Source organism: Amyelois transitella, chromosome 7 (assembly GCF_032362555.1).
Source record: "Amyelois transitella isolate CPQ chromosome 7, ilAmyTran1.1, whole genome shotgun sequence".
NCBI lineage: Eukaryota > Metazoa > Arthropoda > Insecta > Lepidoptera > Pyralidae > Amyelois > Amyelois transitella.
The window spans coordinates 4,727,976-4,872,154 of NC_083510.1; the positions used below are offsets into that span (position 1 = coordinate 4,727,976).

Below are 144,179 nucleotides of genomic sequence, written 5' to 3' on the forward strand. Positions count from 1 at the left end.
AGTGTTAAACTATGAAAGCCACAACTTACACTGCCACTTCGCAATCAGCATGAACAAAATGGTAATTTCTCATTTTACTAAAATGTCGAATTCGAACAACAATGGTGCTTTAATTTCGATGCAATAGCGTTACCTTACATGGAAAGTACAGAACAGCTACATAGAATATGCACTTCAGCAATGAACCTATATATTGGTCATATCCAAAGGAATCTGATGAATAAAACAGTGTAAGTGTATAAATTTTACTTACCGATATAGGCATAAAAGTAAACAATCTTAATATGTCTGAATATATTTATAATATAAAAAGTTATATGTGTAATATAAATAGTTTATAATATAAAAAACAACAAAAAAAAACGAATCAAGATTTGTTTACCTTAATTTCAGTACCTAAAGAAATGGACTGTACCTTTCTACCTGACACGATAGAAACCTACGCAAATGTCAAATCTCGAATAAAAATAAAGAATGGAAAACTCGGCTTTTAGAGAGTACCTAACTAGAGCACATTTTATACATTATAATATCAGGGGTTTGAAAAAATACATGAGCATGGCGAGTTGAAAAGATAACCATCTATGTTCTTATTATTCTATGTAAATGTGAGATATCTTAGATCTGGCGTATCAATCGTCAACAATAGAATTGTTCACGACTTTCACTAGTCTTCACCTCGACGGAGCGTCATTAATTCGCCTGACATATTGGTCCCATCGAGAACCCCTGACAAGTATTGTAAGACTCATGTCGAGCATAAAATAGACTGCCATAAAATATGTGCAAATGTACGTCTGACTACATTTATGATTTGTTGTTGGTACCCTAGGTAAAGCTAATATAGTAAAAAACTTTACCTAATCTTTTAGCATGGTAAAGTACAATTCTTACCGTACCGCCGGGCCGAGGTAAAAGGGGCAGGCTGAAAACAGCATGGGTGGATGTCGCAAAAGATGATATGCGAGGTAATGGACTGAAATCTAATGACGCCGAAAACCGGACCAAGTGGAGAGAGCAAAGTCGGACGGCGGATCCCGGAGCCCGAAACACTTCTGTCTGTAGAGTGTGTGCAACCAGGAACACGCAAAGATGAAAGAGGTACAGAACAATTCTTAGTGACGTGACGTAGTAAGAAGTTAAAATTTTTTTTTCAAAATTCCACAAACAAACTACGTAATCTTGTTTGAACTTCAAACATAGAGACGTTTTAGGAAAAGGACACATTTTACGATTATGCCCATTAATCATTGTCTTCAAAAGATTTCAATCAATTATGTCATGGTTTGATATGAGTGTTGATGGCAAGTTCCGCATGCCTGGTGCTTCGCTGGCATTTACGTGACCTCTACAGCGGCTGGGAAATATATACCATTTAGAAGATGACACAATGACGTGCTCCATACCATGGGCACCATTGTAAAGAATCGTATCATACATATCAAGGGAACTACTAGCCGGATTTAGAACAATTCGTGATTAATAGCCCTATTCATTTATGAAAATTTAATTAAATTACACTAAACATTCTGTAAACACGACTGTACGTGTACCATATATGCGTAAACTAAATAATCCATATATTCAGATTCTAACTTATACAGTTTCTCAAATTAAAATAGGAACGTGAGTCGTCATTGTTATGTAAATTTGAATTAAGTTTGCTTTGACAGAAAGTACAAACTTCTATAACTAAAGTCAAAATCAGCCATACGAAATTATTAAAATTTCAACAATAAAAACCTTTTCAATTTAAAATTGGGATCAGGCTCTCGCGCATAGGATAGCGTTAACCATTCAGCGCGGGAATGCAGCCCGAGTGCTTGTCACTACGCCGCAAGAGAACCACATTTTTTCAGAGGTTTTATCTTTTTTTTAGGTTAGGTTAAATTGTATTTAGTTTCATTAGTTTGTATAATATTAAATATTTCCAAAATGTAAAAAAAATTGGATATCTTAACGGATATTAATTTATAAGCCAAACAAAACACAAGTAGATAGGTACCTACTACATAACACATGAATGTACAAAATGACGGCATAAAATCTATTTGCTTGCGAGTTTATTACCCTGGTCAAGGACTTCAACAGATTCTCGATGTCTGTATCCTCTGCAAATCCTTTCACAACATAATATCTACCAATCGAATCGAAGCTAAATATATAAGTACTTAATACGTATGTATAATGGAAATATGGAATATTAGGTATAATAGATACCTACATAGGTAGGTATATAGGGTAAAATACGTAAATCTTAACTGGTAGGAGCCTTCCTTCATAATTGACGATAATATATCTAACTCATAACATTTTTATTCCCTTCGAGGTAGACAGATCTGGCAGTCTTGAAAAACCTGAAACCTGGCCACGTTAAGCTGCATGGCTTAATGATGGGGAATTGTTACGACAATGTGCATCCTTAATTAAGTCACAATTAGTGGCATTAAACAAACGAAGTGCAAAGCCTGGTGCTAATTTTATTGCTCAAGTAAATTAAGAGCAATAGCTTTTATCGTGTCGCATTAAGGTATATGTACATTACCTTTATATTTAGGCTAATAGGCCCACCCTTGAACTTTATGCCGCCGACAATGAGAAAAACAATAATGACTAGCATCAACCACCCTTCACTTCTTTAGCAGGAAGAGCCGATGCCACCATTACAATGAAGGTAAACATCGAATCCTTACTGTGACCCGACTTTCTATTACTTTTAGATTTGAGGTGTGCCAATTTTTTGGTCTTGCAGTCCATCAGCGAATCTGTCCACTTGCCCCGGAAAGGTACCAGAAGAATTTTTGGGAAAATTTTTAACACCTTCTTTATAGAAGATAGATATCTTCTAGAAATATGTAGGTTAGTATTCAAAATATTTATTTCAAGTTTACCTCATCCTTGACAAGTGGTAAACCGCGAACCAGCGACGTCAAAGTATAGGTACGTAATTCACTTTACACCCACTCTACAAGGTGGGCGTTATATGTGACAGAAAACGAAATAAATTAAAAATGCGGATAATGAATGTTTCCCGCGTAGCGTAATGGACAAATACCAAAAGTAAGGTACATTTAAAATATAATGATTAAGGTACTTCATTAACAAAATTATTCCTCCTGGCGTTAATCACTAAACATCTTCACCTCTCCAGAAAAGAGCCCGGGGTGTCTTTTGACACAACACGACCCCGGCTTTCACATGAATCAACTCTCGTCTGACCTTCCAACCCTTGGATCTTTGTTAAATATCTTGTTCAGAATAAATAAAAAAACCTTTACGCAATCCAGAATCGAGGTCATATTCGGACCTCGGGTCCTCACCAGAGATATAGGACTCGATCGGGATTAACGCCAAAAGTATGACGATGAATGATGAATATGATTCCATCTCATGACTGACACACTGTAGAATCTTTAGCGACACCTGACCGTATTGTTCTAGCTCAGTGTTCCAATTGGCTGTATTGCAGCTGTAGGCCGATATAGCGGAAGGCTTGCGGCACCGGGCGGCACTTCCGCGCATTGTGGCCGGAGCGGGCCGCGCGAGACACTCTTGCGACACCACAGTTCGGACCGCGCCAGCGTAAGCTGCACTTGCTAATTGTGCACTTCACACATTAGTGTGGTGTAAGAACTGTTTATTAATCCAAACTTTTACACTTTTATCAACTAGCTTTAGCGCGGGGCTTTCTACACGCGAGAATTTCCAGAAAAAAGTAGGTTATATCAACCAAATCGGTAACAGTAATTTGAGTTTATGCGTTACAACTTTTAATTGAATATTAAACAACTTCCCCTTAGAAATAGGGAGGGAACACAAAAGGAATGAAAAAGAACTACATTATCAATGTAGGAGGAAAAATAAACTTTCCATAGAAATATTTGTTCCTCTCTCTTTGCGATTCCCGATTAGATATTCTCAGTTGTTGGTATCAAAAGCTTGGGCTGTAAAATCCAGCAAGTATTTTACATGGATATTTTGTAAACTGATAACTAGCTTCGGCTTCCTGCCTAAGACATACTTGCTTAGAAAAGACGGTGTCTTTTAGAATTAACAACATGTAAACACAATAATAATGTCTCTAATAATAAGTGGACAGGATATTGAAAAAATAAAAATCACGTAACATTATTTTCTACTTTTTATTTACAATATATTAATATTCTCTTTTTCCGTTTCTATATTCATCATCAGTTCAGGCACTGTATGTACATCCGTAAGCGTTAACATATTTAGGTTTTAACAATAATATGAAGACCTCACTTTTTTAAACACAAGTGCAAAAATTTGACAAGACTAAACTACAGAATACTTGGAAAGAAACGCCTTTGGCGATACGAGATCACTGCGCATTAATCTCATAAACATATGGCTTAATAAGAGCTAACCTAATGAACATTCTAATTAAAACATTACAGCATCCATCAGAACAGATATTGCACAACATAAAACGAAACACATCAATATTTAAGCGCAGATATTGTTATAAAAACAGGGAATTAATATTTTTCTTCTTGGTAACAATAGCGCCCAGCCTATTTAAAAACTGAGGATTATTATATTATGAAATTTCAGCACATCAGTTCAGAAGACAAAAGAAAAACGACATATTGACTGATGCTGAATTTATTAATACGCGACATTACTATAAAACATACGTGAATATAAGTGAGGTTCCTTACAAAAGGAGAGGAACTTCCCTATAAGTACACACAACTACACTTATAATTCAATAAATTTAGGTTTTACTGCCTAAACATCAATGTCAAAATTGAATAACTATGAGTGAAGTTGTTTGTACATGTACATTTGATATTCTGACGGTGGCAACATCCAATTTTCAACCAAAGTCTTTTACTACTGCCACTAAATATGCCACTTCCAGAACATAATTTCTCAAAAGATTTACACAAAACACCCTCTAAACAAGTACTGAATAGAAATAGCAAAAGTATTATTCTAGTATTAATTTGTCTTACCTACACTCAAATTATTTCAAATAATTATATCACTAGAAAGTGAGGTCTATGAGATGGTTATAGAGATTAGGAGATTTGCAATGACATCTGATTTTGTTACTACAATCGAAGAAAGATATCTTTCTTTCAACGATAAATACAGACATTTGGATATTATATTCTTATAGTCACTGCAACTTGTACTTTACATTTATCCTCAGAACACAGGACAATCCAGTAAAAATGAGAGTCTAAACAGAGAGCTGAATCCAAAAATGGTGCAACAATTCTTGTTGTTCTTATTCAATATGAATAGAACGGTAATAGATATATCTATAATACTACGGTAGAAATAATAAGTGAAATTCATACTTAAATCCTGTTTATAGACGCTACTTGACAAGTAAATTTATATATAGCAACTCAAATTTATAATAACATTTTGAATTCGTCGTATTGTAATGTAACCCTACAGTACGACCAATAATAGTACGAGATCCGGCTGCAAAATCACTACGTTCATCGCGTAGTTAATCAAACTCACATTTTAACATACATTTATGAATAGGATAATACACAGATAATAGGGTGCCGGTCAATAAGTGGCCGCAAGTAATTTTAATTAAATTAATGTTAATTAATTTTCCAAAAAAAATTTCGTTCACTTGTTTTTTAAATAAAATATCATCCACAGCATAGAAATGTATGTAAAGAATTCGAAATTCAATGGGTGCCGTTACACACTCGGCCGCAACTACTGCGCAGCCAGGTGTAAACAGGTAATATTTTGGTCTATTTATACGTTCATGTCGTACACGCATGTTTTTTATATCAAATTAAAGCTAATTTTTTTTTTAATATGATGATATATCGCTGCCTGTGAATAAATGGCCGCAAATTAGGGTTGCTAGCTGTTAAAAACTCGAGGTATCCGAGATAAAGTGAAAGAGAGTTAGCGCGTAACGCCACTTGTTAGACAAGGATGGCGAGTACCAGCTGTGCGAGTATTTGAAGCCATTGCGCACGCGTATAGATAGGGTTCTCAACAGTGCAGCTAAATTATTCTTATTTAAACAATGTTTTATTATGAAATAAATATTTTCTTATTTTCATTTTTTTTGCAGAATATTAATTACTTAATTATAATTTTGGAGTAAATGTAAAGTCGTTCGTATTACTGTTTGCATCGCTGGCTGAGAACCCAATCTATTGACGCGTGCGCAATGGCTTCAAATACTCGCACAGCTGGTACTCGCCATCCTTGTCTAACAAGTGGCGTTACGCGCTAACTCTCTTTCACTTTATCTCGGATACCTCGAGTTTTTAACAGCTAGCAACCCTAATTTGCGGCCATTTATTCACAGGCAGCGATCTTTCATCATATTAAAAAAAAAATTAGCTTTAATTTGATATAAAAAACATGCGTGTACGACATGAACGTATAAATAGACCAAAATATTACCTGTTTACACCTGGCTGCGTAGTAGTTGCGGCCGAGTGTGTAACGGCACCCATTGATTTTCGAATTCTTTACATACATTTCTATGATGTGGATGATATTTTATTTAAAAAACAAGTGAACGAAATTTTTTTTGGAAAATTAATTAACATTAATTTAATTAAAATTACTTGCGGCCACTTATTGACCGGCACCCTATTATCTGTGTATTATCCTATTCATAAATGTATGTTAAAATGTGAGTTTGATTAACTACGCGATGAACGTAGTGATTTTGCAGCCGGATCTTAGACTATAAACTTTATTCTGCTTTCCAATTAAGAGACACTATCGATTTCCCTGGTTTGTCCTGCATTTTGTACATCAACTAACATCTAAAATCACAAAGGATTTACAAAACAATATTCAAACAGCATATCTCACTCGACTCTAAATTAAAAGATTTTTTTCTATAACAGTGTTAATGTGTTTCAATTATAACATATAAAAATATAATTCAGCGCCGACACTTATCGTCTTGAATAAACTATCAAACACACGAAAATACATGTGTATCACACGAGGTTCATTTTATTGCATTTTATAAGGCAATCTGCTTTAAGAATTAAATTTATAAAATTACATCATGGGAAAATGTAAAATATTAATAAATAAAATAATACGATCATATTATTTGGGACATAGTGGGTGGGAATTTGGGAATTACACGCATTGGGATTAATAGTTTGCGACTTAAAAATGGTTACTTACATGATGCCGAAAGAGCTGCTTGAATAATAAATATAAACAGATTTATTATAACTATATTTTTGAACACTGAAATTTCTTTAGTTTAACATTTCTGTATGAAAAGGAATATTCATCCAGATAATAAAATATTTCTCATTGAAATTTTTACATTAGTTAGTAAGGATTCACCCACATTGGCTGGTTTTCACAACTTTCTTGGTTTTGCCGTAGGTACTCAGGTAAAATAATTAGCAATGAACTCAACATTCCTTTTTGCAGAAGTTTAATCGTAGTACGTCTACTGCATGTAAAGACTAATTACAAGGAAATCGATATCGGATTCATTAATATGAAAAAAAAAACGCCAAAATTGGTTCGATATTCATACAAAAATACCAAACGCTAAACAATCTAAACATTTACGAAAATTCTAAGACCACAAAAGGGAACAAAGAATAACATTAATATATTTTCATATCTTTGGACACTCAAATACAAATCAAATTAAATTTTAACTAAACAGCGATAACATAAATTGCAACAATATAGAAGAAAATTAATGGTACTTTACAGGCAACACCGAACATAGAAGTACCTCAAAACAGAGTGTTGACACCCAATGATTTATAAGTATGTGACAGATTGCGCTACAGCACACTCAGAAATAAGGCTGAGTTTAGATGACGCGCTACGACTAAAACACGAGACAAAGAAACACACACTGCCTCTTCATAGAAAAGGCGCAAATCATATTTAGAATTTCTTACATACCAGCGAGCTTATCTTATTTTATAGGTTCACTGATATGTATAAAATATTTGTATGTAGGTACTACACGTTAAGTACTATGCGTCAATCTAAAGTCAGTCTTTAATCTTCAAACAGTGATCTACATCGCAACGTGGTGCACACAACCTAGACTAGATGCTTTACGAAGTACAATAAATTTAAACATTTAATTAAGAGTCGTAACAATAAAATCTTTTTCGTGGCATGCTGTATTATTTCTATGGCGTAAACGGCACTTGTGGTTTACTATTATACGTACTATTTATATAGTTTCGCCATTAGATATAAGGCAGTATTTCACGAAAAAGAGTAGTGCTAAATTGGGAGCCACATTAGACGACGATCAACAGATAAAAAACAACAAACACATTAATAAAGGTTTTGCAGGATTTTATTTTGAAAAATATCTGATCGAAACGTAATAAAACAGAAAAGCCATTTTTAAAGGCAAGCGTCTAATGCGGCTCAACAACTCACATACTAAATAACACTTTACAGGGTGGTTTAACGTTTTTTGACCTTAGAATGGCAAGGTTAAGTTCTAGAAGGGTGTGTGGGATCACGTGAGCCGGCAAGATGGCAGTCGGCCGCAGGAAGAATGCCAGCGACGCTTACGCCGCGACGACGCCGCGTCGGACAACTCCGCAGTAGACATAGTGCGGGAACCGCCTGAACCTAGATCTGCGTACGATCATATTCTTTAACATCATATTTAAGTTGAATGGTAGGAAATCTTACTACTTTTGGTTTGTAATTAAGTGTATTGCAGATTGTTTTATAATCATGTTGTATCCGTGTACCTTATTAATTAATATAATGAAAAACAACGCCATTATCAGCGGCAGACAATACAAGATTTATCATGATAGTGATGATTCAATAATAAGGAGAAAGCCGCGACGGCGACGGGCTCCGTCTTCGCAGGTGTAGCATTTATACATATAAAACTTCCTTTTGAATCATTATCTATAAAAAAAATTAAAGGTCTAAGCATACATTCAGAGGGGCAGACGCGGGAAGCGACGTATGTTGTACTGATACAGGTATAATCTTTCAGTTAATTATAGTCGCAACAAGGTAAAACACATTCGACGCATTATTGACAGGATAAAATATTTACGATAAGGAACTCTTTAAAAGGGTTATTTACACAGGTACGTACGGACACGCGAACCCGGTTTTTAAAACTAACTATTTTTGTTATTCGTAGGTAGTAAAAAAACACTTTAAAAAAGCTCCAATTTATAAGTACTCATTTCATTAATAAAGTCATAAAACTGTCAGTGTCCTGGCCGTAATACTTAATATACAACGACGATTTGGAAAACAAATCTTTGCATGCAAGTTCGTCATTTCAAATGTCTGGCCGTAATACTTAATATACAACGACGATTTGGAAAACAAATCTTTGCATGCAAGTTCGTCATTTCAAATGTCGCACTAACTAATTACAATGACTGAAAAGCGATGAGTCACAAACTCATTTCTTTTTAATTATGCATGAGCTATAAAATATAACAATGAAATAAAGGGCGGACAAGCGATGTCACCCATCGTGACACATGCGAGATCATTCGGGGTCAAGTGTTGCAAACTCCTCGAATCTTGGAGCTACCATCTAGTACCGCCGAACTCAACTTTCCAAGGCTTATAAAAGCTCCACTCACATCGAATGCGGTTAGAAATTGGACTCTGCGTCTCACGTGTATTACCCAGTGACTAATAACGGTTAACAGTCAATGCTTGCTAGCGGTTCTTGGGGCAATTTTTCGCAAAAACGAATGGGTATTGTGAAGGTATGCTAAACAGGGGTTACTGATACAAAGAGTGAAAGTTGAGTTCTGGCTTATGATAAAGACTCGAGATTTAAATAAGTAGCAACACTATAGCAAACCGGCACTCGCATGCGACGAACCTAACTCAAAGAGCAAATTCGGGCGCGGAAACTAGCGGCAATGCGGACTTCAGCTGTCTCTGAAATAATTCATGTCACTCGATATTTGTTTAGACAATATTTCTATGACTATTTATGTACCTATTTTTTGTACAATGAGTAATAACTGTAAGGTTTTATGACAAATATAGACATTAATTGCAAATATTACGATTTAGACCTATTCTTCAACTTTGCTTTACTAGAACTTATGAATGTTATAAAGAACTTACTGTTTTATTCAAATGTCAAGAGAATTATCGTCATTAGAATACCAGCAACAGACTATATCTGAGATACAAACAAATTTTTACTTTCCGATCGTACAAGCTTAAACAAGAAAAATATAGGATTTTAAGTTAAAATGTATTATATTTTTCACACAAATTTCTAAAAAATAATAAGAAATAAAAATATGTGTACGTATTATATAATCATCTTAGTAATTATAAATTCATAGACAACAATTGATTGCTTTTTTCATTGTGTCTCAATGTCGCACCAAAGGTTAAATTTGGAGAAATAAGTCATTGACTTTTATCTTTACATACCTAAATGTCCTCCATAAAAGTAAAACACATACTACGTGCAGGGAGTTCGATGGAACTTTTTCAAAACAAGGAAAGAAGTCATTAGTTACATTCAAATATACTTTGAGTTTTAAAATGTTTGTCTGTCTTCATTCACTTTGGAACTCGAGATAGCATCTAAAGTATTGTTTTTTCATCATCTTTTTCTGATGGAAAAAGATTTAGTATCTTTTATAGCAAAATAACTTGCCCCTTGGCCCTTACTATCAATCTTGTGTGAAAAATATAATAAATAAAATCTCACTCACCATGCCTCAGGTCCCTTTCAGTGAAGTACTCTTGTGCTGATCCGTAATGCCTCTCTATGAGGTACGGTATGACGGTGGAGTTGTGTAGTTCATCGGACCGCCGCAAACGGGGACTTACGATACGCTCGCCGGGTTCCAAAGCGGGCGTGGCTTGAACCCACCTGTAAAGGAGACAACATATTTAAACTAAATCTGTCTGCAAAAGAAAACAATAAAATAAAAAGAAATTTCCGGAGGTCATCGGATAAAACATTTGGCCATGGTATCTATGCCTACTCAGTATCCATACTTGAAAACTTATTTTAGATACCTATACAGATTTTGGTGAAATTATATGAATCCAGAATCATTATCCAAGGCTCCAAAACACTTTTTGGAAATTCCTAATGGTTCGGTAATTTTAGTTATCAAAGGCGAAATCTGCGTTTAAAAGCTAGTCAAATTATGAAAACAATTTTAATTACTTGAAATTGTAATTGAAATGTTTTCATTTTTAGTTGGCCTTTGACATTAAAAAAAGCAAAGCACACATATATATTTGCTTGCTTCTACAAAGTCACACAATAATCTTGATTCTATGCATTGATAGTTGAGTGGTAAGCACATAGACATAAGTTGTTTACAATTCAATACAATGTGAGTGCTATTAATAGCATCCAGACAAAACGTTGTTTTCATCGACTCTTAACCCAGCCTTGCCCTCGTTACTGGTTCTTTATTTTTAATATAAATCGCAGATTTATAAGATCTGAATGTTCATTGTAAAAAACAACGAATAAGGTAAGATAAGGAACAAATAAGGGAAGGTAAGATATATTATGAATGTTGTCAAAACGTTGGTATTTAAAAATGAAATTAAAACAAACTCACGCATGTCTCCTAATTTCTTGGACTTTCGGCCTTAAGTCAGGGTCCCGCTGCAGCATGTCCGATAGCAGCGCGATCAAGGTTGGTCCTAAAGATGGCGGCGGGGGGGCAGGCTCCCCGTGGCCAATAGCTTCCAGGAGCCTGTACACACTGTCACTCTCAAAGGGATAGTGGCCTGTGGTCATATTGTATCTGGAAATAATATACTGAGTTGCATATACCAAAATTATAAGTTTTAATGGTAGTCAAAGTATTTAATAAGTAAAAGTCTGTATGATTTCATTCAGTCAAAAAGAGAAAGATTTACTTTAGAAATAAAATGCTACTTGCTAAAGGCCCATATAAAACACATATTATTTCAGACAGAATATCGTCCTCCTTGCATTAGTCCCGGATGCGTTATCACCTCTCTGAATAGGATTATAAGGTCTGCCTATGACCACACCCAAACAAGGTCTGAGTAAGTCAGGTTTATAACCGAAGTGACTCTCCTTCCACAAAATTTACAGGGGAACCTAAGCCATATTGAAGTCAATAATTGTTACACAACCAGTTGATTGAATGTGCACAATTCCACACGATGTTTCCCCTTATTGTAAAAGTATCAGTTAGCAATAAAATCTAGGAAACATACTTAAAAAAGTAATTTTTTAATCGGGCACATTAATCTTTCGACCACGACGCTCTTCAGACAATGTTTGCGTATCTATTTTGTTTGATATTCATATTACACAATACTCATTTCCTTGCACAATTACGATTGTAATCAATTACATTAGTGATATCATATCAACAATATTTCACATGCTAAACAAATAAATATCGTATCAATTATCAATACCTATTTATGAATTTATCTGCATTGTAAATATTTTTTGGCTATCATTATATACATTCTAAGACTTAAAATAATGAAACTGTTAGACCCCAAAATCAAGTAGGTTTAAAAGTAGCTCATGTTTAGCCTAATGAAATGAGTCACGATCTTATGAATAAACAAATATATAATTGGCTTGTCCCCAAACAAAGGTAACTGTATCTTTTACACCTTTATAGGAAATTAATATAAATACTATATGCAATATTACATTGTTGTATATGGCAATCATGCACATCTTAATGAGATGATCTCATCATTACTTTACAATCACATTTACTAATAGGTATCACATTATATTCACACAAAAATAATACAAGTAACAAACATAATATAACCTTATACCGACCAGCATCAGATGCCATGTAATAAGGTGCCACACCTGTCGTGTGTAAAAATAAACTCACACAACAACAAAATGCAAACATTGTGTGTACATTAATGTATTAAGTATTAATTAGTGAATAGATCTGAAATTGACTGCAATTGTATGGAGTGTCCGGAACTGGCTAATACATTAACACATGTTATATCATTTTATTGGCATTATAGTGTCAAAATTTTAACTGTGCTATGAAAATAACATTACTATTATTACATGTTAATATTTCTCCATCTGTATTTATAGTACTTCAAACCAATAAGCTGTATTGACTATACTCTGCCTTATCTCATATGTGTTATACTTACAAGGTTACACCACTACTCCATATGTCAACTTTGACACCGGAAAACTGCTCTGCTCCATTTGCTATCTCTGGAGGTTGGAAGGCAGGAGTTCCTTGTCCTGTATAACAGGTATCTTCAGGAGAAAACCTATTTAATTCCTGGAACCAAATAATTTTAATAAAATGACTAAGTAAAAGTAGTCCTAAGTAAATAGTGTGAAATATAACTAATTGAAATATTAACAACCATACTTCATACCATCCTTAATTCATCAACCATAATTTCTAATATATGTTAGGCAGAAGCATAAATGGTTCAATACAAAATAGATTCAAGGCTTAATATCCGGAACACACCTCAGCAACACCAAAATCTGTAATCTTCAAAGTCTGATCCATGGTAAGCAATAAATTCCCTGGCTTAATGTCCTTATGTATAACCCCCTGTCCATGCAGGTACTCCAGACCATCCAGCAGCTGGGTGAAGTAGTCATGGGCTTGACGCTGAGGAAACTTCTTGCCAGGACTAGCCTCCAACATTGCCTGAAGCAAATAAGGTCAGTATAATATTGTGAGAAATCTTATTAAATGTTGTATATTGGTATATCAGTGATTCAACATTGACTGCATCAACAATTGATTCTAGAACAATTTTAGTGCTCTATCATGCCTTAACCAATCACAAACTTTATTCAATAAAATAAATAAAATACTGAAAAAATGGTTATCACACCTGCAACACTCCCACACAGAATTCCATTACAAGATACATCTTTTGCTTTTCATCATTATACATAACATCAACTAGTTCTATCACATTCTTGTGTCTGAGTATCCGTAATAATTGTATCTCTCTCTGTACATTCTGTTCTCCATTTGGTATTCTTCTCAGTTTCCGCTTCTTCAGTATCTTCACGGCTCGTCGACACAGCGATTCGGAATCCAACATCTCTTTGACTTTCCCATATGAACCTTCTCCTAACATATCGCCCATCACATACTTCCCTACCATCTTGCATTTTTGCTTCTTGCTTCTATATATTATATCTGCACTATCGACTCTATGAAAAAATAGATTTGTTTGGTCTAAATTAAGATCTAGCTCATCAATCTGATCATCATCCAGCCAGTTCACAGAATTTAGCTCAGGACTGCCTTCTATCAGAAAATTATCCTCGCTTTCTTGCGGTGCAATGACGTTTGATACTTCATATTCCACATTATCAACCTCTGGAAGACTTTCACTACTGATTTTCCTACACATTCTCGGATCCATTATCTATCAAAACAATACATTTGGAAAACTCGGAATGCGCGTTGCAAGGCCTTTTGTCATGAAATGGTAATATCAATAGCTACAATGTAATTTTTCACATTCAATAACACATTAATAAAATTTACTTGGTCCAGCCAATGGACTATATAACTACAAAAATATTATTTTTGTGTTTTTCAAATACAAATACGAAGGTAAATAAAATAAAATGAACAATCGCGCAACCTTACAAGTTGAGATCGCCATAAACAAACTCCTTTTTTTTTATATGTCAGCTCAGAATTGCAATGTTGCCAACTTCAACCCAAACATGTAGAAAATACGTATCTATTTTGGATCAGGAATAGGCACATATAGAATAAAGGTGTTCACAACGGCTTTTAAGCTATGTACTTTTAAGCGCTAATATATTAGTTCGAACTGCTATTTATAATATTAGAATTTAGTCGAATGTTATTTGCGAAATCGTTTGCTACGTTACGGACGGTATGCGCTACTGAATACAAATATGTTTTTAAACACTAATATATGGTTTCAAACTGCTATTAATATTTTCACTACGTTGGTTGCGAAGTTGTTCGTACGAAAGGTGTACGCTGATTAACTAGTTTAGCAAAGCTATGATAGAGTGCGCTGTTCTCATATATAATATAAATATATTTTTATACTAATACTTTTGTATTAGCTATTATTTAAATACATATATTGAATATAATATTAGTAACACCTTATATAAGGTATACCTCTAATTAGAAATATTGTGACTATTATATTTAAACGATCTCTGTAGTTAATTATGTAAATAGGTACTCTAAACCTTATTTAAGACTCGCGAATCTTAACTAGAGTTTGCTGGTCACGCCAACTTAAACATTTCTACTCATTTAAATTTCATTGGTGCATATTCGCTTAATACCAGAGCTATGAATAATTATTACCAAAAAACATAGGTGTCACTGTCAAAACGGGAAAGCAAGCCGGCCGAGAGGTCTGAATAAGGACAAAGCGGAGAATTTGGTTTAACTTACAAACTAAATAGAGATATTGTACGGTATTATTTGGCTTAAAAATAGTACCTACCATAATTATATTCTCTTTGATATTACATAAATTAAATGATAGTGGGTTAATGGGTAAATTTATTTCAAACCTTCATGATTTTTCATTCCATTCAAGTCAACGAGGTTTTATTTGCTATTATCCTTACTACCTACCTATTATAAATATTCTTAAAATAGTTAGGTACCTACTGAACCAATCGTCTTGAAATTGTTTTGTCTTAGGTAGGTAGGTTTTTATTTATCCCATGAGATTTCATGATAGTTCAGCTGGATTGCTTTTTAATAATATTTGAAATGAATACAAAATTGTATAAACAAATATAAAGGATATTTATTAAGAGCATCAAATTTTAATAGAAAATATGATTTTATAACTATCAATAATTAGTTTTTTTCTTATTCATCTCCTTCTTTAGCAAGGACAAGCGGGTGAGACAAGCGTCCCGCCAAGCCCGTCTCTCTTGCAATCGGTCCAGTGGGACCATCTGATTCAACTGCTGGCAGATAGTATCCGCGCTCGGACTTTGGGTCATGCGAGGTATTTCGCCCATAGTCTTGCTGACGCTGTAGATGGTCTCTCCATATCTAAAAATACACATATTTCATGAACACTAAATTGAGGAACCCGATTTGTTACAACAATAAGATGTTTAAAAGGATATAAGTAGATATATAATAACTAGACTTTTTCCTGAACTTTTCTTCCGCCACAGAAAGTAAAAGGTACCTAGGTAGGTACTTAGTTTCTGAATTCTCAGAAAATAAATCTGACGATATTAGTAGTGCCTTTCATCAAGACGGTCCAGTAGGTTTTCAGTTTATTTGTTACAAATAAAAATCCACACAGCATGGAAATAATTACCTTTCAATGTAGCTCTTCATGCCCTCAGCATTTAAATGTGCTGTCTCTAGCGAGCCGAGGAAGGCGTATCGCATGCCCAAGCCTTCCGACATGACCTTGTCGATGTCCTGCACATCCACGACCTTAGCGTCCACAAGTCGCCAAACTTCATTTAATATCGCGTACCTGTAGAAAAACGAAATCGATTTAATATTGAAAATAAGCTGAAACGAACAAGGTGCGTTAATTTTTTTGTATGTTTAAAACGAACAAACATTGCTATTTCTTAATATATGTTACAAAACATTTGCCTCTAAATATCGGATCAGTTTGATTATATCAACGAAATCAACAGCCAAGAATTACCAACTTGACAGGACCTATCGATATACATAGGTATATATATTCCAGCTGTTTTAGTAAATCGGTCCAGCAGTCCAGATGAGATATTTTTCGCTTATAATAAGTAAGGATTAAAGTGATCCTATAAGTAGATGCGTCCTCATTAAAAAGTGACTTACTGAATTCGATTTAGTACAAATCCATCGATCTCCCTGGATAAGGACACGGGCTCCTGCCCGATTTCCAGCATGATTGCCCTGGTCTTCACCGCTACCTCTGGCTTGGTCCAGGGTGCGGGTACAATCTCCACCAATGGCACGTAGTAGGGTGGATTTACAGGGTGGGAAACTATTACCTGAAAAATATTCACGTGTTCACATAAAAACAATTTTATGTAGACTTAACATCGTAGAAATTGGAATCTGCAGTTGGCATATTATGTTAGTTTCTCAGTGTCAGTTCGTTATTTAACTAAATTTTCATTTTATTTTAATTTTGTCTGGTGTCTTTCATGTCATGCCATGGGCAACGCGCAAAAAAGTTACTTCGGAAGGTTTGTCTATTTCTGGAGCTGAAAATATTAAAATCGTTTCAGTAGGTTTTGAGTTTATCCGTTAAAAAAATAAAAGTATACATCTTTTCTTTCTCTGTCTTATCTAAAAAAGGATCCATTTCAAGATGAGGTTTAAGTAGGTTCTTTATTCTATTTGGTAGAAATATTGTTCTTCCTGTCTGTGGACTTACTTTAAGTTCTTTAATGCCTTAATTAATGCATAAGTTAGTTTCTAGAAATTAAAACGAGGTTGAACGTACTTTGATAGTAATATACACAACACGGTTGAGTTTTTCAAATTCGGGGGTGATATGATATTTTTCTATCAACCTCTTATATGTAGGAACATAAGGACATTTTGCAATCATTCTTAAATCTTACCTGTGACTTATGTTTTAAACCCTCAGAAAATAAAGAGGGTAATGTAGTGCTAGTAGAACTGGACAAAATAGTCTTGTCATCAACTACTTTGTCCAAATCTTGAAATACTTTTTTCTTTAAGTCAAGATTTTCTGGAACGCATTCTTGAACGAACACGGCACCTTTGACTGTTGTAGCCAAATCTGATGACCCTGAAAATTAATTTATTTATATAATTTAATAAATCGTTACGATATGCTCGATAACAGGATCTTTCAGTGATAAAATGGCGTAAACATTAACAACCTTCAAATCGAAATATAGCTAATTTTTACCGATTTCTTTACAGCAGGCTTATCTTGTCTCTTATATACATATATAACACACATGTAATCACGCCTATATCCCTTGCAGGGTAAACAGAGCCAACCGTCTTGAAAAAAATTGAAGGTGTTCAGCTGAACACCTTTCAGCCTTTTCAAGACGGCATACAGCTGCATGGTTTAGTGATGGAAGGACAGGTTGCTAATCCATCGCCTACAAGAAGATCCCAAATGTATCAGACATTCCTTAGTCACGTTTTACGACATCGACTATTTCAAATTGCCGGGAACCACACGGCACCTTAGATATGTGTATAAATAAATTATTAACAAAGTTGATGTTAAATACTTAAATAAACCACTGTTTTTAATTGGTACGAACTTTTTTTTTTACATAGGTAGGTATATATTGCGCGAGAGATCCATTCAATTTGGGATTTTGGATCGATAACGCTCATCACTATATGTTGTGTAATTTTGTGATAACTAGGTAGTTTAGTAGTAGGTAGTTTAGGTACTTTCATATTGATTACTGATATTGGATAAACGTGTTCGTTAGAGAAGTGTATTCATATAACTAATAAAGTCGTTGTGTTGATAACGTTCTAAGTGAACGTCACTTGATTGTATGGTAGAACTTGTAATGTACAGATATTTAAGATTCTTTAAAATTACAGAAGGAATGCTAGTTACCTAATAATTTTCATTTTCATTTCATTATTCTAATTTTTTTGTAGAACGTATTAGATATACGATTCGAGATATACCTACTGTAAATAATTAAGTTAAAATATTATGTAATCAGTGCTACAACTAAGAGAATCATGATCGTTAACGTAATTTGATGATATCAGGAGTTGTTATAATTATATCAACCAACATTGATAAACAATAAAATTATGCTTATCTATCGATTCACCTCTATAACATGTGGCGTGATAGATTTTGTTGTTTTTTTTTTTTGAGTGCCTGTCGGTATCTTTTATTTTTATCGATTCACCTTTCACATGGCGGGATAGTTTTTGTTGTTTATTATTGAGTGCCGCTCTGATTTATAGAACCCTGAAATTCTTATTTACAGCTAAAATATGGGAACCAAGTAAAAGTTGTAACGATTTTTGTACCTTAAGTTTATAAATCTAGGTTTTACTTATTTTCAACACTTACAGATAAGAAGAATATTTTAGTACGCTACTGTAAACTGATATCTCCAAAATTAAAAAACATTTCTTAATTGTAAACTGGTTCCTTCGCATGTCTGAAAGAAATGTTCGTGCCAAAGTAAATACTTAATTAAATTCAAGTCTTACCTTTGATGCATTTGAACTGTTCATCAGCATTGAGTTCGCCTCTCAACAAGCCGTCTCTCTCCAAGGTCTTGAGCTGTTGCTTTATATCCTCAACGGCATCAGTCACCTGCTTTGCCACGATGTCGAAAACAGTCACTTGGTAACCGACCGAAGCAAACAGCATAGCCCATGATCGCCCGATCAAGCCACTAGAATTATAAATAAATATTTGGAATGAGGAATAGGAATGTAATAATTGATTTATTTTATGAGACAATGAATAAGAAATCAAAATAATATAACGAGACCCATTAGGTAAGTATTAGCAACTAAATTTATCAAGGGAAAGTGTAGATACTTAGTAAACGATATTCAAGCCCTGTCAATATTAAAAATTCAAATACAGCTTCGTAGTTTCTCAGTCGTTTCAAGTTAGAACAACTGTCTTGAAACCTATCTCGTAAGGGATATAGACGTGATCATATTATACGAGTTATAGCGCGGGGATTCGCTAGGAGATTACAGAAATTCCGTAGGAGATTACAGAAAATATTAGCATTTTCACTCCCGAAGATCTATTCTATATCTATACCTATATCCCGAAGGTCAATGAATGTCGTTCGTATGCAGAGATCGTGGCAAGTGGAAAGAGGTAGTCTCTGCCTACCCCTCCGGGAAAGAGGCGTGATTATGTATGTACATACAAAATAACAAATCTTTTTTTTAATTTAGTGTAGATGTGAATGCATAAGACAAATAATAATTAGGTAGATAGTTATTCAATAAAGATAGGGACTAAAATGAGCTAGGTAGGTATTCAAACGACAAGAAAGAATCATCGGCAGCAAAATGGTAATACTCCATATATCTCAATTCTTGTAATATAATTAGCGGCTTTTTAAGTAAGTACCTACATACAGTCACGACTTACAGCTTTATTATACATAAAAAGAAACGTTGTTTTTGCGTGTTATCTTTAGTTTTGTTTTTAAGAATTGATAACTATTATGTAACATGAAGTAGCCTATAGGTTATCAGCAAAGTAAAGAAAGATCTATAGTATGCCTTATCTGTCAGTTTGTTACACAATATTGCTTTAAGTAAATTAGTACAAATATCTAATTGTGGAAAATAACGATAAAAATACTGAGTGTCTGTGGCAGAGTGGTTATGTTATTCGACTCACAAACAAGGGAACCAGGTTCAAAACTGATTAGTCCATTTTCTACTTAGGTATAGTTTTTGAGGTCAGATGGCTGTCATCCACTGTAATTCCCCGACTTTCTCCTTTATGGGTTATATGATTGGTGGCTAATCCCGGGCTAGAAAAGCTCTTTTCCCATTATAACCAAAACAACACTATTTTGGATAAAGAAGACTGGAAGTAGGACTCTCTGTTACCACTGTATCTCCAGAATAAAACAAGTGCATGCAATAACATCTGTCGTCTTTTTTTAGGTTGTTACGAAGGAACAGGGAGTACATTACAATTTTAAAGTAGTTGGTAGGAACCTGCGTAGTGTAGGCTTCTATATGACCTTAGCGGAAGATATGGTCATGTTGGCAGAGCAAGAGACTATCTATGAGTTTTCAATACCTCACTGTGAAAATATAAATATAGTTTCATAAATTTAACATAAATATGTTAAAATGTTACCTATGTGTTACTTACTAGCTTTCGCTGGCAGCTCTGCCCGAAAAAATCCCTATGTCATTCTCTGCACTCTAAACTATTGGTATCAAGGCATGTAAAATTTCACGGAGATCGATCCAGTGGTTTTGACGTGAAAGACGGACAAACAAACACACTTTCATATTTATAAGTATAGATGGATAATTAATTTTATTTCTATCGTTTAAATCTGATATATAAATAATGAGAATAAAAAATACCTAAATAATTTTAAATGACACACATTAAATTATGAATGACTAGAGGCCGCCCGCGACTTCGTCCGCATGGAAACCCTATCAATCCCGCGGGAACTCTGGGATAAAAAGTAGCCTATGTGTTATTCTGGGTCTTCAGCTACCTACATACCAAATTTCATGGTAATCGGTTCAGTAGTTTTTGCGTGAAAGAGTAACAAACATCCATACAAACTTTCGCCTTTATAATAGTAGTAGGATAGATGGATAATTAATTTTATTTCTATCGTTTTAATCTGATATATAAATAATGTGAATAAAAAATACCTAAATACCTAAATAATTTTAAATGACACACATAAAATTATGAATGACTAGAGGCCGCCCGCGACTTCGTCCGCATGGAAACCCTATCAATCCCGCAGGAACTCTGGGATAAAAAGTAGCCTATGTGTTATTCTGGGTCTTCAGCTACCTACATACCAAATTTCATCGTAATCGGTTCAGTAGTTTTTGCGTGAAAGAGTAACAAACATCCATACAAACTTTCGCCTTTATAATAGTAGTAGGATTACAATGGAAACCCTCTCTAATTACAAACTGAAAATAGAGAAGGCATTTCACTTTAATTTTAGGTAAGTACTTATTACATAAAAAAATATCTCTCACCTTCCAATGATGCCAACTTTTTCCGTCTTGAATTTGGGTGCCATTTCGAAATGTTCCCGGCCGTGTGTTTCTCTCAATGCGCAGATGTTGAATGACACACTGACTGCCTGCCTGTCTACTTATTGTATAAAGCCCGCTTCAAACTAGTTATTGACATGAATGTTACAACAATACTCCATTCAACAAGCCAAATTATAAACTAAGATAAGAACTTAAGGTATATTTTCCGACGAGTCTTGAATCTTAGACTTGCACTCTTAATGGCTTGCTCTATTCTATCACCGACGTCTACAGTACCTTTACCTGCCTGTTGTCATAAAAGGTGTTTGTCTTGTTACCGGTAATTTTATCGCAAATAATCAAAAATCTAAATCTTCGTATATATAATATTGTATACTGATAGAATTCTATTTGAATGACCTCTACGATGTAGGTTTGTTTTCAAACAACGAACCTACATCGTAGCGGTCATTTAGGTACACAACCACCGTCTTTACTTCTTTGACGAAGAAAAATATAAAAAAAGTTCTTTACTTTGAGTAATTGAAAAATAATCTAATTAGTCTACCATCTGCAAATCAGGTTCTGCACGAAATTTTAATTTTTTTCAGTGAAGTTTAGAAAATATAATAATTGCCTTCAATGTAATCGATACTTATCTAAATGAGAGAATGTTATTTCATTTGCCTAGTCTTACAATTGAACAGTATTTAAATAAATAGTCCAATTTTACTGTTCCTGCTTCATTTCAATCTTGCCTTGAACTTATCACTGCCACAGCTACATTCATGTTCATGGTTACGAGCATTACGACCTCGGGAAAATTTCTGAACTTCGCAGTTATTTAGATCAAAATAATTACTTATACGCACATCACGTACTGTTACGTAACTAGATAACCTTACGATAAAATTCGCAAACAATTTGATTTAGGTGCAATGATACCTTGGAAGACATTGTTTACTCCTCATTATCAGCATCGATAATTAATTGATGTAATTTCTCGTGATAGTTATAAATTATGATCAAAGATAGTTTAATAATCTTTGACTTAAAACAAGACCTCAGACCACGTTCAGCGGTATGACTTTATGATTGAATTGAAATTCAAATAGTGACAGGTTGCTAGCCCATAGCGTACACGAGGAATTTCAAGTTTATAAGCCTATCCCTTAGTGGCCATTTACGATGTCCATGGAAAAGATATGGAGGTATTATTTTCTAAACCACACGGCGCTCTAATTGATATTACGTTGTAACTGATTTATGTATTTGATTGACATTTATATAATTTTCTGTAAATGAGTTACTTACTGTACCTACGCTATTGTCGCAAGTACATATACCTAATACTGATAACAAAAGTACCTACGCAATGATTTTAATGATTTTTAAATGATTAAAAAAAAATAAACACTGTCTAGACTAGCTTAGCTATAAAAATAAAGTTTAAAGCTTCTACTCTGTAGACCCTGTTTTCGAAAATCCTTTTATTTACTTTAAATTCGATTACGACTTTACAATACTAAGATTATTCATACAGAGAGCTCAAAATATTATTTGTTATTGTGACAATAGCCTTTGGAAGGTTAACTATAAGAAAGCAAGTACATACCTATAGGTAAAGTGTAATTAAAACGTGTTCTGAAATAGGTAGTTGGAATATTTATTAGATATCAGAAATTGTATTCATAGTAATATTTTCATCTAAACCTTAAGATGCCTCATTCATCTTCTTCTTAAGGATAGCGAGGCGGGCAAGGCATTCGTCTCGCCACGTTTGTCTCTCCTTCAGGCGATTCAGAGGTACAATTTTATTCATCTGCTGGCATATTTCTTCCGTAATGGCGCTTCGACTCATACGTGGGATTTCAGTCATGGATTGGGAGACACGATATACTGCTTCTCCGTATCTAAAAGTGTTAAATGAAAATCAAAATTATCTTCCTTGGCTTCAAATCGATATTAATGAAAAAAATAAACATTTCATTAAAATAATAAGAAAGGGAAAATATTTGCATTTTTGTAATAAATAACAGAATAAACTTAAAAACTACTGGATTGATTTTCACGTTACTTGACACCTATATACGATAGACCTTCGGGAGTAACATAGGCTACCTTTTTTTAGGAATTTCCGACAGGAGCGAAGCGCAAAAGCCAGTTTATTAATTTCGTACTTACGTAAAGGTTTTTTAGGGTGATATTTATTTTTATACTTGCCTCTCAATCGAGCTCTTCATACCCTCAGCATTTAAATGGTTGGATTCCAAAGGGCCATAAAAAGCATACCGCAATCCTAGCCCTTGAGATATAACCTTTTCTATATCTTGCACGTCTACTATTTTCGCCTCAATCAGTCGCCATACTTCATTTAAGATGGAGAACCTAGAAAATTTCCAGTAGGTAATAGTGCTACTTATACTTATTTTACTTAAGTACGTATTTTACTCTATGTATGAAGTTTGTTTTCCATTAGGTATGGATAAATGTTACCCACAAGCTCAAGCGTGTCTGTACATTGATTGTTTAAAATATACATTGGAGGAACTACTGAACTAATTTTGATATTTTATTTATTAGTTACTGTAATACTTACATGGGATCGCTTAAGCAAAAGATTATCGCCTGGAGGGAGACGAAGCTGTAGATAAATAATTATTATGAGATCGAAAAATATTTTACTTACTGGATGCGATTGATTACAAATCCATCTATCTCCCTGGAAAGTACCACAGGTGTCTGACCAACTGCGGTCATGATATCCTGGGTCTTCGTTACTACCTCTGGCTTGGTCCAGGGCGATGGTACGATTTCCACCAATGGAACAAAATATGGAGGTTCCACTGGGTGACAAACTATTACCTAAAATATTAAACAGTTATAACTTACAGTGGCCTCTAGTATACATAAGATTATATAAATACTTCAATCAAAGACTTCCACGTGAATAACAGTCCTAATACACTTTTTATTAACTTATAAATATGAAAGTCTTCATAGTCTAACAAAGTTCAAAATAGACTACTTTTTCTGGCAACTCCCAAGGAAGAAAGAAAGAGTAATTAAAACAACCTGTGATTTGTGCTTTAGGCCATCAGAAAATAGGGAAGGACGAAAAATGCCAGTGGAACTAGACAGGATAGTTTCGACATCAACCACACCGTCCAACTCTTGAAAAATCTTCTTTGTTATTTCTAGATCTTCTAATTCACACTCTTGGATTAAAATTGTGTCCTTGAGGGCGTTTATATCAGATGAACCTGAAAATTACATTTTAACACAGAAAAATATCCACTGCTTTTACGGTGAGTGGGATTTCCTGAATAGACAACTAAAAAAAAATCTTATTGACTACAATTCGTCTGCGCAGATTGTAAAAGCTAACATTAGAGAGGTAAGGCATTAAGGCTAAAATGTGTGAATTTTCATGTGACTTCTTCTTCCTGATGATATTCGATGGAGTAAGTCAGGTTTTACACGAAGCTGCCCTGCCAATATTGCGGAGGTCAAATGGAATCGCAATATTGGCAGGGGAACGTTTTCCATATGGAATCATAGTTACAAAGCCTGAATGTGCTAGTTTCCACAAGATGTTTTCCCCCACAATAAGTAACAAATTATTTCACAGTTTTATATTAAATGTAAATAATTCAAAAGTACCCGAAACCGCCGAGCTTGCATGAAGAGAGTTATGAATGTGGATGAAGCAAAGGAAATATGCAGAGATCGTGGCAAGTGGAAAGAGGTAGTCTCTGCCTACCCCTCCGGGAAAGAGGCGTGATTTTATGTATGTATGTAAATAATTTACCAGAGATACATTGGAAATAATCTTCTTTTTTGAGGTTTCCTTTCAGTAGCTTATCTTTTTCCAAAGATTTGAGCTGTTCTCGAATATTTTTTATAGCTTTTTTGATTTTATTATTTTGTGAATCATATATCACCACTTGATAGCCGGCCGATGCAAAAGTAATGACCCAAGACTGTGCCAATTTCTCGCTGAAATACATCAAAAAATTTTGTATGTACCTACAACCAGAAGATTTTTTTTTGGAAATGGAAATTTATTAATTTAACTAAGCATGTTTATTATAATTTAAATATTTAGTTAATAAAAAAGACAAAATCACAGTCTAACGTACTGAAACCACACATAATTTTGACCAGCTCATTGTCATATAGTTGAAACCCAACATAAAAATAAAAACATAAATAATTAAATATAAAAGAAATCACCTGTCGTAGCTTACATAGAAACGACATCAACGAACCCAAACAAAATTAAAAAGAAAATGCTTCACCTGCCGTAAACGCCAATTTTCTCGGATTTAAATTTTGAACTCATCTTTAATTCTTCAAGATGTTAACAGAACTTTAAACAAATATCGAATGACTGTAATATTAACATTTTATAAGACTACTTGTGTTGATTGAAGCCAGACATTATTATACCTATTTATCATATCCACTTACAAAATGAACATTGTACGAATGAATATAGGCATTGTATGCTTACTATGTCTTAACTTTGAATAGCTTTTAGGAAACAGTACCGCTTCTCATATCTTTTTCTTTAAAGTAGGTAAATAAATAAGGCGAAAACGTGCCTTATTTTATAAAACTATTAGGTAAAAGGAACTCTTGAAAGAAACATCTTATGTTTACTTAAAATTATTTTTAATGTCATGATTTCATTGATATTTCACTTGAAAGTGGAACAGAAAGCGATTGTATCTAAGTAGTTATCGCATTTTCTTATATACAGAAGTACATTAATACAAAAAAAATATGATATAAATGTTACCTTTATATCATTGTAAAGAACTTTGCAAAAATTGTGTAACATGGCTCACAATTTTAATACCTACTTTTGACGTAAACGTTTTCTGATAAACAAATTGTTACATCTGTCATGTAAAAACGTAAAATTGTTTGTATAACTTTAACTCTTCGGTATCACCATAATATTTCAGCGATAATATTCATTACAAAAAAGGATTCTTTTGTACCATTTATAAATTTGTATGGCCTTCCAAAACGAGGTCATGTAAGGAACTATAACTTATATCTATTGCTGACACGCGCTACCAGCGATGGCTTCTGTCGTGTTAATGCTAAATATTCTGTAATTGATGTCATCTACGTCCAGCTTGGCGTTGAGGAACCGCGGCATCTTGTCGCTGAGGATCCACAGAATGCTATCACTGTCCACCTGAAGGAAATATTAACATTAGGTACAATTAATTTCATTATAATTAACTTGAAAGGTGAAACTATGTTGGGTTATACAACGAAGTTCTGCCCGCTATTTCTCTTTCCGTTTAGATTGTTAAGTCAATCAAGAAAAGGCTTATAAACGAGGGATTCTTATTTTAGGCGATTATTTTATTATTAAGCGTTCCAGCTAAACGTAGCTTTTAGTCTATGGGGACTGATGGCGGAGTAGACAGCTGTACTCCGTACCCCAAAAAAACTTACTTTCACATTTATTATATTTGTTGGGATTCTCTGTCTGTTTGATATTTTGACAATTCTTGTTTGTTAAATATCGGATCCAAGACACAAGTCGTGTACTGATGACTATAAGCTATGTAAAAATAACTTACCTTGAGGTCATTCGTAAACTCAAACAGTTTAGGATCCGAAATTATAAGAGGGTTATTCTCCGGAGTGAAGGGCTTGTTTGAGTTCCAGCATCCTACACCGTCGCGGTTCACCTGAAAAAGTAAATTTATGATAATACAGGTACCTATTCACTTTATATGTGCCAGATGCTTCTCTTCCCGCTCAGATTTTAAAACTCAATTAAGGAGCCTAGGTTAGGTATAAACATAGGTTTTTTTATGCGATGGGCTATATATGTCAGAATCTGTAAATCGCAATTAATATATAAAACAATTAATTTTTTTCCTTCAATTCCACCATTAAGCCATTCAGCTTCTCGTTGTCTAATGACTTTGAATGTTATTCAAGAGATTGAGAAGTGAAATGTGTGCGTCTTTATTAAAATATGACTATTATAATTAGGTTTTGTTTATTTTAATTAGATTTTAATTTATGTTTATCCCTATTATTTTAGTTATGAGAAATTTATCTTTTAATTATTGCATTATATATCTAATAATCCAGTTAATATTTTTTTCACAATAGGTCAACAAACTTTTGCTTTTAAGTACCGCTATTATTAGTAGGTATCAACAACATTTATAAGGAAAACTGTCTAATATTGGCAGAAGGTAGTTCCGAATGTTAATAACGTGAAACAGAAACTAATATTTAAATAACGGATACTTTCTTAACTGTTTTGAAACAGTTATTAAAATGGTAGAATTAAAATATTATTAACCTCGATGTTTTACATGAATAAATAAAAATTAGCTGAACATCAGATTAGTTTATTGTCTGTGATAATTGTATCGATCTGTTTGCAAACAATTCATTCGGTAAGAAAATTGAACTTAAATAATTTGCAAACAGGTCAGTATAAAACAATTATTTATTCAAAAGAATATTAATTGATTGTGATTTTTGAATCTATGTAGGTACTTCATTGTCAATCTTATCGATTCTGTTCCTCATAAGTTATTGAAATTTTGTTAAATTACCTGTGTAAAGAACAAAACGTTTGTCTTGGTGTCATAGAAACTTGCTGATGACTGAGAATTTGGACCTCGGTCGCCCAACAGCTGTCAAGAAAAGAAAAGTTTTTGAATAAGCAATTAACTGATAAAAATTTTAAGATTAATGTGGGAAATTAGTCATACCTATGTACGAAGCGCGATATTATATTAGAGCACAAATATTGCAAGCAACTATAATAAATAGGTTTTTTTACTTTATAGTAGCTAATATTATTATCTCTACTTTCTGTAGGTAGTCTCTAATAAAATATATTAAACATTAAAAAAATATGTATTTTATTTCTATACTACACTCTTCTTTCTATACAATGTTCTTTTTTATTATTTTAGTTTTAAAGGTATATCTTTTTACTCAGAATGACTTAATCTTAATTAGATGACACCGTTTTATTTTATATATCGATTAGATATAATAATTTGATACGCTTCTGTGATTTGAAAAGCATTATTAATTCAGCAATAAACAATAATACTCGTAGACGATTAGTATTCAAATGCAAGTAATATTTTTCTGAATTCGTACCTTGAAGTCATGGAAGGCTTGGTTTTTGTCCAGCTTGGTGTAGTTCCGAAGAAGTTCACTAGATACACAAAACTCTTTCGTACTTGACAGGGCGTGGAAGAAAACAGTTCTGAAACTGAAACAGACATAATCAATAATCGTTATAAGTATTATAATAATATTACTGTCTTCATGCAAGCACCAATCAAGTGACCTTTTTTAAAATTTGACCTTTGTTTTTTGATACAAGGTACCTCAACAAAGTACGAGGCGCGAGTTTATATTGGGGTCATTGTCAGTTGTTTTAAAATTAAAAGATGAACCTAACTATCAAAATAAAATAGAAAATATATTTGACTTTGGTTTAAATCATTAACCTACTTATATGTTAATGATGAGGATGCATTAAAAAATTAGATTGGTAATTCGCGTAAAACTTTGTATATATTGTTCAATATAGGTAGATTATACCTTACAATTGAAAATAATGTGCCTATCTAATTGGAAAATTGGAGTTACAAAAAATAAGGTCCTTTAATGAAACTTATCGCAATTATTTGTACGGTCACAAAGTAAAAAATTGCAATAATTATTTCCTTTTTTGCATCTTGAATAGAATACGTGCTCAATTGTAAATAGGTATCTATAAAGGCCGCTGAGTCACCTACCCATTCTCCCTGGGCTCTGACAATGCCATGCCAAAAACGCCGTCCGTCCAGTGAAATTTGACCCCTCCGACGTTGTAAGAGCCAGAGAGGGGGTCAAAGAAGAAGTAGTGATGTGCCACGCGCCAGGAATCATCCTGTTTTAGGCTGTAAACGACGACGCCGTACCCGCCAAGATCAGGGATATATGCGAATGCGTTATCACAACTGTCTTTGTCAACATCTACCACCTGCAAAAAATATTTTTTTTAGGAATAACACTCAAATCTGTATTGTAAATCAGATATATCAGAGTATCATACACATATCAGAGTGCGAGTTAATATCAGTAATTTTTTTTGTTATCGAAGGGGAAATCCTTTTTACGGAATACCTCCCGGGTCTTCACCCGGGAGAGTGTGGGACTCCTGGCACCAGCCTACCCACTAAAACCCCTTTGTGCGCCATTTTGCTATTTTGAGGGCATCATGGGATCGCAGGCATTTCACCACGACGCTCCTAGCTACCCGGCGTGTCTGTACCGGGAATCTTGCTGTTATGGAGTCTTAGCATACACATATCAAAAATTTACTAGTACCTACATTCTAAAAACATAAGTAGTGGCCTTGTACAAAGTTTCTCCTTTGTCTCAGTTCTAGTTTTATTTTTCCTTAAGCACATACATATATACCAAACGTTTCTAAAATGAAACCTGAATTCTTTTCGTATCAGGAATAAGAAATCTCACGATTTCATATAATTTTAGCAATATCCATCTCACAAATGATATAATCTATTGTCTTTTTCGGTAGCAAAGAAATTACATTCATTGGTATTCATGTTTTCATGCTTTTTAACTGAAAATGCGTAGATCTAGATACGTTAACGCAGTGAAGCGTGATTAGTCAATCAGAGGCACGATTATTACGCTGCCATAAAATTTCCATTAAAGCGTCATATACCAGCTCTGCATTACCGTTAATTATGGCTAACTACATAAACTGATTGGATAATATATCGGTTGCTTTATTGATTTTCTTATACTTTATTCTATTTTGATTTTTATTATTTATTACTGAGACAATGATAATCCAAAACATAACAAAAAACTAGTTATTGAGGAAAACTAATTTTGCTTATACCTTTAGAATAAAGAATACCTTTATGCATGTACCTTTTAAAGTTTTCGGGTCATAGATTGATTGTCTTTAAATTGTAAAACAACTGACAATGACCACAATATCCTTATAAATACTAGGTATATAAATATTAACGTATCTTTTAAACTCTTATATTATTAGTATTTTTAGCTAGTATTGGTGCCGGGAACAACACGGCCTTTTATTCAACGAATTATAAAGCCAAAACCATACTACACGTCATTACATAAATTTTGGTGTGTTTTACATTAAAAATTACTTACAATATTGGCAAAGAACGTATCTTCTTTCATGTCTGCCAGTTTAAGGTTGTAACGATGTATCAGCTGGTCAGTGTTCAGGTCAAAGATCACGATCGAAGGGCCCGTGATTTGGTTTGATGCACCTAGTGTTTACAAATGTTTATTTAGTAAATAATTTTTGCATAATAAAACTAAATGGGTAGTATATACTCGTAAGTGAATAATAAAAAAGTTTAAATCAGAACCACTTAATATTCGCATTTCTGATAGCTTTCTAATAGAAGCAATTTTTGATGTTTCTCGCCCTTTATATTAAAGAGAAGTTTTATGTCAAAAATTCGCAAGGGAATAAAATCTCTGGAGAATAAGAATCACCCTAATAATCAGCGTGTTTCTTAGTGTTCAGAAATTGTGTATACAATCTTTGTTTCATTTGCCAATTAAATATATCATTAGTTATATTATGATACAAATACTTATAGGGTTCTTAATAATAACGTTAATGTATGTAAATGAGATGTCTTGAAAACCAGTTACTAATGCTGATAGTTCTGCCCTTATATGTCTTTAGCGCGTGAGTAATTAACTTGTTAGAGTATATTAATTGCCTCAGAGCGGCTAAACTAGTGCATGAGATAGGACGTTATAAAAACGATTGATGATGTAAGGGTAACTAATTGGATTAGTTATTACATGTTGTAGTCATATAAAGTGATCAAAATGTCATAAAGTAGAAAGCTGGAAATGTGCGGTGGTGGTGTATTTGTAATCAGATTTTGGCAAAAGACCAATTTGTAAAATATTCGGATTCGGGTTTATCGGTAAAATTTATATGAATTATAATTTATTACCATTCACTTAAAAAAGAAGTGAATATTACGTGTTTGGTAAGTATGTTTTTTTACAATATTGTCATTATCTCTTAAAATGTACTTACCAAAAATATCAGCCAATCCAGTATCCATCACCCATAGTCTATCACATGGGTCTACATATACCCTAAACACCGACACTATGGAGCTATTTGATGGCAACGATTTTGCGTCATTTGCGATTAGATTATCCTTGAAAGACGGGTAAGGTTTCAGAGGCTGGTCTTGCGGGCCATCAATGTCCACATAGTTCAAAGAAGAAGCTACTCCATCTTTCCATTTTGGAACAGTGACGAATACTTTGTTCTTCCACCTAGCTAATCCAAGCGGGAGGTTATTGTACTGAATGAATAGGCCATCTTGGATAGCTTTCTCGCGATCAGCCGGGCTTTCCCAGGCGTAGTCTACTTGTTTCCATGCAAACCGCAGCTGAGGAACCGCGGCCTTGCATACTGATGCCACTGTAAGGACGACGATCAAGTTTAAAGCCCTCATTCTGCAAAAAGAAAAATTATTGCTGGATTATATGATAGTTTAAATTAATTCGATATCGCGACGACAGCGAGATATGTAGTCATTAAGGCATAAATTTAAATAAACAGATATTTGTGGCTACTGAAATTTAAGTGATTTTTAGTAATCATGAATCATCTTTATGAAAAATTCTCTTTGCGATCTCAGTTTCGAGTATTCATTTGCTTATCGTAGTAACTAGTAAAACTGAAGAGAGGAAAAATTCTAATTAAATCACATGACATCTGTTGTTAATACATTACAAATACACAAACAAACATTCCTTTATGTATTCTGTGAACATGAATTAGTAAATAAATAAATAAAAATTATTAACTTCGTTTGTATGCATCGTATCTAACAAGATATACACCAAAGTGATCAACAGAAGATAATATCTACTAGTTACTTTTCTAGTCTGTGATTCGCTTTCGTCAAGATTGTGTCCTGAATGTGGAATGTAATGGTTACTGGATTTACTTAGATGAGTGAATTAAATTCACATTCAGTGAAGGAACGATTGGGTGATGGACCTTGGTCGAGTTGCAGCAAAAACTCGTGACTGGTCACAATCCCTTCTCGCAAACAATTAAAAGTTCGTGCTTCGGATGTTAACAAAGTTAATTCTTAAATAGTACACAATCGCCAATTTTAAAGCGGAAATATTATACGACTTCCTTTGAAAAACGACCACACTTATCGCGAATCTTTTTTTATAGTTTCAAAAATAGTTTTAAAGTATGTAGGCCAGATTTAACTACACCACAATATATGTTTACATTCATGAGCGTATGTCATACTTAGTTTAACTTAGTTGGCAGTTTTATTAATGAACAGATAGAATATGAAGGATAGGTAGATACTATAAAAATATAACATTTTTAAGTCTCCCATAAAAAAAACTCTTACTTTATGAAACAAACAACCGAACCTATAACGAAATAAATATATAACTATAAAGAGATCATTAGTTCTCGATGAACCCAATTTCAATGCGAGTAATTTCCCGTAATATACCTACAGGAATGAAAAAAGCGAGATAACATGTATACGAAATCGCGGGAAGAAACTAGTTTATTATATTTATAGGAGGTAATTACGTAAAAGCATTTATTTGAATTTGCATTTAGTCATAGTATTGATACAGCTTTTATTGCGCATGATCTAGATCAAAGATGTGACATTGAAAGTATTGCATAAAGTAGTTTAAACGAAGAATGAATTTCTTAATCAAAAATTAATGAAAAGGATAATCTATTTTTACATTTTTGTTATGAGAATGACTCTAAATATTTCGTTTGTAAAATTAAAAGTAATAGACACGTAGGTACACGTTAAATACGTACTTATACGAATCGAACTTATAACGAAAAATATATTTTGCATCAGAAAATCTTAAAATAATTAATATGTAGCATCTTTTGAATAGCGCTAAAATAACGAAATCTTTTGAACGATCACGTTGTCGAATAAAAGGATTTCCTCTGTCGAGGAAGAGGGAGGGCAGTTGCACAACGACACAGTTCCCATGCATAACAAGCTGATCTTAGATAAGCGAGACTTGTAGACGCACCCTAACTGGTTTCCCAATAATAAGATCACAAACCATCCGCAAAAACGTGAGCCAGTCATTATGGCGTCGAGATGCTATGCTTCACAATACTGTCATTACCATGTTACAACACCGCCACGTAATTAACTTGGCTCTTTGTAGCCTCAGTGTTAATTAAAATCGTAAGAAATAAATAGACACCCTTGCAAAAAATATGTTTTAATGTCAATATTATGAAAGAGACACAAGAACAAATCAATATGTGGCATACAATTAACTTAGATGGCCACATAAAATCCTGGTGAAATTTTTAATTTTTGATTGCAAGTAATAATCCCATAGTTGTTGTCATTTAAATAAAGACAAGTGTCAAATTAATCTCGCAACTGCGACAAACTGATAAAAATCTACATACTCGTAAATAATTGACTTGTGGAAGAAATTATCTGCTATAATAGCAGATAATACAAGCTGTAACGCCAAGTTCAATGCCTCGTAGGTATTCACAACACTGCTAACAAGATAATTGTGCCTATTTTAAGTCCTAGTCTCAGACCTTTATTCTTCAGAAATTATGTTAAGTTCTTAATTATCTACTTTAAACAAACATACGAATTTATACTTACAATAACAAAATATACCGATTTGTATTTAAACCTACTTAGTTCTTTAACTAAATTACATCTCTAAAGACTTGAGCAACGGTTTTCATATTTTGCGCTGATTACTACCTATGGTAACTATGTATTTGAATGAAAACTATCAAATCAAGTTTATGGAAAGTTATAATTCGTAAGTGTACCTAAGTGTGTTGATTACAATGTAATCTACGAAGTTACAGTGAAATAAAATTGGCACAGTTTATATAGAATATTTATAGAGTGACTGAGGAATAACTGGGATATATTTGTTAGGTATATTACCTCTACCTTAATTAAAATATGCCTTATCAATTTTAATTTTACGCTTATCAATGAAAACGGGTCTTTTGAATTACTACCTTAAGGCGACCTATATTAATAATTATAAACCTTTTGAACTATTAGTGGATTTCGTTGTTGGGTTTTCCTTATTGCATATGTATATTGTACTATAATTATGGAGGAGTTTTAACTTCTTAGTATTATGAAATAAAAAAACAATCAACAAGTACTATTAGGTACTTACAACAAAAACTTTGTCATGCAAATTAACAGCATCATTTACATACTGTTTAAAGCGGAAATCAAGTTTAAGCCTACCTATAGTTGATAATGCACCAAAAGATCTATGAATTAGACGAAAAAATAAGTGAAGTGAAGATTACGAGAGAAGGTTAAATATACTCGTAAATAAAGACAGACTTAAGATCAGCTCTACTTTAGATACCTGCAAAAAATGAAGCTTTGTCAGAGCCCTCAACATTTTTTAAATAGTGCCAAGTATAATTGTTTAAGTTTGCTTATACTTTATACCGATTTATATCGTACTATTAAAAATATTAATTCATTATTATTAGGTATTACTTTCTTTTTTTTTTTTTGAAATATGTTTAATGAATATCTATTAATACCTACATATATTTGATGAAAAGATTAACAACTATTATGCCAAGAAGAAGATAAGTTCTGCGTAAACTTACTACATAAGTAAGTACTTACTAAAATAAAGTAAATAGAGACCCGATTGCGGTTTCCTGTCCTAAACCTAGAAATTAAGGCTGTATGTGCGCAAAGACAGCGGCGGCGCATGATGCATGTCTCAAAATGTTTATTTATAAGTAATTTGCTGTAATCGGAAGTTAAAGCACTTCCTACCTGTCTGTGGTATTCAAAGTCAAAGAGATCAAGTACAAAGCTTTCCGCATTGAAGTCCAGTTATAATTTTCATGTTTATTATATTACCTACTGATGTTTTTTTTAAGGGTTATAAAAGTTTCATAAATAATACACACAATATGATCATTAAATTTACAGAAGTAGAAAAATTAAGTAAATTAGGGTATATATGTGCAAATCAACTCATACGAAAATATAAATTCCCAACAATCATGTCCTTTTACCTTTCATATTTGCTAAAGGAATAATGTTAAATTAAAATAAAAACAATTATTATTTGTCACTGTCACTGAAAATTATTAAGAAAATTAAAAAATAATAATACCTACCATCTAAAAATATGTTTGTATATTATTCGTAACTGTAGTTTGTAAACAATTTTTATACTTGTTAAATCTTTTCATCGCGTAGTACCTTGATCAAAATTTTGAAACCGCAAGAGGTGAGGAGTAAAATTGACGTCAACGAGTGTCGAAAGTCAAATGTTGCATGCATTTAAAATAAGAGGTAACTCACGTGAGGTTAGTAAAGTGGACGGTAGCGACCGGTTCAGCCGGGCCGCAATCCCTGACTAACAGTTCGAGGCCTCGCCAGCCTTATATCTATACTCAACACTTCACTAAAGAACTCCACATGCCGGTTTTTGCCATAATTCGATGAGAAATTAGGAAAGCCATATCATATTGCTCTAATTAAAACTGTTGTTTAGAAAATAAATAATCAATCAACAAATACTTAATAGGAACTTAACTCATTTGTTCATTTTTAAGTACTATGCTGAATAAATTCAATAATTTTAGTATTTTTCAAGCATCATTTTGCAAACCTTTCCCAACTTTTGATGAGGTCACTCGATGTTGTTTTTTTTATAAATGCTTGATAAACCGCTAAACCTTAAGAATAAACCCCGATTAACACAATTAGGTACACTTCGAGATCAACTACACACTTTATATAAGTAATTGATTTATATATTCTGTGATATTTCTCTTCAGTGATGTTATTAATAAATAAATTACAATAAGTTTATTCTACATCGATGTCACCTTTTTGTATTTTTAGTTGTACCCCAAGGTCAAAATTTGCTGTAGAGGTTATAAGATCAAGTAGTAGAATATAAAATAACCTAGTTAATCGCGTAAGGAATCAAACAAGCAAGTTGCGGACTAACGTTCAATACGCCACAGAGGTCGTCAATAATACCTGTCATACAAATGAAACAAATAAGAGACCTCCAAAGTAGATCAACGTGATGACCAATGGACCAATACGGCGCAGAGGCCACAGCCAAGGATATACATCACTATACTAATAAACCTACTTTAATGAAGTTAAAATTGAGCAACAACACATCTGGTGTTTGGGATTGACATCACAATACCACACACCATTCATCATTGCCTTGTCACGATAGCCGCATTTTAAATCCGATTCAGTTAATTCAAGGCTCTGTCCGGCCCGTGACCAGTGCATCCGCTACCATTCATGTCACCGGGTTTACTGAATTACAGCCTGTTAAAAATAGACTAAGTGTTGCGAATAACAAAATAAGTTTTTGTATATAGGTATGTAATGTATGTAAATTCTATGCAGGGTGTTATCAAAAGGCTTATAGGTATACTTTTGGTTGTTATTGTACTGTTAGCCCTTGGGCCACTTTTGAAAATAATCTAATACCAATGTAGATTACCAAATAGTGCCGTGTGGTTCCCGGCAATAGAACAAAGAATAGGACCACTCCATCTCTCTCCCATGGATGTCGTAAAAGGCGACTAAAGTGTAGGCTTATAAACTTGGGATTCTTCTTTTAGGCGATGGGCTGGCAACCTGTCACTTTTTGAATCTCAAAACCAAATAGCTGAACGTGACCTTATCAGTCTTTTCGAGACTGTTGGCTCTGTCTACCCCGCAAGGGATATAGACGTGATTATATTTATATATGTATGTATAAAGGTACCTACTCGTAGGTAGTACAAGGAAAAGTAGGCAGACGCACAGCCGAAACCATTAATATGATTTCGCTGAAATTTTGCTTACGTATAAGATATCTTACTAATACTGACTGATATATAGATATATTTAATGACGTAGGCAATGCAAAGGAATATTAGGAATACCACGAACTCTGATAAAGAATGCGAAGGGACATCCTTCTCATTCTATAACCTATGTTTAAGAAAGATGATGATGCATAGCTTCTTCCTCCTGGTTATAGACCCGTTTGCATCTTCACCAGTCTGGAGAGGAGCACGGGGTATGCCTTTGACCATGGATCTTGGATTGGATGAGTCAGGTTTTTAAACAAAGTGACCCATATCTGACCTACGTAACCTTTGCAGATAAACCTAACACGTATTGGATCGATCATGGTTATTCAGCTGCTTGAATGTGCAGGTTTCCCAACGATGTTTTCCTTCACCGTAAGAAAAATCATGATGCATAGCATATTGGGGAAATTAGGAAATCACCTAAAAACCCAACTATTTAATTTGATAAAATGATAATTGCTGGAAGTCGATAATGTCATCAACACAAATTATTCTGTTTCTTCGTATGTCATTAGTGGAAACTCAAATAGCGACATGTCGGCAAATTTTTTATATAAGTCAAAATCATCCTGGCATAAGAGACATTGAGACATTGATTGCATCCTCACCTCTTTGGAGAGGAGCCTGAAATGGAGAACTGGAATTGGATAAGTCAGATTTTACACCAAGCGACTGTCATCTGACAGTTACTAATCAAATAGAAAAGACTGAGGCTGGCTGGCGAAAGTGAAATAAACCTATAGGCTTTTTATAAAATACCTTTTTAGGTAAGAATAATAAAATAAAGCAATATACGGATGTACAAACACATAACCTAACTACCTTTTTACCTATAGTACAGCTCTTCATGAGTTAAAAAGGAAATTGAAAAACCAAAAAACGCGCGTGTGTAGAATATTACGTGGGCTATTTTTTCACGAGCCTCCTTTAACACTAGACGACTAACAGCACACCGACGACAACTAAAATGCAAGAAGTTCTAGTGCGGTATACTATGCAGCTATAATGAGCGAACTCACGCTTGCCGGTAAAAGCAGCCGCCCAACCGAGACTGGACAATGCTCTCGCGCATTGTACGTGTCTTGATAATTACTGGCCATCTTCCTGCGTATCACGTATCAATCTCCGGACATGGGAACACACCTTATCATTATTTTGTATCTTTTTACTAAATAACGCCCGCGGCTTCTCCCATGAGGATAATTCTCATAATTTAAGTGAAGATTCGTTAAAAGGCATCGACGTGCGGTAAAGTACAAAAATGCGTTTCGAGTAATCTAACCATTTAATTAAACAACGTCCTTAAAATTACTATACAAAAGTACTAATGCCTAAATGACAAATGAATTATAAACCATTAAAATAAAAACAGAGAAAATACAATTTACGGACATAAATAACTAGAAACAATATTTAACGTGACAATCTAAAATGTCTTAAAATAAATGCAAATCTATTCAGTTCTTTACATTGGCTACTTGTCCTTCAGGAAAACGATAAGTGCTGAACAATCTACCCAGCGTCGCTTTACAATCTGTTTTTATAACCTGGACTAGTTTCAATATTATAGTAAGCTTAACAATGATTTTATTACACCAAATATATATAGCAGATCAATTTTTTTATCAACGAAGAAATATCATCTTTCAGCTCTGCTAACTTAGAAAATTTTCATTTGTAAAACATTTTTTTTTCTTCACCTGGTCTGCAGGTAGGTATATAAAAGAGACCTCGATGATAGAGATCAATCAAGTTCAGTAAAAGAAATTACTTACCTATACAAGTTGGATTTTTAAACAGTATCTAAACTTTCACAGTCAATTCAATTCATGAGATGGAATAACTTGGTTTGTAAAGTAATCAGTTCCATTTACTATACATGCTCAGAAAATTTGGATACTGTTCAACAGTCACCGAACTTTTGTCTCATTAACAGTTCCCAGTTCTCTTGCAATATGAGATGTAATCGCTCGGCTCAGTTTCATATTCCATTTCAAAGTCTCTATATCTATTAGGCGAGGTGTAATGAAAGCCTATTTTTGACGAATAAGGTCTTCTGTAAGATTCTGTTGGTCTTCGAGGGCGTCTCACGTTACGGTCCTGGTAAGTCATTCTTGTCGGCCTATGTTGTCGGTTACGTGTGCTGGAACCAATTAACAAGAGGCTTTGAACTTCACGCACGAATCGTGTTTGCAAACCAACATGCAATCAACAATGAAATATGACATAACAATGCTACTTAGAATTCCGTTATTTACTGAAAGTTGTTTAACTGGTTTAATAAACTTATTCAACACTGATATTAGAATTGTTATAAATTTACATTCAAGTAAGTAAGAATAGAGGTAGTTGTTAAGGGGCATCATATTCTGATTGCGTCTACCCTGAGGATATGAGCCCGGAGTCCTATGGCCACGATTCAGGAGTGGATAAGCCTGACCATGAGAGTCTATATTATTCTTCACGATATTGTTCCCTACCATAATAACATTGGTTTCAAATATTTCAATAGCATTCAAATCATAATGATTCTACTGATCAATTATATCTTCATAATAATCGTGATGTTAAGTCGATGACTTATGAGTATAAAATATTACTAATATACACACCTTCTAGGCTTCTTCTTGTAAAGAACTTGTTTTTTTACTCCCTCGGGTCTCGGAAAATAGTCATCTTCATCTTCTGCTCCAGATTCGTAGGACTCTTCTCGAGGTGGTTTCGAATGGTGGAACACGGGCCTGACGTGTGGTATGTGGACAGGGTACGGCTTTTCTACCGGCACTGCTACCTACAGTGAAAATGTAGATAAATAATGTAATACGGGACTTATTACACAGATTGAGGTAAGTACATTCAGGACTTTCTTGTAATATGTGAAATACTCAATGATAAGTACCTTATAAACTTATTTTTTAATAAAAGGTTTATTTGCCGCTATTATTACTTACAAAAAACATAAAAATAGATGCGTTAATGCAAAAGCAGTTTGATAGTCAATGTAGGTCTTGATGTTTGGTTCCTTTTTCTTTTCTTTCTCCTTTGACTTTACGTGTTTCCAGTTGCACCCTTGCTGTTCTGCTTCGGGGTCAAATATATAAAGGCATTTCCATCAGGATAAAAAAATAAGTAAAGACAAACCATCTATTGGTGACGCAATTATGAATTTATACTAGTTCATTTAAGTTTTTGGTAAGGTTTGGTTTGGTTTGGTAATAAATATATAACATGATGTGCTCCGCAATAGAGATGAATGTGCAGTGCACTGAGTGCAATATACAACATATACAACATTTACAAGATCGGTGATGTTTATTTTCTACTAACTAACAACAAAATTACAAGGAAATAAAAGTATATTAGGTACATGCATCATGATGTGCATTGCAATAGAGATTAATGTGCAAGGAGTGCCATATACTGAAATATACAACATTTACAAGATTTATGTTTTTTCTACCTACGATAAATAGAAAAAATATTGGTAAATAATCATGGTATAAATGGGTATGAAATTAAAAATAAATATTTTGTTGTTTGTGAAGCATGATTTTACTTTTATTTTTCAAGCACAAAGAACACATTAAGAGCTTCGCTTAGTCATACTAAAAAGTAGATAAAAAAATCACGATTTAATATTTATACTATCGAGGTATATATTTTATTATGCTGTAACCAGTTTACACAACTAATTAGATTTTGTTTGTACGAGTACCAAGTTTCTCACAACTCACAGAAGATTTCTTGTTTACTACAACGAAAGCTGAGTAAGTTTTGAACCCCCTAGGACCAAGCGAAGCACTTGGTTATGTAGCCTAAGCTTACTGTTACTACAACTAACCTCTTTTTCGACAGGCACTGGTACTGGCTTCTCTACAGGGTAAGGAACCTTTTTGATTACCGGATAAGGTACTGGTTTCTCAACTGGTATGGTGAGTTCCCGGATAACAGGCACCGCGACAGGTTTGGGTACAGGGACCCTAACCGGGTAAGGCTGCGGAACCGGTATAATCACTGGATGAGGAACTTCTATCTGGAAATGCATAAGGCTACTGTCACCTGCCTGCTTCCGCGCGAGCATACAATCTATGATGCCTTAATCCTTAATCTTTGCTTATCTAATTGTTTAGTTGAGTATGTATGAGCTTTAAGTGGAACTGCGCGGTATTATTTCTTAATGTCGTTTCATCAATAACTACTAAACTTAGAAAAGTATGATGGTAAAGTTGAATTTGGTCTTATAACTATCGGAGCTTATCCAATTTATTCGGTCTGGCTATTATTCATAAAGTACATTTTCCGAGGAAATGTAATAATGAAGAAATTGATTGGAAAAGACGGAAACATTTATACAAAGAACATGCCAGCGCTAAATGAAATTAATTTAATGACAACTCTCAATTAGCATAAGCACAGCAATATCACGCAAGTTTAGTGGGTATGCTAGAATTGACGGGCTTGAGAAAATGTATTTACAAATTATACTACAACACGAAAACAAAATTTTGTAAAAAAAAATTCACAGGTAAAACGTAGGCGTATTATTGTAGTTTTGCGATTTTTTGTACCTATATTCTTTCCGCCCGCAGCCTAGTTCAGATTTTAATTATGAATTTATCACATGTTTTTATCTTACAGGTGATTCACGCGAATTTTTTTATTGATTTTTTGAAATTTCCTATTTATACATATAATAAACCTTTGTCTTGAATCACTTTTTCTAATTGTATGAATTTAGTGCTAAATAGTTGCATTAAGATACATATTTTCAACCTTTCAATGGCTTTACGTTGGCTTCGATCTCATTCTCCATCGGATCTAAGTAATTTTCTGATTTTATGCAACGGTCAATGTATGGGTGCAAAAGTCCATAAACGTTGCTACGATTTTAATTAAAAAAATATGCAAGGGATTTTGTACTGTAGGGAAGTACATGTGTCTATGAATAAATTATGTAAATACCGCATTGTTCGCTCTCATTACTTATATCTTTTAATCTTGCTGTATTAGCAGTTAGTGCAATAGTGTGCAGTTTTTCATAAGCATTAGCTCGTGACTTGTAAGTACAATATAATCTATCAAACCTAAACCTCTTTTGCTTTCACTGGAAACAGTGATCTCTTCGCCTAATGTACCGTGACGTTGGTCAATGGGCTCATTGCCAATTTACGTGCTATGACCTTATAGTCCTTTTCATTTCTTTGGATTTAGTTTCCCTACCTTTAATATATACTGAATTTTTCTATGTTATAAATAAACTGGCTATAGATTCTTTATCACAATAATGAAATGGTGTTAGGTTTCATGATTTCTCTCAAGGCATGGACGCGCATCATTTTACTGACCAAGAATAAGCGAGAAAATCAGTGCGAGACGAACGTAGCTGCTTTTCCGATCCGCATTCCTGCATATGTATATTTTTTGCGTGATAATTACATAAAAAGAGTGTGGACGAACTACAGCTTACAACTTTGTTGATGTATTAACAATTACATGCTCACTTACCGGGTATGGTTTCGGAATCGGCACATGTAGAGGTTTGGTTTCAGAGGAATAACCTTCGAAATCAGGATAAGTCTCTCTGAACTTGGATTTCCAGTAGGATTGTCTCCATTTTTCTACAAGCTTTTTGTAATCATTTTCACTAGAGATTTCATTATCATTAGGTCTATATGTAGGTAAATAAGATGGATTTGAAGTGTCATGATTTCTAAGGTCTAATAAATCCTCTTCTGTTTTGAATTTAGTGTTGTAAGTATCATACCAGTCTTTTGTGGGACGCTTGTTTGCATAGCTAGGTTTTTTTGAATAGGATATCCAATCGTTTGGGCCTTTGGAACCACTTTCCGAATGTTTTCCGTGGTGATTCCTCAAACTTTGAGGTCTCTTCGGTATATGCACAATATCACTACCCACATCTTCAGAATAAATAGGGTTCCTAGGGTGATTTTTATGAGAAGAATATTCAGTAGACTTGAAAACATTTCCCCACTGAGAAGTTACAGTTGGTCCTTCAATGAATGCATTTGCAATCTGGCTAGCTGCATATTCATCGGGTTTACGTTTTTCTTTCGTTATAGGAATATCATATTCATGTTCATAAACTGGTTTCATTTCAGGCATTTTTTTAAAACTTGAGTAAAATTCAGTTTCTGGTATTTGATAATTATTAATATCTACTACGTTGCTACTAGCAGGTACAATTTCATCATAATTGTTACTCATATGTTTTTTCGGTTCATCCGAATCAAATTTAAAACTTGTGCTGCTGTAGTTTGTAGCATATTTATAACCCTTGAACGGATTATCCCAATGCTTAAAATCACTACTATAATTGCTTATAGTGTACTTATTTTTATGATCTTGTAGATCTGTCTTAAAAGGCGTTCCTTTAAAAATACTCTTTGGCGGTGGTGTATTAACAAAATTGGCTTCTGGACTTGAAGAAATATATTTCAGTGGTTGCTTCTGCACGTTGTCGTTCTCATTCTTGGAATCAAAATTTAATGAGTCTTTGAACATTGATGTTTGTTGTATATATTTATTGCTATCATTCTCATGAATATTTTTATATCTTTTTTCAGACTGAGAACTTTTCATAGGATTATACGAAGCATGAAGGTATTTGTTTTCCAATTCAGAAGGATAGGTCATCTTGGTAAAATCAATAACTTTCGGAAATTTTAACAGTCCGTTACTAGGTGCTGACTCCGCAAAATCTTCTATATCTACTGGTGGGTAGGTAGGTGTCGTTGTCTGAATATTTTGGTAATTGCTGTTCGACTCACCAAATGTTGATTTTACATTATGGGCGAATGGAGACTCATCCGCAAAATTAAAATTCATGGACACTGCAGTAGGGTTTACATTGTTAAAATGATTAAGAACAGTTTGTTCAGTGGAATTTATCTGTTTCTTACCTCTGGAACCAAGTTTAGTTCCATAAACCGGTGCATTATTGTCATTCGCATGCCGTCCATGTATATGCAAAGAGCTGAGTTTGCTATGCTGATATTCATTATTGTCAAATTGAGGCATATTGAAAAAATCAGTATTTTGCGAACTCACACTTGTTTGATGTTCATTTTCCGGTTCAAGAGCATACTCATTGGGCTGAGCGGCAAAAGTATTATCAAACCCTGTATTATCTAAAGCTGTCGGGAAAGCAGGGGCATATAGTCTCGTAGCTGAATCTTGATTGACCGTAGTCAGGTAGTTTGCATAGTCAGGAGAACTGGGAACGAACCCGTCATAGGAGCCCACATCGTTGAACCCGAATGTAGAATAGGACACAACACTAGGCTGCAGAGTGGTATCTTCCTCTTCTTTAGGTCTTTTATTTCTCCGGGTTTTTCTTGCTTCAGTATTTAAAACTAAAAATGCCACAAGGGCCACGTAGAGTATTTTGCGATACATGATAGATGTTATATGGACACAGGTAGATGTAACAGCACTAACATTTTCCTCGAGCGTCGGGTGTGGAGCGAGACCGAGTGGTGACTGGTGTTGGGGGCTGGCAGCTGCAGCGGGTAGCGGCGGTCAGCGGCTCGGTGCCCACCACCGCGTCCCGTCCTTCGAAAACGAAAGCGTTATGCTTCACGAGCTCAATGAATTTCCCCTGATTAATTAACAAACTGGATGGCATATTCAAATTTTGCTATATTGCAAATTCTTTAGAGTAAAACTTTCTGAATATCTGCTCATTTAAAAGCAATTTTTCAGAATCTATAAAAATAAAGACATTTTGCACTTTCATCGTTATCGATACGTAACGGTAACTTCATGTTTTCAGGCATTTGTCCCATTTTTGTCATCGCTTGGTAAGACACGAGGTCCACCAAAATCCAAAGTAAAAACTCACGTGCCCATGGAAACTGGCGAAACTTTCTTGACGAGAACCTATTACCAAATTTTTATCATAGTTAAACATTCTTGTGCCTGAATATGCAGTTTACTCTTTATTATGTATATATTACCTGATAAAAGTTAGTTAAAATACAGTGAGTTCACACCGTATTAAACGGAAGCACAAGGGAACCACCATTTTTTTAATTGCAAAGAAAAAAATTTTTTTGCTGTAGATTATCAACATATTTGCGGTTACAATTTCATTATGTAAAATATCATGCCGTGTATACTTATGCGTAAGCTAGTAATTCATTCGATATATGCTACGTTTTGATACAATACCTTCCGTCATTGATATATCACTTGCTGTTGACATGGTAATCATAGTGAATAAATCGATAGCGCGAGTCACGCCAGTATTTGTCTGGTTTATAATAATGCATTAGCATAAAAGTAACTCAGCATTATGTAATTATTATTTAAAAAATAAATATACTTGTTAGGGCTTCTTAATGGATCATCGTTTAATTAGTGATGAACAAACATACAATCACGTCTTTATGCCTTATGGGATAGACAGAGCAAAAATTCTTGAAAAAACTGACGGGAATTCGTCTAGCTGTCATAATTGTTATTGTTTTGACAACTACAAAATAGAAAAAAGAAGACATTTTGATGCTAAAACATTTTATTTGTCTATGCAACTTATCAATTTCTGGTACAGTTCACGGTCAATCATTTATTGCAAGGAGTACATTACTTAAAATATATTTAATACACATATTATCCAAATAAATGGCCACTTTAATTACAGCTTCAAGAGGCTTGAAGCACAAACATAACTTCACAGAAGATGCCACTTTGTACAATACAACTTAACAATAATCTTAAAACAAAACCTCATGAATTACATAAATTAAATGCTCAAGTGAAAGAATAACAAGTGGAATGATTTTTATGTGCAATTTTGGTACATATCTTTGTGAGAATCGTCATCCTATAAAATCTACCTTATAACCGTAAATAACTAATACTCTGAAAGTAAATAACAACATTTAATAGGCACAATGGAGAGAACAAAAATACACTTTTACATACAATATCGAAACCTTTTTATCGTAGGCACAGAATGATTTCATACAAACTTTTCAGATTGTACAATATTTCTGTAAGCAATTCTGCAAAATGTTGAAGGACATTATAAGCCATCTCGTATTTTTATCTTCTTATAGATAGAAAGATAAGTAAGAAGTACAAAGAATAAAATGTTCTAGAGATTCTTAAGCTGCATTGAAGTTGTTTCAAATGCCTAGTTCTGTTGTTTGGAAAAATATAGATATATATGGGGTCCCATTCTTTGGAACTCTAGTTACCCTTTACTTTAAAAAAACCTTACTGCGATCTTTTAAGACACCAAACTTTATTATAGCCGCAAAACTCATGTTTCGTTTTACTTGAAAAGCAAACGAAGGTTTTCATCAGAAGATTTTGATGTCTAATTTAGAACGCCGCATAAATAATGGCAAAATAGTGACTCAATAATTACTACATTATTGTAATGTTCATGGGGTTCCTAAAGATTACCTATTAGACTTTGTATCACTGTTTGTAACTACAGATATTACATAAAATTACAAAAATATTTCTCATCTATCACGTTTATGAACACTTCAAATTCGAACATGTTGGTCAGCTGATTTGGTGCAACACTCGGAGAGGGACGGTCAATTATTACATAAGATTTCATTAAGAACTATGTTGTTGGTATCCGCGACTTCGAAAAAGAAATGGCTAAAGAAAGATTTTCGCAATCATGATTCCAGCATTTCAATTCTAAGTTGATTATAATATGAATATCAATGAATATGTTATTTCACTCCTTTATTTTGATTTATATTAGATTAATTTACTTATAATGCTTTGATCAATTGAACTATAATCTTATGTAATAAACAACCAACCCTAAAGATTCACGAGGACAAAATAATAGAACAGGGTACATGGGATATCTCTATATTGTTAAATCACACTTATCCACGCTAACTTTCATAAGATTTCTACTTTGTCGATAGAATATGAATATATGTTATGTTATAAATTCTAAGTCATACATTCTATAATTGCCAACATCTATCTACGTTCTACAGTTAAGTAGTTAATTTTTCTCTAATTACCTCTTAAGATATAAATTTTGATCGGGAAAATGCAGCACTACAAAACTCATCATTTAAATTTTATCCATTATTAATTGTGAAATAATCTTGTGTAAATACACGTCGCATCCTTCTTTTTAGGATTGTGATCTTTTTACATTTCCTAACTTCTTCAAGTTTGAAAGATTCTGAACACATTTGAGTCAGTTTTATATAAATATTTATATAGCTTACAGCGGTTGAAAAGATAACGTTTAATAGTGCTGCTACCTCGAAATATGTTTACATTAGACAAATATTACAGAGGTTAACGAGAACAGTAAAAGTTTACAAATGAACTCTACGACGAAATGTTTGTGACTTTAAAAAGTTTAGAAAAATATTTTTTCTCTTGCTCGAAGTCGACATTTACCCTTATTATTAAATCTCGCGCAGTCGATACCTCAGTCAATGATTGTTCGATCGTTCGTTCATCAATATCATTATTAATAATATTAATAATAATCGTTGATAAAAACAAGTAAGTAATTTTAATCAATGAACGAAAAAGACCCCTAAAAAAGTAATAATCCTGAATTTTAACTGGCAGGTGAAAAATAAGCTAGGGACTTAAAAAGTTCCTTTCCGACCATATCAATTTCAAAAATGATTCATGACATTACGTGATTTGAAATAACTGTACAATAACTTATATATATCGATTATTTTGTGACACTTTCAGTGACATTCGATGACAAAAAGATTAAAGCCTTAATAAAATTATCTTACAAAATAAAATAACGATACAAGCTTTGGCGATCAAAGCACACCATTCACACACAAACACTTGCTCATTGCTCACACCACACCACAGTTTTATGCGAAAATACCCTTTATTTCATAATTTTCTTTCCACTTCATACCACATGTGGCACCTGTCTCACGTTTATGAATGCGTTACCTTAAGGATTTATAAGCTTTATTATCAAATTGAGTCTCCCACGCTAAACACAATACATAAAAAAATACTTTTCTTCAAACATATAGTTACCTAAGTAATTCAATTCTGTTTTAAAGAATTATGAAATGTTATTATGATCACCGAAGGACAATCTACAGATTCAAAATTAAAGCGCATATAACGCCATCTGTGTTTCGTTGGTTTAACTAAAGAGATAGTAGGCTCACGTGATCGTGGCTATACGATATGGAAACAATTCAGTTTTAATGCGCTCCGGCGGCGGGAGATGGCGCTGCGTGTCGAAGACGCGCGCGCACCTCCTGCAGCGTGGGGTTGGTGCCGGTCTCCACCTCCTCCGTGCTTTGTTCTGCCTGCTCCAGCCGACGTGCCCTTTCTGCTATAGCTCGTTCTAGTTCTGTAATATTATAACAAAATATGTCAGTAATTCCATCAAAAATTTGATCCAACATAAATGAAGACATAAAAAAATGCTATCAATCACGGAGTTTATCGTGAGATGATCCGGGATTGGATATTTGGAGGTAACAGAATATGCCATGTCAAGGTACAAAATTTAAAGGAAATATCCATATTAAGACTCATTACAATTCTAGTAGTGAATGTTCTGGTAAGCTGTATTCTTAAAAGGTGTAGTGTAGGTATGTATGATTAGGATGGGAGAACCTATTAGGTTACAAGACAATGATGACAAAAACCTCAGTCCCCACAGGAATGATGTAGCTTTGAATGCGCAAGATAGCGGATATAGACAAGATCAAAAATGTCTCGTAACTGTAAGTCTAAAAACCTATAAATGAAAAACTAAGTAGCGATAGGAGACAGCTTCGTGGTTTTGGTACAACATTGTAATGACAAAAGGGCGATCCCCATTACAAGAAAGCAAAGCAGAGGGAGATAAAACGTTTTAGAAGATTTAATTGGATTGCGTAAATAGATTTTAAAGAACAAATGTAGGAAAAGACCTACCAGACAATGAGATAAAATAAGGAACATAATGATTATCTTCGTAGATAATGTGCCTTTTTCAGTCAGCGCTTTAATAATCAAGTAAATAACAGACAATTATGTGACTTATGATAATAGGCTATTTGACTGTATTAAAAATATACATTTCTTTTATGTCATCAGTCTTAATATTATTTTTTTGGAGCGATTTGTAATAACGCGAGATAAAAATATTGCATTATTTTAACAAAATCCGTCTCAGAAAATTAGGTTTTTTTATGCAGCTGTCACGTGACTAAAAACGAACGTGATTGGCTATTTCTATTATGACGTCAATTATCCATAAACAGACTGTGGATCGTACCGTTCCTTAGTGTTCGCTATTATTATTCAAGATTTTATAAGTGTTTGATCGCTCAGGATTACTCAGATAACATAGGTATTTAATAATGGAAACCAATTCCGCGAAAGCTGACAGTCGAAACCTACCAAAAGTGGACGCAACAATGGTTGGCGTCTTCTTCAAAGACAATCCAGATTTCTATGCTGCCGAACTGAGGAATGTGAAAACATCAATGTAAGTATATCTTGGTAACCACTGATCTTAGATCATGATCTGAAACCACTTCATGCGAATATTCAAATCCATCGGCATAGAAAAAAACAGTTTAGTAGGAGATTTTATCGTTGTATTAGTGCATTGAGGCACTGCACAACATTTATAGGAACTCATTTTAAAAATTTTCACACATATGATGTGGCACAAGTTAAATAAAACAAGAGAAAATCAAAACTTTTCGAAACACCAACAAGCTTTGTATGATATTTACACGAAATTTACGTCACTGCATGCCATGGCCGCCATATTGCTAAAAGTCGCGTTTTGGCGGCATATTTGAATATTTCATTTTCTTTTTCGATTTTTTAATAAAATAGCTGTAATAAAGGCAGAAAAGTATTTTTGTAGGGCTCCTTATAAACAAATAAATACCCTAAGATAGTTTTTAGAACTTTGTCAAATAGCCTATTAAGGTCATATTCCACCAATTATCAAACAACAACAACAGCTATTCCAAAGGTGACTGATGGAAACACGCTCTTGGCTTAGATGATTAAAACGAAGCATTCGTTAAATAAAACTTCCCGCTAGACTGTCCAGACAATCTCACAAATAGATAGTAATGCAGTTCCGTGGTTTATCAATGATAATTTCTCCCACGCTCGGCCAATCGGTTAGACGGGAAACGAATGATGCAGTTTCACTTTCATGCAACCTTGGTCATCGACATCCGCGCTAAACAATTAGAGAGAATTACCATTTTATAGTTTTAACTAATTTGAAAAATATCATTAGCAATGTATCAATTAAAGTGCCAATACATTAAAATTGGTTCCTTGTTTATCACATCTGAGGGGATTCATTGCGGTGAACGACCCCGGAGTCGGAATGCACCTGCAAGGTTCATTACGAACGCCGGATAAAGCCAGTCCAAATGTGCGAGCCAAAAAGAATGCAAACTCAATACCGGTTTTGACGCTATCAGTTCGATAAAATTGGAATTTAACCGTGAGCGAATCCATGACTGCTATAAGTATTTCAAAATAAAGAAAATCTTTATTACCGTAGTTAGTTATAATTTTTCGACTATAAAAGCACAGCTAAAATTCCGTAGAATGCCGTAGATAAGGCTCACGCCATTGGACTAGCAGCCGGTGAATACGCAAAACACTACCTGGTTAGAGCGGATTCTCAGGAATTTCATTAATGCCAGGCTCGGACCGCAGTAGTAATTACTTTTTTTTATTTCCTTCTTCTTTACACTGGCGTTAATCCCGGTCACAGCCTTGCCTCATTGATATGAGCCCGGGGTGCGCCCTTTAACCACATGTTTATATTTCTATTCTGGTTCTTTACAATTCCAAATGCATAATAAAATACTTTACCAATTTTAACGAAACCTTGCTTAAGATCACTTGTACGTTGAAATTATCGTTCGTCGACTATTAAAATCATAAACCTATCTGGTAAGCACATAGTATGACAATAAAAAGAACCAAATGACATACTGCACCGGAAGGCCGCGGGTTGATTACCTACATACAAGCATTCAGCAGAAAGGATGGTATACAAAATACAGTACCTATTGCATCGGAAAAGATGTATGGACTGGACAATCAATACATGATTGGATATGTACGTATCATATACTTATTCAAATCTTATTAGGTACTCTGTATAAATTCCCATAAATGCTAATAGTAGCAGTGGTACACACTCACCACATCCGTACGAAGTAAAGATTTAAATTCAATATGTATTTTCAAAAATTTATAAATTTAGATATAAAGAAAAGTAATGGTATAGTTCGCCCTAGGTAGTTGGTAGAAGTCTCTCTTCTCTCTCTGTAATATATTTTTTCCTCTCCGCTGTTTCTTATCTAGAGCACTCAAACTTCCACCAAAGGTGAGGTGGTGCTACCTACTTTTGGTGAAGAATGTAGTGGCAACATATTAACGCTCAGTTGCATTCCTGACACCTTATACTACTCTGTCAAGAAAGTAGCAGGAAAAGATCAATAATACACAAACTGTTTGTTATTCATCCAAATTTATTTTATCACCTTCAAAATATGCTCCTTTAGAAACGATACACTTACGCCAACGAATAATCCAATCATCAAAACATTTTTTAAACGCTGTTTCCGGAATTGAGGTCAGTTCTCGCCGCGAATTCTCTTTTATGTCTTCTACCGATTGAAAACGGGTGCCACGAAGTGGTAATTTGAGTTTAGGAAAAAGAAAAAAGTCGGCTGGAGCCATATCTGGTGAATATGGTGGTTGCTCGATGGTATTTGTTGAGTGTTTGGTTAAAAATTCGTTCACAATGATGGCCTTGTGCGAAGGTGCATTATCATGGTGCAAAATCCAAGAATTTTCTTTCCACAAATCTGGCCTTTTTCGTCGGATTTGCTCTCTTAAACGCCGCATAACACTCAAATAATATTCCTTATTTACCGTTTGACCTTCCGGCAAGAATTCCGAGTGCACAACACCGCGATAGTCAAAGAAAACAGTCAACATGACTTTGACTTTTGAACGACTTTGGCGTGGTTTTTTCGGTTTCGGTTCAGTTGGAAGGCGCCACTCCGAAGCTTGTTGACTAGTTTGCATGTCAAACTCGTAAACCCACGTCTCGTCACCAGTAACAATGCGTTTCATGAATGTTGGGTCGGAATTGACTCGTTCTACCATGTCCTCAGCGACTCTCATGCGATTGAGTTTTTGAAAAAAATTCAGGTCTTTTGGGACTAGCCGAGCGGCAACATGTTTCATACCCAAATTATTAGTTAAAATGGTACGGATCGACTCGTGAGATACAGAAAGTTCGGTGGCTATCTCTCTCAAAGTTGAATGAGGATTTTCAGTCACTATTTCCTTCACTTTTGCGATGTTAACTTCAGTTGCAGACGTTGATGGCCTACCAGAGCGAGGCAAATCTTCCATCACATCTCGACCGCTTTTGAACGCTTTGTACCACTCATAAGCACGAGTTTTTGATAAAGTCGATTCACCGTAAGCCTTCTGTAACATTTTCAGTGACTCCGAACACGATATTCCATTGGCAATGCAAAATTTAAGACAAACTCTTTGTTCGATGTTTTTATCCATTATGAAATTAGCAATACACACTAGATATGATATAACTAAAAATAGCACTGTATTTAATGTAAACAACAGATGCAACTCAAACTCCGCGCCAAAATGGAAAACAGTTGTGCCAATCTAACAACAACAAAAAAAACAAAAATTTGAATTTGGAACCATAAATAAATAATCCATTCCCGATACTTTTCTGACTGAATGTATTTCGAAAACATTTATCTTTTAGTCGCTTTAATAATTCGAGAAGATATTATTTTTGTCAACCATACCAAGGCCAATATTTACGACCAATTAGAAAGACAGGAGTTATTTTTTAAAACCTATATAATTTCGGACTTAAAACAAAGGAAGAATAGTTATTCAATGCTGTTGTCTTGACACCAAGTCTATCTTACCTGGAGTCTCCTTGTGTTCTTTCACTTGATTCATAATCTGCTTTTCTTTGTGTTTCGAAAGCGCCTTTTGTAGTTCGCTCTTTTGATTAAGAACATTTTTTCCTCTGGAAATGAAGAGAAAAATATAAACATGAAATTTTCTGTTAAACATTTTTCTATAAATATAAGATACGTATACATAGATATTTATCTTATATTATTCTTTCAATTTGCGTAAAAACGAACTTATAAGTTTTTAAAATTACTTTAAAAATCTCATATAATTTTCCTTTATTAACAGTACTGTTAAGGCAATCTTATCTACTATAATGAAATTATGGTGCGATAAGAGAATATTTTTTAATCCCACTTTTATTTGACGTAGGAATGTTAATGATGTATGTATTATGATAGTCAGACATTCTTATCGGTAACTATTCAGAAACAAGACCATATTTGGGCATCAAAAATATACAGTGTGCTACCATATCTGTACATTAAGATATGATTTGAACATACAGTATTACGTGAGGTTACGATATGGTGTCTAAGATAGGTAAGATTTAAATATTTGCCGAATGAATTAGAAAATCCAACTGAACGTGGTGTTTCGAGTCTTATTGGTTAAATATACTATTGGTTAAATCTACTCGTATAAGATAAAGATATACTATGTGAGTATATATGTTTTTCGAGATATACAATACAATACAAATTATCTTTATTGCCCATAAAAAATACATATGTAGTAAAAACATACACTATGAATATGTTGAGCAAAGGCGGACTTATCGCCAAGCAATCTCTTCCAGCCAACCTTTGGGTAGTGAAAGGTAAAATATCCAAAACACGTTCCTTCTACTTGGTCCAACAATTCGACGCAGAGAAAAACAAGCCAAGTACTAATTATCATAAAATTACTAGAGAAAAATGTCTCTCATATACAGTTACATGCTACTAGTTCGACACTGCAACACATTTGGACACATGTCTTATATTAATGAAAGAGGTAGGGGTAGGTATGACGTAAACAAATGCATTTGCGCAGCTGCGCAACAGCTAGTACGTCTTTCTTTCTTTAGTCTTTTTTATCTTTGAACTACGACCTTATTTACAGTATTCCAAAATTGATCACTAGAAACATCGAAATGATTTAAATTCCGAATGCATGCTTTGAAAGTCGAAAATAATTTGCTATCAAAGTTCAGTGTAGCACTTAGAACGTTTTACAGGCGGGTCGCGTCGAGTGCTGAAATCGAGTTGGCGCGCCATTACCGCGGACCGAGAGATTTAATCCTGGCTAATTACTGCCGGCTTCACGGTACATCGCCAGCACTCCTCGCTGATGAAACATAACCTTATTTACATATCGAATTCAGGCCATCCAGCCAGCTCCCATCACGGGTTAAATCGAGTCAGCAATCTGTGAACTCTTTGAAGCGAATAAAAGCTAATGCGTCTGCAAATAGGTTCGCCAAGATTTATCTCCAACATTTGCTCTTCAATCCGCGATAGATTATCTCGGACGATAGTTGATTGCTAGGGATCGAAATACCCACTGGTACTGACAACATGATGTCTCGAGTGAAGCTTCTTATATCAAAATATCATCATTATTATAAATGTCTAAATCGGTTTTTGAAGTCAGTTTGAAGCACATTAGTGTTATAAAAATACCACTTGAATGTAGAAGTTTTATAGCTACGCAAATGACCATGCAGACTAACGACGCAGCAAATAAAAAATAATTCTAGTTACCAAGGAATACATACCTACTCAAACAACATATTATATAACAGAAACCAGTGTTCCTACAAAGTATATACTCAGTACGTGCGACTCTATATTGAAAGGCATTCCCGTTAGCGCGCTGGGAATTGCTTCCTTCCGCCGCACTGCTACCGATTGCCGCCGCGGAAATAACAGGACGAGATGGCTGCGACAATCGCATTGGCGGGGAAATGGACTGAATCAACAGGTCAACACGTCTGCTAAGCTATTCACCTTCATTTGTCATTCATTCAATTTGAATATCAACTCTGCTTTTGTTGTTTTCCCCAATGTTTTGTAATTTGACTACCAAATCACCCAAATAAATAGGCATATGTTTATTTCTGCAGCGTTCAAATCATTGGGAATCAATATTAGACTGGTTAGTGCATAGTCATTTTAATCAACTCGCTCTGACACAGGTATACAAACAAAGAGAACGCACATTCACAGACTCCGTCGATCGCGACAGATGTGCAGTAACACCGACATTGCAGCAATTCAACACAGGATGCAGCGCACCTGTGCGCCAAGAATCCCAACTTGCTCTCAGCAAAAACTACTTACTATTTTTAAATCGACCTAAAATATTTCAAACTTTATAACCGAGCATGAATGGAATTAATAAAATCAAGCGGAGTGCGCAAGTTTCGTCAATAGCCCACGATGGAATGCGAAGAAAAAAGATTCCATCAGGTTCCCAGGATATAAAAAGAATTCCGACGCTAATGGACATTGTTAAAATTGGTCTCTAAGAACGCACCCGAAATTACTAGTTACCTCATGCGTCATTAAAAATTTTTTTTTGGGAGTTATTGGTATGCAATAAAGGATGTGGAAGTGGCGCCAGACATGTAATGATTTTGTGAAGCTAAAAAAGTGGTTAATGAGAAATTCTTAAACTTCTAAAATGTTGACAAAAGTAGAGATAATACCGAAATCATACAACTACTTAGCGTGTGTATCACGATACTTACCGTAATTTTTTGGCTCCAAATTTCTTTTCCTTTTTTTTATGTAGTCAAAGTGGCTGGTGGTAAGAATTTTATCGAGAAAGGCTTTCAAGGCACAAAGCACTTTACAAAGAACTCTCTATCCTAACAATGGACAAAGGTGGCGACAAGCCTTCAATTGAAGTGGATGAGTACTTGAATATCTTAGAGGTCTGTAAGGGATCGCTTACAATACGAGTATCATAATGCTTTTACAAAATTAAATGGTCCAGCACGAAATTTTACTTGCTTTATTTTTATTTCAAAATTATATGCTACGTATAATTTTATATACTTAACAATTATTTTTTTTATGTTACCCAGATACTGTCAAGTATAAAAATAATAAAAAAACACGACGTCGTTGAGGTACTGTTATGTAATAAATGTTTTTAATTATTAAACACTTTGATAAAACGCATTTATGTCTGTAAATCCAGGGTACCATTTAAATATTTTGTGATTTTTTTTCATTCAAATACTTATATCCTCTGGTTGAAGAGCAATTCTCTATGCTAATTCATGCGGTGTGGGCTTTCGAGATAGGGGTTTGCCAACCGGCACGGTGCGATAAAGCCGTCGCCCGCGCCAGCCTCCCCTTTCTGGACCTTGTCGACCAGTTGCACCACCGCGCATTTATAAAACTAGAATATTTTATTGCAGTAAAATTTTCAGATACTTACATCCTCTGATTGAAGAGCAATTCTCTATGCAAATCCATGCGCTGTGGGCTTTCGAGATAGGGATTCGGTAAACGGCGCGGCGCGATCAGGCCATCGCCCGCGCCTGCCTCCCCTTCCTGCACCATGTCGACCAGTTGCGCCAGCGCACACTGCGACTCCGCGGAGACCACGCCGCCACCAGTCGCGCTCACCGCGCTCACAGACAATACTGTAGACAACAACAGCTCATTAATACCTTTTAGCAAAGATGAGTGTCGTACTAGAATAGAATAATTTTCAAAATTGAATACAAGGTATCACTTATTGACGTCACATCAATATTATCTACGTTATACCATATTTACATTACATTAACCATATGTTTTTCTAATCTTATTTATTATGCAAAACATGTATATTTTACTACATGTTTGGTGTAAGGGGTCGTACATGCTTTAGTGCTTTAGTGATTCCTAATGTCAAAATTTAACTTTATTATCACCCATTTAATAAACTTGCTATGATCCTAAAACTATTCAATCATTTAATTTATTTTTATTAAGACACGTTTTACCTTATGTTGATGAATACATATACCTACACAGATAATCAAGTTTATATCGCTTGCAGGGTAGACAGAGCCTACAATCTTGAGAAGAGTGATAGGCCATGTTGAGCTGTTTGGCTGAATGATAGAATTGAGATTCCAATAGAGAGGTTGCTAGCCTATCGCATATAGAAGTAAGTACATAAGCCTATATCTAAGTCACCTTTTACGACATCTATGGAAAAGAGATGGAGTAGTCCTATTCTTGTTTATTGGTGCCGGGAACCAGACGGCATATCTTAATGAATGTCTCAGATCTTCTACGACTATTTATACAAGAAAAAAAGATAATGTTATCGGTATATTTTGTTATAATTTTAAAACCACTTCTAATAATAGCACCACTTCTAATATTAGTCGCCTTTTACGACATCCATGGAGAATCCAACGAAATGGAGTGGTCCTATTCTTTTTTTATTTGTGCTGGGAGCCCCCCGGCACTCAATACCACTGTACGATAATATTATTCTAAAGTTAATAGAACGTTAAGCATACCTTACTGATATTGTTTATAGTTATGAATAAAATACATTGAGAAGAATTACATGAATCATTGATGATATCATCCGACATGCCATAAACCACACATGTAGAGCGTTGGCTGTAAGGTGTTCGTACATTGAACTAAACACCTTCATGGATCTTATTTTATTGGAGAAAATCCATTAAAACTTCTTTAACTCAATAAATTTGAAGACACTTTGTATATTTATCGTCCTGTGTTATCATTATCACAAAGATAACGCATGTTGAAAAGGTAAATGTACCATGCTTGTGCAATGGCGCAAGGCACGTAAAAAGTGAGTGTTCGTCTACCATTATGTAAATTTATTACTTTGACTCAATATTCTCAAAAAGGGGGACTTTTAACTTTTTAAATGGTGAAACAATAATACTTATGTGAGAACTGGTTATACGATTGCCTCACGAATTACTTATTCAAAATCTAACGAAATGCAATTTAATTTATTTCGGTTGGCCAATATTTGTGCAATTTGCTTTGAAAGTGTCATCGGCAGGCTGAAACGCTCTGCCGGTATTGTTTCGCGGCTGTGACCTCATTTGTTTTCTGTTTTGCTGTGATTGCGAGCCCCCGAGCTCAGGTAATAATTGTTCGGTTTCTTAGTAGTAGATGATTTTAATTCAAATGTAGAATTGTAAAAACACAGCATAAATTTTAGTGTGTAAGCTGAAGAAAAACTCTCGAAAACTAGAATCCTTAAAGTGGTCTCTTTTCAAACATAGTCACATAGGTATATTTTTCTAACAAATACATAATAATTCTTATCATTTTGCTGTAGGAAAACCGTCCACCATTCCATTTTAGTCAAACCTTTATCTAAGACACGAATTCTCACGAAAAATTTTGTTTAATTAAAAAGTCAAAAACAGGTCAGAGGTTCAAGAACTCCCACGGAATAATGCATCAGGTGGATAAGCACTGCCCTGGGGATTGTCCCGGTAAAAGGGGAACATAATGCGACCCAGTCCGTTCGTTTCAGGAGCTCTGCTGTCATAATGTACCACTCGTTATCTCACGCCACGACCTCGTTTCTGCCACTTTACACAAACGGAAACCGAGTTATGAACTTTTAAAATTCATTTTACTCCGACAGAGTATTAAAAGTTTCAAGCCGTTCCGGGCTTAGTGGCTTGATTGCGTTTTTATTGGTGAAGGTAAGTCTGGGAGAATTTGATCTTTTAATAATTTTAATCAAATTAATAATTTTTTACTGTTGCTGTGAAAATATACATATTCGGTATAATTATTGCAGGTGGTAGACTTCTTGACCAACCAACCTTCAAAATAAAAGCAAATCTTATCAAATCTTTGGTAATAAAATAGAGTCCTTCATTTAATCAGTAGAAGTGATGAGGCAACGGTCTAGCAAGATATGTAACACTTCAAGATAAACAATTGTTATCAATCTATTTATTGCTCAGTAGCGCACCAAATTTGTTGGATATTGTGACAATAACAATACGAGGAAATCGGTGATAGTCAAGTGAAAATTTAAAGTTTTTACAACATTTGAGTTTGTTATTAAACATAAAACCAAGCTTTATTATTTCGATAGCTAATATTTAATGATTTTTGCTGTTTAAAAAACTAAGGTTTAATTGAGTACTTATTAATTATATTTGTATTTCAAAACGGCTTCTCAGATTATATCAACCAACAGGAGTGATATCTTACTGTTAGATTAAAATTCTACAACTATTAAGTATGTTAATCTGATATAAAATTGATATGTCTTGTAATACTACTTACTACTGATGGGTCTAGCTGGACCGATTCCAAATAAAAAGTATGTAGGTCGAAATTTTATCGCACGAGCGTCTCACATGATATAACTGACGTTTACATAATATACCGTATGATAAATATCTGCGGCATAACTTGTGTTTATGACATATTAAGATTTCTATTACAACAACATTTCTTATGGGTAGTCGGTATAAGCTGCTCTACTGACTAAATATAATGGCTCCTTAACTCAGTTTTGAACAACAAACAGAATAAAATTATGAAGCTGGCTTTATTGGTACTTATATGATAAAACGTAGGTCAAAAAGTAAGTTTACCTAATAAATGTTTTTGTGTGAACATTAAGTATTATTTTAATAGTATGTTTTCAAGGTTATTTGAATCCGCAGCGTATGAGTATATATAGTATAACACAACCATTGGTAATGAACTGCTAGCATATATACGTAGTTAAAACATTGTATATTATGTGAAGATAACACGTTTCTTTTATTAATGAGTAAGGAAAAATAAATAAATGTGTTCGCATTTTTTCATATTACGACAACAGTAATATAAATTATAAGTTTTCCGATGTAATGAAGTATTCAGATAGCAGCCGTTCCATTATAATGATGATTTACTAGACACACTTCATTGTTTATATTGACGAAGTATATTTTGGGCCAAATGCCATAGAGTCTAGGCAATACATATTCTTTCTTCATGCCTGGAATCCTAAAAAGTTACATAAGTATTTTATGGATAACTTTAATTTATGACTAATATCATCGTTATCTATTTTATCTATCACTACCATAAAGATACTGCTTACAATGTGAACGAAGAACAATAGTATGATGCGAAGTCATTTCAATACCAATATTAATTTTGATTGCGCATTAGAATTTGAGTTATCATTCGCGCAATAAATGATACTAAATATTCAGTCATTAAAAATATATGCTAAATTAAATGAACCGATCAATGGATGCCTATTGAATATTCCGTTGTGAATATTTTATACAATTATCCAAAGTTTTATTAAACGAAAGGTGTACCGTAATATATGTGAGGTACTTACATACTTATGTTAACGTGGTTATTTGGATTGCTAGATAGTACCTACCAAACTCTTACATACTTTGCCTGTTTTCGCTAGTCACAATGATGCGACAATATATTTGAGGTCATCCACGAACAAGAAATTGTATATGCGGCGATTACGGTAACATGCTCTGTTGTAAATGAATAATATTACTTTAACAAAATTCGTAATACTACGTATACTACGTGTACTACTAAGAGAGTCAATGGTCGAATCGTTATGGTGCCTGATCAAAACGCGGTTGCGCATTAAGGCACCGGTTTGAATCCCACCGCGGCCGTGTACCAATGACTATTTTCGAAGTTATGTATACTATGATAACTAACCGATGGTCTTATGGTGAGGGAAAACATCATGAGGAAACCTGCATATTCAGGCAACTGGATATGTAACCATATGATCCAATACAAGTTAGTTCCCCTGCAAAGTTTACGGAGTTGAGATGGGCGTCGCTTCGTGTAAAAACCTGACTCACCCAATCCAGGATCTTTGGTCAAGAGCTTACCCGGGCTGCTCTCCAATGTGGTGAGAATGCAACTGGGACTAAAGCCAGGAAGAAGAAGAAAATTGGTAACACATGGTAACAGTATGTGTTACCAATTTTCTTCTTCTTCTTGTTCAATGTTAGACGATATGAAACGTAACTGAGAGGTTTGAATGTGGGTCTGTATTTGGTGATTGTAAGAAAATGATGAGTAACCCTAAATCCGAAGAGTATACCTAATATTTGAGTACAAAACTCATTTGAAATGTTATTTGAAATAAGGTTATGGCTAAGTTGACCAAATATATTCTATCTCAGAGAGTAATTTTATAAAGCACCGGCTTTTGTATGCTTATATGACTAATCTTTGTAGTATTTGTAGAGTACGTATATTATTATCAGTTATGCATTACTCCTATCTACATACAAATTAAATAACCACGTTAACATGTGTTAACTTTTCTGGAAGCGTCTGAAAAAATCTGACCCAAGTAAGTCTTTTGTTATACCTATAAAGAATGCTTTATAGAAATATTATGCCATAATTTCACTACCTACTTACTTAATAGGCACACTAGAATACAACAAATTAACACAATCTGGCACTCAATCCAATGAATTGTATCATTCGCAAAATGTTAGCGGTAATAAACGTAATTACACTTTCACTTCATTTTTATATGAAAAAATGAACATTAATTTGCTGAATTACAACGATTAGAGGTGACGTTAGCCGTTGGAGCGTTCCGTAAATTACAACAAGTCAGGAAACATACAAACACGAATAAAAATCTTCAGATCTACCACGAAACCTGAAGTTCCGCCAGCTAAATATTTACAGCAATAAAATTATTTTCGCTCCTCTGGTATTAAAATTTAATAGGCTTGCGTTTGGATGTTATAGCGAGTAACATAAACAAACAGGCTGTGTATTGGTTATCGGCTATTTGTGATGATAGAAGTGATTACTATCATAAAATAAGAGTTGCCGTATAAAGGCGAGCCGGTCTATAAAATTCAGGTTTGTGTATACAAGCAGTCTGAGGAGTGCCCTTGGGAAGGATATCAGAACGGAGCCGGCGAGGGGCGCATTATTGAACCAGCCGCTACGAAGGTCACTTGAAGTCGTGTGCTCGAAGGATACCTTTCAAGGTGTCCCTTTCAATCATCTGAGTTCAGGATTATTTATAATGCTTTTCTGAATTTCAAAGCATATTAAATATAGATAAATGTGTTCTTATTTTGGGTTATACACACACGAGTCTTTGTTTGTACCAAATTGTTGCCATATAAAACTAGATTAAACTTATCACTTATCTTCTAAGTAAGTTAACTGGGTTAGGGCAAAGAAACAGAAAGCCTACATTCAACTCATACAGAAGCAAAAAGATACATCGATTTTGCAACAAAGTACTAGTGTATATCGTGAATTTTTTAAGTAAAACAGCACAACGATAGAAGAGACACTTTTCAGTTCAAGTTATAGGAACGTATTCTTTGGATTATATTATTGACTTTAGCTCAATAAACTCCACCATAAAACAGCGAGGAAACAATCGGTCCCATCGTTTGACCCATGACCTACGGGTATTTTTAGATTTCCATTCCACCTAGTAGTATATTTCTCACAAGGTCGTCCTGGCGCTCATTTGCTGAAACAATTGACGTCATGGCACACCCGAAGGCTGCCTTGTTATAACACCGTTAATCTCTCAAATAAGGCATTCATGGTCATTTATAGCATGCTAACAACTAACAATATTTATATGTATACATTACAGGAATAAACAGGTATACCCGTAATTAGGCGAAATTTTCGATACGGTACTTTAAAAATTTATAGTCGGTATCGAGAGCAACAACCCTTACGATATCTGAATAAATTTATAAATCTTTTAGAAGCCTCTTTACCTACATTAATTTGCATAATTAACACTGAAATCATAAGCGAGTCGAGCTTTTTAGAGATGGAATGATGTTTTCCCTTTGAAATACAGCTTTGAATACTGAGCTGCCTGCGAGTTTTCTCCTCAGTTTTTCTACTCAAGATTCCCGTGACGTACTCTGTATTCAGAATGCGTAGATTTTGAGCGCACTGCTCTGGATTTCATCTCTTATTGCCAGCTAGTGCGATGTTAAATTCCGAATTTAATATAAGTGCAATAGCACTTCATAACAAAGTATTTTTCGCAATTTTTTCATTACATGGTTACTTACATTGGCACACAGTTTCACGCGAAATACTTGCTACGGGTAGTAAGGTGGCAGATATAGACAGTATGTTACAAAACATAGAGACAATACATTCGGTAAATCTATTGTTCCTGCGATAATGATATTTCCTGGATAATGCAGCGCTGTTCGACCTTACACGCTAAGAATAATGCATTGTTACTGTATACAAGTCTTTACTATTTTATTGTATAGAACATTGTGAAAAGACACAAATGAAATTTGCATTTGAACGTTGTAAGTGAATACAACTGGCGTCATCGTACATTATAGTAATCATTCTGGTCAAACAGGAGTAAATAGCTGCACCCCTTTGATTCAATTAGAAGCGAAGTAAGGCACCCAAAATCATTTTTTTTCTACCTCGTTCACCCATAACAGAGAACTGTAGGTTTATATTAGCACACAAATTGATTAATTTTGGAAAATCTTTGATATAAATATCATTAAATTAGCAAACATAAATACAATATAATCCTAATAATTAAAAAGATGTTTGTATGAATAGATGTTTATTATTCTTTCATGTCGTAACATTTGAACTAATGAGCTAGCATGATACAACTTTATCAACAGTATTTTCAGCGACGAGAGAAAACTCGTGTGAAACCTGGTAAACATTATCGTTGAGTAAGACATTGAGACAATTGGCCCTTTTGAGATCAAATTCATAAAAACCATAGTAATTGAGCAACGCAATCGACAATCGACTTGATTTGATAGGCACAATGGAATTGCGCAAGAGTAATAGATACCTTACCGCATGTTACTTTTAGTTATATACTGTATAGTGTACAACTCTGCTAGCTATATCAATGTTAAAACCAAATTGATTTGCCAAAACTTTTAATGTGCAAACATGTGACTGACTAGACGCCAGTACAAATTTTATTACTCAATCACAAATATCTATTAAAAATTGAGGTTAAACTCTATTAATCCAATCAAGCGGTGGGTTTCATTTCAATGTGTTTATGGTTCGGGCAATAATTATGAAACAGGCGTGACTATAAGACACTTAACTAGTTTTAATGCTCCAACAAATATGACAGAAGATATGCTGGACATATAATTCCCTTGACACGTGCAATAGAAGGGGTTGTTGGTTACAGCAATGCGCATAAATTTACAAATGCATGGGGTACGCCGCGTTTTAAGTAACATTACAAATTTTATATTGAAACAGTTGGCGAAACAAACTCGTCAATCGATCGTTGTGAAACTTGAAATTCTAGTCAAGGCATATACTATTTATCATTACATCGATAAAAAATATTTTCATGCGATGACGTAGGACAATCAACGTCAAATATCTATTATATCCAATAAGCCACTTCCTGATGCGGGTACACATGAATGATTAAACTTGATGACAGTTATGACTTCAATACAAATTTTCCCGTGTGCTTCATTCGGAGAGGTCAACTAATTCGACCAAAGAAGATGCACATTGTGCCTGCATTGTAACGCTTAATGAGACCAATAAAACTAATAGAACTTCATTGTTCTAATAGATGGCAGTTTAAATTAATATTTCGGTATATGTACATAGTGTTCTTGTCGTTCTGATAACCGTTGACGGTTAAGACTTTGTAGTTTTATCGCAATGCCCATTTCACAGTCTTATTGTGGCCTTTTTAACAGATTATCATACGGTTCACAACTATAGGGGTGAAAAGAAGGGTTGAAACCGATTTAGGGGACCACCCGATTGCAGGGTCACTACCAGTGATTAGTGGGTACAAATATTGATCAAAAAACCTAATTTAAATGACAACAGGATCGTTCTCCAAGTTTAACTTTAATGTTCACAAGATTTGTATTAAATAATGCAAAACGCATGTAATGTCGCATTTGCATATGACATGAATTTGTAAATTAATTATGAATACTTGTTATAAAACTGACCATATATCCAATTAAACATTCTTAATGTTTTTCTTCCTTGCTTTTCATTTGCAATAAATTTTTTAATATTAATTTATGGCAAAGTCAATATATCTACCTACCTACTCCACACGGGTCACGGTGAAAAACAATAGAACTACATCATTGAACTGACGAAGATTTTATGGATGACGTGTTTCTAGTATTTAGTAAACGACATCAAACGTAGTTTCTTTAGTAACAAATATTAACAAATTAGCTTTTCCCGCGACTTAGTCCGCGTGATTACTTTTATCGCAATAAAAAGTTTCATCAAAATCAGTTTAGTAGCTTGAAAGCGTGAGACGCAGGCAAAACTACTTTCGCATTTATAATATTAGTAGGGATTAGGTATTCACGTCTTAGCTACCTATCGCAGTCGTAGCTCTCCTTACACTTAAATAGCAGTTCTACACGCCTTAAATAGCATTGGCCGCAATATTCCATTAACAGAAACAAGTATACTATATTACTGTTTTTGTGCAATACAGCTCACATATTTAATAAATATTGTAGATCAACCACACCCAAACTTAACAAGAGATTTGTGAAAATCATGTTTACGGTAATTTAATTTAAATGTCAATATTTTAGTAAAACAGTTAAGCTGATAACTTATCAACAACGCACGACCGCATCATTGCAACAGCGTTATTATCGTTTGATGAGCACATGGGTAATAATTGGTACCTATTAATTAATATTTGTAATAGATTTATACAAAGGAATGGTTAGAAATGGTCATTATTCATATTCATACAACCTAACTACAGGACATGCCAAACTGCTCCAATATTTATATCTCCTCTCACGGGTCTAGTGGAAGAGATTTCTATTGAAATAAGTAGCACCTTTGTAATATACAATATTGCATGTTATTTGTGTACATAAATCCCAACAAATATTATTTATTTGTGTTTTATAATATTATTTATTTCTCTTTTGTCTCTTTTCTTGTTATCTACTGAATTAATCTTCTTGTAATTTCGCGTGTATATAATAAAAGTCTGGAGAAGGACATAGGTACTTTTTATCCCGGCAAGAAATTTCTAGTGGCGCTAAATTCGCGCGTGTAGGTGGCGCGTATAAGTAATAAATAAATACGATCTATTAATTTGCTTTGTAAAATAGCGTTGCCGCCACTCAATAGGGAGGATTTCCCGTTGCGTGACAAAGTGGGGAAGTGTGGAAACTATCGAACTATAAAAAAATGGAGCAGGCCGGGTTTCGACGGCACAAATAATACTGTTACGCCAGTCGTAATTGGGCCGACGTCTCGGTTAACAATTGACTTTATGGCACATGTTTATCGGTTAACTACCTACCTATCTTTGGGTCCAATACCTAAGTACCTATTTAGGAAACACGTTATAGTAATTTGTGGCCTGAAGAAAAATCTTTCATATATCGTATAAAAATATGATATTATTAAACAGTAAAAAGTTAAGATTAATTTTTTAACCATTACCATTCATAATAACATTTCTTAATTATTCTTCTCCCTACTTCATCTAACTTCTTACCACGTTACGTTAAATACGTTAAATTTTGCGTATGAATTTAGCAATAGTATCGATAGTAGGCAATTGTCGGCCAGAGCATCCCTCGGTGGTGCGTTCACGGGCAGGGCTCCGAGGGCGTTGACCCCTCGCGGCAGACGAAGCTTTTCGCGTCTCGCCCTACTTGCCGCCCGCCCAAGTCTCATAAACATACGTAATTTTTAGCTTAACAATGAATCTAGGATTTTGAGTTTATTTTGTAAATGTTTTGAAAAACAAACGGTTTTTAAGAACTTTCTCTTTCTAAATGCGGAAACAGTCATGGTTTTTTCTAAGGGTTTTTCGAGTGCCAAACGCTGAAAGGCCCTTACATTTTTTTACCAAAAATCGTGCTCAAGTACCACATCCTATTCCAGCTGCTTAGGGGGGAAAATGACAGAAACTCTTTTTATCTATATTAGATTCGTGCAAATGAAGTGTTACAAAAAAGTTGAAAATTCAAAGGGTTACTGAGTAAAGGATATTTAACATTTCCAATAAACATAAAAAAAAGATAAAAAATATTATTGGACTCTTCAAAAGTTGATTTTTTTTTCATAACTAGTTTCTTGGTTATAAAAGATTGTTTAATATGTCACCAAGACATGGAACATAGGTATGTATCTTAATTTGTTTAAATATTACAGGTGTACTCGTCTCTACTGGATTTATTACCTTTGGCCTAAATTTCTGCATATGAAAACTTTTAAAAGACTTAAGCGTATGATGCCGAAACATATCATATAAATAATATAATGTTGCTTTAATTTGTTCTTATACCTCTCCATTTTTATTTATTAATATTTGTAATATCTAAATCATATCGTCAAAACAAAACACGTTAAATAATATCTTTGTAAACGTTAAATGAGAGATTAATGATTTATCATAAATGGTAAAATTTTGCACGCCAAGCATGTTAAAAAACGATATTATTATTTAACACTTAGGGACTGTGTGTGAATGCAGGGACTTAACGTCAAGTTTTTCGCATGATATATGTTATATCCAAGACAAATTCATTCCTGACATATAATAAGCTAGATAACCCACCACTTGCCTGACACAATACAGTTTACAATGGACACGTTCATTTTTTTATATTCTATTGTGGCATTACATAATGGGCCATTGAATATCAGTTTCATTCATTCAGTAGGTATAACTGGCTGATTTACTACAATGTTTGCTAGACTTTCCTATCAGTACTGCTAGGTTGGTTCGCCGATGCAGTCGATTGCACTTTCCCTTTCATTGCATCGACCAGTCGACCACTGGCCATTGGCGGTCACTGAATTTACGCCTTTTATATTTACTACCTTACTTTACAGCTGACACAGTAAGGTTGAGCCCCATTAATTGCTTTTATAATTCTTTTTCTCATCGCCTTTTATAAAATCTTGTTTTAACAGAGTTAAATGAAGATGAACAAGAGTAAACAAATTCTGGTTAAATGTTAATCAAATAAAAACTAAATTTATAAATCGAAAAACCTACCGAAAATACATTTCGAAAGTAAATTGTCAAAATCCGTGCCAAATGCTAATTAATGAGCACAAATCCTTGTAAGTTTCGTAGCGAAAATGACTCATAATGAGGAACTAGTGAGATTACAAAAGTGAGTTATGCGTTTATCTCAGGCAGGTTTGTTCTCGTAAGAAATTACGACAAACACATAATGGCCGTGTCGTAAGAAGACAATAATTCCTCCACTTTCTTATAAGTGATGAGTGAGATGTTGCCTCCATAATACGGTTAACTTTCGATAGAGTGACCAACTGTTACATCAAATAAGGAAGAAAAGAATAAAGAAAATAGAAATCTGTTGTCATCTTTTGTTGCAATAATGATCTAACAATCAATCACATTTTTCATACATCTCAATTCGATAATTTCTTTTGTGTTGATATTAAAAGAGAGAAGAAATTATGGTTGGCCGCCGGACAACACCAACAATAAGTATTTTAATAACTTACATATTTGCTTTTGTTGACATTTTCGAGAAGGCATAGGTCGTCCTTTTCTAATCTGCTGAAAACAGTTAAATTATATATATTTTTCTTAAAAATCTTTTTACTAAATAGTGAAAACCTTGAGTACAATTATTATTGTTTTATTCTTTATTATTTTCTCTTCACTACCTATATATTCAATACCTATAACATAAAATTAAAATTAATTTTATTGATCAAAACTAGTCAGAAAGCTTGATGCATTTATGTTACATATTTTCAACCCTTTATTACTCGAATGGTGCGGAGACTGATGTTATGTCCAAGGTTTATGAATATTTACGAGTACAGCCGGTTACATATGGTAGGTAGTCCTGCGTAGACCTATTCGGGTGAGTAACTATCTCATGCATACAATCAATGTTTAATATGTAAGCACACTGACCATTACTTATTTCTAATGTTGACCTTGTTATTTTTAGTTCTCTTACTAGCTACCCACCCATATATAAGAGATTTTTTATTTTACTACAAGATTGCTCTCATTACGGTATTTTCCGATTGTTTTTCAGTTGTTAACATTATAGTTCGGTCTCACAAAAACACTTGTTGTTGTATAAATGTAATACTTTTGATTGTAAATATTAGTTATTCCATGTTCCTATTTCATTATTTATATATTTATTATTCCGATATTAACTCGAAAAATCAGTCCTTACGTTTTTAAGTCTTTAACTCTGATTCTGAAGGCCAGTGATATTGAAATTAGTAATCTTCTCCCACGTTTCGTTCAATGATTTCCGCAGTGGGTACTGTTTTAAGTTATTTTCACCTCTACTGGCAATGTTCCAGCTAGTTTAATAGTTTCATGTTGTAATCTCTGCACGTTTCCAGGACTATAAGCATGCTTCACAGGACATCGTTAGACGTCTGATTTTAGTCAAGTTAAATATGCGCTTCAATCGTGGTTTTACGCTCATTTTTATGCTAATGTTGGTTATCTTATTTCTTCATAGGACACGTAAAATATTTTAAAAGCGAAGCTGGGGGTAAACGTAGAATGATCATAAATGTGAAGATTTACGCGTTATTTGCTTCCAGTGAAACTAATTTTATGACGCTTCCAACTTACACGCGATATAGAAAGATGGTAATATTTAACCATGTATATTTATGTAGACATTCTAGACGATATGCATGTGTGTTTATTCACGCAGCACATACATGGTAATGCGGCCACATGTGCAAGCAAACATTACGATAGAAATAATCGAACAATCCGATCGCAAGATATTTCTGTAACTTCCTCCTTCTCTATTAATATAGCGCGTTCAATAAACACCTCGTAAGTTCTATACTTTATTATATGCTATGTACGACCAACATTTTGTGGTAAGTACGGCTATACCTAACTAAATTAAATTTACTTTAAAAAGGGATAATTCATCTATTTTGTCGACCTAATTAGGTAAAAACTGAGTTTTAATTTATATATTTTCTTTAATTTTCCTGTTTTAACATCATTAATACTGAAGTACTTTTTGATATGTCCGTAGCTTGGCCGTAGCTTTGAAGCGTACACTTGAATCGCAACCGAGAATATGTTTTGCTTTAAGAGACAATAAAACAGGATCAATTCATTTATTTTACCTACATAATGTGAGCGAGCCAGGTTAGATTCACATTCAAATTCACAGATAAAAGCAAACGCTCGCCACCCAAGGCGTTGGCAGCTTATCCAGCGATCCCGATTCCTTTGTTCAGTCCCTTGGCAAACGCCGCTAGTCGCATACTTAATGCATCCACAATACATCACAATCCACCATGTCCATTTGTTATGGCACTGCATAAAAATCTAACGGTGATATGCAATGTGTGCCAGTAAACTTGAACGTTGTGTCATAGCAATAATAATTCATATTTCGGTGAGTTTTGATGTGTTATTGCATCTTACATTATTACTGAAGAAGAGTCATCCTATGTTTTTCGTATTTGATATACAAACTCAGTCGATCATGGATCGATGGATTCAGAGTCCAAACCAAAGGGTTTGGAACATTTAAGTAGTTAACAATCTTACTTTTATTTTTCCAAGTAATTAATAAACAAGATTGATTACTAAAAGAGGAACATGGTAAGAACTATCTTAACGAAGAAAGATTAGTCGGGTATTATTTTGTTTACAAAGATATGCTAAAATTTCTGTTCAAAACACAGTAATTTGAAAAGTTAAAGTATGCGGCGGTGGCGTTAGTACACGGACCTAATCACCTGATTCATATACATCATGGACGTGAGAATTTGAGAACAACGCCACATTGTACTTGACACCTGTGAGCCGCCGACAGCTAATGAGGCGGCGACGGACGCGTGAGGACTGTTAATTTGTGTCTCTTTGTCAGCTAGTAGAGTACCAAAAGTGGAAATCTAAGCGTTTTGGAAATTATTTAGTGAGGAGAAAAGGGTCAAATTTTTTGCCATGTCCGTGATGCGATTTATTAGGTGTAAATAAAACTAATGAAAGCATCAAAATCACATAGGTAATAATTAAACTCATGATTTGTGTAATAAACTGTGCAGTTTAATAGTTTATCTATCTAATTGTAAAGTTTATTTATCTTTGAATCAATTTCCAGAATTTGACTTCTAATGATGATCACTTTCATCACACTATTCTTAAATAAATTCAGGTTTCTACAAACAAAACAATGATCAACAAGGGTATCAAATAGCCGGTAGCCTGTCGCGGTGCCGCATGTCAATCCGATCGGATGTCACAATCACACACCGTGAAAGCGCATGTTTTGTTTAAACCGCTTTATTAGCACGTGCGCCAAATTACAACAAGCCATGGTGAAACACTACGCCTAATGAACTGATGTTTGCATAAGGACAATCGGGTTACGATGCTTTCGATCATAAATCGTGATGCCCGTTAAGGAAATGTGAGATGAATATCGTGGTTGATGATTTACGATGCTGTACCGTTTTCATAGATGGCGAGCTTCTCCAGTATGGCAGGTGCAGCTTTACGAGTTCTGGCGTCACACATTGCAAGGGACGGATGCACAACGGGCGGCGTCGACTAAATGCCCGTTCTAAATAGAAGCCGGCCAACATGTCACGGCCATCTAACAGGATTAACTTACCTGTCCTACTGCGCAGGTAAACTGAACTCATCGCACCGCAAGACGCTTATACGGCTTATAACTATATTTACGAGGATTTAAGCAAAGCCGAGCACAAACCTGATTGACCTTCGTGAAAGATCAGCATCGACAAACTGATTATATGTAGCGTTTCTCTTCCTACAGGCTTTGAAAGAAGTGGTTTAAAGCCAAACAGTTACGTACTAGGACAATAACCGTATAAAACTATAAAATGAATTGAGTTCAGAGTAACATAACAAAGGAAAATCAAATGGGATTTACGAGTTTCCCATGGAGGAAAATGTAGTACAATCGTTAGTAGGTACCTAAGTTCATAAGACTGTTCTGTGCTAAGTTAAGAGATTCATGGTAACTAAATTGCTGAAGTCATCTTAAATGTTATTTTTGGTTATAATAATAAAATAGTTAATTTGTGAGTAGGTAGGTATATAATGACGTTTTATTTGTTGTCTTATCATTGTTACCTTTCCGTTATCCACAAGTGCCAAGTTCCGAGTTCGCGCTGATATTAAGATATCGTATTAACTTCGAAGAACCATCGCCTATCCATTTTTTTGAAGTGGTTTTTGAAAGGTTTTATGTGATACACCATCACTAAAATAAAATTAAATTAAAGACAATATGTATTTACTTCAGCAGCGCTCGATGATACGAATATTTGGTAAAAAAAATTGTCTGTTTGAGTGCTTGTTTTTGTCTAAGCAAGCAAGAGCAATCAATTTTATCAAAGATTTTTTGCAGGTAAAACGAGTGTACTAAGTACATTACTGCTTTAATTGTACATTGAAGAATATCTTAATTACACCTACTATTTTTAATCATGCAAATTTCTAAATATTTTAGTTCAATGAAATTATCAGTTATCTTATCTTTTTATATGTACATCTTAGTTGTGTCCGACCTTTGCTTACAAATTATTTATTTATTTATACAGTCACCATCATAACTATGACTACTTTGTTTGAAGAATCCGGCTAATGAATGGCATCGGGGGTTGTTTGTTTTGTCAGTCATACATACGTAGCATGATACACTGCAGTGTTTGTTATGATGTGACGTGGTAATTTACGCGGTTTTGTGACTAATTTATGGCATGGCATGGAGTTTGTTCCAAAGTGACTTATCACTACAGAAATGGGCCTCATTGCAAAGATCCAATTGCAAAATACTCTTAAGTGAATCAATAAATGTGATTTTTTTGTTAAATTCTCTTTCCCAAAAATGAAGAACAAGTTTTCTTCTTTCGTAAAACATACAAAAATAACTTATAAGGTACAGGCCGACTTTATCATCGTTCATGATGTCATTTAAAGATACCTTTCTAATGATATCACGTGCGATTTTAGGCTAGGGTAGTAGGTATTATGTACTAGTGATGATGTAGTGATGCAGGTAACGATAATGTTATATACCTACATATAATCACGTATAACCCTTGCGGGGTAGACAGAGCCAACAGTCTCGAAGAGACCAATTGTCCACGTTCAGCTGTTTGGCTTAATGATATAATTGAGATTTAAATAGCGACCAGGTTGCTAGCCCGTCGCCTAAAAGAAGAATCCCAATCCCAAGTTAATAAGTTTATCCCTTAGTCGGCTATAATAATAATGTTCTTGTCAATTAATTTAAGTAGGTATTTATATTATTTACTTTACGCACTAAATCTACACATACTTTACAGAATTATTTATTAAGTAGAATTAAATTTCAGTAGGTACCAGGAATCACGAATAAAATATTTTATTTACTTTACGCACTAAATCTACACATACTTCACAGAATTATTAATTAAGTAGAATTAAATTTCAGTACCAGGAATTACGAATAATTACGAATAAAATATTTTATTTTCATCAGAACATAGGTATTCATTGAAATATATTTAGGTACGCAATAAATAAATAAACATCACTTACCGAAGGTAGATTTATCTTCTCAGGAGTATTACTCATTAATCTTATTCTTTCACTATTAATATTCAAGTAAGATGAATGAAATTGTTGAATAAAAAAATATATTTTTGAAAAAAAATACACATCAATATTTACGCTAGCGCGCGTTAGCACAGACACCACCGAATGCTGCAATTCGCTTGATTTGATTGATAAACAAAACTTCCGCTTCTCGCAGCGCGCGCATTCTTGTATTGCCAGATAGAAATTCCTCCCAAATTGGTATTTTTATAAATTCAAGGACAATTGATTTGACATATCTTCAATAGCAAACTAAAGTTTTCAAACGCAAATTGTAGCTGCCATTAGGGTCATACACCAAAAAATATTTGTAGCGGGAGCGATAATTCCGGCTCGACCAAACCACCAAAGGGAAAATCTTCCACCAGGCTAAATGTTATCCCTGGGGAACCGCGGCTCCGACGATGTTAAGTCGGAGGTTGTATTTATGCTCCAATCCGTGAAGGCTTTTGTTTGCGCGATTTGGACTCTTCGCTGCAATTGCCTGAAAGCGTCATTTTCTTCGCTATGATTGACAATTGGTGTGTGACATTATTGATGTAATCACGTGTTAAATTTGATTTTTTTAAATAATCTAATTTAAAATAACTGGAAAAAAAATAGACGGATTTGATGGACTGAAGACGCTGAAGACTGGACCAAGTGAAGTGAAAAGTAGAAGTTAGACACCGCGTTCGGAGACATTGCTGCAACTAGGAACATAGATGAGAAAAAATTATATAACTTTGGTAGAAAATAGACATCCATTGAGAAAATATGGCAATTCATTTTCGAAAACATCAATGTTAATTTTATGAAGCTGTCAGATTTGACGACTGAGACTGTCGATCTGTCGATCGCCAGGGTTCCGAATTTATAATTCTATCATTTTATTAAAATATTCTGGTTTCGTGAATATTTGGAATGGGTTACAAATTTCTAAAACTTGCCTCTTCGTCATACAAGGTAAGCTGGCAAGTTCATTGTATTTTAATTCCAAGACTCCCTGTGTCAAATGTTATGCAACGAAAAATTTAAGGGAGTTTGCTGGGATGTATTATCAAATTTACCACATAAAATGGCAAAATCGTTTATATATTACATGTTTTTATTGAAGCTCCCACTCATAAATAACTTTCCTTATAACCTAACGGTGTATAACTCTAAGGGTGTATTGCTCCTTTATTGACCTTCAAGCATGTGACCGATAGTCTTGACTGGCGATAATTTTTATCTTTCTTAAACTCGCAATCTGAATATCTTTAATAATACCATGATCTCGCGTTTGGTGAATATAAACTTTTAATTAATTTAAAAGTATTTATATATTTTGCTTATACATAACCTGAAATTTTCTACTGATAATTTATTGTTTTGAGGATCTACTTCAACATGCTAGAACAGAGCACCAAAATTTACGCCATATACGTTATGAAAAAATGGCAATACCTAACTTTCTTCTTTTGTTTTTTAGACGGGTGGTATCCGTATTGTGTCCAGACAGTACTCTACCACACATGATGCTGACATGGTAGTGATTGGCTCGGGCCCTGGCGGATATGTAGCAGCTATCAAAGCTGCCCAGATGGGAATGAAGGTTTGTATTCAAACTTCTACTTATTTACTTAAGATTTTATTTCTTTGGAGCTTTGATTCTCACTTAAAATGTATTCTTATTTTCTTGCTGCTTACTGTAAGAAACCACTTCTAATGTCATATTGAAAATACATAAAATTATAACTGTTATGTGATACTCACACAAAATTGAAAAGAAAAATTTCAAGGACTACCTACATAACTTAAAGTATTTTTATTCTATATGATTTCTGTTTTTGAGAATCTGTGTACAACCTGCAACCGTGTCATCCAGTAAGTTGACTCTATCTTATCAGCAACTCTTTGAGTGATTCTGCATCAAGGATCTTATACTCAAGGAAAGGGAATAACCAGGCCCTCCTTTATGTAGCAGCTTCAAAACATAAGCTTTAAAACTATGATCTTATTCCATGCCCTGCATTTCTTTCTTATTGGTGCTAATAAAAAGAGACTGACAAATGAAAGAAATCCTGCATTTTATTACCCTATTTAGAAACATATGGATGAATAATAATATTTCAATGCATTGTTCACAGACTGTTTCAGTGGAGAAGGATCCCTCCCTGGGCGGCACTTGCCTGAATGTTGGCTGTATCCCTTCGAAGGCACTCCTACACAACTCCCATCTATATCACCAAGCGAAGCATGACTTCAAGAACCGCGGCATCATCACAGGGGATGTCAGCTTCGATCTTAACACTATGATGAGCTATAAAGCCAATGCTGTCAAAGCCCTGACTAGTGGTATTGGTATGCTCTTCCAGAAAAATAAGGTATTATTTTAAATAATTTATTGTGAACTTATAGGTTCGCTGGGCGAGTTAATCAAATGTTATCAGGTATATTAACCTTTGAAATTTAAATACGTGCAAATGTCCATTATATGCAAATAGTTGAAATTATAATAAAAGAAAAAAAAATAAAGTGTTGGTGGTGAATCGTAAGCTGCCGGTTAGGTAAGGTTTGAACCTAAAATCCTACCTCAACCATATACCAATGACTATTTTCAAAGTAATGTACATTTATTTGAATTCTAACCGATGCTCTTACAATGAAGGAAAACATCATGAGCAAACCTGCCACTCAGGCAACTAGACTTCGTAACCATGGATCCAATACGGGTTAGGTTTACCTGCCAAGGTTGAAGAGGTCAGATGGGAGTTGTTTCTAAAACAAAACCTGACTCACGCAAACCAGGATTCATGGTCAAAGGCATACCCTGGGCTCCTCTCCAAAAAGATGATGCGACTAGGGCTGAAAGCCAGGTGGAAGAAGTTGAAGTAATAATTTAAAAAAGAGTACGACAAGAACTGTCTGCAAGATTCTAAAATATACTCTTAACAGGAAAAATTAAACATTATAAATCACAAGCATTGACATTCAAGGGAAATCTAGAAATAATAACTAGAGCCATTTAAATTGTAAGTCACCATATATAGACTGCAATGCTCTTAAACATATGCCTATAAAGTATACATGTTGTAGTATGTAGCATATGCTTCATACATCATAAAAAAGACAATATCAATATTGCAAATTGAGCAAAATAATAAATATAAATAAGAAATATATATTTCTAAATTTCAGGTAAAACTTCTTCGTGGTGTTGGAACTATAGTGGCTCCAAATAAGGTAGAAGTGAAAGGAGAGAAGGGTGTGGAAACAGTCAACACAAAAAATATCCTCATTGCAACTGGTTCAGAAGTCACGCCATTCCCCGGAGTAACTGTAAGTTTGTTGTGTAAAAATCATGATATTCTAGTTATTTTTACAAAATCAATTTTGCACAATTTTTTTTATGTTTAGCAGAATAGAAAAAAGAAATAAGAGTTAATACACTATTGTGTATGGTTTTTGTCATCATATATTCCTTTATTTTTTCAGCTTATTTCTAGATGTCTTACCTATTACCATTTCTAAAACCAATATTTTCACCTATATTCTTTCTTGATGCACAAACTATCTCTTTGCAGTTTGATGAAAAACAAATCATTACATCAACGGGTGCACTTTCTCTGTCTGCTGTCCCCAAGAAAATGCTTGTAATTGGTGCCGGTGTCATTGGTCTAGAGCTCGGGTCTGTGTGGCAGAGGCTGGGGGCTGATGTCACCGCTATTGAATTTCTTGGCAGTATCGGAGGTATGCACTACATATAGAAGGTACCTTCCCACAGTAGCAAAAGTCGCATGGAGCAATATGAATGATTTTGAAAGAATGGAGCACTATGATTGGCAATTTTTAAACCAGCTGTATTTTTTCATTCACATTGCATTCTTAGAGGTGCAAAATAATACGGTGCAATGTTACAACTATACACACCACACAAAAAGAAGTAGGTAAATATATCAGTGAAAATCATTTATTTATAAACAACCTACATGACATTGCGTTTATCATGTTATAGTATATGTAATTCAGGTTGAATGTTACAAAATAAAATATGGTTGCGTCTTATCTCAAATGTACTTTGATAACACTACACAGTGATACGAAGTTTTCTTCTGGTTTTTACTACCTATCTTTGACTTTATGTCTCTCAGTTAAATTAGTTAATTATGCAGTATAATTTATGTCAAAAAAAATGGTTTTCTATTGACATGATGCGTCAGGTCCATATATGTTCCTATTAGTTTCATAATATACCTGAACGGGCCGAGGGTCTGTTGGGTCGTGTCAGAATAAAAAAGAATTTCGGCTGTTCAAGATGCGTGTTGTCGTCTCGTCTTGGTGTTGATTGTCCTTTTTTTCATTAGTCTGTCAGTTTTGGTCATCTAAATTATCAAGTCAAAGAGTGTTTGTCCATGGAGGCTGAACGGCCGCTACAATACCTTAACATACCACATCTTCACTACAAAGTATAAAGCAAAGTGGCTACCCGCGTTTGTCTGTGTATGTATGTATATATGTTTTGATCTTTAATGCTAAACAACGTTCACAATCTGTAATACCTCCACCAAAGACAACTTTGACTAGTATTTTAGACCTCCTTGAGTATTGATATGAATTAATTTCATTTTTTCCACCAAGGTATCGGTATCGACGGCGAAGTGGCCAAAACTCTGCATAAAATCCTCGCGAAGCAGGGTATGAAGTTTAAACTGAACACGAAGGTCTTATCGGTCAAGAAGGAAGGAAGCACAGTGAAGGTCGAAGTAGAGGGGGCCAAAGGAGGCAACAAGGAAGTGGTAAGTTGAGGCTCCTTTTTCTCATATGGATATATATGTATATAAGTGGAAAGATTGGCGATCAGTTGCTATATAAATTTTTCGTGCAAAAAATCCCGACTTACCCGGTCTAGGATTGTTATAGACGTAACCCGAGCTTCTGCCCGCATAGGATGAAAACGACCGAGACTTACACTAGGGTGACACTTGGAAAACTGGTGTGTCCCAAAAAAGTGTCCATCTGGTGTTAGTTAAAGCGTATAATCCTGCATAAAAATCTTTAATTATTTGTAATTTACATTGACCTTCACATTTTTTGTATGTGATCTTGGATATTTATTTATTGCTTTGAGAGAAAGCTCATTTGAACCATCATATTATTTATATTCTAGTTGGATTGCGACGTGGTGCTGATCTCTATCGGCCGCCGGCCGTACACTAAAGACCTGGGATTGGACAAAGTGGGCATCGCACTCGACGACCGCGGCCGCGTGCCCGTCAACAACAAGTTCCAGACCAAAGTGCCCGGGTCAGTGCACCTTCAGATCATTGTCTTACCACATTAACCGATACTCTTACGGTGAAGGAAAACATCGTGGTTAACCTTCACATCCAGGCAACTGGATGTGTAACCATGTGGCGTCTAGGTAAAACGTCGCAGGTAAGAATGATTAGAGATCATTTAAAGGTCCTTTATTATTATAAGCTTTATTAGCGGACTAGTTTAACAATATTTAAAAAGGCGTGGGTTTAGCTATAGACACGAGATCCAACAAAAAGCCGCCGCGAGCTACTTAATTTGATGAGCGCTGTAGTAGTCCAATGGCGAAGACCCGGAACGCGCAATCATATATACTTATTCCAAACCAAAGTGTCTAGGGTCCAGTTTACTTTCAAATAAACTAACCCAAAAACCAAGGAAATAAAAGAGTTTAATTATGTTAATTTTTAATGAAATTTCAGAATCTACGCTATTGGCGACTGTATTCACGGTCCCATGTTGGCGCACAAGGCTGAGGACGAAGGCATCGTTTGCATCGAAGGTATCAAGGTATACTTTTTTTAATATCTTTGTTGTAAAGTCAATAAACATCCCAAGATTATAAACTTATCCCTTAGCCGCCTTTTACAATATCAATGAAAAAGAAAGTCAATAAACCTAGTTAAAATTTGTTATTAATATTAATACTTTTATTATGATAATATTTCGTTTTTGCAGGGTATGCCAGTTCACTTCAACTACGACTGTATCCCTTCAGTAATATACACGTCCCCTGAAGTAGGCTGGGTTGGAAAGTCGGAAGAAGATCTGAAGAAAGAGGTATAACATTTATGCAATTTAATTTTTTTTTCTTTTTGGTGCTCTCAATTGTCAATTTTCGCCCAGGCTTTGAATGAAAAGCGCAAACTTATAATTATTAATGAAATTTTAATATTTTCTCCCAGGCTTGAAAGTAAAAAATAAATAATCATCAGAAACTCCAATTTTTTGTACAATAAGAACTGCAAATCGTAAATTCGTCATGAGTCAAAAAATTAGATATGTGCGTATAACGGATAACCGCAATTCCTTTAAGTTACTACAAAAATAATATAAATATGCATGTTTTTTTCAGGGAAAGGCGTATAAAGTAGGCAAATTCCCGTTCTTAGCGAATTCAAGAGCAAAGACCAACGGCGAGCCCGACGGCTTCGTCAAAGTACTGTCGGACAAGGCGACAGACGTTATTTTAGGAACACACATCATTGGCCCCGTAAGTACATATGTTACAGTTAAAACTAGTTTTTAGTTAGAACGCGTTTTCCCTAGTTAGAACTAGTTTTTACTAAATGCCTTTGTTAAAACTAGAATTAACTAATGCTCAAAATTAAATATCAATTAAAACGAGTTCTCACTAGACAACACGCATTTTTAAGAAGAGAGCCAGTTAAAACTGTTCCGACCAAGGTCAAAAAGGTGTCTCTGCTAGAAAAATGGTTGTCTTTGTAACACAAAGTGCCACGATAGTTTGTCTTGTAATAACAAGTAGATCCTCATCCTTTTTATAAATTTAAGATTGTTTAATTTTTATATTGTATGACAGAGTTGAGAGGAATGAGTGTCTTAAACCACTCAGTGTGCGCTCGCACGAGTGGTTTAAGATTGAAAAAAGGTTTAAAAAGGTAACAATAAAATGAATCTAAGATTAGTTGGGATAAATGTTGTTTGTGATGTAGTTTTTTAACTTTTTATGAATATTATAATGTTTACGCTTTACGATTAATAACTCTGGATCATGGGCACAGTTTATAATTAAAAGCACTCTAATTAAATAGAAATGAACCTTTATAGGATGTTCTGATTGTTATGTTACATACAGGGTGGTGGCGAGCTGATCAACGAGGCGGTGCTGGCGCAGGAGTACGGCGCGGCGGCGGAGGACGTCGCCCGAGTCTGCCACGCGCATCCGGTAACTATCTTCTTTTTTATTTATTTATATATATGTACAAGAATGGCAATACTTATTGTCTAAAGAAATTTCTTCCATTAGAGCAACAGCAGGAAAATGTAAAAAAAGGCATTGGTTTGAGTACATAATTAATAATATATAACATGTGTTCCCTGGGCGACTTTATTATATTTCTTCTGGCATTATCCTCATCCACTTGTATCATCCCTCATTAAATCCTTATAAGGTGACTTCTAATATGAACAATTTTTCATTCCAGACATGTGCAGAAGCCCTACGTGAAGCGAACTTGGCTGCATACAGCGGCAAACCCATCAACTTCTAATTTTAGATATCTCGTATACTATAAATATAGTTATATGAATAATGTTTTGAACGCCCACAGAACAGCAGGGTGGTCTCGCCAGCTGAACGCTGCTCCAGTAAGGAATCTTGTATGAATCTGACTTGAAAGTTTGAGTATTTGAAATTTTGCTCTTTGTGGTCATAAGAATACTTATTTTTCTGTAAGCGACCGATTTCATTCAGTTTTTGAAATATAATGTCATGTTATTTATTTTTGCTACCACTAAAACTTATTTTATTTATATTTATTTTTTGCAAAATTCATATTTTTTATTAATTTCATTCCGTTATCTTGATAGAAACATTACGAGGTTACCTCAAGAATGTATGTACATTTCGTGTATTTATTTTCTTTTGTAAATAGCTTTAAAATACACATCTATACAAGACGTAATCGTTTTATTTTTGACTTAGGGAACTTAAACAATGAATGCTTGTTAGAAGATTTTAATTTTAAAATATGCGATAAATACAATTGTTATGCAAAATATTTCATGATTGTAACGCTCTAAACTAATAAAAACGTATAAAACAAATGACTAGATATAAAATACAACACGAAATATTATATAACTCTATAGCATTAATATAATAGATAGGCTGATTACAGTTTGATTTCACAATAGGACGGTACGATATATTTGATACTAAAACTATGTTTTTGGTAAAAATATAAAGGAGCAGTGTAAACATTGTTACCAAAACTCATAACTTTAAAAAAAATGTAAATTAGATAACATCACAATTTAATATTAACAATAAAAATCAAAGAGAGCATTTAAAATGGCACGGAGTAAGTAAAAAAGAGAAGTAAATCACAACATTTCTAAAGAGTTAAATAACAGATAACACATTAGTTTGAGATACTCGTACATGGACCTATCTGCTTAGCCAATGATACACGGTATATCAAAGATAATATACAAGATATATCGGTACATATGCACCTGTTCATACCGGCTTTCCTGGTAGGTAGTAAATGAACTGAATAATGTAGGTAAAACAGGAATACGAATTTTCTATACATATTCTTTTAAATGAAAATCATAATCATAAGTGTTTCCTATGAAATTCATATCCAGATGAACATGGCCTTCGGACCTGTTAGATCTGTCTATTGCGTACCATATGAGAATATATCGGAAAGACATCATACTTATATATATTGTATAAACATATATTATTCTGAAAACGAAGTATTTGTCTTTGATATTGATTATTCTTCGGCTATGCAGAATTTCCAATGAAAACTACTGAAAGTAAAAACTTAAGAAATATTAATAACAGATATTTTTGTTGCTTTAATGTTATAAACAATTACGATATGACCGCCTCGTTTATTGAAAATCTACTAAATATAGTTATATATAAAAGTAGGCAAATCATTCTCTAAATATTAATTGAAAAGCTACCCTAACTATTAAGTTATATTATAAAAATATTTCAAAATTAGTCGTTGATCTAACTACAGTCGCATATATCTGATAAATCTCAGATGATCAATGTAACAACATGGAACTCTTCAGTGCAATAGACCGTAAACTTATATAACTAGTATAGCACAAATAGCAAACAATGACTACTGGAACTGATCTTTCGGCGAGTTTTAACAATGTTATGATTGAGCTGAACAAAAGTATTTGTATTATGAAACTAGTCACTAAAGTTTAAACATTAGATTATTTTAATATCGGCTTGGAATGGAACACTCAACCCCAGCTATCTAAGACCATATTGCACATATTCAAGTAAAATTTCGGTGTTAATATCTCGCCGTATTGGGAGCAATCATTCGAATACATAATAGCTGCCGCCATCGTCGACGCGTTCGACTCCATATATTTTCGAAGAACCGTTTCTAACTCAATGTAGGACAATTTGTTTTCTACAAAAAAATCTTTTGAGTAACGAAAACAGGTCTCCCACAAACTTGTATCTACAGGGAACATACTTATACATTTATCTATGATATCTGCTGCTTTTAAAGCTAAATCACCATCTCTTACAACTGATTTCGGGACCCTCTCGGGAATGTAACTAAGCTCATTACAGCAACAAGGCAAATCTCGATATGTTGCAGGATTAATTTCAGGATATAGTTCGCCATTCAGAATGGTCAATGATACGTCTTTGATACGTTTAGACATAATGTTCTTTATAACTATTTTCAATTCATCTCTCTTCCGCGCGTCGGAGTTTTCGTTGTGAGTGAGATAGACCCCATGTTCTTTTGGCAAAACTTTGAGATTGTTCAACAAAAGTTTTAGGCATTTCGAGTATTTTTCTGTATGATATGCGAACTTTGCCGCCATGTTGAAATTGCTTGACAGATTCTCTTTGTTGATCCACGGTTTAAGAAGTAAGATTATATCGTCTGCCCAAGATTTGTTGCTGAAATCCTCTATAGATGACAATGGGTTCAATGTAGGCTCTATATTGTTCCTCTGAGCATCTTCTAACGTCCAGTATGGGAACAGATTGGCCAATTTACCAATGTGTTGAAATAAGAACTTACTGTTGCGAGAGCCGGGTATTTTGATAACACGTTTAGTTGTTTTCATCATAATGACGCGACTATGGCCTTTTTCTTTCTCGTTAACCTAAAATTAAATAATGAATTTAGTCATTCACTAAATCTTTAAAAGGCGAAACTGCAAAGAATCCAACAGCATCAAAACCAGCAAGCCGCAGAAGGAAATAAAGTAAAATATTATTTAGAATTACAAAATGATCTTCAGTCACTTTATTCTATAGAATTTGTTTTTCCTGTATAGAAATTATATAAAGTGATTGAAATCACAAGATAGAACCGTTCGAGACTTGTGTATAACACAAGTCTCTAACTAGAAATAAATTACCTGTAGTAAAAAAAGCTGAGAAGAAATTTCAGATTTACTAAGACATATACCTGAAAATTCGCATTGCCAGTAGCGAAAATATTTCCATCGTCGTCTATATAGACCGTGAAATCTCCACCACAAGCCACCATCGCTTTCGTCATCACATTCTTATTTTCCGCCGGAGTCTTGGACGCACTATTCTTCTCGGTTGTATTCATGCGCACTTCTGTTGGTATCTGTACCTGTTTTCTATCACCACTTCCTAAAATTTATAATGCAATGTCAGGTTTTTCTTTCACATTACTGGGATTGTTGTTATATTTTGTGCAGGTTATTGTACATTTATAAAGCTTTGTTTGTAAATAAGGTTACAAGTATTATTGAAATTGGACACTAATATTGCTAAGTATTGTTATATATACAGACTGCACTTGATGAAACATTCACTTACCTAATTGACCATCGAAGTTAAGCCCCCAGGTGTAAAGGGTACCAAAATTGTTGATTATGCATGAGTGATGCCAACCGGCTGCTATCTGTAAGATTCAAACGAAATGAATTGTAAAATGACAGTTTTATAGATTCCTGAATGTCTATAAGTATTTTCATTTGGAACATGAACTGTGGAAAATCTCTTGAGGTCTCGCGTAAGCTAATACATAATGATACGACAAAATGGTGGCCTTTTTTTAATATATTCCATCATTTTACTAAAATGGTACAAGGTAAAAAATGGTAAAAAGGTACAAGGAAATAGTCTGGTCGCATAGACTTATATATTAAGCATTTATCTTCCATCTCATTTGATGGTAAGACGAAGATGTTACAAGAGATACCCATTTATTCTACTTTTGAATGATCGCAGGCGGATTTACCTTCTTTGACTGGCCTCCAAGGTAGCCCTGCGGGGTTTACTACTGAGCTTGACAAGGTATATCTTTTGTAATTTTAGCGATTCACTTTAACCATTAAGGGAGTTAAGTACGTCTTTTAACATTTTAGCGATTAACTTCAGCGACAAAAATGGAGAATCAGGCACGACATAACTAACTCATCCCGAGTTAGGTACGTCTCTTCAGTTTAGGGTTTAAGTTGAGACACTGGCGTCACCTTAACGACGTGTCCCGGCAAGTGGTGCGTGTCGAGCGCGGCCACGGACAGGTGCGGCTCGGCCGCGTGCCCGGCGCCGCCCGCCGCGCCGTCCGCCGCGCCGTCCGCCAGCGCCGCGCGCCGGGCGTGCGCCGCGCGCGCCTGCTGCGGGGACGCGCCCCACACCATCACCGACCCGTTCTGGGTCAGCGCCAACTGGTAACAATACATACAATTTCATCTGCATTCAGGAATAGGCTATATTTTCATATTTAAGTTAGATACGATTTTTTTTTTACTTTTTAAATCAACATAGATTTTAACAATAAAAATAAAATATTTATGCTTGTCATTTTTTAATTTAAAAATTTGTTTTAATTTATTAGACTATTTTTTTTTATTATTGAATATGGTTATAATTATTATTTAAAGTACATTATTTACAACATTGTAGAATTTATTACAAAGTTATCTTGAATATTTAAATTTTATTATCTATGTCCTTAATTTCTCAGTTACGTCATTTCGTTAAATATTTTTACATTAACAGAAACACAGAAAACTGTCTGTAAGTTCAAACCACTGAAAACGTCAGCCTTCCACCTCAAACTTTTTGCCGAATATGCTCGCTTGAAATGCAAATATTTCCAAACCAATTACATTCTACATTCCAAACAAAACAGTTCAGCCCTGCAACTTCTTGCATCATATACTTACATTATGGAAATATCCTGCAGCGATTGCCTTCACGGGCTGCTGAAGAGGCACCTTGACCGGCACCGAAGACTTCTGTCGACCGCCTGAACCCAATTGTCCAAACACACTTGCACCAAACGCGAATACTTCTCCGCTACGGGTTAAAACTATGCTGTGGCAGGCGCCGCAACTCACACTTAGGACCTAAAACACACAAATTTAAAATGTACGTTCTTCCTTCTAGAGGTTAATATAAAAAGTCATTAAATCATTATTTATTAAATTATCCAACAAAAATGTAAGAAGGATGTGTGATGACAGTTACAGTAAGTTTTGATTATCAAAACAACAGTTCAAGACTTCTAGGAAATCGCAGAAATGAAATAATGAAGGAATTGTTGGCATGATAAAAAGATCAATTTATATAGGAAAGGGTAATTTGTAGAAATGTAAAGAGCTATAACTAAAAATAAATATATTACCTTTCTACCCTGAAATTTGGCTACTAATTTCGGTGTCCATATATCGTCGATGCTACCGTGGCCTAGTTGTCCATGAACGCCCCACCTAAAAAGTAATTCGACATATTTTATGGATCTAAAAGGAAACTGTATAAAAGATTTGGTATTTTTGATCATATTTTTGAAGGCAGATATTATGATACTAAAATTACACAAAAAATTTTTTTATGAGTCATTATACCTCATGATTTTGAAAATAATAAAGTGTAAACTATAGTGGCGGAGAGTGAATCTGGGCTAATAGTTTTAAAAATGGGTAAATAAAACTATGATAAATACGAGTGTATCATTTATATGATCATAAGGAAACGTCGTACAAAGCGTGTGTAGAGCCTCACCCCCACGTATAGAGCCGGCCCCCTCGGTCGACGGCCGCGGAGTGGTAGTGTCCGGCGGCGAGCCCGGCCAGCGGCGCGGGCCAGCGCGCGCGCACGCGCCGCAGCGCGCCGCCCGCGCCCGCCGCGCCGCCCGCGCCCGCCCAGCGCGCGCCCGCGCCCAGCTGCCCGAACGAGTTGTCTCCGCTCGCGTACAGCTGCGGGGGGCACCGCGAGCTTTAGATAACATCTCTACGCCGCATGTCGTAATAATAAATTACGCGATCCTTTCAGCCAATTACAACAAAAGTCTAAATCGCGCATGCAAACATTTCACAGATAGGAGCATATATGCCTCCGACAGGACATCCCAGCCCATCGCCTAAGAAGAATCTCAAGTTTATAAGCCTATCACTTAGTCGTCTTTTACGACACGACTTTAACACATAGACTGCCATGTCAGTCACCGGTGACTGACAGGTATATAATCTTTGTATTAGCAAATCTACTATGGCAGGCTACGTGTTAACTTTACTTTTAACAAAAAAGGGAAAAAATACATAAATTGTAAACTGAAAATAAGTATTCGATATCTTTCAATTCAATATCTTTTATTCTAAAAATTCTAAAGTTCTGAAGGCAATCACTTAGTTAAAAAAAAATAAACAGAAACTCAACTTACCCCATTTTCAGTCAACACAAGCGTATGGTGCCTTCCACAAGCCACGTCAATCACCCTCCCGATCAACTCCGTATTTATCGGACTATTCGTCATCAATATTTTTCCAAATCCTTGATCAGCCACTGCCCAGTGGCCCAGACCGCAGCTGAGAACTCTTTTTGGTGTATACTGATTCTTCCAGGTTTCAGACTTCTGTTTCACTTCCCTGTGGATATCGGGACAGGGGAGTCTGGACTCGAGAGCACTCGCGACGTGCATAAATGTGGATATTAAATAAAGCATTCTTGCTGTCTGTAATGAGAATACATACCTTTTAAATTTTATTAAACTCTTTTCGTAAGTTATCGCGTCAAATACACACAAATAATGTATTTTTGCCCCAAGTTGGTTGGTAGACAATTAAGATTTCGAAATATTCGTTTAATCCTTATACAAGAATAGTCTCATTTAGTAACCGACTCTTGCTCGTAATTTATTTAAAATAACTTACATAAATTGAGGAAATGCCTTGTTTCATATCACGCATTATGGGTCGCAGTTGATCTTGCAATGGGTTGAGAAATAAACAGATGTTCTGAAATATAAATATTGAATTAGTTATAGTAAGAAAAATGTCATTCACAAAAATAATAAGTAAACCAAACTATTAAATACCCAAAGCGAGTTGTTTTCAGGCAGGCATTCGACCGTAAAAACATTGCCAAACCTTTATCACGGCATATACATATAAAGTACTACGTAGGTATCTGTTTAAACAGACTGTGTTTTTAATTAAACAGCTAGTGAGATGACATACTGTGCCGACCACCAACCGAAAAGGTATCGAAAAAAAGAACTCAGAACACATCATGAAAGAAAGAGAGAGAAATAAAATAACTTATTATTACCATCAAAACAGCCGTGTCCAATTCACCGCACTTCGCAACAATAAAATCGAATAGCCATTGCGCGTTCTCCTCCAGCAACAATGGTATAAGACTGTAATGATCTAACAAGCAGTGTAAAGCGCCTCTGCATATATCTTTACGGGCTTTCAGTGCTGCCAACATAAGGCTAGGGTTCCCTCGGTGAACGCTGAAAACGGGGACCAAGTCCCAGAGACCGATGGCTGCGGCAAACGACGTTAACTCTTGAAGTTCTACTGCGTTAAACGAAGTGAATCTTGTACCCCTAAAATTATATTAAAAGTGAAGTTAATGTACATGGGGGACAATTAGAGACATGTTACACCTTCAAATATCTACTGTAATAAATTTTTCTATGGAGCCCATTGTCTTTCTTGTAGGTACCATGCATTTTCTAATAAAATAAATACATCGATCTGTTCTTTCGCATCAGACAAGGGCTATGTTTAAATTAAAAAAAAACCTGTAGGAAATGATATTGTGGTCAAATCGAGTGTAAGTAAACGAAATTTAGAAATAAATTGTACATAGGAATCAGTACAACACTCACATAATATCAAACTTCTCTTCGTGATTGGTCGCCATTTTCAAAATTATTGCCAACATTTTAATAGTGATTGCGGCATTGCCAACAGTGGTAACGTTGCTCGCTGGTTTATACATGGCCAGTTCGTGAAGCCTACCAAATACACCTAAGCGCGCAATCCAGCCGTCTGGTTGACTCTGTAAAACATAATTTGAATTAAGGAATACAATGCTTCCTATACATATGCTATTATGAGTACATAATATTCATGATTCAGCCATGACTTCAGCAGATCTCTTCCTGCGTTTATGGTTTAGGGGATGATTATATAATAAAACTTTGTGCAGGAAAATTTCATGTAGGTTGGTTTCACATGATAGGTAAATTCTCAAATTGTTGTGGAAATCTTTTTTGGTTGAAAGATACAACATTTTGAGACGTTTACCGATCTCAGCTTTATAAATAGCAACTTAGAATACGATTCAGAATATGCTTTGTGAATTATGTGTGTGAATGTGAAAATTGGTCTTGAAAGCGGTCCAACCTGGACCATGGCAAGGCGTCGGCTGAATGTCACTAACACTTCGTTTTCAAGCATAGCGCTACGTTTCATCTTTCGCCGTTAAGTTTCGGCGGACCGCTTTCCTATTTTTCTCTTTCTACTTTGTCAGGTCTACGACGCAAGCGCCAAATGAATGTTGTCGAAACTGGCTGACTGAAATTGGCTCACCGAACTGTTCCTAGAAAATTTGTCTCTCTTACTTTCCCTGTAACATATTTTTTTATGGTGCTTATATCGTAGACCGGACAAAGGTGCGGTCCATACGCAATGCTGAACAGACCTGTGCCAAGGTGTGCAGGTAGTGCGCCGGCGCGATGTTCCCGCGGGAGAGCAGCATGTCGGCGGCGGCGCCCAGCAGCGGCGGCAGCGGCGTGCCCAGCGCCGCCGCCGACAGCTCCGCGCCCGCGCCGCCGCGCATTATCATACCCACCAGCCACTCGCACGGAGAACTCCTGAAAATTTTATAGGTGAATCGCGAAACGTCAAATGTCCACTAGTAATAAAATACCTTTTTTACCCGAATGCGAAGGAAGTTTTATGTTTATTGCTCGTTGTATGTATATACATAAAGTACTTCCGCTTTTAAAGTTCGTCTCGGCGGCTCAGAATAATGCAACCTACCACGGAATCAAAACGAATGAAAACTCAACAAAATAACAACCTTATTACAAGTACATTAAACTTAAAATCGAAAAACCAAATGTTTTCTGCTATCTGGCTCATGGTAGCTCAATCAATATTGATCAGTCAAGTTAACTATAAATACAAATAATTTCGCGCCATACAAAAGTTTGACTTCTGCATAGGTGCATGGTGTAACTTATATAAAAGTAGTAATACTGTAGGTAAGTAATTTCTTTATACCCATATCTAAAACTAATTATAAAAATATAAAATTAGAATGATTACCTTATATATTTTTATTTATTATTTAGCTAATAACCTAGAATTCTTAATATAAATTAAATAGTAAACTCACACAGTGTTCAAAATAAAGGCCCCGCTGCTGGTCACAATGAGACAGGGCTCGAGGTTGAACCTCGGCAGTTGCAGGTCACACATGAAGGTTGGCTCCCTCCATTCCGCGCTACTAACTGGCGGTTCCTTCGCAGACATCACATGGCCACGGCGCACGTCTCCAATCAACTGTGCCGACCACAGTTCCGTGAACTCAGTTTTTGCACCTAATAGAGCGTCCCCCTAATACAAAATCAAAAAATCAGTTGATTATAGTGTAAAGAGTAAATAAAGTTAAACTAGTATTTGAGGTATTTTAACCTTATTAAAGTCCTACCGCTTTTGAGTATCTATAGAGGTACCATGAATATGTTAGCTCTGAGCTTCCTAATTTTTTATTCAGAATGAGATAAAATTCTATAACGCACCTTGGGTTGAGCTTTTATACGGAAAGGATAAAAAACTTGGGATTTTATTTGGCGATAGGCTAACAACCTGTGACTATGTCAATCTCAATTTTATCATAAAACTACATGACTGAATGTTTACTTTTAGTCTCTAACCTTGAGGTCTCCCCGTAAGGCATTAAGACGTGATTATAAGATATGTATGTTTAATAGCTTATTTCAATGCAATTTTTCTTACCTGTACAGCAGAAAACGCTGCGCTATGGACTTCCAATACGTTTTTTCTCAACAAGTAGATGAGTCTTTCTGAGCAAAGGCCCTGTATGTACTGGCAATCTTTGTTTATGCGCGGCCGCAGGGTTCTTGATGGTGAATCTTCATCAGGACTTTCCAGCTAATAACAATTTATTAATATAAATAAAAATATACTGAGTGATTCACAAAAATTGAGCTAACTCAAAGAAAGTGCGAAACTTGAGGTAGGTATGGGTAACTGTCTCGACAATTCTTTAATAAATAACAAATATGTACTTATATGTAAATAGATTGCCGTGTGGTTCCCGGCACCAATACAAAAAAAAATAGGACCACTCCATCTCTTTCCCATGGATATCGTAAAAGGCGACTAAGGGATAGGCTTATAAACTTGGGATTCATCTTTAAGTCGGTGGGCTAGCAACCTGTCGCTATTTGAATCCTAATTCAATCATTAAGTCCAATAGCTGAACGTGGCCTATCAGTGTCAGAAATTCAAACACCAGACACTCAAAATTTTTTTTTATTATTATCTGGCTGGGATTCCAACTTAGGATATTGCGTCTCAACCAACTACTCAGTCTACCTCTCAATACTGCTCTAAAACACAGTCAACATTTCGCCACAACAGATACATTAATCATAGGACTTTTATAATTTGAAACAACAACTTACTATTAAAACGCCTTCATTCAGTTCAAATGCAGTCAAGAAATGACGGCCATTTACATACTCAGCTGTCAAAGTCCAATGATTTGAGCCCTTCCGAAACAATGGTAAGTATTCTGTTGGTTTCAAAGAATGCTCGACTGATTGTGCTTTGTCATCTAAAATTTAAAGGAGCAGAAATTATACAATGTTTGACGAATTTATAACGCCGTAAAAAGTGCCGTGTGGTTCCCTGCACCAATATAAAAAAGAATAGGACCGCTCCATCTCATTCCCCGTGGAAGTCGTAAGCGGCGACTATTTTGACTTTAACAATTTGCACGAAATTGTAAAAGTCAATCAAGGGAAAGGCAAAAAATTTGGGATTTTTCTTTTAGGCGATGGAATAGCAACCTATCATTATTTGAATCTCAATCCATTATTTTCCCATCCAGCTGAATGTGGCCTTTCAGTCTTTCCGATACTGCTGGCATTGTCTTCCCCATAAAGGATAAAGACGTGAATATGTATATATTCAAAGTTCCTTTTTTTCAATGTTAAAGGTTTGATGTTTGTAATTTATTCATGGTATTAGATATGACTTTAAAAATTACCCTTCATTCCTTGACTGATAGATGCAATTTTATCTTTTGATAACTGTTTGATATAGGATATGAAACCTTCTTTTTTGTCTCTATCTGTTTGTGCTCGAGTCTGTTGAAGCCAGTTGTAGCTATAGTATCTATGTTCTAATACTAGCTTCCATTGTTGGGATTTATCTGTAGATATCTGTAAATAAATAGACAACCTTATTGAACTAAATATTATGAAAACATTGAAATAACAATAGAGCTCTTATAAATCTATTAAAAGAATATAATTTTTGTGCTATTTAATTTTATGAATTATTTAAATAAATTTTATGTTTATTTATTTTTCTTATGATATGGACCAAGTGATACATACATACATACAATCACGTCTATATCCCTTGCGGAGTAGACAGAGCCATCAAGCTTGAAAAGACTGATAGGCCACCTACAGCTGTTTGGCTTAATGATAGAATTGAGATTCAAATAATGATGAGATGATGGAGGAGTTACAGGAGATGGTAAACTGTATGCATGAAGCTTTAAAAGAGAAAAGAATGAAAGTGAACGTAAGTAAAACTAAAACACTGGTTTTTGAAATGGAGAAAGAAATGACAGCATGTAATATTTTGATTGGAGGAGAAAAAGTTGAGCAAGTGAAAGAGTTTGTATATCTAGGATCAAAGTTTACATCAGATGGCAAGTGTGATAGTGATATTGAAAGGAGAGTGAACGCGGGGAACATGGTGAATGGAGCTTTGCATGCCTTTATGAGCAGTCAGAAACTATCCAAAAAGGCTCGACTGGCTGTGCACAGGGGCGTGTTGGTCCCGACATTAATGTATGGGAGTGAAAGTTGGGTATGGCAAAAGAAGCACGAAAGCAGAATAAATGCAGTGGAAATGAGAGCGTTAAGGAGTATGTTGGGTGTGAAATTGAGTGACCGGATAAGGAACAGCGTGATAAGGGAATGTTGTGATGTGAAAGAAGATGTAGTTACAGGAATAGAAAAGGGTATGTTGAGATGGTTCGGTCATGTGGAGAGGATGAATGAAAACAGGTTGACTAAGCAGATATACAAGGAGAGTGTGGAGGGAAAGGTCGGGGTGGGAAGACCTAGACGAACATGTCTTGATCAAATTAAGGACGTCCTGGTGAAGGGTCAGGTCAAAAGTGCCCGAAACCGCCGAGCTTGCATGAAGAGAGTTATGAATGTGGATGAAGCAAAGGAAGTATGCAGGGATCGTGGCAAGTGGAAAGAGGTAGTCTCTGCCTACCCCTCCGGGAAAGAGGCTTGAGTTTATGTATGTATGTATGTATGGGTTACTAGTCCATCACCTATAAAAAGAATCCCAAGTTCAAAAGCCTATCCCTTACTCGCCTTTTACGACATCCATGGGAAAGAGATGGAGTGATCTTATTCTTTTATTCAAAAAGCTTGTATCTCAAATTTTACTTTATTATCTTATTGCCCATTTGTCTTCTAGCTATATGTGTAATATTTTGGTGCAATGTGCTATCATATTATATTATGTGCTATTAAATATAGTTCAGGTATTTATCACTCACTTAGCCTGATAGAACTAGAGACTTTATTTAAAAAAACCCACATTAATCACCATCCATAACATATAGAGTGTTACTTCCATTTTGATATAGGTTTGTTTGGTATAAATTCTCAAGTCCAATATTGTTCATTTTCTATTTTGCTGGTATGTGATACAATAAAAAAATTACATAAGCCCTCAACATTTATGTATGCTCTTTAGTAATAATAGTTTGATATTTAAACCTAGAGAAAATTGACTTGTTGATTCTTGAAATTGTATTGTTTATTCTGCGTCTATATAAATTAACATGCCACTCTACACACACTGTAACACATGGAAGTTTCTTCCATACAATAGTAAAACTTAAAGAAATCAACTTACCAATAATGCTAACAAATCTAAGAAATCATCAAAACATATCTGCAAGTCCACTATCTCTCCGGCCACTTTGCACTCTCCGAGAATACTTTGTGACTCCAATGAGTAAAATGAGATTAGGCCAGTCTAAAATAATAAAAGTAATCATTATTTCATTTCTTTTATAAATTAAAAAATTTTAAACCTACTTCTAGTATGTACAAATAGCAACTATACGACTTTGAAATTTTTTATTTTACATTTTCATGGTAAACTGTTAAATTAATTAAATTAAAAATATGTTATGTATATTGGTGTGTAAAAATAATATTTTTGTTTCATCCCGATTGACATAAGAGTTTAAAAAAATCATTTGTATGTCCATCTATTCAGTGTAAGGCGGTGTTGGACAGTAGGATAATCTAGAGTACACTTTTCTTGCCCTGTGTTCAATAATTCAAGTACTATTTCCCAGTGGAAACATCTAAACATATACTGAAAATCATCATGTTGTTCACTAAGGCCACATGCTTAAACGATGGATGATTACAGAAGATCTTCAATTACAACAGTAGGCATAAAAAGGAACTGACTTGATCATACAAGTAAACAAATTACAGCAGTGATCTGGCTAGATCTATTTTTGTATGAAACAAATAAATAAAAAAATTGTACTATTTAACTTTACCTTTGAAGCTATGATCAATACATTTTCTGATTCATTGGTCAGCCACCATACAACTGATGTTGGTTTTGGGATACTGCTTAGTGGTAAAACAGTCACACTTGATAAAGACCACTTACAATCATAATCATTATGCGGTACAAACAATGGGAGAAATGGAACAAGCAGCACTTTCTGTTCACTAATAATGAGTACCCAAGTACCACTTGGTTCGAAGCACATGCAATAAACGGGATTATCTACAAAATCCCAATCATAATTCTTTTCGAACCGTTCGCCTAGAGGGTTTATGTAAATGAACCTTATTTCTTTGTCACTAGAAAATGCCAAGAATTTCTTCAAACCAACTTCATAAAAACTATATGTAACGACATCCAAATGTACCAGAACATCTAATTTAAAAAGACCGGAAAAGTCTAACCGTTCACTGTTTTGCGTCATTATCTCATTTAAATTATTTGTTTTGTTTATATTTTGTAAATTAATATTGACTTAAATATTTCTCCATCAACTCTACAACAAAACAACAAGACAAGAACAAAAAATTTGGCATTTTTGACGACTGACAATGACAAGAGTCAAGCAAGACAAATGAAACTAGGGTACTTACGTACTCGTCCTGTACAAACAAAATAAATACGGGTATACGTACTGCTTCCAAATTCTTTGACGTACTCACAGATTTAAAACATTATAAATAGAAAACTTAATGAAAATGAACAAATTAATTGGCCGTAGTGTAGTAGGAATCTGGTCTTTGGTTGCAGACATTACCATCGGCCAACCTGGGAACGTGGCTTCATGGTGACGCTTTCCGTCTGGCAACAGCATTGCGTTTAGGTGCGTATTGTGCCCTGGAGACTAGGGCGGCCCTTGGGGTGAATGCTATTTATGTCGACACACTTGCGCATCTTCAGGTTACCAAATCTAAGGCCGGTGCTGCTGAAATGTAGGTATCGATAATACCTATATATTTGAACCTTTTGGGGTAGAAACTCTGGGACCGTGGGGCCCATCTGCTTTTCCGACCATTGTCGAAAAAGCTGATTGAGGTATCTCGTGACCGGAGGGCTGGAAATTATCTGGCTGAGATAATCGGCATTGCTGCCAGTCTTCTCGCACTCCCGCAAGTTGATGCTATGCAGGGACTGTACAATTTGTAAATTAAATTTTAGTTTGCAATCATCTTTTTTTCTTTATTTTTTATAAGTAGTTTTAGCTTTTGTTTTAAATTAGAGTGCACTTTATATTTATTTGTCTATGGACGTAGTCCATACTTTTTATTCGATACATAGAAATATCCTAAGTTTAAAAGCTTTATACGGATGGATTGTATAGCCTATTCGCTCGTCAGTGACAACGCCAGCCGATATCACTGTCACTGATGAGTACAGATTTGATTTGGGTAGCTCGCCTCAGTGCTGCCATTTTAGCGCTTTGGGCGCTAGACCTAGCGATTTTTTATGTGTTTGGTGCGCTTTACAGAATGATAGCGCCTAGCGGATAATCTGGCGCTTTTTTCATTTACGTCATGACATATTAAAAAACTCTATGGCTCCATCAACATCAGTTATTTATTTTAAAGCCCAATAGAGTGCTTCACCATTTTATACAAGTTTAGAGTCTTGGAGTAAGCGACGTCCAGCAATGGCAAACAATAATATTAGAAAAGTGGGTGAATATCGATGACACGGTAAAATTCTGGGCGGAAGTTCAGCAGTCGAAAGATGCATTCGAAGTTGCCACAAAAATAATGAGCTTAAGGAATACATTAAAATTAAAAACCTATTATAATTCGTACAGGACTAACTGTCGCAGACCGCAATTGTTCGAATTATGAAATTACAGCCGATTTGATGTGAAAGATTGGAACATCGGAAAAATATTTCAAAACTACTAATGAACCTTAACCAGGCCCTAGTTTAGCTATGGACAATTAAAATATATCAAGCGATAGCTACTTTTTTGTTAATTTCGAAAATAAACGTTTTACTTAAGTATTTTTTGTTTACTTTATTTCATTCAAGAAAAAATGTTCTTTTAGCGCGATATCGAGCGCTTTTTTACATCTTACAGCGCTCAATCGGATTTTTGGTCTGGCAGCACTGGTTCGCCTTGGCAGTGATTGACAGGTGGTGGCAGGAACCTACTGTGTGTTTCTGAGATCCTCGAGCGCATTTTTCAAATAATTATCTAAATTTAAGAAAAATCTTACAAATTAGTCACTTAAATTTTTAATAAGTATAAGTGCGTTTAATAATTTTTGGTTTGTGTATGTTTTTACATGTTATGTAATAGTTTCTTCATTAATAATTCTAATTTGAATTTCGTCAGATTTGCGCTGAGGATTTACAGTGGATGTGTCTTCATATATTCAAAATGTTCTCCAAAGGTTGTATAAGAGTAAAACAAACCCTAAATTTGCTGCAAACCCATAGAAGACCGTTATCTACTTTTCGTCGAGGGGTTAATTTCTTTTTCAAGAAAAATTTATTGTTTACTAATAGTATTACATCTGGTGGATTTATGTTTCTTGGAGACATGATACAACAGGAAATAGAATATCATGCTAAAATCATACCTTACAGATATGACTGGGCACGTTTAGGTAATCATTTGTGGCATTCTGGGCATATAGGTACCAGTAGGGAGGTATTGAGTTTAATCCAGATACAAATCTAGAACAATCCCTTTAATAAGCTTTATCAGACAAAAAAACAGAATTTATAAATTCTGAAAAGACTAGTTTTAAGAAAATGGAGTTTGAAAGTTAAGGCTACAAACTTCACTAAACAAGTTCCTTTTTTAAAGAAGTTCTTACAAAATTTGTCTATAGTACATGTTAACAAATTGTAGCATTTTCACCAAATTTTACAAAAACGCAAAAAATTCAGAAACTAAATGCCAACATCTGGTACCCATATGGGTGGAACACCACTTTTTTTAACTGGTTTATAATGTAACCGATAATCCAAAGGTAATTGAAATGTTTTATTTTCAGGTAGAATGTTCATAGTTGGAACACTTGTGGGACCTTTGCATCACTTTTACTATATACAACTAGATAAAATTTTACCCCAAAATAATCTGAAAACTGTGGCAATGAAAATAATATGTGATCAAGTATTTGCATCTCCAGCAACTATTGTATGTTTTTTCTATGGAATGGGAGTGCTTGAAAGAAAATCTTTTGCACAAAGCACAGAAGAAATAGGACAAAAATTCAAATATGTTTATTTGGTAAGTATTGCATTAAACATACAATATTTACGTTGTTAATAAACCACATGATTTTTTAGACAAAGCCAAATAATAACTAAAATAAGTCAATTTATCCTACACTTATCCTTGGTGAACTTTGGCTAAAGAAGCAATGAGAATGCAACTGGAATGCAGATTATGTTTGGAGCAAACATGCAAAAAATATCCATATTCCCCTATAAAAAAGAAAAACTGGTAACCTGGTTAATTGAAAACATTTGTAATGTAAGAAGCAAAAGAAGTATGCCGGGATTGTGGCAAGTGGAGTGAAGATGTGGTCTTTGCCTACCCTGCCAGGAAAGAGGCGTGATTTATGTTTATATGTATAATTCACTAGCTGTCCAATTAATATTTCATACAATTTGAATTGAGTTTTTTTGTTACAGGGTGACTGGTTATTTTGGCCTCCAGTACAATTTGTTAACTTTTACTATTTACCAACAGAATACAGAGTATTTTATATCAATATTGCAACAATGGTGTTTAACGTATTTTTGTCATACATGAAACATTTTGACCAGCACTAATTAATGTTGCATAAGCATAGCACAATTTAATAGACATATTCATAACAGTACAAATTTTATAATTGTATACATATTTAGCGTCATGATATATTATCTTAATGTGGAGCAATTTATGGAATAAAATAGTGAAGGGCCACAAACATATTTTTGTGGCTGCGGAATTTAAAATTTACCTTTTCTAAAACTTTCTTAAAATTAACTTTTCTGAAACTTTCTTAAAATTCTGAAAGAAAAACCATATCCTAAAAGATATTTTTAGTAATGTATGAAGTTCATTCATAAAATTAAGATAAATCTGAAATTTGAATATTTTCTTAAACGTTTTACTGTTTTCTACAGTAAAACTATGGCAACGGACTGTTGAAAAACAGATCCTACCTATTAATTTCTATTTGAAGGTGGAATAATGAATAATTATCTTTTTCAAATAAGTGGGTAAAATACTCTTATTATTATTCTCAAAACCTTGTTTTAGTAACAACAAATTTTCATTATTAAATTTTGCTTTAGTATTTAGGAATATTTTATTTTTATGAATGAATATCATAAAGGATATTTGCTTTGAAACATTGGTAAGGATAGGCTTTTCTTAAATATAAGAAACTTTGTATGTCGGTGCTCCTCAAAAAGTAATTGTAATGGGCGCAAGATACCATAAGATAAATTGTGATACAAATTATCTTTTATTGTTGTATTTATTGTAAGAATCCTAAATAAATATATTGTTTTAAGACATGTTAATGTTTTTCTATGATAGTTGGCCCCATGGTATTATGAATACATTACTTAACCTCAGTAATGTGTTATAAATGAGAGGAAATCTAGGAAAATAAATAAAAAGCTAATTTCTTTTAATTTATATCTTATTTGAGTAAATAAACAGAAACAAAATAAAGATTTGATTTATCCATATGACCCACATAACTATTGATAACTTGCAACAATTAAATTTTAATAAATACCATAATCACCAATGCACTTTGGTCATATGTATGTATATGATATTAAATGTGATGTAACAAATAAATAATTAGATCTGGCTGTAAGAAAATTTGGCATTGAAAATTATGAGAGTTAGAATTGTTACATACATTACATACAACATAAAATCTAACATGGCCAATCATAATAAACTTATAATTTTTTGTAACACACAATGGTGTCAATGTAAGAAATATCATTATATACATATAGTTTAAATATCAAATTATTACAGACATAATGTCCATGTAAAAAAGGTAAAATGTCTATGATGTAGGTATAAAATATTATTCTAGCCCCAGCACATGGTCCAATCATCTTTTCTTGTCTGTAGTTTAACTATAATACGATATAATGCTAGTGCAGGTCCAAGTGGAAGTCCTAATCCCTTGACAATATCAGCTCTTCTTGCCATTATCACAGCTTGACCGTCGAATTCCTGTAAATATATATTTTTTTTATTAATTTCATATCCTAATTATGTCCTTTATGATTCGGAAGGAAGGAAAGCTAAAGGAATGAAAAACTCTGTATAATCTTCACTTGTTTGTTCGTGGTTATTGAGACTGAGACATTCGCATGTAGTTCCTAGCCAGGACATTATCAACTAGGTGTTGAACGTAGCGCCCCGCCCCGCGCGCGACTTAAATTCCCCTTTTCTGTGAAAATTTTTAGGGCAAAATATTTTACCATGAACTTACCTGCTCTTTCAAAATAGGTGCTGCATCTGGCAAATGTTTTATAAAATAGTTATAAACATCATCTGTTGTCCAGTTTGTAACATCCGGTACACTTGGATCTATTGGAACATCATCACCGAATTTCGATGAAGCTCTATCTAATTCGTGTGGTTTAAGAAATGGATCTACTGGAGGAGAATTTTGTGAATTGTAGTCAATTTGGCTCGGAATGATTGCAGGTGACCCCACAACTGTAGGGCGTGATTCAAGACAATTATTGCACTCCCAATGATCCCACGCTTTCAATCTCTCTGGAATTCGAGGTGCATGGCAAAGAGCATGATATGCATCCGAGCATATACTGCACACTGTCAAGACGCCCTGAAAATCACAAATTATTATTTAAAATAATATTTATAATAAATAATTATCATGACATTTTTTCCATCCAAATATTTTGGTAGCTATATTTTATGAAATAATATCATGCCATCAATTTATGGGTCGACTCCCCAAGTCAGTCCCCTGCTTAAGTCTGGAATTTTACTTCTCTTTCTAAGGGATTGTCGGTTATATTGAATGGGAATTATTAGAGCTGGCGTGAACCGATTTGAAAACTATGTTCATTACTATTAGGCAGATTGAGACTTAGCACACTCAAATTGCCAAATTATTTTTTTATAAATTAAATGTAAAATCTCTTGGGCAGAATTATTTAATAAAGATTTATGCCAGTAACTTTTTCCTGCAATATAACATGTGTGTGATAAACACAGAAAATTAACACTTACAGCATCATTTGTTTCACAACAAACCACGCAGGTTTTGCAATGTGGGCACTGCCATGTGTTGTCTGGGCGTGGTTTCAAAATACCCGACCCTGACTGAAGACAAGTTAAATGAGCCTTGTTGTTACAATCTTTGCATTCCACTAGCCTCTCACTGGATCCCCTAGGTTTTTGGATGTGGCAGACTGAGCAGACACCTCCAGATGTTTCATGAGGAATTGGTTCTTCAGCTTCCATTTCATCGGCACTACCTTCCAGTGACAATTGACCTTCAGATACAGGTGTTCCTTCTTTATCTGGTTTACTATGATTTGCACCCAATAGTCTCTTTTTTATAGTGCTTTTATTCAAAGACCCGACAGGTCTCCCTCTTTTTCTTTTACTTGGAACATTATTGTCTGAAGGATCAAAAACTTTCTTGGCCATTTTTCTTCTTTCACCAACTCGAACTCCTGAATTTCGAGTGCTGCTACTGAGTCCAGTGCTAGATGCTCCTCCCCCTCTCTTCTTTGGCCTGCCTCTCATTCTTTGGGGCGATGATCGACATGAGGAATTGGCTGACGATGTCATCTAAAATATTATATATATATTACACAACTTGTTCATAACATGATTGAAAAAATTTTAGTTTATTAAGCTAGAGACGTGTTGAAATAAATTTAATAACTTTTTAACATAGCTTTGTATAAATACCTACTTTAAAATAATTGTGCATTGCAACAATAAATACAAACCTTTGTATTTGTGTCCATATTATATTCAAATTTAAAACTGTCAGAGCTATCACCATCATGGTCTGCTGGCCCCAAAGCCAAATTGCCATTAGGCAACTTCACAAGGCTTCCAGATGATAATTCTTTATTAACAATAGCCTCCAATTGTTTCTTTGAATATTTTGATTCTTGAGCAACTGCAGCTTTGACCAAGTCATCAAATGAAATCCCATTTTCTAAGAAGCTTTGGTCTTGATATATGAGGGTAGCAATGGCAGAAGTTATTATTCTCCGTTCACTTGATGCTGATGTACTCGCCATCTCTGTATTACAAGAGTAATCTTCGAAACAAGAATAAAAGGTCAAGCTGCATGCACAAAGAAATAATAAAATATTAAAGTTAAATTTAAAATTTTAACATCATCTTTAGGTTTTTACAGGTGGGAGAGAAAATCACTGCCACTATGACCATGATGCAAAAGTGGGAAGGTCAGCTTACCTCAAGGAGCAATTTGCATCACACCTACTTGAGATAATACCATGCCAGCAATATGTGAGTTGACTCCTCGCCCAACTCGATTATCGATTCCCAAATCTTAATTATCTGAACTGCTAAAGTGAGCTGATCTAAGCTTTTAATAGGTATGGCACACAGTCATCTATAGTAAAACTTGACCCCCTGTGGTATTGGTTTTTCAGGACAGGTGGTAATGTTTTTGTAGGCATACGGTATAGTACATTCAGTTAAATAAAATACTCAGTTTCTTCACAATGTTTTCCTTAAAATAATTTATTGAGAAGGTAAACTTTGTACTTACTGTTACTTTGACTTGATTTTTTGCGCCACTTAGCAGCGTTTCTGTAGCTTACATTATCCTTGTAATCTACTTTGATTATGCTCTTCTCTTTTATGCAACGTTTTAGATCAGCTTTTGTATCCTTTGGAGTAACTTTATAACACTTTGACATAAACTTGCAAATTCTATATAAATCTGGACGTGATTTACGCGAGCGCAAGTGGTCAATTGCAGCAAGTATCTGTTGTTTATACTTTATCTCTGACATTTCTGGAAGTAATGATTTGATGAATTTAAGCATTTTGTAAGGACTTACAGAAATGAAAATTTGCAAAATTTTATGACTTATTACCTGGGTAAAATCATGCCGGCGAATTAATTCCTACAGCAGCTAGGTTTTATACTTAATAAGCAATGGGATTATATAGACCCTGTAAATATCAAATTAATTTATTTTAATTATGGCTAAAGTTAAAGAATCAAATCAACTCCCGAGGCAGCGGCAGCGAACAGGATGTGGACAGGATCTCTGCTCTGAAGAACTATCTTATAATGGAAGTGCCATATGAATGTACTTTTCCTACATACCTAAATAAACAAACCGGGAAACCAACATGGCGGACTAGAGATGTTCACTTGTTCATTCAGTCCATAATATTTTATAGTTGGATGAGTGAATCAAGATTGTTAACAAAGACGAGAAAAAATACATACATATAATCACGTCTATATCCCTTGCGGGGTAGACAGAGCCAACAGTCTTGAAAAGACTGATAAGCCACATTGAGCTATTTGGCTTAATGATAGAATTGAGATTCAAATAGTGACAGGTTGCTAGCCTGTCGCCTAAAAGAAAAATCCCAAGGAACAAGATGGAGTGCTCCTATTCTTTTTTTATAGACCACACGGCACCAAGAAAAAAAAGTAACATAACTTGGACCCTAATTTATCGATAAGATTCTATGTTCGACACTAGCACCCGTGATTTTGTTTTCAATGAAAATGAAATATTGAGAATATTACAAGTTTCTAAAGCTCTACAACTAAGTAGATTAATAGTAATAGGTTTTAAAACACATTTTTATAAATACATTTTATGATATGCGGCAGCAAATGTACATCAAAGCCAATGAAGAGGGTGCTGATAAAAGACTAAATGTTTTTTCTCCCGTACAACCACTGTTGTGAGAAAGGGACAGATACATCATTTTTATATCTGAGTCAAAATGAACAATTACGGCATTTCCATATGATAGTTCTACATTGTTTGTTTTATTCTAAAGTATTTTCTTTTTTTTTGGATGGAATTCCCGACTCTGAAAACGCAGTGATGACATATGTACAGCTTGACAAGAAAGTCGTGACAATAATAGGGGCGCCACTGTCGTGTAATGTGGTAACCCCATATACTGCGACAAAAATAATTTTGATAGAATATTTTTTTAAAAATATATTTAGTTTGTTCTTCCCTCCGTTATTCTGACCGTACTTAAGTCTAACCTCGCAGGTTTGAATCCTGCACGTTTTATTTTATTTTATTTATTAAGTTGTTTGCTACCTGGAGTTCCTAGATAATTATCTAAACTCAGATGATGATGATTACCAGGTATAGGGAGCAAGTAATAAAACTAACAAAATTCAAAGAATTAAATTATTTATTCAGTCTGACGTCAGAAGACTTTCTTCTAAAACTTCAACATCAGATAAATGTTCTGTGTCTTGGCTCGTACCTTCTCCAAAATTCTCATCCTCGTCTAGGTTAGAGGAATCGCTCATACTACTACAGTCATCTTGCAGGTTTATTTCAAGTCTGTCTATGTCTTTGTATAGCGTCTGCCGTCGTTTATAATATTCTTTTTCTATTTTCATGATATGGCTGCAAGAATTTCTCCACTCTTCGGCAGAAATAGATGCAAACGCTTGGTCAGCTACTGCCTAGAAAATTGAAATTAAATTTATACCTATATCCAAATTTTAGCAAAAATATAATAATATTTAATTTTTCCTAAAATACGTTAATTATGCACTATATCTAGGTTTCTATAAAAATTTGGAGTAATACAGTCAGTATAAGCATAAAGTTAACCAAAAGTATCAAACTGTCTGGAATGCGCTATAATTCCCTCTGCATTTTGTAAACATAACCTCGAATTTTTTTAATTTTATTTTTCTTTTGAGAGTTATATAATGCATACAATACGTCAAATATTACGAGGTTGATTAAATAACATCACAACGTACCGGTCATTTCAACTGCTCTTGTGTAAACATCGCTGTTATCGGATAAAATCGTCTCAGCTTCGGATTCAGCTAAACAACGTTTGTGGACTTGATATATAACTTCTCTACCAGAACTGCGAACTGTATTTCTTTTTATATGAGACATATTTTATTTATCATAAGTTAAAGTCGGTAAAACTTGGGAAAAAGCACTAATAACCGTTCACTGAACACAGAAATGACCATGGACTGACACATCAAGTACTCAAGTCACGTGACATAAACGAGTATTGCCAGTGTACAAAAAATTTAGTTCCGTTTCAGGACATTCTTGCCAAGCTGTACCTACTCTTTGGATAGGACAGGAGATATCAGATTATCGCTAGAGAAAAATTTAACTTAAGAATTCCCATGCTAAAATACCATCGTTCTTCGCGCCTACGAATACGAACCCGCAATTTTATGTTTTCTATGCCTGCCTTGCTTAACAGGTAAAAAATAATGTTGTCTGTCTTAACGGGAAAATAAGACAATTTGCGAATGAATGATTATAACCAATTTAGTTTGTGATTATAACGTTTGTATTTTCCTTGCAGTTTGAGCATTTATTATATGATTCGTAATTTATCTCATTTTGTGTTTGTAAATCTATCAGAAAGTAGATAAATGTAGAGAGCCTGTAACTATTTGAGCTATTGTGCCCTAGTATGTTTACTCATTTTATATTCCGTTTACTATCCCCCAGCCCATTTAAATGTATTCGAATAAGTTATTCGTCTCAACCACAACAATTAAAAGAAAAACATGTTACTAAAGTGGTTAACGTAGCTATCATTGGTGCTCCAAACTCTGGAAAAAGCACATTGATAAATAATATTGTGGATAGAAAGGTAAGAATTAACTGTACCTAAGAACTTACAGGTATAGACACACCAGATTATATGTATTTAAGATATTTGATATTTTTTTATTGTTTAATTTCAGATTTGTGCCGCATCTAACAAAGTGCACACTACAACCAAGATGATTAGAGCAATGTGTTTTGAAAACAATACTCAAATTATATTTATTGATACTCCAGGTGTAGTGACTGAGAGGGAACAAAAAAAGTAAGGCATTTTAAATGTGATTTTCGACCTAATAGGCATGGTTTTGCTTAATAATATTAATCATAAAATTTGTGATTTGATATGCATTTTATTTATCAATATGAGTATCATCTTTTGGACATCAGTCCCGGGTACATCCTCACCTTTTTGTTTGTAGTCAGTACTTTACAGTCAATATCAGTACTTTTGTATGAAGATAAGTAGCAATGAGTATTTTTCTTATATTCAAGTTCTGTTGTAGACAGGGCACTGCTTCTATGGGAATTTCCAGAAATAATAGTATCCTCTTTGACAGTCTGTTCTATACATACATATATATAATCACGTCTCACAAAGACTGAAAGGCCACTTTCAGCTGTATTAACCTATTCCTTAATTGTCTTTTACGACAATCATGGGTAAGATAGATCCAAGGAGTGGTCCTATTTTAAAGTGCTTGGAATGAAACAGAAAAATTCTGTGTGAAATATTTATGTACAAAATCTATTCAGTTTTTCAAGTCTTTACACTATTATTATAAATAAAATATTAGGATAATGATAAAGACAATTTCTTACTATTTCCAGATATTTATTGCCAGAATCCATGATGAAAGCCTGCCATAAAAGTCTGAGATGTGCCAATGTCATAGGTGTGGTTCATGATGTTGCTAATCGCTTCACACAAGACACTATTCATAGAGATGTTATCGATATGCTGGAGGGAGTTAAAGATATACCTAGTTTCTTAATTCTGAACAAAGTAGGTATCTATTGTGTCCTTAAAAATCAGGGATCCTTAATATTGGTTCCATGAAAGGTATGACAGCCATATGTATGTATACCTTTGGTTTTTAACACATACATGCATTATATCTCTATAGATCTAGGTAGACCATATCAAGATTATTATTAAAATAATAACAGTCCCTTTGAAAGAAATCAAAACTTTGTTAAAAGTTCATTATGCATCCTTTATACCTCATCTCCCTGTCCTCCCTAGGGTCTCTTCATGATTACAATGCTGAACTGCCTAAGTTAGACTGTCTATTAAAATAAAGGATCTGTACGGCCTTACTCATAGTGGCTCATGGCACCATATAAAACGCTAACTGAGATTGTTGGATTGTTGCAGGTTGATAGATTAAAATCCAAAAAGCAGTTATTGTCTATTATAAAAAGCCTTACTAATGGTCAAATAGCTGGCAACCGAATACCTGAAGGAAAAAGACATATTTATAAGAATAGAAGGAATGACAATGAAGAAAAAATTAAGGGATATAGCCACTTTTCTGATGTCTTTTTAGTGTCAGCATTGAATGGAGATGGCGTTAAAGAAATAAAGGTTTGTAGTAATCTTTCGGAAGCTTATTCCACCTTGGTGTACTAAATAAGACACTGCAGTAGAATAATTAATAATATTAATTTTAGCAGTACTCTACAACTAAACATTGTAACAGTTAGAGATTGAGTTTTGGTCAAAATGAAATATGAAGAATACTTTTAAATTTATTCTGAGGTTGAAATCTCCATTTACCTCATTAACTTTTCGTCACCTATGAATAAGACACATTTTCAATTGTTTTTTCACTATTATGGTAAGCTAATAAAATGTTTTAAATTTTTTACAGGATTACCTGATTGGCAATGCGAAGACAGCTTCTCTTCACTATTCTTCAGACGATTGGACAGACCAAACTCCAGAGTCACTTATAGAAGAAGCAGTTAGAGCAAAGTTTCTGGATTTTCTATCACAAGAAATTCCTTATAATCTGAAAACTGCCCTGGAATACTATGACGATTCAAAAGAAGACAAAATTGTTTGTTCTGTGTCAGTCGAATGTCCTTCTGAGCGGATTCTCAAATTGATAAGTGGGGCTGGAGGAGGAAGATTGAACCAAATCAAATCTTGTGTCAGAAACGATCTAGTAGAGCTTTTTAAGAAACTAGTTGTAATAGATATAAACCTGAATGTGAGACACAAACCTGAAGCGTAAATGTTACTTTCATTGTTAATATAGATTTTTATAAATGTTACCAGTTATTTTAGTGATTTTACCATCAACAAGCGCACGCAATGCTACACTTGCGGTATAATACCGGTAGGACTAGGTGGGATACAAAAGTTTTTCTATTTGGTCACCTGGTAGACTGGTAGAAAATGCCAAAAGTCATTAAGTCCGCCCTTTGTAAATTTTTTTGTGTGCAATAAAGTTTTAAATAAAATGTCTTCTTTTGTACATATATATATTGTAAAATTGAAATAGCGGTCAATCATATTAATTTCAAGTTTTGAATGAAATACATCCATACAGTTTACACTCAAACTGAAACTTTAAATTCAAAGCACGAGCCTTCCGTTGGGAGGTGCGGAAATGATATCATTTTCTCGAAGGCAGTAAACGTCGTCACTCGTTCATTGTAAAGTAGGGCCGTTTGGGTGGTGTGTGTTAGCAACTAAATACAAGTTGGGGGCCGCCATCACATAAACCGAAACTGTAACTGTCCGTAAACAAGTCTTAACAAAGTTTTGTGGTTAAGTTGTAGACAGTATCTTTAGAGCTCCATACAATTCTATTGTTAAGCATGAATTGTTAAGTGGAGACATAATGTGGGCACTTTTATTGATTGACTTTAAACAACTCCCATTTTACGTTAAATGGCTGCATAAAGATTACTCGGGCGTAAAATCTAAGTGACTTCTATATATATTAAAAAAAATATATATATTTATATATATATTTTAAATAAATAATTTTTATGATTGGAAGGGCTAATAAACTTGAGATGCTGCTTTTAGGCAATGGGTTAGCAACTTGTCATTATTTGAATCTGAATCCTCTCATTAAGACATACAGCTAAAGGTACCTTTTTGAGACTGTTGGCTCTGTCTAACGCGTATGGGATATAGACTCTCAATAGTGAATATTGCATTCAATTACAGACGATGAATTGAAAGTTGAAGCAAAGTTATTTGATCGTAGGCATATTTAGGTACTCCAGCCCTGTTGAAGGTATTTAGTCCCGTCCATCAAAGGGAAACAATGATTCCACCAACGAATGCGGGGTTAAGAGGAATCCTTATATCTCGAAAAGCTCTCACTGTTTGATTGTATCGTATACATCGCACGTGAGTTAAAGTGCCTCTTGATACACTGTTGAAAGTGTTTTAGGTAACACATCTTCGCGTGTGTTATCTTGAGTGTGTAAAAACACTTAATTGCATCAAATGGAAAACATACCTATATTAAGCATAACATAAAATGTACAAAAGGCGACTTCACCTTTTCACAAAATGTTTTAGGTTGAAAAGAAAATAAAATATAAATAAAAGTACCTGTGTTTCTGGGTAAAGATTTGCATTCTGATATTTTAATTCCTAATAGATAGTCATTACAAATGAACAATAGCGTTTTCATATATGTTTGCGTCATAGGTAGGTACATTACGTCTTTCTTCACAGGTCTTGATTTTTTTTTAAGCTAAAATCTTCGATCAAGTGTTGTTTATAGTACGTCAATGGCTAAAATACATTTTTACCCTAACTACTTATATGCACATAGGTATAAACTGACGGGAGATCGTGAGGAAAGCCTTGACCCCATTGTGACCATGACCGCTCTGACAAGAGCGAATCGACAAAGAAGATATAAACATAAATTTTGGAAGTTATTAATTCAATATAGTTTCAAACCTTGTATCAGCAGGCTACAATATGACATTTAGTGTAAAGACTTAACATTACATAGAGTCTAATCCTATAAATATATCTACCTATTAATTTATCTTTTTAAGAAGTGGCGTAGAAACATTCCGAATTCAAATGAGACTACGAATTTTCATTCTTTGAAAATACCAATATTATTACATATTCCGGCTTTGGATTGAGATTCGAGAGCGGTACCTCATCTACATACGCAGTCGAAACTTTTGTTCGATGGCAGGCCGCCGACTAAAAAGCGGTCGGCGAGAATTTTTAGGAGCACATGAGTAATTGTGACTCGAGAGCTTAAAAGCTTTTACTCTGGAAGGATTTCAACATTTCCGAGAAGGAGGGTCCCGGTGTACCTACTAAGATTAAACCTTTCATTTGCGCTGCTTATTCTATTATGTTACTTAGGTACTACTTTATTTCATAGCGCGTTGCAGATATATTGTAGGTATGTAATTAAAATGAAACTTATTCTACGCTCTTTACCTACTTTAATATATGCATAGGTATACATACATAGAATAATTATGACCTAAGAATTAATTTATGTTAATTTGTTAATGATAAGCGTTGGATATTGCTATGCTTTTCCATCAGAGATAAATGATGTTCCAATTGCCTGATTAAATAGCTGTAACGAATCAGACCTCTATGTAGAATAAGCTGCTCTCTATGCCATCTTCATTTCTTTCATCTTGCTTTAATATCGGCGATCACAAGCATATAACAAACCATAGTTATCTAACCAGAGATATGCGAATGAAAGGACTGTGATATCGTCAACCCATTAAAGAGTGCTTATCCTGGATTGATGTAGACGTGTGCTCATTATTTTAATCCCATATTATGTAAATTCTGCTGGGCTTCATTCTGAATTCAATAATAAACTTACACAAACTAGGATACAAGTGCAAGTCTGCCAAGATGTATGATGTACATACCGACATAGTTTCTCAGAAATGCACTTAGCGAGTCTAAATTTCGACCACATGTGCACGGGCACGTCTCCCAACTTAGAATGCGCTTAGTAACGAGCTAAAATGTTCAACTTCGTGCAATAATGTCGCAGGTGAAAATAGTTTACGGTTTGGTTAACCGAAACGTATTAATGTTTCTGTTTTATCGCTCATGATATCGATTCTTGTAGAAATTGGGATCTATGCAACCCGTAACGGGACGCGGGATAGGTATGTGTGAAATGCGTACCTATAAGTAGGAAGGTGTCATTTAGAATCGTACGAGACGATTGAAGAAGTAGAAATCAAGTTCAATATCTTACCCATACACAATTAATACAAACCCATTGGTCAAGAAGATAACATAAACATACAAATAAAAACAACAAATTAATAATAAGTTAACAACATAATGTAAGGCACCTTTTACTCCTGGCAAAATACTAGATACTTATACGATTTCCGATTAGTTAATGACTACCTTCCTATTTAGCGCGAGCTAAATGCCAGACAAAAATTGTTTTAAATAATAAACATAGTTACCTATGCTTAAAATATAACGTAGACAAGACATCATTGTATCAAATGAAATGCACAACCCAAAGAATTAGTAATTTATTATCTCTGTTCTGTCTATCGGACCAGCGTTGCTCAATTTTCTCATGACCAACGATTGGTATCGCACGATAATAAATTGTCCCCACAACTGAAACACGCGAGTTCATTTTCTCCATCACCCTGCGATATTTCCTCATAATGTGTGTTCTGGAAGACATATCTCTGAGATTTATCTCAATTGGAAGCGTGGACCTGAGAAATTGACGGTTAAATATAGTTAATCCAAGGTTGGGTACCTATGATATGACGTAGTTATATTTGAGATTCAGAATTCGCGAACATAGGTTTATAGGTACCTACAAATGGGTCAAATACTACAAAACTTCCTTTATGAAATCTTATGATAGGCAACTAATTGAGTCTACCAATGCCAATCAATTTTGAAAATCTAACTAGGTGAGTATAATTCGATAGCTATTGTTACAGCACAGACAAATGTGTGTGAACCAACTTATTGTGTCGCAGAAGTATGCAGGGATCGCGTTGAGTAGAAAGATGTGGTCTATGCCTTTCCCTATGAGAAAGAGTCAAGATTTTATGTATGTGCTAAATCTTATTGTGTTCCAATAAACGAATTCGATTTTTTTTTCATTCATTTATTCAGATAGATATTACGAACTGCAGGCGTCTTTGTAAACAAGCGAATTAAGTTTAAAACACAAACATAACAAAGCACCGGAACGCCCGCGCCGGAAAAACGTCCATTCACTAGGGCTTTGGCAACTTTGATAAGCAGAGTTTCCTGTTTTTCATTTTATTAATACAATTTCATTTTTACCGGCCACAAACCGCAGCCCCGCGGGTTGTGTTGGGGACACAAGTGGTGCCGTTTATGTCGAACCGGATATATGTATAAAGGGCAATTTGCTATCACAGAGCAAGGAAGGCCGCGCCGCTAGAAGATGTTATAATAATGGTCTAATGTTGTTGCTGTGTTATTAACAAGTAATTGTGAGCGTAGCGAATCTCCTTACGTGAGCTAATTAAACATCATAAAATGTTCAATAAACCAAAGACACACATAGGCAGACCCTTCAAAATTAGAACGTGCCTTCAATGTTTCGTTGGTGTTTAAAAAAGCGGTTATTTCGATAGTCCTCAACATTTGGGCTGAAGACGAAAATTGGGTTATAAAATAGTTGTTTACAGCAGATAAATATAATGAGCCTCGATGGAAAACCGCGCGTGGGTTGGTATCAAATGCCGTTATAGAATATTTCAAAGTTGTTGACGTGTTACCTTATCTTCGTGTAATTAATAATGTTACTGGGGGAGAAAGCTTAATCGTATTGACCTTTAATGCTTTACTTTATAACATTTTGATAGATGATGACGAAAATATGACATTATATTGTTCCCTACCTTATTTCCAATGTCAATGAAATAAAGGAGCGTAGCATTTGAAGCTAAGAATTACCACCAAACTGTTAGAGGTTTTTCGAAACTTTAATTTTAACACTTCTTGATGCTTCTCTTTTGAGATTATAGGATTGTGAACTTGACCACAGTTAAAGAATATTTCTAATTAATAATTTAAAATTTCTTGACAATCAAAAGACATATTTGTTGTCACCCTATATTCATTAATACTTAGTTATGTAAATAATGTGGGCGCCAGTTGCTTCAAATTCAATCAAAAGACCGGCTTACCATCTATTGGGCGATGTACTACCAACTTACCAATTTAATCACTAAGTTATAAGATTCACTGACTCTCGACGACATAAGTATTAAGATTCACCACTTCACTATCCTCCAATCTTGACAAAGCCCATGTCTTTTGCTTTATCTTGAAAAGTGGGAAGGTAGTCAATAACCCCGTAGGGCATCCTAGGTCAAGCAGTGCATATTACTTCACAGCGCTATGTGGCGTATTGCCAAACCCACGTACGAGATCTACCGTACGAGCGTTCTTACCGGTTCATTACATACGAAATATAGATTCGCTAGCAGAAAAACTGAAGTTGTATATTTCAGAAGTATCAGCCTTTTTAGGGTTTTGCAATGTTATTGGTTTCGCCATATCTGTCTTCAGCTAAATAAGGGTGGTTAAAAAGTTACAGCTAGATGAACTAAGTAGCTAACTATTACTTCAAGCGTTATATTGATATAACTATTTATTCATTTTATTGTAGGAATTATTCTAATAAATATCGTAATCGCATGATCTATAGGCGTATGCTTATTCTTGGTATGTTCCATAATGCTCGTAAAATTTTACGACGACTTCTAGATGGTTTCATGGAACATTCAGAGCTATGCAGATTGAGGTTAAAACATTAATTTAATAGCTTACAATCAGAGCAAAATGTGTAGGTTTTCATATCCATATTCATAGGCTTATACTAAATTAAATATTAATTTTATATTCAAGTCTTAATTATCTAAGTACCTACCAAATAGTCTTGTGTAATTATTGATTTTTTAACAACTGTATTCCTTGTTACATCAAATTGCTTTAAATGTTTACTATTCTAAATTTCTCTTATATTTCCCACTTGTATTTATTTTTACATACTAAGAAAAATAGGGATAATCGTAAAATTATGAGGGACAGAATGCAAGAATCCTGAGATTGCGTATTTCCTCTTCCGCGAGTAAACACTCTCAATAAATTCTTCTCACTGATCCGGGGATGAACCCACGCGACGTATGAAAATAGAGGTTCGCGAAGAGTGACAGAATGGCTGTCGTCAAAATAAGTCCATATAATAACTAACTAAATGACTATAATTTGTGAACGAGTGACTGAAAATAAACGACAGATCCTTTGGTAAATAATAACCCACTATTAACTTGAGATATTATACTTTATTCCTTCCTAAATATGTCTAAGTACACTTGCGACTTGTGATTCCTTATTGTAACTCTCTCGCTGCATCAGTTCAGCCATTTTATAAATCACACGATATGGGCAATTAATGACAGCGTAACTGGAATCGCAGGGTTTTCATTTCCTTAGAATAAAATACCTTGTTTTTGTGACCTTTTTTATAAGTATCAATTAACCAATAAAAAATCATATTAGAATTTAAGTCTGATACAGCTAGTTTTCCACTTGACTAAATTCTGACGTTCCAAATGATTAAGTTACTCATTCTGACGAGTGAAGTAGCTTTTTATAATGTCCTTTGTGCTATTCCACTGTCTGAATTACACATAATCATTTCGAAACGTCCGAATTTAGTATATAATATAGATAAACATTTAAGTATCAACATGAACTAAATGTCTTAATACATTTCTCCGACATCGTCATCTTTCATCAGCATTGAGGAACACGTCTCACGACGGTTCCGTGATTCATTGTAACCCTCTCGCTGCATCGCTTAGTGCCGTGTCATAAATCACACGATATGGGCAATTAATGGCAGCGAGACTGGAGTCGCGAAGAACTAAGATTTCCTACGCGAAATGTGTTTGAAACATTATTTACTACAAACTCCCGTTAAAATGTCTCAGGTTTAAGCGATTACTCCTGTGGTGACAGTTATTCTCTTCACCTCATTTGTTAGACCACACTTTAAAGATATATTTTAAAAGATAAAAAGGATTGGCCGCTTTTTTACCCAATGAATCAATATATCCAATGGTGGAAAAAAGCTACGGCCACCAGTTAATCTTTTCCTTTTTTAATTTGACCGATAAATTACGCATGAAGGGGTATATTAAACTAAGTACGTGAATATTATAAATTGATAAATGTAGTTAATGTAGCTTTAAGTACTAAGGAAATCTTTTCACGTCCTATCTTGAAGTACATCATATTCTATTTACCCTTCTCAAACAGTCGAGCGGATTTGCATAAACCTTGGCACACAGACGATATCCTAATTTATTATATGTGTAAAATGTAATATAATACTTTATGTCTCAAAATGTTTCGGTGAATTCGCTATTCGGAGTGGGTGGAAGCGTGGGTGGGATTTCGTCATAAGTAACATAGCGCACGCACGGGTTTAAATTTTTTGACAGATGAAATAAAGTGGATAAAATTTTTATCATGTTACTTTTTCAAGAGAAACTTCTTATAGGACTCAGATGGAGGGTTCCGCTGTAGATTTTATTATTTAACTTGGACAGAAAGGGGAAACAAAGACAGTTTTGGGAAAATTCATCAAAAGTTTTGATTGTATTACGTACACCCGCCTTGAAAGCTTGTTAATCTTTTGGCCCATTTTTGCTGTATTTATTATAAGAATTAAGACTGATTTCCTCTTTAGATTTTAGTCTTGTTAGTATACCAAATTTTCTACTTAAACCTGACAGTGTAACTTTTGACAGAGATATAAGTTGGCGGCAGGCTGCCGAAAGAAAAAACATCAATCTTTTTAACAGTACATATCTTAAGTAGAATATGTATACTCGTATATACCATATTAAGTGAAACATCAGCTGAGTATATATTATCCGGAAAATGAAAAATAAAAGAGAAAAAAGATTAGTTTCAAATAATTTATTTTGTGAATTTGAAATAAACAATATTTTAAAAATCAGTCTACATATAATATCCCTAAGTTACAATTTATTGTATTTTTGTGTTCTTTCGTGTGTACACTAAAGATATTACAAACAAACAAACTTAATAATGACGCACATAAATAACTTATTAGACGATGAACTTCAATTCCTCTCATATTATCTAGTGAGCTCAATTCAGCACACTGCAATAAAATATTTAAACATTTATTCTTTGATAACTACTGGTAATAAAATACTACTTCAGCTCAGAGTGCTATTCACACTCCAAGAGATTCTACCCGAACATGAAAATTCATTACCCGTACTAGCAGTCTGTTCGTATTACAGATGAACTCTACTAAATTTCATCCAAGAATGAGAACCGCATACTATCTCAAGTACTTTATTCCCTGATTTGCCGAGTCTGTATTAAGAAAATTATTTTCAGTATTACATTAATTACATGAAATAGAGCATCGGAAGGTTCCAAATATCAGGGTTTGAATCCCACTGTAGTAATGTATCAATGACTTTTCTCATTTACATACGAGATGTGTTTAAGTGATGATGCTCTTATATTGAGGGATAACTTCGTAAGGAAACCTGTACATTTTCACCCAGTTGAATGTTTAGGTATACATTATGGATGGAAGCCATTATGAATAGTTATCGATTATGCAAGTTGTTTAAGGTTTCCCTTTTAATAGTCACAGAGATCACACGGAAATCTAAACCGACTTTCTTCCGGACCATGGTAGCCCTAGCTCTTGCTTATGGTAATCGCAACCGATAAAAGCGCCAGGCTGATAGAGATAATTTGATTGATAATAAATTGCATAAGTTTCTAATATGAATTTGTTTCCGCTGCAAAGGTTGCGGAGAGTAAAAACCTGACTGTGCCGAATCCAAGATCATGGGATGAGTAAGGATGTAATCGGGATTAACGCCTGGAGGAAGAATAAATTACACAATTCAAATTCTAATTGTTTAAAATTTTCAATTAGCAGACATTGCTATTACTGGACCTTCGAATCGTATGGTAAATCCTTTCTGGGTAGCATAATGTTACGCAACTATAAGACGGTTTACACATATGTATGTAGTATGCGTGAGTGGCTTGGCTGGGATCGTGGTCGGCTCCCGTTTAATTAATCTGGATTTGATGAGGGATTAAGTTCGCGCGACGCGTGACGGATCCGGGGCTCCGGCGCCCGTCTACTGCGGTTTAAAACGGATTTACCTCTCATTTCGCCTCCGCACAATTTGTACACACGTTCAAGAAGTGTAATTCCTTTACCGATGTTATTAAAGCGAATGGCGCTGTCTTTGTGAATTTTTATGTAAGCGACTTCAACTCAAATTAGTATCAAGTGGTAATAGTATTTTTTTTTGATATGACAAATAAAAATACTGTAGCGATATTAAGAAGTAGCTACCACTATTTTCTTGCCTTATGTGTATTCCAATTTGAGAATAAAAATAAAACGATTGGGAACAAATGTAAAATTTGGCATAATCAAATAAAAGTGAATGTAAATGTTATAGGTTATATAAACATATCACATACCAACTTAATATGGATTGTGTATTTGTAAAACAAAATTAATATGCCAACGGAATTCTCAAGTATACATATAATCATGCGTTTGATCTAAATATAAAGGTTCTTTGTAACAGAAAAGCAATAAAAAGTTCACAGTTAATAATTTAACTCTCAGTAATTCAATTCTTTGATGTCTTGGGTATGTACGGTATAAAGTAAAAATTCTTTTGTAGTAAAGCATTTCAGTGTTACGGTTTATTTTTAGATCAGATATAAGGTGTAGTATCTGGTGTTGTACCTACTTATAACAATGCTATGGAATGGTTCTTCGTTTCTGAAATTTTTAAGAATAAAAGTTATAGAACATAAGCTAAGTTATATTATGCTTGAAACCAGTCCAGTAGTCAAGTTAGATCTTTATAAACAAAAATGTAAAAGGTTTTCTATTTATATGTGTAAATAAATGATATGTAAAAATGTTACGTCAGGTATATACTGTATCAAAATTAAATCTTTACGAATCACAATAATTATGTTGTCGTGTTATAATTAGCTCTTAATCGACTGCTAAAATTTTACCTACGTTTCGATTTAAATAAAGTTGTAATAGGAAACTACAAGAGTTAATAAGACGTAAATATTCTTAGCTAAGTCAACAGAAGCTGGAATTAACATGCCTCTTTACAAAGGTTGGCTCACAAAGCATCTTCCGACTGAGCGTTTAAAAATGCGTTCTCAGAGGATAAACAACAATTTACCGTGACTCAGTAACCAACACCTTTTATTCTGTTTTATTCACTTGAATGAGAATTCCGAACATAACTTACTACTACGGATTCACACAGTGCGTAGAGGGTCTACGACTTAGCGTAGAGGATCTACGGCGAAGTGTTGCTACAAGATTTTAGCTTAACTTTTCTTTGAGATATGATTTAAGTAGGTAAATAAAATATAACAGCAGCAGCCTTTTATTCTTTTCGAGACTGTTTGCTCTTTCTACCCCGTAAGGGATTATAGATTTCTATGTTAGTGTAAATATGACTTAAAAGGGTGCACTTAAATATAAAATAAAAATAAATAACATCACACTGAAAAATTTAATGTTAAAATTAAGAACGTGGTGAAATATGCGATAACTTCCGGAACATGAAACAAAATCCATTACATTAATGTTGTAGAGGAGTAACAATACGTCACTGTCAGGGCGAGTGAGGCCGGGAAGTGATTCCGAGGGCGGCGCAACGTGCCAAGCCTCCCGATGTGAGGGAACTACATTCATATTTCCAAGAATTAACGGACGTGACTTCTTCATCAGACGACTATCCGATTTTAATTCGGATCACTTAGCACGGTTTCAATTTGCAGCTCGCTGCGAGATTTTAAATGTCCATTTTAGTGGAGGGAATGGTACTCGTGTATTCTTTGTTATGGGTTAACGTGAAATGAATGTTTTACTATAAATCTATTTACCTATCTACACGAAATAATTGCACAATAAATTATTGCAAAACATATTCGACATGTATTATGACAAAAAAAAAATTAAATAAAAGTAATGTATCTGTATCTGATTAAATTTTGTACTGCCCAAATGCTGTCTTATTTGGTGGGTTAAGAAAACATCTAACATCCCATCTTAGGTTAGTTTCACAGTGACGCGCCGGTATAACGCGCCGTTGACCAGCGCATTCTCAACCGCACGCTTGAACGGCAGGACTATGAAAAAGGGCTATTATCTATCTATATAGTGTAATTCGAAGCGCGCGCGCATGGCTGGGGCTGATCAAACGTGTTACTCAGAAACCAGCCTTATAGGCACGTGTAATAAAATTTGTATTTTATGCATGCAAAGCTGCGGCATTATCTTGTTATAGAATAAAATAGCACTTAAAACTAGTCATATAATAAAACATCGTGGGTTCTGGAGAAGGCGGTAAAATTTAATTTAGGTAATTGTGCACCGATACCTAGCCGGCAAAGCTGTAACTGCATTGGTGCAATATCTAGCTCTCAAACAGACCACGGGTGTAAAAAAATATTATAGTTTTATATATTATACATATATTAACTTGTAATTGGCTCTCGTCTGATACCTTGTTGCAAGAATATAGAATTGGTTTCCAATATCTATTCTTATTCGACTTTATAATGGTAAAAAGAGCTGTCTTTTCTATCTATATTGAATTTTAAAGACATGTGTCTTTTCCAATATTTTATATCGGATTGCATTATGAGTTGTTTATATTAAACTTTCAGCCTGCTACAGATAACAAGTATCTGATCTTTCACATAATTTGAAAGGCATATTTTACAGGCTGAGAAGCTGAGACTGAGAAAAACTGTCCATCTTGCCTACCCGTCATCGGTGCGCAATTATAATTTTTTTAATTGTTAGTAGGTACTTGAAATTGTAAATCGTGTGTTGCAAATCAAATAAATGAATTATCTATTAATCTATCTACTTATTTCGCTTCTAACATCATCTACAAGAATATACACATCGGTTTTATTCCACTTAGTCAGAAACCACGCTTAGTCTTCTTAATAGAATAATATTAAAAAAGAATATCAAACCCATTAGGAATGCATTAAGCTAGCTTTTAAAAGTAATTGCCACAAATACATATATGTATATTTTAAAACAGAAAAATGCATTAATGGAATGCACGTGTTTCAATCTCAAATTTGGCTTCCTACTCGTACTTTAAACTTTGAATGAATGAGTTATTTAAAATTTCTTACACTTTAAAGTCTGTAGGACCATTTTATTTTTTTGCTGTAGAAACATTCTCAATATTTTTATGCTATCTTTAAGCTTAAAGGTACATAAGAACCTGAACCACCTATCATCTACAAATAAGCCTACCTAGCACTTATGTCCACGAGACGGCGACGGCACGAGATCGAGGCCAGTGTTGTCTACGTGACACTGAATAGCCGGCGCGGTAATGTCGGCAACTTCGTTCTCTGCCTTCTCTCGTCGAGAATTTTATGTGCACTTATAATGATTACTTAGGTACCTGGTACTTAATATAATTCACGATAAAAGCCTTTATGGCAGTTTAGTTGAATCCATTAGGATGTGCATAACTAAACCTTTGATGGACGGAACAGAATTGTATAAAACCAGGTAGCCGTACAAAGGGGAAAAATGCAAAGGGTAGGAGTGTCGATGGTCGAGTAGTCAAGGTGCCTGGATGAAAATGACGTGATGAACACAGGTTCATATCCTACGTTAGGCATGTACACTGATTCTTGTCTGAGTTATGTAAGTACTTACATTAGTTTGAGTGCTAAACCGATGAAAGCAGAAATATGTTGAGGAAACATGCACAATGATCTAATATGTTCGTAGTAGTAGAACCTTGTGTAAAAACTGACTTCTTCGATCTAGTGTCGTGGATAAAGGCATGCCCCGGGCTCTTCTCTAGAAGGGTGAGGATGTAGTAATATTATGTTTAATAACATTCAAATGAACACAAACTTGACCTAAACATCACAAAACACATTTTACACTATTATTTCGCAGCAATAAAAGAAGTTTAAATTTGAGCCCTGATTAAAACCTTTGTTATTCCGAACGCGTAGCAGCCAGCTGTTTGATTATCTCCGATGGGGCGGAGAATAAAAATTCAAATTCAGACGCGACGTGATGACGATGGAACCTAAATTGCTGAACAAAAGACATTTGGTTACTGGTGGGTTCTTGACGCCGTGTCACCTGAGATCTTCGTTACACGGTTCACTGAACAATAAGTGATACTTGTAACAGCTCTGTTGTACGTGACTGAAACAAAAAACGTTCGGCGACTACGACGCAATCAGTTTTAGAGTACGTAGTGGTACAATAAGTTCGATTCTCTCTGAAAATGTCAAGAAATTAATACTCTTTTGTTGCGTTGGCGTTTCGTCTATAAACTTGATGAGTAATTCTGAACAGACGACAATAAATTATGTACGTACCTAATTAACGAAACATTTGTAGAATTAACAGCAGGGAAATAAAACTGGAATATTTATTTAATGGACTGATTTATTATTGACAAAGCACACAATAACCTTACTGAATAGTGTTATTATTTAGCAAATTAAGTCTCCATCAACGCAGCTTCACCGTTTAAATTAAAACATGCAACACAAGTGCTTTTCATAACACTGCCTGCGCTGTAAGCAGCTTAATTTAGCTTGAGTTTATAACATTTTCAATTTATTACCATGAAGTTGCACTAAACCTCATCAATAAAAGTAAGATCATTTGCTTCATATTCAAACTGATTAAAATGAAACGTAGCATTGAAAATTAAATTTAAGAGTGTCGACGGTGGAGCGGTTAAGTAGTCGATTACAAATTTTAATGCAGAATTACAATAATTTCATTATAGCAAGAGAAGCAATCAAGGATTCCTAAGTTGATAAGAATTGATAAGTATAAGTAAAAGCATCTGCTGGGCCAAGGCCCTAATCAAAACCAAGTACATAAATTAACTATCAGAATGTCATTTTAAAGAATTAAAATATGATTGATCATTATCAAGTTAAGGTTAGGTAAGTTAGGTTCTTCTGCAAAGTCGGCGATCAGACAGAAGCCGTTCTGATACCTACCCAATCCAGGATAGCAGACCCCGGTTCCAAAAAGGTGAGGACGCCACCGGTATTTACGCCATGAAAATAATGAATGCTCTGTGTCTGGTACACGTTGTTTTATTAAAATAAAAAGAAAAACCCATGTGAAATTTTCCAGGAAGAAAAGAGTTATTTTCAAAAGATGTCTTTGTTGTTACTGAAATACGTACTGAAAAAAAAAACTGAAATATCATACCTCTCTCTGTGCTAAATTTCATCAATAGTTTTCATGTTTATGAATAAAATTTATAAATAATTTTGGAAAAGATTGTAAAGATTCAGCTTATAGTTTTCTTTCCATATGATAAACTTAGGAGAAGAAAACAAGCGATTGTTAATCCAAAATTATGGTGTCAATATTATACTGTTATGCATTGAGCCTGGTGTGTTAAGATTATTAACGCCATTAGAATCTGATACGGTGAATACGTTATTTTTATTTTAACTTAAGATAACGAAGGATAAAATGAAATATAATTTGGCTTCATACTGTAGCTTCTTATCAGTTAACACTAAATATCGTGAGGTTTAGGGCCAGAATATATAAATTTACTATTGCCATGTCTATATCCCTTGCGGGGTAGACAGAGCAGTTATAATTAGAATCCCAAGTTTATAAGACTATACCTGAGTCGCCTTTTACCACATCCACAGGGCACAATATTAAATATTTAAATACATATGTCATATAATTATTGACTATACTAATTGACGTTAGATAAGGGTATATACATATAGATACTTTTGATCTGATTTAATAATATGAATAAATATGAACAAAAATTCTATCTTCAGTATATAGCCTTCTGGGTGAGATGTGCTACACTAACATCGTCTACGACCGGCACTTAGATTCGTCTTTATCCGAAACCGCCCTCGCCGCATCCACTCGACGCAATCCATCATCCCGCCTAGATCAATTAAACCCGAGCTCAGTCCGCCACGTAATGTAGAGAAATACTCATGAAAACTTTTAGGTAGATTATGTTTGTTTCTTGTATTGTTCAATTTAACAAACAACCTATTTTTTCATCTCTTGTATTTAATGTGACACAACTAATCCTCTCTCTCTGTTAACTTTGCGTGTTTCCAATTGCATGTTTCGGAGTTTGCGGTCCGCCCCAACAATTAAAGTAATCCATCTGTTACTTATATATTTATTTCCATTAAAAAATATACAAGAAATGTCTCTAACGCTCTTTTATAACAGTCTTCAAAAAAGGTGGTTCTTTTTGTTTTTCCGAGTTTATCTCGCGCTTGGCTGAACCGATTTTGGTGAAGTTTTAGTAAACTGTTTGTTTTACTTAAGAGAAGGTTTAGAAAGTTAACCGACTTCAAAAAAGGAGGATATCGATTGGAGGCGGTTCTCATTTTACAAAACTTATTGCTATATATTTTTATCGAATAAGTTTTTTACAAACTTAAAACAGATTTTTTTATGATCCTTGCTCAGTTGCCAATATAAGTAAAAGATGGAATAATGATTTAAATTCATCTCATACACTGTTTTTTTTTTATTTTCATCAAAAATACTTAAGAATTAGCCGCCCTTTTCCCATATCTGTCTTCCTAATGCAAAGTTTCTCAGTTAAGACAGAATTTGTTTTACTTCCCGCTCGGATGTCAATATTCCGGGTTTCATTTGCATTAACTTTGATATGAGAATGTAAACCCGGCTTTATTTTATTTTAAGATTATATTATTCGTAATGTTTACCAGGGATGAGTTTTGGTTATGATAAAAAGTAAAATTCGTAATATTTTTTTGTACACCGATTTATTGATTCCCCTGCAAAGGTGGGAGTCATTTTATGTATGAACCTGATAGTGCACACGTATATATGGGGACTCTTGGCTTCTCCCTATCGAGTGGAATGCACTGGGTTTGACATCATGAAATTCTCTAAGTATTCTTCTAAGTAACTAAACCCACGTTTATTATTGTGTAACCTGCTCTAAATCTATGTCGTTTAATCTGTGTCAAAACAAAAATATACATGTAAAATGCAAATTCGTAGTGCAGTAAACAAGATGTTGGCGGTAAATATGAGAGTGGGCCTGTTGGTGGCATCGCGCGACATAAATATTCGGCATAAGTTATGTGCTCCGTGTACCGCTTTGCAGAGACAAAAACACCTCTGAAACGGAGCTTTGATTTTAAATTCTAATTTTATGAATCGTCTATTTTGCATATCACAACGTATTCGGCAGTAGCTACTTGTATGTGCGGTTACTCGTACAAAATCTACCTGCTCGCGGATTTCTTTTGTTTTAAATATAGTATCAGTATGTTATACAGAAGATTAATTGTTTTATTGGTTGAATTTGGAGGAAATTAATGTTAGGTTATCCCATTACCAAAATGTTAATGGTCCTTGATGTTGCTTGTCAGTTTTAAATAATAAAACGTTTTATTATGCGATTGCACGAAGCATCGAGTTTCCCTATGTAATCATTCAAAGAAGCTACAATTACAGATAGATACTGCAATATCGTAGATCTTAACACGAATAACTTTTTGATTTAGTGTGAACTGTGTAGCCCACATACAATAATGACTTCTCAGCGTTTAATTATACGAGCTGCCAAAAGAACAAAGGGGTATCATAAATAGGAGGTAAATTATCCTCCTACGACTACTTCATACGTGCAGTATATATACACGTATGACGTATCACTTTTTGATTTGAATCTTAAAACCAATGGACATTCAGCCGTACAGCTCAACGTTTTAACTATTCTTTAAAATTTAAATTATTTTATCTTAATTCCAAAGAAACATTAGATTTTATTTCACAATTGTAATATTTATACATCTCATATAATTTTTTTACTGTAATATCTTGCTGTTTTTAAGCAATTAAATAAACGTTTTTCATTTCTTGTATTTTTTTTTTATTTTTGCAAATTTTTAAATGTTTAATGTAACCGATGTGATTTTAGCTGTGTAAAATATGCCTATATGATTTTGATTTTCAATTAGTGCTATTGTAACTTACTTAAAGAAGAGGACAGGGATATATGTACGAATACCTACCAAGAAAAAGTATCGTGCAGGCGTCATACAGCTAGGGTGATTCCTGTCCTACAAAACGTAATTCTCTAGGATTACTTTCAGTAAGTTGCGTAACTAATGAAGTAACTTGTGACACGGGTCGCTCCTGGGATCGACGTAATCAAATTAATGAGAAAACTTCACTTCAATTTAGGGTTTCCTACCTCAATCTTTAGGATATTTGGCAGCGGCCAAGTGTTGAAATTAGCCACGATTGTTTTATAATGTTGTTAATCTCCACGCAAAACAAAAATGGTTGCACAGTCTGTCTCATGAATGAGAAAGTGTTATACTCGTTTAGGTAGTTGGTCACTGTGTATTGTAATAAACAAAATATATAGTTACCTATATAAGGTTACCTACAGTTAATTACATTTGTCAATAACTATATTGGTGTGTATGTATAACTTACCTGGTCAGTTAAATAATGATTTAAGACATTTAAAATTAAGATAACTTGATCGAAATTCAGATTAGATAAAAATAATCTAAACCACTATTATCCTATTTAACTTCCTTGATGAGCAATCTGTGAACAGAAGAGTGATATAAATCAAATAGTAACTACGCATCCGAAAAAGTAATCAAGCAAATGGTGTGGCTGACGAAGTAAGAGAGGGCCGCAGTTGACGTGAGCCCGGACTTTGATCTTAGTTTAATTTAATTAGTGCCTGATAACACTACGTGTACTAACCACGATTAAAACAACATGTGTAGGACAGTAACATAGTGTAACCTTTATTTATGACTTATTGTGTAATTTTTACGAATGTTTACCTGTGTAATGTGAAAAAATGTTTTACAAAAACAGACGCTGTATAGCCCACGTGATTACAGTAATTTAAAACTTTAAAAATTTTTAGGATTTCAAAAAAGTTTGATTCATACCAAAATTTTTATAGTCCTTAAGATCTTTTACCGTTTATTAAGGGATATGGACGTGGTAATACGTGTGTATATCGCATTAAAAAAATATTCATGAGTTACACCATTTCCTAATCGACAATATCTTCATCATTTTTATGATTATTTATCTGCACTGAAAACAATCATTCAGTGAGGGAAATAATTTGCAAAAGATAATTCGTAAAACATTATTTCTAAAGAAAGTGTTCCAGATGTCAAAATGATTTCTAAAATAACTTGAGCAACGGTTCAATTAACGCGCCCCTACAATTTGTACACTTCCGTAATCGGTAATAATTGAATTTAAAAGTTGGTAACCTGTACCCGAACTTATAATCGTAAATTTTACTGTTAACCAAGTTTGTGTCATCTACAGAAATTGGCTTCAGTTTCATATTTTTTTACGAGATCCATTTTTAATAAGAATACCTAGTGTATGAAATATTATTTTAAACATACCAAGTTTAATCATTAAGGCAGAGACAGTCAGAAGAACATCCTGAGAGAAAAATCTATCCAATGGGGAGGCTACGACCACGACCAGTAACGAGGAACGCTTTGCGAGTAGGACGATTCTGCTAATGAGTATTTTATTATTAGTAGTAAGATATAAAAGTGTCGTGTGGTTCCCGGCACCAATAAAAAAAGAATATGACCATTCCATCTCGTTCCCATGGCTGTCGTAAAAGGCGACTATGTGACAGGCTTATAAACTTGGGATTCTTCTTTCAGGTGATGGGCTAGCAACCTGTCACTATTAAATCTCAATTCTATCATTGAGCCAAACGGTTGAACTTGTCTTTTTAAGACTGTTGGCTCTATCTACCCCGCAGGGGATATAGACGTGATTATATGTATGTATGTAAGATATGAATTTATAAATCACAAATTATGTAATCACATTTTATATCCTCTATAAATAGAAGGGGAAATTTAAATCACAATGTAAACATTTTAAGAACGTGTTTCGGTATTATTAGAGATCCCTAAATTGTGAATGTTGACAAATGTTAAGCAATTTAAAATAATGCTACGTCTATTCGGTTCGTCGTCAGGCAAGCTGGTAAGCCGGTTATAACGAACACATATTGTTATTGTAGTCAAACAAAATTGTTATTCAATTGGCGAGCTAGAAAAATAAATAATATAAGCCATTAATTATATGAGTAAAGCACTCTATGTTCTTTGCCTCTTATTCAAAGTTTGCTTGACAATATTTACTCACAAGCATTGTTGAATAAAATCAAATTGCTAGTCTTCTAAAACATTTTTATCAACGTATTTATCAGAACTTGTATGTAAACTCGTAAATACAATCGAGTTCTCGACCCGCTCATGTTAAGGTTGGCATTCAAGTGTGAAATTCAAAAATCAACTAACATTTTCTAGCCCAGTGAGTCACTCATCCCTCGGTAGTCTTTCTCTGAAGACGTGTTTGCTCTTCGCTGGAGAGATTTCCCTTCAGATAAATTCATCGTGTTGATTCGACATTGTTTACACTGAAATCCTTTTAGGTGCGTTTGAACTTGTTTGTGTTTTTTCAAGCAATGGCAGCAAACAATGTAACGAGAGAGTACTTTGGTGTTAATGGCGATATTTGCTTTACAGATTTATTTATCTCTTAATTTATTTTTAGACACACTCAGTTTCATTTACTGAAACTAAATTATTATTTCCATAAACGTATAACATTTTTTAAATATGTATTTTTTTTATATATGATTAAGAGAGATGAGAGAGCTGCTGAAGAAAATTGATTTTCAAATTGGTAAAGACTAATAAAGGCTTAATGCTTTGATAAAAAAATGGATTATAATGATACCTACAACGTAAATCAATTTCACGAAACAATAATTCTATAACGCCCAATAAACTTGATTATTATAATATTACATTAACCGACACATGAGCAAGTAATTATATCGCACAACGGGAGTTTCGCAGTTGATTAACATGCCTTCATTAATTGATCGAACTCCATTAAATGTATAACAATAACGTTCTTGGAAGCTAATCAGCGGCCGTCAGGGCGACGCAATATGACGAGCTAGCTACCAAGTACTAAGATTACGATTAACTGGTTATTTAAAACATGATTAACTAAAGACAGTCTTATGTGAACGGTGGCTTTATGAAGTTGACGCCTGACAATCATGATCCTGGAATTGGTGAGCCAGGTTTTTACACTAAGTGACTCCCATCTCACCTCCACAAACTTTGCCGAATAACCTGGTAACTCATATTGGATTATGGTAACACACACAGTGGCCTGAATGTGCAGATTTTCTCACGATGTTTTCCCTCGATGTAAGGGCATCGCATAGCATTCAAACTTATGTACATAACTCAGAAAAGAGTCATTGGTACATGGCGGAAGAAGGATTAGAACCTGTGCCCCGTATTACTTGCGCATTTTGCCGGGACCCATCGACGCTCGGGGCATAGGTTTTCAATATACGTAGATACTTTTATAAATAATACACAATATCTACTAATGATAAGATCAGTTAACTTAGATGTATGGTAAATTATAGCTTTTAATCACTTTTCTCTAATGGGAGAAAAATCCACACGTATTCGCATATTTGCATACCTTCTTATAAACCACACTTCTAACTGGGGCCGTTTGTTAAAAGAAAGAGTTCCGAAGTTGGCTTACTATTTATCTTGTGAAAAATTTATTATAGAAACAAAGGTCTTATTTATGCAGAAGCGCTCCCATTTTAGGGTTATACCCAGCGATAGTTCGCGTATGACCGACGCTCCGCGCCTCTCTTATTTCCATTAAACGCTTATCTTCAAGATTCATGGCAAGTCCCGACAAAAACGATGGTCGTTAAAGAAATTGAATACCCTTTACTCATAGTTGAAATAGCTCGATGCTGCCTCTTTTAAATTCATTCATAAGATATTATATTGATACCATTCAAGCAATCAGTAATTGGATATTCTTTTGCAGCTTTTATTTATTTGTTTTATTTTATTGCAATCATTATCAACATATTCATTTTTATTATTATATACTTTTAAAATTATCTTGTAATCTCCTTATTTACGTTTAAGAATGTGGAAGTTTAACTGATATCTGATGTAGTTTTATTTGAGCAGATTGACCAGAAAGTAATTGTAACTGAAGCACTAAATCATCTTTTTTTTTAAATTAAGAACTATCTTTTTTAAGTTCGTGCTCCTCAGTAAATTATGACACTTATGTGAGTGAACTTTATACTTCAAGTTACTACGAAAATTCAATTTATACTACGTAATGCATGTAACTTTCCACCAAGCTCAGGTTATGCCAAGTTATTTTCAAAGTTTTTAAAAATTACTTTAAGATATAGGGAGTGAAAATATAACGTAAAATGGCTTTTGAATAATTTCTAAATATTTAATTATTTAAAAGCCGTCTTAAGTAATATACGCATAATTTATTTTTGATTTATAACAGTGTTCTGCTGTACATAAAGGCTTGAATGTAGTGTTCATTATTTCAAGTTATTTTGGTTTGGCAAGAGAAAATTAATGGTATCTCTACCCTTGTTTTAGTGCCCCTAGATCAAGACAATTAAGTAAAGAAGTTCACAGCAAATAAATAATTTGTTTTAAGATTCTAAAAAGTTAACCCAGGTTACGCCTTAATTTACCATTTGTACAGTACCTACAGTCTGTACAGTCAATGTAAAAAAAATAATTAAAATTTTTTTGCTTCTGCCTCATTAACCTATCGTGGATATTTTTTAATTTTAATTTCATTATTATATTAAACTAATCTTAAATACAACGATAACGTCATTAGTCAGAACAGCGATCAATAGAGTGTGAATCAAAATGTAGACCAAAATATGCTATAGATGTTAAGTTAAATTTTAATATGAAATGTATATATTTACTTTTAACATATTATTTAACTACTATAACATATTTTTGAAAAAAAAATATGCTAATATATAAGCTTAAGTTTTATATAGGCGAATTAAAACTTCGTGGAGATTTGAAATTATGGTAATTACCTTGTCGTCAGAGGGATATTAGATTTTTTTGTAAATTATATCTGTTATTAATGAGACCTTACTTTTAATTTAAACAAACATTTAAATTAGTTTTAATAGACGCAGGTGACACGGGCACTATCAATATTTCCCACACTGTGAAGAGGAGGCCAAAATTTTGTACTAACTGCTCTGAATTTTACATGCATTATTATAACGATTTACATACTTACCCCTTTACTCCAGTTTTGAGCCTCGGGGATTTGTACCTAAATGCTTTTATGACAACTTAAGTCGAAGCTGTTGGCGCTGGAGTGCTAATGTGCTGAGATTTACAAACAAGCATATCATTTTACGCAAGCACTTCTCATTAACTTTTGAAACTATAACAGTTAAATTAATTCACTGGTCTGAATTTTGATAACTATTTCGATAATGTGGTAAAATATTATTATACCCCCGGGAAAAGGTGTGATGGTTGTATATTTGAATACTTAAGGATAAGTGACTGGATCGTGAAGGTCGTTTTAGGACCATGCCCTCTGTTTCCCATGGATGTCGTAAAAAGCGACTAATGGATAGACTAAAAATCTTGGGATTCTAAATTTGCTAATGGGCTAGCAACCTTCATTTAATTTTTATTTCACGATTTTAATCCGAATTTCATCATTAAGCTATACAGCTGAGCGTAGCTTTTCATTCTATGCAAGACTGTTGGCTCTGTCTATATACATATATATATTTTTAACCTATTACGGTATTTAAAAACATTAAACAATAATGTGGAGGTTAATTCTTGAAACTATGATGCTCGATATTGACTGGATCAGTAGTTTTATTTTCAATTTACCATAAAACACTTCGATATTACCTTTTAGGTATATAGAATTTCAATAAAAACCGTTGGATTTGCCAATTTGGTTGTAAATTTGTGAAAAAAGATTGCATAATAATATTTGGTAAATTTCCAAATTCCAATTAAAACCGACGTTAAACATAAAACTAAAAATTTATTGCAACAATATTTTAGCACAATAAGTAATAAAATAATTTTGCCAGAAAATAGATATTGAAAAAACATTCATTGTCTTACTGAATCCTCCAACAATGGGAAAGTTTACGTTCACAATTTGAATATTCATAAATCGCTGCTAGTTCCGTCAGGTGCCAGTATGACGTAGAACCAACGTAATTTTCCTTATCGTTTATAAACGAATTATTACTAAAACGGACGTTGTTTTATGTATTATTTTGTTTTTGTGACATTATAAATTCATTCATAAATTTTATGGCGAGTGTAAGTGAGAATATTGGGAGGGGAAGGTAAGACGACCTTGATGATTGACGGAACTTCGTTAAATCTGGTAAAAGGCCAGATCATGATATCCCATCAAACGAGATTAATGATATGGATAAAAGAAATATGCGGGGCCGTAACAAATGGAACGATTATGTATGTCTATCCCTCCGAGAAAGAGGTGACAGTAGAAAGCATCAATTTATTCATTAAGATCAACGGCCTTGTCGATCAACTCGTTCGTCGTAGACAGTCTACGTCGTAGTACTGTTACGGCGCTACGGCGTAGACCGTCCATGCTAAAAAGAGAATTTTCCTTGAGTATGGATGATCCCAATTAGTTTTACTAATGCTTCGTTTTGGATTGGAGGTTCTTGCTAAGCGAGTGTCAACACACACATGTTATTAAAATTTTATTGCAATCCGTTGAGTGCTTTTATTTTCGTTACAAGAATGAAGATTATTATTTTTGTCAGTCTATACATGAATCTTTTGTGATTGCTCTCCATTCTGATCTGAAATTATCACTTGTTTATAACATCACTTTGCTATTTTTAAAGGTTGACTGTAAGATAATGCTATTAAGCATTAAGTTTACATAATGCTCCCTTAAGGGTCAATGAAGTTTTAAATAAATAAGATAACGCACCGGCATAATGCGTTTATGTTGTCATCGATCACAATATTGTTACTAAATGACTTATTTATACAAATGTATTCCGTTTATCATCGTTGTACTAAATCCATTAGTAATTAATATTCAAATGACAATCTGAATATCACTGTACATGCTATGACAGCTTATAGAAGATTTCTCGTAAAATTTAACGACAAACATTAAGGCATGAATAGAATAGCTAAGTGGGATGGCAAATAGTATGACTGTAATAAAATCTTTATTTTTAATATGGCTTTCATTGTGCAAAATAAGAGCTTTGGGTTTTTGCAATATTTTTCAAAACCCTTCCTATATTTTACGTATGTTGCCTCTGTATATATAATTATTTATATGTAAAATTTGAGTAAAATTCGTTTCCCTTTTTTTAAATAAACATTTAGGTTAATTTCAAGAAAGAAAGTGGATTTTCGTTAGCCTTTATAATTTTCAATAAATTGATTTTTAATAAAGGTGGCTACATAAATTTGTAACATATCCATCTAAATTAGAACTTGTAAACTACCACTAGCAATTTAAAAAAAATAAACGAAATGCAATTCCAAGAAAAAGAAACCAATTCAACTTTTGTTCAACGAAAAATGAGCGCTGAACTTATTACACCGAAATCGTAAAATTAATTGAATACAAGTCGAGCACAAAGAATAATGGCGTTGCCATATTAGTGGCATTAGTGGAACTGTGAGAATTGAGTTGGCTTGTAGATTCCTGCCACGTTCGCCGCCTTCATTCACGCGACTCTAACGGCGCAGATAATAGAGACTTACTGCGCACTTTACTCCGCCATACCTAAAGCAATAACTCTCGCGGAGTAGTTTTCACACCAAAGTAAAAGGCGAGATGGGGGAATCGACCTGCGATACAAAAACTTTTGTCGCACACTCTTATTAAGTTCTATTGTGGAGGGTTAAGCAGCGGCTAGACGACGACGTAAAATTGAACAAACGCTTCGGATTATTTAGAAACGACGCAACGGTTGCGGTTAAGAGATAATAATAATGCGGTTAAGGTTAAGTGACGGCTTCGAAGATATGATACGTGTTACTTGATGTGTGCCAATGACCTTTATATTTGTGGTATTAAAGAAATATTTTCAACCAAATAGAGTAGTTAATTTAAATGAAGATGTCTTTTAATCCCTGGGTGATCGTGCGCCGGCAAGTTAAATGATCCATCACCAGACCACAAGCTCAGATTGGGCTGTCAATTACGTCACATCTACCCCGCCCTTAATCTGTCATCTAGACATCAATTAAGAGGAAAACTGCCTCCAAGAGGGGCCGATATAATTTGTCTTCCGGAAAAATGCCCATTATCAAGAATATTTCATTGTCGGGTTGCTTTTCTATGCATTCAAATTGGGTCGCGAGGAAAATACCTACTTATTGCCGGAATGAAGTATTGGTCGTTTGGTCTTTTTCATGATGGAATATATAGTATTACTAAAATTCATGATTAAGTTTATGGATAGTATATTAATGGGTAATTTGTTTCACAAGTATCAGTTATAGTCATGAACAAAATGATGAAAATAAAGGGGAAGAAAGCATATACTATTCTGTAGTCGTTTGGGATATCGCCAATCGAGACGACAGAGACACGAATCACAGCCCAATTCCAACTCACGAGGGTGTCATGTTTTGGTATGTTGAATGGCGAGATTTCTGGTGTCAGCTACTGGATGAGGACGTCACGAAGCGCGGGTGTTTGCCGGTACAAATTTCATATTTACAGAAGAATATTGTGTATTCTTTATTTTAAAAAGATCAACACATTATGTCCCTAATTAACCCCTTGGCTATTGTTAAATGAACTGCTTATAAGGACGATCTTTTGAGTGGGTCTAATAAATATAAACACAGTTTTTTTTTACTCAATACATATGGAATTTATGGATAGAGAAAGAGACGAACTTTGCCCGGCTGTATGAAACGACAACAGGCTATTAAAATACATATAATAAAACACTATGAAAACGACAGTGTCACCAAATTAAACTGCATTTCCTTTCAATATAGAAATCGGATTAATTATTTTGATTACCGTCTGATGAACACTTTATGGAGAATTAAATGTAAATGTAAATTTTTGAAAGTTTACCCCCGACTGAGTTTCTTTAATTACTTATTTTTTTTAATTGGACTATGATCTTTTCACTACGCATTTCTGTTTGTATCTCGTTACCCATTTTTAGAGAGGGATTGAAGAAGACCCATATTGAAAGAGAGCAAAAATATTTTCATTTATATGCTTACACTCGTATTGCTTATAGTTCACAAGACCCACAGTAACCTGTGATATGAAAGTGCATTTGACATTAAAAGGAAATAAACAAAAAAAAATAATATTATGGGGATGATTGTAGCAATGTTGTAACCTAACTACTACGATTTACTTGTAAAAATAATTTGCGCCAGGATGTTTGTGTTATATTCTATATCAAGAGCAATCGTTATCTCAGATCGAGAAAAGATCACTTTATGATTCAGTTATTTGTTTAAGGATGTAGGTTACATATTTGAGGCATCAAATGATTAAGTGTATAGTCGTAATAAGAAGAGTGTAATATTTTTATACATTTCTGTCTAATATTCCTAAACATATACAATGATTAGTAAAATACTAATAATAAGTAATAGAAAATGTGTTCGATTTTTTACCATTTCGGTCTAATATTCGGTGCGGGGTCGAACCAGCGCATGCAAGTCGATTCTCCGTCCGATGCGATATATCGTCTCGTAGCAAGTAATGGCGCTCTGCCAACCCCACGTACACAACAAGATCTGAACCGTAGCGAGCACAGTTACTGGGTCATTACTTGGGAATATATATGGAGCTACCAACTACGATATGAATTTTTTGTCTCGATAAGACAAGTCATTGATTTTATACAATCGTTACGGTGGTAAAACGGGAGTCGCTCAGTGTAATTAACTGTATTACACAAAGATTCCAGTCACAAGTTAATTCTGGCTTTTTTCTATGATGAAGATAAAGAAGCTAATTCATTGTTCTCACTTGTTGATACAGGTAATAACCTTGTGGTAGAGATGAATAAAATCACCGCGACTAAAGGATAAAGCATGTAACTTATACACAAAAAGTTCCCAATTCTATAAAGAAAGTATTCACACATGTAGCAAATCTTGTGTTGGAAGACTTTTTATAATGTGTCGGGTTAACACTCTACCCTCATTCATTTTCAATAAGTACATCATCTAGCTATGTAGCTCAACATGAATATCGAGTATTGTATCTCTTGAATAAAGATATGATCTGTTGTTTACTCCGTGCTTATTTCTCAACTTTTTACTAAGCACGGAGGATGCAAAGAAGAGAAGAAAGAAAAAATGAAGCTTTTACTACAAATATGCAAATTGCTATACTTAAATTTATCGAGAGATATAATATTTTTGATAAATGTATTAATGAACATAATACAAGCAACCTCTGACGAGACACTTGGGAAATTTTAACCGTTCCCAACAAACAACATTCTGAATTCCGTTTTTATTTTGAACGTTAAATGACCTCTGATGCTGGGATAACTGTATGGGATTAGAGACTTTGAGATTAAAGGTTTAAGACCGTTATTCATTTGTAAGACTGCAATAATCCAACTTTAGTGCGGAGTCATTCATCAACGCCGCTAGACTTACCTGCGGCTCGTTACGAAATTCGTGGCTATTAATGTGTTTAAAAGCTCCACTATCTCACGGGTGCATTTTCAAATGTAACAGTTACGAAAGTATCGCAAATTTTTATTCGTGTGAGAAACTTTAAGTATCGTCATTATATAGTAGACGAAGCCAATGCAATGCGAAAAGAACGACCGATGGCTGGATGGATGGCTTTTAATATTCATGTAATCACGTCTTTATATGTAACAGGGTAGACAGAGCCTATGGTCTCTAATATACTAAAGGGCCAGTATGGCTAACTGATGAACTTGAGATTCGGATAGCGATAAGATATATTTTGAAGATTTTAAATACCATTAATTTAACGGGGATAAAAAAACATCAAAGCGGTAATTACGACGGTCTGATCCAATGAGATGCGACCGTAATCATCGTAATCCCTCTTATCCAGTTGACTAACGCAGAATTAATTTACAGAAGATTGGTCTTATTACTCTGGTAGCTACGTAGTCACCAATCAGAACTGAACCATAAAATCCTGTTTTATTTTTTAATATTGATTATTTAAAGAGGTTAAATTCTACCGTGGACATGTACCAAATGACTCTGTTCTGAGTTATCTACATAATTTTGATTGCTCACTGATACTCTTACGATGAGGGAAAACATCGTCAAGAAACCAGTTCATTCAGAATACTGGTTATGTTTTGTTCGCCTGCAAAGGTTGCGGATTTCAGACTTTTGATTTTGTGGAAAACTGACCACCTCACACAAGGGTCGTGTTTTCATCGCACCCCCGATGATTCATGTTAGTAAGTATATTATTAATTGTTTCTAATATATTCAATCATCTTACTTGATGTAAACAACTGCCGGTTCAATCAGTAAAAATTTCATGTAGAAATTTAATGATCAAACAGAATTATTTTAACAGTATAATTACAATACTGGAATCTGTTAAAATATTACGGGATAAAGGCAGATTTATTTCGCCTTCAGCTGAATCTGTGCAAGTGAACGGTATGTTTGAAATTCATTTTTATATTTTTATTTAAAGTTTGGTGAAATAAGATTTATTGTTAATTATTTTAAAGCCTTTCACGGGTTTACAAGTGCACTTAAGGCTTTTAATAACTAGTATACTGATTAAAATAGGAATATTTATTTTCTTTTAATGGCAGGGGTTGCAACTGGCACACACAAAGTTGAGAGAAAAAGAGATTATATTTTATTCTATTTATTTATTCTTGATTGCATCATACAATTATTGTTTTCTGTATAGACGAATCCTCAGCCACAGAACGAATACAATAGTCTAGAAGCTATATAGCTATCGTTCTAAGTCGACAGTAGAAACGCCATCACATTAGAATAACAAGAGCTTCTCAGAAACCTGTAAGAACTAAAATTTTATTAATATAGCTATCATAAAAATATTGAATAGCTGATGATATTGAGGAACGAATATATCTATTTTGATTCATTTTATTTAGCGAATCTTTACAAATTGTAGATTTCAGTAAATCCACTCTTAATGCATCTCTACAATACATAATATGAAACCAAAATGGTCAATTTTATTTCTAGATCCATCTGTTTAGGCTGCATGTTGATATGTCTCTTTAGATAGAAGATAAATTAGTAATCTCAATTTAAAATCATAATAATTTCATTATATACATTTCAACAATTTCATGAAAAAAGAATAGGACCACTGCATCTCTCTCCCATGGTTGTCGTAAAAGGCGACTAAGGGGTAAGCATAGATAGATAAGCAAGTATAAACTTGAGATTCTTCTTTTAGGCGATGGGCTAGCAACCTGTCACTATTTGAATCTCAACTCTATCTTAAAGCCAAATAGTTGAACGTGGCCTATCAGTCTTCAAGACTGTTGGCTCTGTCTACCCCGCAACGGATATAGACGTGATTATATGTATGTATGTATGTTTATGTAATTTCATTATGTCAAATTAGCAGAACACTTGCGTAAACAGCTTGTGTATTTTTCCATCTATACCCATTAAGATTCACGTAGTAAATGTTTAGTATTTAAGTTATTGGGAACTATACATTATTTTTGCCTTGTGTGGCTGTCTGAGTCATTTCTGCGTCGTTCCTCAGAGGCAACTTGCGTGTTCATCAAGAATATTGGGGTGGATATCAGCAACTGGTAATCATGGGATGATGCCGAGTATCATCTGGCATAGTCCTTGTTTATCTTAGCTGCCAGACCCGCAAGGGAGTTGAGTGATTGTGTTCATAAAACGAAAAACAGGAAACGCTTTAACAAGAGTTTTGTTTTGTTTGTGTTTCAACTTAATTAATTCGCTTGTTCCAATAACGGCGAAATAATCAAATTGTGAATATTTTTGCATGATTTAATAGGTGGTGTTATAATTTATTATTCATGACGTAATTTCATTATTTGTTTAATTATTTAAGTAGTATTTTGATATTTATGAAACACATTCCCGAATATAATAAAAATTTAAAAAAAATACTCTTACGAATAACGCCTCCACTAAAGTACTTACCCATAAATTTTTATTTCTTTAAATTTGAATAATAAGATACTCAAAAAGGTTTCCCTCGTCACCGATCAGCCACTGTGAAAAAAACCGTGATTTAAAAAATGAATGTAAGGAAACATACCTAATTAAAATTAATACATACAAAGAATTCTGAAAAACGGTAAGGTCAACATGGTCAAGCATGCCACTGTGCCCGGTAGATCCCTGGCATGCAGTTTCCGGATGCTCTCATCTCACTAATGGCTAACTCTTGTACCGTACAGAGAAGGAATTTTGTAGGTAAGCGAACATGTTAAGCAACCACGTATTCTATGTCAGTACCTAGTTATAATATTTTTTGAGCTCTGATTTTGATGTTATGCGCAGATATAAACTAAGAAAGGAAAACGGGTCATCGTTTGGCGCATTGGCAGTGGCCTTTGAGGTCCGAGTTGAAAAATTTACTTTTTCTGATTGGCCTAAGTCTATAAAAATTAATTAAATATGTATTTTGGCATTAGAAAAAGGGTACCGTGTTGTTTCTCACACCAATAGAAAATAATAATATGTCGTAAAAGCCGACTAAATTAAGCCAAACAATTGAACGTGATCTATCAGTCTTTTCAAATATATCGGTTACGGGTTAGACACAGCTTATTGGCTATATAGACATATGTAATTATATGTAAGTATAAAAAGTTAGTTAAATATAAGTCGTTGAGTTAGCTTAAAAGTCTTGAACTTGCTACTCTTTGTATCACACAAAGTATTTACGTTAATTTCACATTATCTTACAAATAAAACCAAACAAGACAAATCTATAAGGTCTTAGTGTTTTCCTGATAACTGGCTGCTATATTCTTATCACATGTATCAATATTTTGTTCATAAACTTTTAGTCCACGGATAAAATGCAATCATAATAAGGCTTTTCCTTTTTTATTGGCTAATAAAACTCGGACAACATTTACGAAGACAATGCCATAAAAATTGGCATAAAATCTCGGCGCCGAAAATTTTATACTAGCTACTATGACCTTCATGAACGAAGAATGAACAAAAACAATAGGATGGAGTGGAAAAAGATAGTATGACGTGATTTTTTTGCAACATTGTATTCAAATCCAAATATAAAAAAGTATTAGTCATAAAATTATAACTTCGATTGTTATTACAGAACAAAATAACTTAAGATTAACGCACTGGCAATATACAAGGCAATAAAACACGGAATCAAACAACAATCGTGATTCCAATCTGAAAATATCGCAGTAAATCATATGTTTATTTGTAGATGGAAGTCGGCGGTACCTGGCGTCGCGCGCCCGGGCGGCTCCATTGAAAAGACTCGACAATTCCGTACCACAAAGACCTTAATTTATTCTTGAACCAGATTTATTCTTCGCATGCGTTCGGACCTGGTGACAGAGGACCCTTAAGGTTAATATAGGTCTTGTCATCGGAAATTGGAGCGGCCGAAACCGTGCGATTTGTCAGCTGTCACCCGGAATTGAATGCTAAAGGTGTGGTTGTGGAAGCGAGCCTTTTATACTCTACGGCTGTATGGACTTCAACCGAATTTTTAGGCAAAGCCAATTAAATCGAGGGTTTTTCCCACAGAGGTTCCTGGTAAACAAACCGGCGTTTAGGATGTTATTTCCCTGTAATTTACGCGCTCACTGCCGCTCTGCGGGATCTCTCAAAATTATAATGAGATTATACTCGTGTGTTGAAAGTTATGCTATTAATTTTTGTTATTACTTTTAAAGCTATTTTTATAATAAATTTGTTCATATGCATGTGTATTATGATCACACCAGTAAGTTAGAAAAAAACTATCTGAACCTATATAATTAATGTTTATTTTATACGGAGAAATAATAAAAACAACTTAAGAAATAATATATAATACTCCTACTTAAAATTGAAGAAATTGTAATTATCGTCATCCGTGTGAGATAAAGTTAATGAATAATACTTTTAATATTAACGAAAAGCTTGGACAATATCAAAGATAGCAATGTGACACTTTGTCTTAAACGAGTCCTTTGATGCTGGGACTTCCTCAACAATTTTCATTTCCTCTGAAAATCCCCTCGTGAAGTTCCCAGTATGCCAATTTTAACTCTAAATCTGTTCAGAGTTGGTTTCAAGTGAACTTTGCATCACACCACTTATTCGTGTTTCCAGTTTAATCTTCTGAATGCTTTTGGTAATTAAATGATTTTGTTTTTGCAGAGGGAATGTTTACAATACGATATTATAATAGCGAGTCGTCATCTCCCCTTTCGTCCTTCGGAAAACACTCAGAGCGACCGAGTTCACTAGCAAAATAACAACGTCCATTTGTAACAAAAAGTCCATTCATCAAACGAGATAACAGTGTCACGGCGTTATCAAAACATGGCCCGCGAAGCGATCACAATGTTTTGCCGGAATCCAACTCTTGCAAAAAGTTTACACAATGGCAAGTTCATTCTGAATAAATTGTTTCAGTTACAATGCTAGTCCTGTTTACTGCGGTCAGTTTGTATTGTTACTTACTTTCAAGACCCACACTATAAAGTGAGAATTAATTGTCTTATGGGTTTAAGCAAAAATTACCTCCTAACGGTGTTTTTATATTACAAAAGAAGTATTTTTGTCAATTTTTATGATTATGTCACTAATTTTTACCCTCAGCTTCTCCTGCACGAATTATACGTAAATCCGTATGATAAGTAGCAGACTCTTAATTATATATTCGCAAAATATCAACAAGATTGGTTTAGTATATAACGCGTGAAGAGAAAACAAACTTACTTTCGCATTTATAAATGTTAGTTGTGATTTTTATTAGTAGTGTGATTTTCAAGAGAGTGAAATTGTACCACTATATCTTTTTCTTTGACTCTCGTAAACGACGACTAGAAGACAACTATAACTCCCAAGGCGTGTTTCAGCCAGGCTGGCAGCCAGCCGTAAAAGCTTTGCCAAATCTTATCAAATTATTTAATAGTCAACGTGAATTCAGATTTCGATTTTTATCCTATTTATAAGCAGTTTACGCTATGTTTATTTTAATGCACTTTACATATATTATGAGCAATAACAGGCTGTTTCAAACAGAGCTAAATTTTTGATGTAGATTTGATGTAAACTTGCGGAATATGTTAGTACTGCATATTTCACATACACAGCAAAATGTTATTTCACACAATAGCGATGAAACCGAGTTACATTATGTAGCAGTTAGAGACTTCAGCAACATTCAATGGAAATTTCAATTGAATATTGTATTGTGGTGATTTGTGGTAAAGTTAAATTACTCTTAGAACCATCACCGCTGGCATACATGTGAACTCTGGCCGAACTCACTAAACTAAGCCAGGCCCAATATTCACAACTACAATTATTTATAGTTGAAGTCATTATCTATCTGAACATATAATAAAAGCTGCCGATTGACATACATATCAATGAACTGCCCGAAGCGATGGGTCTAGAGATTTAAAATTTAGCATGAAGGTTCCTTAAGTGATGTTCCTACTAAAAGCGATTTTTTGTACAAAAAATAAGGTATTCTACTAGCCATGATCACTAAATACTTCTACTCTGAGACTTGTTATAGGAACAAACCGATACATTACAGCAATACAAGAAAAAAATATAATCAATTCCAAAAACACATTTCAGCGTTATTCCAATAAGCAAATGATTGCAACAAATTAAGCACGTACGCACCTACTTCTAGACAAAGAAAATATGTTTCTTCCAAGGCAGTTGATTCATCAATATTCATCGTTCGACTTATTATTTCAAATTGTAGTTCAACAGATACCGTATTAGTGGAATCAGAAGCGAAGGAGCAAAAGCGGGAAGCTGTAACAACTGCAATACAAAATAATATCCTGCAGTAATTTCCTCTGAGAAGAGGCAGCCTTCGCCCGACGCCTCCGTCTTGCACTTACTGACAACGCTTTGTCATTTTCATTCACTTCTATTCCTTTGCGGTAATAAATTCCGACTAATTTATTTTTATTTTTCTACCGCATACAATTTATTCCCACTGGGTTCAAGTGACTTGAGAGCTGTTGGAAATTTCTCGGAGACTTTTTACAGGACTTACTGCTTTGCAATTGTGTATACAAATTAAGTTTCTTTGGCAAAATTGATAACTTTGAATCCAAGCATTTTTTTGCCGATTTTTTTGTAAAGATTTACGCATGCCCAATATCTTTACCTATATCATAAAACAAAGCTTTCAAGTTTTTTTTTAAATATAAAGTACCTTCACTAAGGGCAATTGCTCAAAGATCCTCGATTTTCACACTTCGGGTTTAACTATAAAACGTGTGACCCAGTTGTAATCAGAATAAATCTCAAAGAAAGAAATGCAAAAAACTAAAAATATGTTGTCAGATTCAAAAGTGCCGTTGCCGTGTTACGTGGTGTTGGCGTAAATTAATTAAAACACAGAAATACATACGCATAGAAGGTGCGCTACAAATTATTATAAATTTAATAATAATTTGTAGCGGGAGCGATGATTCGGCTCGACCGTCACCAAAGGGAAGATCTTCCGCCAGGCTAGGTGTTATGCCTGGGGAACCGCGGCTCCAACGATGTTGTGTCGGAGGTTGTATACCTATGTATATAGCTCCAATCCGTGAAATCTTTAAAATCGCGATTTAGATTTTTCGCTGTTATTGGTTGAGCGCGTCAATTTCTTCGCGATGATTGACAGTAGTTGTTTGATTGGATGTTGTGACGAGTGGCGTAGAGATGTCGCCACAAATTGGTTATTTATTCTATGCATTCTGCTGAAAACTATCGGAGTATTCGATTGTAATTAAATTTTTTACACTTATGATAGGTTTTGTGACAAGTGATCGTAATTGCAACACATTTGATTCCAACAAAAATAAAAAAGAACGGAATTAATGGCCTTAGTTTGGTATGTGAACTTTCATTAAATCATGATTCACACAGAATTGGATTTAGAATAAATGTATATGTGACCTACACGCGGCAAAGTATTTGTAATTTCATTATTTTATAGCGTTGGCTCCGAGCCGCGCAGCTGCAATTAGCCAAAATTATGTTAAAAAAACAAGTTGGGAAGCAATTAGCAGATGTAGTCCTGAGTTCTAGACCAAAGGAAGCGATTTACAAAACCATTGGCTACATTTATACAATCGATTTTATTTTAAAACTTATTTTATATCGGGATAAATACGGTACATGGATATTAAAAAAGCTGCTCGCTTGCTAACCGATGGAACTCTACCACGGAATAACATAGTGAGGAAACCAGCATTGCACATTTAGACTGAATGAGTAAGCACAATTCAATATTGGTTACGTTTCCCCTGCAAAGGACCCGACTAACCCAATCCAGGATCATAATCAAAGGCGCATCCCATCCAGGAGGAAGAAGATTACTCAACAACAGACTCAATGACTTGCTAACTTACAAATTGTATAACGCCATAAACATTTGTAACGAGAAAGTTCACCTTTGCTTAAATGTTTCGCACCCGAATGTTTATTATCGTTTCACTAAATATAAAAAGGTAATAAACATTCAAAACAGAAAGAGTTTAAAACTTTCTTATTTCAAGATCATATTATGATGTATAAAATTTAAGTTGAAAATCCGCTGAAGAATCTAACCGTAGAAGTAAACAGGGCAGTAAATATCCGTTGTGCGCGCCATTAGTGCGTGTAAATAAACGGACCG

General features: G+C 34.4%; 11 protein-coding genes and 1 long non-coding RNA gene across 19 annotated transcripts; 4 read left to right on the forward strand and 8 right to left on the reverse strand.

Moving 5' to 3' along the window:
- Nucleotides 1-6,494: 6,494 nt before the first annotated feature.
- On the reverse strand, nt 6,495-74,421 carry LOC106133475 (protein FAM107B). Of its 3 annotated transcripts, XR_009656938.1 has the most exons (5): nt 69,180-69,229; nt 57,082-57,289; nt 53,658-53,761; nt 48,816-49,048; nt 6,495-6,716 (listed from the first exon to the last, which is right to left on the reverse strand). XR_009656938.1 is itself a non-coding variant. In XM_013333210.2 (4 exons), the coding sequence occupies exons 2-4, from the start codon at nt 57,204-57,206 to the stop codon at nt 48,897-48,899; spliced, it is 381 nt and encodes a 126-aa protein (XP_013188664.1). In that variant the 5' UTR covers nt 57,207-57,289; nt 74,242-74,421; the 3' UTR covers nt 46,211-48,896. The 3 variants fall into 3 exon arrangements, 2 of the variants coding, with proteins under 2 accessions (XP_013188664.1, XP_060800979.1); XM_013333210.2 differs by lacking the exons at nt 6,495-6,716; nt 69,180-69,229 and adding an exon at nt 74,242-74,421 and having other exon boundaries at nt 46,211-49,048; XM_060944996.1 differs by lacking the exon at nt 6,495-6,716 and having other exon boundaries at nt 46,211-49,048.
- On the reverse strand, nt 6,714-14,665 carry LOC106133724 (serine/threonine-protein kinase stk11). Its single transcript, XM_013333545.2, has 6 exons — nt 13,852-14,665; nt 13,476-13,661; nt 13,141-13,277; nt 11,577-11,765; nt 10,707-10,867; nt 6,714-8,616 (listed from the first exon to the last, which is right to left on the reverse strand). The coding sequence occupies exons 1-6, from the start codon at nt 14,392-14,394 to the stop codon at nt 8,495-8,497; spliced, it is 1,338 nt and encodes a 445-aa protein (XP_013188999.1). The 5' UTR covers nt 14,395-14,665; the 3' UTR covers nt 6,714-8,494.
- On the reverse strand, nt 15,762-21,858 carry LOC106133922 (lambda-crystallin homolog). The gene is made up of 6 exons (XM_060944993.1): nt 21,702-21,858; nt 19,185-19,372; nt 17,573-17,763; nt 16,818-16,993; nt 16,318-16,482; nt 15,762-16,040 (listed from the first exon to the last, which is right to left on the reverse strand). Exons 1-6 carry the CDS (start codon nt 21,743-21,745, stop codon nt 15,833-15,835), a joined length of 972 nt encoding a protein of 323 aa, XP_060800976.1. The 5' UTR covers nt 21,746-21,858; the 3' UTR covers nt 15,762-15,832.
- Nucleotides 23,372-26,116, reverse strand: LOC106132865 (lambda-crystallin homolog). Its single transcript, XM_013332417.2, has 6 exons — nt 26,003-26,116; nt 25,513-25,700; nt 24,777-24,964; nt 24,391-24,566; nt 23,925-24,089; nt 23,372-23,614 (listed from the first exon to the last, which is right to left on the reverse strand). Exons 1-6 carry the CDS (start codon nt 26,044-26,046, stop codon nt 23,416-23,418), a joined length of 960 nt encoding a protein of 319 aa, XP_013187871.2. The 5' UTR covers nt 26,047-26,116; the 3' UTR covers nt 23,372-23,415.
- Nucleotides 26,390-36,220, reverse strand: LOC106132369 (protein yellow). The gene is made up of 8 exons (XM_013331757.2): nt 36,161-36,220; nt 31,828-32,258; nt 30,912-31,033; nt 29,513-29,739; nt 28,866-28,980; nt 28,307-28,387; nt 27,308-27,418; nt 26,390-26,913 (listed from the first exon to the last, which is right to left on the reverse strand). The coding sequence occupies exons 2-8, from the start codon at nt 32,255-32,257 to the stop codon at nt 26,770-26,772; spliced, it is 1,230 nt and encodes a 409-aa protein (XP_013187211.2). The 5' UTR covers nt 32,258; nt 36,161-36,220; the 3' UTR covers nt 26,390-26,769.
- LOC106131837 (uncharacterized protein MAL13P1.304) lies at nt 39,310-45,172 on the reverse strand. 2 transcript variants are annotated; one of them, XM_060944990.1, is made up of 4 exons: nt 43,198-45,172; nt 41,534-41,686; nt 40,305-40,483; nt 39,310-39,835 (listed from the first exon to the last, which is right to left on the reverse strand). In XM_060944990.1, the coding sequence occupies exons 1-4, from the start codon at nt 45,106-45,108 to the stop codon at nt 39,622-39,624; spliced, it is 2,457 nt and encodes an 818-aa protein (XP_060800973.1). In that variant the 5' UTR covers nt 45,109-45,172; the 3' UTR covers nt 39,310-39,621. The 2 variants fall into 2 exon arrangements, with proteins under 2 accessions (XP_060800973.1, XP_060800972.1); XM_060944989.1 differs by having other exon boundaries at nt 41,534-41,725.
- Nucleotides 58,435-60,722, forward strand: LOC132901891 (uncharacterized). The gene is made up of 3 exons (XR_009656941.1): nt 58,435-58,770; nt 59,170-59,344; nt 59,443-60,722. It is a non-coding gene; the product is annotated as an uncharacterized LOC132901891 (long non-coding RNA).
- A 661-nt stretch (nt 74,422-75,082) lies between the features above and the next one.
- LOC106133271 (dihydrolipoyl dehydrogenase) lies at nt 75,083-82,221 on the forward strand. 2 transcript variants are annotated; one of them, XM_013332944.2, is made up of 12 exons: nt 75,083-75,243; nt 75,752-75,874; nt 76,410-76,646; nt 77,461-77,601; nt 77,847-78,012; nt 78,901-79,058; nt 79,430-79,566; nt 80,001-80,088; nt 80,257-80,358; nt 80,654-80,791; nt 81,398-81,487; nt 81,747-82,221. In XM_013332944.2, exons 1-12 carry the CDS (start codon nt 75,202-75,204, stop codon nt 81,810-81,812), a joined length of 1,488 nt encoding a protein of 495 aa, XP_013188398.1. In that variant the 5' UTR covers nt 75,083-75,201; the 3' UTR covers nt 81,813-82,221. The 2 variants fall into 2 exon arrangements, with proteins under 2 accessions (XP_013188398.1, XP_060800961.1); XM_060944978.1 differs by lacking the exon at nt 75,083-75,243 and adding an exon at nt 75,536-75,565.
- A 44-nt stretch (nt 82,222-82,265) lies between these two features.
- Nucleotides 82,266-95,955, reverse strand: LOC106131833 (uncharacterized). The gene is made up of 18 exons (XM_060944977.1): nt 95,420-95,955; nt 94,756-94,878; nt 92,849-93,023; nt 92,262-92,413; nt 91,570-91,725; nt 90,947-91,167; nt 90,248-90,419; nt 89,430-89,602; nt 88,862-89,144; nt 88,465-88,548; nt 87,975-88,265; nt 87,317-87,510; nt 86,940-87,024; nt 86,479-86,661; nt 85,783-85,977; nt 85,124-85,208; nt 84,741-84,934; nt 82,266-84,432 (listed from the first exon to the last, which is right to left on the reverse strand). Exons 1-18 carry the CDS (start codon nt 95,855-95,857, stop codon nt 83,542-83,544), a joined length of 4,095 nt encoding a protein of 1,364 aa, XP_060800960.1. The 5' UTR covers nt 95,858-95,955; the 3' UTR covers nt 82,266-83,541.
- Nucleotides 95,956-97,529: 1,574 nt separating this feature from the next.
- On the forward strand, nt 97,530-99,937 carry LOC106132776 (mpv17-like protein 2). 2 transcript variants are annotated; one of them, XM_013332316.2, is made up of 4 exons: nt 97,530-97,663; nt 97,751-98,024; nt 98,418-98,656; nt 99,064-99,937. In XM_013332316.2, the coding sequence occupies exons 2-4, from the start codon at nt 97,775-97,777 to the stop codon at nt 99,202-99,204; spliced, it is 630 nt and encodes a 209-aa protein (XP_013187770.2). In that variant the 5' UTR covers nt 97,530-97,663; nt 97,751-97,774; the 3' UTR covers nt 99,205-99,937. The 2 variants fall into 2 exon arrangements, with proteins under 2 accessions (XP_013187770.2, XP_013187761.2); XM_013332307.2 differs by having other exon boundaries at nt 97,542-98,024.
- Nucleotides 99,063-105,663, reverse strand: LOC106132394 (histone-lysine N-methyltransferase 2D). Of its 3 annotated transcripts, none has more exons than XM_013331803.2 (7): nt 105,405-105,663; nt 103,516-105,098; nt 103,185-103,433; nt 102,388-102,689; nt 101,657-102,223; nt 100,887-101,246; nt 99,063-100,624 (listed from the first exon to the last, which is right to left on the reverse strand). In XM_013331803.2, the coding sequence occupies exons 3-7, from the start codon at nt 103,429-103,431 to the stop codon at nt 100,478-100,480; spliced, it is 1,623 nt and encodes a 540-aa protein (XP_013187257.2). In that variant the 5' UTR covers nt 103,432-103,433; nt 103,516-105,098; nt 105,405-105,663; the 3' UTR covers nt 99,063-100,477. The 3 variants fall into 3 exon arrangements, with proteins under 3 accessions (XP_013187257.2, XP_013187248.2, XP_013187265.2); XM_013331794.2 differs by having other exon boundaries at nt 102,388-102,707; XM_013331811.2 differs by lacking the exons at nt 103,516-105,098; nt 105,405-105,663 and having other exon boundaries at nt 102,388-102,733; nt 103,185-103,318.
- A 253-nt stretch (nt 105,664-105,916) lies between these two features.
- LOC106132602 (GTPase Era, mitochondrial) lies at nt 105,917-108,665 on the forward strand. The gene is made up of 5 exons (XM_013332055.2): nt 105,917-106,273; nt 106,368-106,492; nt 107,059-107,233; nt 107,606-107,815; nt 108,102-108,665. Exons 1-5 carry the CDS (start codon nt 106,091-106,093, stop codon nt 108,465-108,467), a joined length of 1,059 nt encoding a protein of 352 aa, XP_013187509.2. The 5' UTR covers nt 105,917-106,090; the 3' UTR covers nt 108,468-108,665.
- The last annotated feature ends 35,514 nt before the right edge of the window (nt 108,666-144,179 follow it).

What these genes read in the sequence shown, in the direction of transcription:
- LOC106133724 (XM_013333545.2), bottom strand. Translation starts at nt 14,394, where the DNA reads ATGGATCCGAGAATGTGTAGGAAAATCAGTAGTGAAAGTCTTCCAGAG. An exon ending in TGGAGTAGTGGTGTAACCTT is followed by an intron (nt 11,766 to 13,140) that starts GTAAGTATAACA and finishes TATTATTTCCAG; the next exon opens with ATACAATATGACCACAGGCC. An exon ending in TGAAAGGGACCTGAGGCATG is followed by an intron (nt 8,617 to 10,706) that starts GTGAGTGAGATT and finishes GATCGTACGCAG; the next exon opens with ATCTAGGTTCAGGCGGTTCC.
- LOC106133922 (XM_060944993.1), bottom strand. Translation starts at nt 21,745, where the DNA reads ATGGCACCCAAATTCAAGACGGAAAAAGTTGGCATCATTGGAAG. An exon ending in AAAGTTGGCATCATTGGAAG is followed by an intron (nt 19,373 to 21,701) that starts GTGAGAGATATT and finishes TTATAATTCTAG; the next exon opens with TGGCTTGATCGGGCGATCAT. An exon ending in ATGAAGAGCTACATTGAAAG is followed by an intron (nt 16,041 to 16,317) that starts GTAATTATTTCC and finishes GTGTATTTTTAG; the next exon opens with ATATGGAGAGACCATCTACA.
- LOC106132865 (XM_013332417.2), bottom strand. Translation starts at nt 26,046, where the DNA reads ATGAGTTCAAAATTTAAATCCGAGAAAATTGGCGTTTACGGCAG. An exon ending in GCCTAAAGCACAAATCACAG is followed by an intron (nt 24,567 to 24,776) that starts GTTGTTTTAATT and finishes TTAATATTTTAG; the next exon opens with GTAATAGTTTGTCACCCAGT. An exon ending in TTTGTAATCAATCGCATCCA is followed by an intron (nt 24,090 to 24,390) that starts GTAAGTAAAATA and finishes GAAATTTTCTAG; the next exon opens with GTTCTCCATCTTAAATGAAG.
- LOC106132369 (XM_013331757.2), bottom strand. Translation starts at nt 32,257, where the DNA reads ATGAGGGCTTTAAACTTGATCGTCGTCCTTACAGTGGCATCAGTATGC. An exon ending in ATACGTTCTTTGCCAATATT is followed by an intron (nt 29,740 to 30,911) that starts GTAAGTAATTTT and finishes TATTTTTTGCAG; the next exon opens with GTGGTAGATGTTGACAAAGA. An exon ending in TCAGAGCCCAGGGAGAATGG is followed by an intron (nt 28,981 to 29,512) that starts GTAGGTGACTCA and finishes TGTCTGTTTCAG; the next exon opens with TTTCAGAACTGTTTTCTTCC.
- LOC106131837 (XM_060944989.1), bottom strand. Translation starts at nt 45,108, where the DNA reads ATGTATCGCAAAATACTCTACGTGGCCCTTGTGGCATTTTTAGTTTTA. An exon ending in CGATTCCGAAACCATACCCG is followed by an intron (nt 41,726 to 43,197) that starts GTAAGTGAGCAT and finishes ATGCATTTCCAG; the next exon opens with ATAGAAGTTCCTCATCCAGT. An exon ending in TACAAGAAGAAGCCTAGAAG is followed by an intron (nt 39,836 to 40,304) that starts GTGTGTATATTA and finishes AATTGGTTCCAG; the next exon opens with CACACGTAACCGACAACATA.
- LOC106133475 (XM_060944996.1), bottom strand. Translation starts at nt 69,213, where the DNA reads ATGCCTTCTCGAAAATGTCAACAAAAGCAAATAT. An exon ending in TTGCTCTTCAATCAGAGGAT is followed by an intron (nt 53,762 to 57,081) that starts GTAAGTATCTGA and finishes CTTCATTTCCAG; the next exon opens with AGGAAAAAATGTTCTTAATC. An exon ending in AGAACACAAGGAGACTCCAG is followed by an intron (nt 49,049 to 53,657) that starts GTAAGATAGACT and finishes ATAATATTACAG; the next exon opens with AACTAGAACGAGCTATAGCA.
- LOC106133271 (XM_013332944.2), top strand. Translation starts at nt 75,202, where the DNA reads ATGGGTTACAAATTTCTAAAACTTGCCTCTTCGTCATACAAG. An exon ending in CGCCATTCCCCGGAGTAACT is followed by an intron (nt 77,602 to 77,846) that starts GTAAGTTTGTTG and finishes ATCTCTTTGCAG; the next exon opens with TTTGATGAAAAACAAATCAT. An exon ending in ATTTCTTGGCAGTATCGGAG is followed by an intron (nt 78,013 to 78,900) that starts GTATGCACTACA and finishes TTTTCCACCAAG; the next exon opens with GTATCGGTATCGACGGCGAA.
- LOC106131833 (XM_060944977.1), bottom strand. Translation starts at nt 95,857, where the DNA reads ATGACGCAAAACAGTGAACGGTTAGACTTTTCCGGTCTTTTTAAATTA. An exon ending in GCCTTTATTTTGAACACTGT is followed by an intron (nt 90,420 to 90,946) that starts GTGAGTTTACTA and finishes TAAAATTTTCAG; the next exon opens with GAGTTCTCCGTGCGAGTGGC. An exon ending in CTGGCAATGCGAATTTTCAG is followed by an intron (nt 84,433 to 84,740) that starts GTATATGTCTTA and finishes ATTTAATTTTAG; the next exon opens with GTTAACGAGAAAGAAAAAGG.
- LOC106132776 (XM_013332316.2), top strand. Translation starts at nt 97,775, where the DNA reads ATGTGTCTTCATATATTCAAAATGTTCTCCAAAGGTTGTATAAGAGTA. An exon ending in ATATGACTGGGCACGTTTAG is followed by an intron (nt 98,025 to 98,417) that starts GTAATCATTTGT and finishes TTTTATTTTCAG; the next exon opens with GTAGAATGTTCATAGTTGGA. An exon ending in AATTCAAATATGTTTATTTG is followed by an intron (nt 98,657 to 99,063) that starts GTAAGTATTGCA and finishes TTTTTGTTACAG; the next exon opens with GGTGACTGGTTATTTTGGCC.
- LOC106132394 (XM_013331794.2), bottom strand. Translation starts at nt 103,431, where the DNA reads ATGTCAGAGATAAAGTATAAACAACAGATACTTGCTGCAATTGACCAC. An exon ending in ATATGGACACAAATACAAAG is followed by an intron (nt 102,224 to 102,387) that starts GTTTGTATTTAT and finishes ATAATATTTTAG; the next exon opens with ATGACATCGTCAGCCAATTC. An exon ending in GTTGTGAAACAAATGATGCT is followed by an intron (nt 101,247 to 101,656) that starts GTAAGTGTTAAT and finishes TGTGATTTTCAG; the next exon opens with GGCGTCTTGACAGTGTGCAG.
- LOC106132602 (XM_013332055.2), top strand. Translation starts at nt 106,091, where the DNA reads ATGTTTACTCATTTTATATTCCGTTTACTATCCCCCAGCCCATTTAAA. An exon ending in ACTGAGAGGGAACAAAAAAA is followed by an intron (nt 106,493 to 107,058) that starts GTAAGGCATTTT and finishes TACTATTTCCAG; the next exon opens with ATATTTATTGCCAGAATCCA. An exon ending in GTTTCTTAATTCTGAACAAA is followed by an intron (nt 107,234 to 107,605) that starts GTAGGTATCTAT and finishes GGATTGTTGCAG; the next exon opens with GTTGATAGATTAAAATCCAA.